The sequence below is a fragment of the Carettochelys insculpta genome, chromosome 28 (genome assembly GCF_033958435.1).
Source record: "Carettochelys insculpta isolate YL-2023 chromosome 28, ASM3395843v1, whole genome shotgun sequence".
NCBI lineage: Eukaryota > Metazoa > Chordata > Testudines > Carettochelyidae > Carettochelys > Carettochelys insculpta.
Window position 1 is genome coordinate 12,729,552 of NC_134164.1, and position 142,132 is coordinate 12,871,683.

At 51.9% G+C, this 142,132-nt stretch overlaps 1 protein-coding gene and 2 non-coding genes across 3 annotated transcripts; 1 reads left to right on the top strand and 2 right to left on the bottom strand.

The window, feature by feature from the left end:
• Nucleotides 1-20,450: 20,450 nt before the first annotated feature.
• TRNAI-AAU (transfer RNA isoleucine (anticodon AAU)) lies at nucleotides 20,451-20,524 on the bottom strand. Its single transcript has one exon. It is a non-coding gene; the product is annotated as a tRNA-Ile (tRNA).
• Nucleotides 20,525-22,645: 2,121 nt separating this feature from the next.
• TRNAT-AGU (transfer RNA threonine (anticodon AGU)) lies at nucleotides 22,646-22,719 on the bottom strand. Its single transcript has one exon. It is a non-coding gene; the product is annotated as a tRNA-Thr (tRNA).
• A 9,109-nt stretch (nucleotides 22,720-31,828) lies between these two features.
• LOC142002513 (alpha-2-macroglobulin-like protein 1) lies at nucleotides 31,829-104,755 on the top strand. Its single transcript, XM_074978670.1, has 36 exons — nucleotides 31,829-31,899; nucleotides 32,860-33,049; nucleotides 33,848-34,010; nucleotides 34,516-34,568; nucleotides 36,662-36,682; nucleotides 37,385-37,538; nucleotides 38,795-38,879; nucleotides 47,477-47,603; nucleotides 49,093-49,207; nucleotides 50,058-50,167; nucleotides 55,934-56,098; nucleotides 57,267-57,497; nucleotides 58,566-58,629; nucleotides 58,753-58,898; nucleotides 64,057-64,206; nucleotides 64,828-65,007; nucleotides 75,591-75,726; nucleotides 80,232-80,379; nucleotides 82,198-82,423; nucleotides 82,640-82,766; nucleotides 85,513-85,634; nucleotides 86,788-86,839; nucleotides 88,485-88,559; nucleotides 88,897-89,073; nucleotides 89,536-89,617; nucleotides 89,875-90,031; nucleotides 95,425-95,499; nucleotides 95,995-96,154; nucleotides 98,238-98,455; nucleotides 98,718-98,933; nucleotides 99,093-99,217; nucleotides 99,610-99,700; nucleotides 100,147-100,215; nucleotides 100,804-100,906; nucleotides 103,699-103,740; nucleotides 104,387-104,755. The coding sequence occupies exons 1-36, from the start codon at nucleotides 31,829-31,831 to the stop codon at nucleotides 104,401-104,403; spliced, it is 4,443 nt and encodes a 1,480-aa protein (XP_074834771.1). The 3' UTR covers nucleotides 104,404-104,755.
• Nucleotides 104,756-142,132: the final 37,377 nt, after the last annotated feature.

Here is a 142,132-nt window from a genome sequence, read left to right on the forward strand (position 1 = left end):
GACAACACCTACCTACATGTGCCTGGGGAACTGAAGAGCCCTCCCTTGGCAACCCAGCCCTTGCTGGGGAAGGTGAAGGCTGATGGCAGAGGAGCACTGGAAAGCACCCTGCTATAGTGCAGAGCTCAGGAAAACACAGCTGTAAGTGGTGTTGGGAAGGTGGTGCCTCTGCCTGCAAGAACAGAACCTGATTCTTCCAGGTCTGGGGCTGTCTGTGCACAGAGGGTGAGAGTACAACCTCTCCAGGTGGGGCAGGGCAGGAGAGGGAGAATTACTCTCCTCTCACATCCCCTTTTTGTCACTGACAAAACCCAAATGAGTGAGGAGAAAAGTCCCAGAGAGGCACTGTGGCTCCCCTGGCCATGGACCTCCCAGGTAAGTGGAGATTAGGAAAGCAGCACCCAGTGGTGCCTGACCAAATCTTTCTGGCTGCCTCTCACCTGCTTTGCAGCACCTCTGGGCTGTGCTGGAGAGTTCAGAGAGCTGCAGGAGGCAGCTGCCATCATTCTGGAGGAAAAAGTAACACTGACAGGTGAACAGCTGAGGTGGCTGCAGAGTGGGTGTGGGCAGCATGGGAGGAAACCCAAAGCCCTTTGTCATTTTCCCACCTTGCGGTTGTGCCCTGGGATAGCTGTTTAGTCTCAGCCTGTGGCCAGAACAAAGCCATGCGAGAGGGAGGGAGCCACACACCTGTCTGTGGTGCTTGTGGTACCCGAGTGGGAGAAAGGGAAAGATGCTCAGTCCTGCCCCACACCACTCACACAGGGGATGGGAACTGTGGTGGGTGTGGCAATAGCCTCAAGGGGCTCAGAAAGAGCCAAAGGTGTTAATTTGACCCTGTCACTGTCTAACATGAATCAGGGTAAACAGGGTTGCCAGGCTGGTCCAGGGTTGGTCTGAGACTGCCCAGAACCCAGCAAGGGTTTCCCACAAATTTCCTACACCTCATTAGCATAAGGTCACATGATTTGGAGTCCAGAAGATGCTCTCCCAGACTCCTGAACATCATGTAGAAGATGGGCCCCTGAAAAATTTTGGGAAGAAGGGGGCTCTGGAGGGGCCCCCTGCACCACACTTCTACATGGCATTTTGGAGTCCGGAAGAATGGTCTTCTGGACTCCAAATCATGTGATGTAATGCTAATGAGGCACAGGGAATTTGCATCCATACCTCATTAGCCTCTTTCATTCCATGTATTAGCATGCCACTTCTGAAGGAAGTGGCCTGTGTAGAAACAGCGTATGAGTCACCCCTTCTAGTAACTCAGGAACATTCGGGGGGAAAAAAGCCCCAAATTTAACCCAAACTGAAATGTTTCAAGGTTTCCCAATTTTTCTACCATACTTCTGCACAAGCTGTTAAAATTAACAAATATTACAAACGTAGAGGCATTTGTAGAGTGTACCCTATGCTTGCAATAGATTTATTTCAAAATATGAAAGAAGCATCTTTTTAAAAAAAAAAAAAAAAACTTTGATATTTGCAAAGGGTCCTCATTCCGGACAAGGTCACATTGACATTGTTATGCATGATGATTTACTGTTTAATACTCTAAGAAAGTCCTACAAGGCTCTGGTTCCCACTGAAACACAGAAAACAGAATGTATTCTAAACTAACAAGGGCTAAAACCCCAAAAGCAGCTCAATTATGGACACAACATTTTAAGGATTGTTAAGTGTCATGATTTACTTTATAATACTATAAGAAGGCCAGACAAGGCTCTAATTTCCAATGAAACAGGAAAAAAAATGGACTTTAAGCCAAAAGGAAAAAATAGCACAAACAAAAAAGCCCTGTTGTGCAGGCATCTTAACTAGCCCCATGCCCCACTCCCCTTCCCTTCAGAAAAGGAGAACAATAGGGAGGGGTGGTGGGTTAATCAACCTGATAATTACAGACTTTTTTTGAACAAAGAGTTAAAATGGTATAAAAACTTCAGGGCTGTGGAGCCAGTTCTCTCTTCAAGAGAAACTCTCTTGAGCTGAGGTGCTGTTGGATCTCAAGACCAGGTCTGTGGCTTGTTTTTAAATAGCCTTTTAACTCTCTCCCAACTCCCCTTATAGAGTTACACAATAGGGTCATAGAAACACAGAATCTTCTCTTTTTTAAGTCATCCCATCTCAGCCTAGCAATGTGTGTGCCCAGAACAGAATTCCATGGTTGAAGAAAACATAGCTCTCTGCATAACCACACATTTCTCTCCAATGATCCTGGACCTTTTCCTTCAACAGGGAGTATGGCCAAGAGCACCCGAGGACCTCTAGATGCTTCAGCCCTTGGGGTCACTTCTTCAAAGGCTCTTCCTGGGGTTGCTTTGTCTTTGTAACTCTTGGCCTTTCCAAATGAGTGGCCCTGTGTACTTCGTGCCCCTCACCAAAAGCTTGGGCACCATCCAGTCACACAACGATCCTGGGGCCAAGTGGCTAGGATGTGGAAAGATACTCTCATGGCAAAAGAGTCAAATCCCATCTCTTTCCTTGCCATCAGTATCCTGCAGTCCCCTGCGGTCACTGGGTGAACCCAGGAAGTAAGGCAGAAATGGGGCAAAAGAGGAACTCCAGCTGAAGAAAACTGCCAACATTCCTCCTGCCTCCCAAGGACACTTGTTATCACAGCAATAGCTGAGAAAAACATCTCCAATATTGAGGTGATGGCCTGAAAGCCTTCTAAGCAGCTGCTGAAGTAACTCAGTTGGGTGAGCGTTACACTGAACATCTAAAGGTCCTTGGTTGAATCCCAGGCTTCAGCAGAGCTTTTCCAAACATTGGCCAGAGAGCAATTAGTGACTGTGTTGGGCATTGCTGCTGGCAAATGCTCCTGGAAAGGATATTGTCAGCCCTATTGGGACACCAAGGGGCTAGCATGCTCTTCCTTTCTTCTCTTGCTCTTTCTCAGCAAGGGGAGGAAAATAAAGACCCCATTGTTCCCAGTATGATCCAGCCAACTTCACAGATCTTGCTGAGTGTTCCCAAAAGTCCACTGCTCAACCCGCTGAGCGAGTGAAAGGCAGCTCTTAGGCCCTCTCACCACCACTTTCTCCAGCTTGGCCCATTCAGGTGTCACGGCAAATGCCACACAGGTGGATGGCATTGCAGGGGAGGGTCAGAGGAACACAGTCGAGATTCTGTGGTGCACTGGTAATCACAAAACTTTCCAAGCTGAAATCAGCAACAAACACAGTATGTCATTTGTGTCCTGGCCTGTTTTTCTGCTTCTGTGGCTGGCCTGGAGCCGGGCATTCCCTGCCCCTATGAGTGCCAGCAATCAGACAGTCTGCAGTACCTTTCAATGAGACATGGGAACACTTTTGTAATTAGTGAAACAAAAAACATCCACCAACAGTAGTTGTCCCCTTTGCTGCACTCAGGTGCCTGTATGCTGTTGATTTCTTCTCTTTGAGGCAATAAGAAGCAGCCAACTCAGAAGTTGCTGAGCTCGCCCATCTTCCTTGAGATGTGAGATTGCCTCTCCCCACTTGAGACACCCTTTGAGGTGGTGGGCCGAGAAGCCTTTAAGGACTCTTTTTTCTTGGTTTCCTGCTTTAAGCTGCTGGATGAGGAAAGAGTGGCCAGGCAAGTGGGTGGCTGAAAAAGGGAAGGAGGTCTGACAAACAGGAAATGGTGGAGTGACAACAAAGTCCACAACCCCTTGCATATTTTTCCAGCCAACAAAATGCAGCACCAGATTTGTGCTTGGTCCACAGGGAGGGCTTTGAAGCAGTAGAGAACGTAGGCCATTTTCTGGGAGGTTCCCCTAAAGGTGAAATACTGTTGATGGAGCTCCAGAGGGCCTCACGCATCCACTAGGAGGAAAAAGCCCCAACTCAGGTGTACCTGTGAGGAAGAAAGGCCTTGGAGAGACAGAGATTTAGAGCAAACCCCACAGATTTGAAATCAGATTGCAGAATGTGGAGCTCTGAATACTGCCATTACGCCATGGGACCTGCAGATAAACAATTTCTGGGCACCTGTGACTCTTTGGAGGTTGGCACCCTGCATACCTTGGCTATTGATACTGGCATACATGCATTCCTTCTGAGAAAGGTAGAGTTGCTGTGATGGGGTTCAGGGGTCCCCATGCACTGCACCCTGGCCATAGGCAGGAGTGACTCTCACTCAGCAGGTAGAATAGGAAGTTTATTAGGCGACAGAGGCCCAGTTTCTCACCAAAGAGTCAGTGCAGCAATCAGAGAAAGTCATTCCAACCTGTCCTGGGGAAAGGAGCCCGAGGGGTGCCCTTCTGAGGTATAGCTTCCCCCTTGCCCATCTGGCTGCCTTCCAGCTCCCTCTCCCCTCCAACTTCTAACTGCCCCCTCCAATTCAAACCCCGCTCGGCTCCTCCCTCCTCTTTGTTCAGGGCAGAGGTGTTACCTGCCAGCCTAGGTTATAGCTCCAGGGTCATCCTTAGCTGCTGGGAGCTGCTCTGCTTGTCTCACACACATCCAGCCTGAGTCTCACACATGCACTCCTTCCACTCCATCACAGTTGCCTCTATAGCATAACCAAACTTCGCCATTTTCCACTGGTAAAGAGTACAGCTTCGTGGCGGAGCATTTGACTTCAGCTGAAGAAGTCCCAGGTGCTCCTTCACAGATGGTTGTCTTAAGAGAAATATAGTTTCATCTCCAGTACATTTGGGGTTTTCCCTGGATGTTTGAAATAGATTTAAACACTTACCATTTTCCTCTGTAAATGTACCAGCACTGAGCAAACCTATCCTTCAGCTGAGATCAGTTCCCAGCCTGCAAAGCTCAGGGTTCTATTCCCATTGAACACAAGAGGGTACTTTACATCACACATATGCAGGGCCCTGCTCACAGTGGCCTGTGCTGGGCAGGAGAACAAGGCCCAAAGCCAGGGGGCTCAGGAATCTAACACACAAAGGCCACTTGGTTCAGATTGAGCTCACAGCACTTTGGCTTCATCACGCTCGTCCAGCAACGTCAGGGCTCACTGCAGGCACAGGAAGAAGCCTGTGTCTCTGACCAAGAAACGTTCAACTGGCAGGGGCAGAACTGCCGGAAGCCCCAGAAAAGAACCCAGCCCAGGACCAGGCAAAGCCTTTCCACAATGGGGGCTGCAGAAAGGACCAACACATCTCAGAAAAGTCACTGACAGTTCCCAGCTGCAGAGCCCCATGCATTGGCCCAAAGCCCTCAAAGTAAGACATGAGTGAGCCACACTAACACCAACCCCACAGCCAGAGGTTAGAAACTTGTGTCATGGCTCCTTCCGAACTCTAGCAAGACAAATGCCGAAGTGGGGGCCAGCAAAAGTACCTCCAAGAACTTATCTACCAGGTTTTGGTATAAACTTCCCCCCAAAAATCCTAAAAACCTTAGAGTTTGGGGATAAAATTCACTGCCACCAACTAATAATAATAAGGAAACCAGGGAGAGACGACTTGGGAAATCTCAGCCCCAAAAGTAAAATCCAGGACACAAACATTAACCAAAACCAGGTTAATAAAAAGAAAAAGAGAGAACTTTCATTATGACAACAACATTTGTGTTGCAAACCTCATGACAAGATGGAAGTTTCACAAAGTAAAACACGTGGGGATGTCTCCACCATGGGCCTAGAACTTAGCTACAAGGAGAGGAAAAGAACATTTCTAAAAAGTGCCCAGACATCAGATCCCACTTCCCAACCCATAAAACAATAAAGCCCAACGGATCTATCTAAACTTTACCCTACTTACAGAAGATTGGAGGGCCTGTTCTTGGAGGGAGATATTCTGTGTCTCTCTCTCCCTCATGGCTGGAAAGAAGAAGAAGGAAAAAGACAGAGAAGAGAAGAGGGAGGAGCCAAAATTCAATTCTTACCTACATTCCTCTTGGCCAACCCCACCTGGCTCAGGAGGTTAACCCTTTTACTCCCAGGTTGCTGGCTAACCCTCATGATCATGACAACTTGCCTTGAGAGTGAAAGGATGAGAGGTCCATGGAGTGACTTCTGCCCCAAAAGGCTCATTTATGAATTAACCTTGGGGCTCCCAGAGAGGCCAGAGTCTGGAGGATGAGGGGTTTCTTACCTGGAACAGCAGCCTGACATGTGCCCTGCTGCTCAGATTGGCCACGAAAAAGATCCAAGATCAAGAGCTGAACACTCAGAGCCACAAAACACATTCAGAGACCGGAACAAGTTACAATCCTCAGAATGAATGAAACCAAAAGGTAACTGTGCCAGGGTATCCGCCCACCATTGCTCTGGCTGTACCTGCAGGAAGAGGCAGGGAGGAGAGATTCATTGCTAGCAGGAGCAGATGGATATATAAGTCAGCGATGGAAGCTGGTAACACAGAGGCTCCTGGGAAAGGGCAGTCGCTTGTATGGCTGCCATTGACTAGTAAAGTCAAATGAAGAGGGAGGTGTAGGAAGCAGTCCAGGGAAAGAGCATAGAGACCTGGGTGGGGAAAGCTCAGAACTACTGGGTGTAGAGTCCCAGCCAGGCTGGAACCAGAGGGAGGGTGCACCTGGGTTCCACCGACAGCCACTGAGGGTGTGGCATAGATGGGGCCTGTGGCAGAGAACAAGCTCACTCCATGGGTCACTGTGGGAGTGACAGAGAATTGCAGGACTGTTGCTCAGAAGGAAAGAAATGCCAAGTTATGGAGACAAAGGCTGAGTCAGCAGCTGGACAGTTGCAGGTTCTACCAGCAAGAGGTGCTGCCACAGTGAACAGGAGGGGAGTAGTCACTGGCAGGGCCTCAACTTGACAGAGCTAATGTCTCAGCTGAGCCATCGAGTGGCAAGTGGCTGCTCCATCACACTGAGCAAAGGAATAGAGGAAAAATGTGCACAAGGACATGAGCCCCACAACAGTCTGGCAAGGACAGAGGGAGAAAAAGTGCTTGTTGGGGATTTGAACACAGGCACTTACCCCTCTACCCAGGGGAGAATCATCCCCCAAGACCAACCACCCACAGTAGAAAAGAAGGCACTGAGCATGCTCTAGAACCAGGTTTGACCAAACAGCCAGTGCTCTGAGAAGTACTGTGCCTCAGTTCACCTTTCAAAGGTCATTTCCAAGCTCTCTTCACAGCCCTGAGGAAAGAAAGAAACTTCACACTTGGGAGAGTTCACAAATCACACTGTGTGGAGAAAAACATTGGGAACACAAAATCAGGGAGTGCAGGAACACACTGTTTGAGGGGAGCATCACAGAGTTCAGCTCAGGATTTCTTGTGCCCTGAGCAGCATTCAGCCTTGCAAAGGAAGCCCAGCTGTGGAGGAAAAGCAGTCATCGCTTCTCACAATTTAAAAGAAAAGCGAAACCAAAGAGCCCTCCACACATGACTTCACCTTGACCAAGAACTTCCCCACATTCCCTCCTGCCTGCAGTGAGATTCAAAACCTGGGAACAAGGGCTGATGCTGCTGAGCTCACACCTTCACAGGGCTGCCTGAGCTGTGTGATTCCACCCAGCACAAGTTGAGCTTGCTGTAGTGCTTTACAAGATCCAAACATCAGCAAAGCTGGGCAGGCCCAGGTGTTGGGGCTGGCAGGGACTCAGGTGTGGGCAGATAGCAGAGCTTCATCCCATATTTCAAAGGAGGAAGTAGAAAGAGCAGTGAGACAACTAAAGAAGAACAAAAGTCCTGAAAATGGTAAGATCATGGGAGAAATGATCAAAAATGGCACAGAAAGTATGAGTCAGGAAATACTCCCACTGTGTAACACAGCATGGAAAGAAGGGAGGGCACCTAAGCAATGGACAACATCTATGCTAGTGACAATGCACAAGAAAGGAAATGCATTGGAGTGCAAGAACCACAGAATGATTGCCCTAACAAGTCATCTAGGCAAGGTGCTGGTGATACTACTGGCAGAGAGACTGAGATCACAGATAGAAGAACATCTCATGGACAAGCAAGTGGGATTCCGGAAAGATAGAAGTACCATGTAGCAGATATTGGCACTAAGACTGACAGCAGAGATAGCTCGATGAAAGCACAAAACATCGACAGTCTGTTTGTTGACTTTCAAAAGACATTTGACAGGATAGATCAGAAAGTGACTTGGGCGCTGTTGGAGTCACAGGGAGTGGATAGCAGACTGATCGGTTGTTGATTGGTATCAACAACGCTAAGGCAGTGGTAAGAATGTCCAAAGGGATGGGAATTTGGTTTATAACAAGTATCTTCATCATGCACCTAGAGAGACCAAAGGACAAGATCATAGAAAAAGTAGAAGGAAGAGCTGCACGGGATGATAATCTACAAGCTGAGGTTCGTGGCTGATATAGTTCTCTTTGAAGATGATGAAGAGAAGCTGACAAGAATGGTGCAGGTGCTAAAAGAGGAAGGGAAGCGGTACAGACTGATTATGAACATTGTTATACAAAAACAATGATATATGTAGAGAAGAAAATTGGAAGGGAGATCAGTGTAGATGGGATCAAAGTAGCGAAGATCACATATCTGGGAAGTAACAGAGAGTAAGAACAACATGCATGCTGTCAACTGTAAGAAGGAAATAGCGACTTGAATAGTGAAAGCAAGTGCAAGTTTGAAGACAATGGATAAGAACTGAAAAAAACAAAGTAATTGTCTTAGGAACAAAGCTGAGTGTCTTGAAAATGTGTATTCAACAGCAAGTTGCACAGATGTGAGACATGGAGAAAAGAAGGAGATGGGCGTTCGAGAGGAGTTGTGATGGAAAGATCCTGATAAGAGGATGGATGCTGAAACTCACCAATGAGGAATTCTACAGGAAGAAGCAACTGAAAGAAAACCTACTGGAGAAGGTTATGCAATGGAAGTTACAGGTATTTGAGTCTATCTGCAGAATGCAGGAGGAAAGAAAAATCAAGACCCTGGTATTTAGCACAATGGATGGTTCAAATAGGAGAGGCAGAGCCCACAGAGGATAGGTAGATGATGGAGCAGATTGGCTCAGATTTAGTCTACGGAAACTAAGCTGTTCCACACTGGACAGGGAAAGAATGAAGGGAATTGTGAGGGAGGCATTGGCCACCAATCTGCGCGCTGAGCCCCTGGCTGGTGAGGGTCTATGGAATAGCAGGTTAAAGCGCATGTCTTGGAAACAGAGGAGCCGAGGTCCCATTCCCAGCAGTGCCTGGATTTTAGCAATGGTGATGGGCTCTGTGGCTTAGCTGGTTAATGCATATTTGTAAACAGGAGATCTGAGGTTCCACTCCCCATCGTACCTGGGTGTTGGGTTTTGCTGTACCTGCCACGGGCCACAATAAGGCTACGTGGCCTTGATGAACCTTTTCTGTGATCCATAAGAGCTGTTCCGATGGTTTACATCAGGTGAACAAACTTTGGATAATGGGACCCAGTATTACTCCCTGGGTCCCCCAGCCTGGAAGGGATGCGCCGCACTCCCTTGGTGACGGCAGGGGAGCTGGCAGGGCAGGCAAAGGAGGCCGGCTGTGTGTGATTGCCTATGTCAGTGTTTCCCAATTTTATTTATCCAGGGAAACCTTTTAAACTTAAAAAGAAATGGTCAGAACCCGTAATAACCCTTTAACCCCTCTCAGCCCCACACTCACCACCCTGATCCCCAGGCTTAACCCCTCTCAAACAGAAGCCCTCCCAGATACCTCACCCAACATAACCGATGAATAAACCTCTGTGTCTCCTACTCAGCGAGGGAAGGGCTGATGTAGAACAATGCAGGACCCCTCTGACTTCCCTTCCAGCAACAGCAGGGCAGGGATCCACAGAAGAGTCACACAGCGGCAGCAGGGCAGGGAACAGCAGAGGAGTCAGTGGTGGAAGAATCCAAAGATGCAAATGACTCCGCATGCAGCTCTGGAGCGACACGTTGCTGACCCCTGAGCGGGGAGCCCTTACTTTCTCTTTGCGGAACACCAGCTGGGAAACACGGGTCTGTGTGAACGTTGGCAAATAAAGACATGTCAATGACACGACTGGAGCTGAACTGAGATCTTTGGGAGCTGGGTGGAGAGTCTCTGGGAAACCCCAAAATAGTAGTGCTGTGACATGGAGCCTCTCATCAGGAGCTGGTGCTTACATCCTGGTGTGTGAGGATTGCAACCTGGCACTAAGGGATTTGACCTTGAGACAGATTAAAGGTCTCAGGATGTGGAAGTTGATGTTAAGCAGAAGTGTGTTGCATCTAATGGTGGGCAGTTTGGAGTCCCCAGAGATGAAGCACAGGGAAACTGGGACAATGTAGAAAAGGAAGTCGAGAGTGACCACAACGCTCTGTGGCAAATACCAGACACCAATCTCCGGATATAGGGGAGCTGCTCTCCTGCGTCAGGGCTCCGTGGTGATGGGGGGCTGTGCCCCATGGAGAGGCACCAGAGGTGGAGGTGCCACAGCAGAGATGAGGGGCAGCAGAGGAGGGGGAACCCAGAATCTCCTGGTGGGGGTGTGTGCTGAGACGAGGGACTGTGAAAACTCTCACCGAGGGGGGGTGTCAGGAAATGCAGCAGCCACCCTACAGCAGGGGTTCCTGGGAGTGGGGGCTGCCATGCTGGGGAAAGGGGCAGCTGTCCCATGGAGGAGATTCCCTGCAGCAGGATCTGCCTCACTCAGTTGTGGCATAAGACAAGAGAAAACAGAGCTGAGGTCTCTGAAGCATAGATCCCAGCTGTTTGAAGTACCTGCTCTGCCATCTTCGCCAGCCCTCCCAACAGGTAATGAACACCAAAGTGAGTCTGGCAGCATTTGAACTCACAACCTTTGAATGGTTGGCCTTAACTCAAGGTAACCAAACAATACAAAACTGCACAAATGGAGCACTTGAAAGACTAACAAGACAATCTATTTGGTGATGAGCTTCAGATCAAGGTAATCACGACAGCTTAGAAGGCCAGAACGCTTTCCATTGCACCACGCATCTCTGGCACACAGAGACTAGGGACACCCAGCATATGAGCTCCCCTCTCTGACTCTCCTGGCTAAGAACCATCCATGTCCCTCTCCCTTTACATACTGGGACAGAGTTGTGCCCTTCACTCCACAGTGACACACCTCTGGGCCCCAGAATTCAAGGAAACAATTCCAAAATTATGAGAAAGATCCCTGCAGGGCAGAACATTTTGAAGAGAGACACAGGCAGACAGACAGACAGAGAGACAGACAGATTATTTGGGTTCTTTTTTACGTGCCTGTTTTGTTCCAGAGCCTTCGGGTGTGTTTACCCAAGGGGCTGCCGGGGTCAGGACATAAGCCCTGCAGAGCAGGGGTGGGTGTGGCAGTGACATCACAAGGGCCTTTTGCAGAGCCGTCGCTGATTGGTTAAAGGAGGTGGGGAGGTGGTGACCTCACAGGCAGTGCAGAACAATGGCCAGGTGGGACAGGCTGCAGGACAGGGGCCATCTCAGAGTCCCCCCAGGGCTTTGCTGCAGGGAGTCTTTTTCTTGAGAGCTCTGCCCTGGAGGCTGGGGAGAGAATTCAGGGTGAGGAAGATGAGCATGAGGAGAAGCCTCTTTGGTGTGTTCTCCTTCCCCACCACTAACTGCGCTGGATGGCAGATGTCCCTGTGGGGAAGGTCAGAGTCTGATCCGGATGGTGCTGGGCAAATTGAAGGCAGGAAAACAACAGCTTAAGGTTCTGCAATCCCCAATGGAACTGCACAGTAAATGAATCAGGGTTCTGCTTCCCACTCCCTTGGCCCAGAGCTGTAAAGCACAACAGTCTGTGAGCCACTAATGCCTTTTTCTCTGGAGCAGGGCTACCAGTCCATCTGCCACAGAAAAGTCTCTTGTAATGTGCAGTGTAGCTGTACATGAAAAAGAGACCTGTTCTACCGACTGCACTGGCTCCGTGCTGAGGTCAATTTTGTCAGTCTTAATTTGTTGTGTCGATATTGCGGGAGGTGTAGGAAGTGTTTGGGGGAGCTGCAGCACCAGTGAGCAGCAAGATCAAGATTTCCAAATACCGCGTCTACACACAGGAAGCCGATTTCAGATGCAGCCATTGGACACGCTATGGCTGATTTCAAAATAGACTCCAGTCCCTGTCTTAGCAACCACTGTTCCCAAGAGCTGCTCTTACTCGTACAATGAGGTTTACGCCTTTCAAAATAAGCCAACCCCGATTTATTTCTGAATTATTTCAAAGCAGCGGTTGCCTTGTGTAGACGCTGGGATAGTTATTTTGAAATAGCTTTGCTGTGTAGAACCCCCTTACGAATCCAGGGCTGTGACAGGCACAGCAGCAGCTGCTCAGAAGACACCCAGCACTGCAAGTCAGGTTGTCGCTCACCAGCACCCCAGTAACAGGAGATTTGGAATGGTAAATGAGTGAGGGGAATAAAAGGCAGAGCCTCCCCCACACCCAGCAAAGCATCTGCATCCTGCCACCTCCTCTCAGCAGGACTCTGGCCTGCTCCCTACAAACCACTCAACCTCTTTCTTTGATCTTTGGACCTCGCTGTCTCTAGCAGTCAAGCAAAGGGTAACAGACCAACACCCTGAAGCTGTCTATGGGTAGCGAAGGGCTTAGTGTTAACCAAACAAGCCAGCCAACCCACAGAGGACCAGGGTTCTCCGAGGCTGCTTTCAGAAAGGAGCAACTGGCAGTTGCAAGGACAGTATTGCCCCTGCAGTGAGATCGCTGTCCCTCCCCCCCAGCTCAGCATCCCACCTGGGCATTCCCAAACCCCCTCCCCACACCATCCTGAGCCCCAACCTGGCTCCCCCCACCCCCGGCCCCAGACTGTGTCTCGCATTCCCCACTGCCCTGAGGCCTGGCTAGGAATTCCCTCAGACCCTGCTGCCCCTCACCCGCTGTCCTAGGCCCCTGCTGGGTGTTGCCTCAGACCCTGCCTATCACCTACCCCCACTGCCCTGAGAACAACACTAACAAGGCCCATCTTCCCTGGCAGAGGGGTAACAGCATCACCACCTGCTGCAAAGTGCTTCCAACAGAGGGACCCCAGCCTGCTGCCTGCTCCTGAGCTCAGCTGCTCCCAGCTCACCCAGAGCACATGGCCTTAGACCAGCAGCTGCCCTGTCTGCTTTCCTACCCACAGACACAGAGCCCACAGGAGCAGAGCCCACAGCTGTCACCCCAACTCCAGAACCTCTGCATATGAAGTACTAAACCTGCCCACCAAAATGACTCACCTGCAATGCACTCCCACCTGCTCCAGGGGTATCTCCGTATGAGGTAAATGGCTCACATGTGCATCACCACTTTCTCTCAGCCGAGGCAGTCCACGGCCCTGCCTTCCTCTTTCAGATCCAGCCTCCAGAACAAAAGTGTGTCTGTTCCCACCAGGTGGGAGAGGAGATGTTCAAAGTGCTCTCTTGAGCCCTTGCCCACAGCTCAGCACAGAGAGCTACAGATCCCCCCTGTACATTGAGAGCTTTCTGGGGGGTAACCAAGTAGGAGGAGGAAGGGGCCACTGCTCTCACATTACCTTGGGAGAAAAGTGTGGAGAATAAAGTAGTCACTGGAGAGCATGGGTACCAATCCCACTACCTCTTGCATGCGAAGCAAGCGCTCTGCCATTTGAGCTAATTCCCCTGGCTATATGCAAGGCTTGTGCCCCAGCCACCTCACTGTTGAGTCCATATGTCCCTGCAGCTCCCTGGCTCCTTTCCTAAGACAACACTTGTAAGTCCCATTCCTACCAGCTGGCTGGCTGAGCTGTTCAGACAGTGCTGCTAATAATGCCAAAATGACAGTTTCCAGCTCTAGGTGAACCCTTGGGGCATCTTGACGAAGTGGCCTGTCTGCTCTGGACAGGGAGGTTCCTGTGGCTTTTCAGAGCCTGGTGTCCTCTGCACAGGTTCTGCTGGCTGCATCAGCTCCCTGGACTCAGCTTCATTAAGCTCCATGGGCAGGTGAGATATGTGTAACGGGTGATTCTGTGAAATGCAGAGGTCTGTAGCATGCGGTGCTTTGGCAGATGCTTCATTTCTGAGAGCAGCTGCAGTGGAGAGTTAGTGGTCTGTGGGAGGACGTGTTTCTACTGGGGCTCCGGGGCATATTTTTAAGCTTTTACTGAATAGCCATGTCTGTGATTTATTTCTCAAGCCATTTTCAGAGTGCTCCATCTGGGTGTGTTTAACAGCTGAGGAGCTGTTAGAATGGGTGATCAAATAGAGGTTCTGAAATGGGGCATTGATGTTCTTTTTTTCTTTTTAGAATGACGTCATATGAAATAATCATCAGAAGCATTGCTCCTTGTCAGTTATTAGCTGCTTAAATCTGATTGTCTTCCATACCTATGAGCTGTTCCAAATATGTATTTATAGCAAGCATGTTTATTTGTACCCATGAGGCAAATCTACACATGAGCCCAGCATCGGTGTTACCCATAAAAAATTCATTCCGCCCCAAAGGAAATTCCACCAGCCCAACAAAGGGCAATGTCTGAGGGAAGACGGATGTGGCCTTGGTTCTCTGGTGGCTGACAAAGGAAGGGATGAGGGCTGCAGAGGTTGAGCCTCGTGGGCTGCTACCCTCCCACAATGGCCAGACCACTGGACGGATGCAGTACAGAAGCTGTTATTCTGGATAGTTCTGCAGAAACCTTTTCCTCTCTGCTCTCAAATTAAATGGGGGGAGGAAGGTGTGGACTCTTCCATGTTACACCACTGAGGGGACAATGCTACTGCTTTTGCTTGACACCTCTCAGATATTCATGTGATTTTTCTGGCCAAATTTGGGAAACTGATTTATTCAGCCTGGTGCACTCCCCTGTGGGAACAAGAGCCCCCAGAATGCAGGTGGGCGCCTCCACTTTGGTCTTCATTCCAACTCCTCTCTTGTGGAGCCTGTCTGCTAAGAAGTGAGCCCAAAAGGCCTTCTGAGCCACGCTCAGAGAGGAGGAGGCGGTTAGAGTCTTGTTTTAGCCAGTTGGCAGTTTACTCTGCTGCTGTACAAGCCTGCAACAAAATCTTTGCAATTGGGGTCTGTAATTTGATGGCTCTCACCATATGACTGTCAACATTTTCTCCCTTTCTTATTTCTGAAGAAAGCTTTCAAATTTAGATTGTATAGTATTGGCACAGTCTGCTCTTTTGGGTAAGAAGCTGAGAGGGAAGGCTGCTTCCAGTAATAAGGAAACTCACACAAAGGTAGTCAGTAGCAGACTCTTAACAGCACCATCCCTGGGTGGGTTTGAATCACCATCTTTCCGGTTAACAGCCACAGGACTACCACATGAGGTGCAAAGCCACTCACCAGTAGAATACTCGACCTCTGGCAGCATCAGTGCAGGATACTCACCAGACTGTATGCTGGATAAAGCCTTCACAGACAACTGGAGTGGTGTAGCAGAAGTGTGCTGTGCCCATAACCCAGTGGTCAAGGGATGAAAATGGTTCTCTGCTAGCTGTAGAGACTTTGAAAATAGCAGCCTACCCCACTTGTGCTGCAAGCCTCCCTCAAAAACTTTGTGACTGGGGTCTGCAATTCGATTGTTTTGGCAATTTTACCCTCAAGCTAGTCTTTCTTTTCATTAATAAACGCAAAAGGATTGGCCCAGTGGGCTCTTTGGGTAAGGTCTTCTGGGTACCTTGACCTGGGGCTGTGGCAGGTCCTTTGGAACTGGAAGAACCTGTGTGGATTTGGTAAGACTGGTTTACGTCTGTGTAAAGAGGTTACGGGCTGTGGCACAATGGAAGCTGGGTGTGCAAGAAAACTGCTTATGTGACTTCTTGCTGGCAAGGCTGGCAACAGATGTGCTGTTTGTGAGAGCTTTGGTGCCATGTGGGGAGAACACCCAGTGCTGGGCTGTAAGTAGCCCTGTGTAGCAAAGGGGTGTTGCACCCCCATCCCCAGAAGAAGGGGAAGCCTGCTGGAGGCCTCAGTGGGTTTGCCCAGAACACCTGTGCCCAGCCCCACAGAGATTGACACAGGAGACAGGACATGCTCATGGCAGGACCCAGGCTCATTAAAAGGGTGACCTCTACACCAAGCAGAGGCACCTGGCTGAGGTCCAGGTTGGTGATTGGCCAGAAGGGCCCACCTGCTACTTTGACATGACCCCAGAGGTGGAGATGACCCTCCTGCTTACCTGCTACTCAGAGGTCCTGGACTGACCTGAGCTCTCTGCCCCGCTATGAAATCACTCCAGAGAAGGTCCTGATCTGCTGGCTGCCAGCTACCTGTACATCCCAGACCTACCCAGGGGTCCAGGACCAGCCTGAGCCTACAGCTCTGCTGTCACTGCACTAGCCCAATGACGTAGGCATGCCCGACTTTCCAGACCTGATGGCGGCTACTTACCCAGAAGACAAAGAACTGCCCAACCTCCCAGATAACACGGAGTGGGACCTTGAGACAAGGGCGGTGGAGGTAGGAAGCAGCTGGGGAAACGCCCCATCAGAGCCCATGTCGATGTGTTTTGGGGGATCCCCGCTGACCAGAGCTGGTGTGCCTGTGCCCCCTCCCCATCTCCTTTGCCTCTCCCAACCCAGAGTGCCTTGGTGGTGTGCTTGGTGCTGTACCCTGCTTCAGGGAAAACCCACTGGCATACTGTTTGAACCGCTCCGCCCTGCCCCTGGCCCAGGGCTCTTATATTGTTTGGACTGCACCGCCCTGCTAACAAGCTGCTGGGGCTGATTGAAGTCTGCCCAGCCCTGCCCCAGGCCCAGGACTTCTACACAGACTGGGTGTGTAGAGGCTGAGTCTGACTAATGGACTGCCCTAGGGCTGGTGCTTCTACCTTGACTGCCCACCTGCAGCCCTGTTAAATGGGACTGGGGCCCATGGAGACTGCTGTCTGCACAGAACCAGGCAGTGCCTTGATTTGGAGAGGTCTTGTGGCCTGCTCCACCCCAGAGGGGGCGCACATGCCTGACCCACACCTCTACACCCAGTTTGAAGCAATTTGCCCTGGTTTGGCTCTCTCAGCTGTGCCCAGAGTGTCCTCCTGTCTTACAGACACATGAAGAGAGAGAGAGATCCAGTGTATGGAGAGGTTCCTGGCCACCCTATCCCAGTGACCCCTGCCTGCCCTGGGGACAGGTGCTTCTCTGCCCAGGTTAGGGAGTGTCGGCTGGGATATCTCGGCGTAGCTAATTCAATACACTGCATGAGTCCAGGAAAGGTGGTATCATTGCACGTGGCTCTCCCTTCTTCTCTGCAACAGTGAGGTCCTGGGTGTCCTCCTCACCCCAGCTGCCACCCTCAGCCACCCCCTCCCAGACAGCCACCCACCCAAATCTCCTCCTTCACAGGCCAGCTCTGGGCTTTGGCTGTGCGGGGAGGAACCACTGGTCACATGGCAGCTCCACCCAGGCACAGCCAGTGTCTCCCAGGACAGGACAGAGCAGGCCCGGCTCAGGCAGTGCTGCTGCGTTAGCTCAGTGGGTTTATTGAGGACACAGGCACAGCTGACAGCAGGGTCACTGGAACAGCCTGGCCCAGATCTCCTGGTACAGGGCTGGGAACATCTCACCAGGGAAGAACTTCCCCTTCCCAGTTCACAAAGGCCCCATTGTCCTTCTCGCAGAGCGTGGAGAGCACGTGCAGCATCCCTCGGACACTCGCCTCCACCGTCAGTAGAGCCTGCGGGGGGGAAGCAGAGTTAGGGGGGAGCCTGCCCTGGGACTGAGTCAGGACACCAGGGGCCCACAGGCAGGGTCCAGCTGGCATTCCCTTGAATTGTCCCACATCTGAGAGGCATGAATTTTCTTATGTGTGTCGAGGTGAGGGGGGTGCAACACGCAGCTGACGTGTGACTCCTCACCTTCACCCTGGTGCACATAACACAATTCATGTGGTGGGAGGGAGCCAAGGGGTCTGAGTGGGGGCGGGGCTCCTGGCTGGGACAGAGGGTTGGGGTACAGAAGTTTGAGGGCTCTGGCTGGGAGTTTGGGCTAGAGGGAGGTGCCAGACGTTAGGGATTTGAGCTGCTGGAAGGAAGCTCTGGGTGTGGGTGGGTGTGAGGATGGGGGTCCAGGCTCTGAGGTGGGGTGCTGGAGTGGGTTTAGGCTCTGGGTTGCGAGTTGGGTGTAGAAGGGGTCCAGGGTCCTGGCTGGGAGTTGGACTTTTGGGTACATGAGGATACTGGATGGAGATCACAGATATCACCCCCATGGAAGTACGTGCGAGCTGGTGCACATGACAACCAGCTCCTCCTCTCCAGCTCCTCACAGCAGCAGCTCTGCTCACCTTCACTCTGGGATGCCAGCAGCTTGAGGAACCAAGCAAGCGGCAGCAGGAGGTTGGAAGCCCAGAGCACAGCACTGAATCCCTGAGGGCATCTGAGTGGGACACGATCCCTCCATGCAGGGCAGACGTGGAGGGCAGGATGGGTTCCAGCATAACCATTACCCCTAGAATGAATATCTGCCACAACATGTGGCTACCACTGGCCTCTCCCAGCGAGATCGCTAACTGGTCAGAGCCGGAATTCCCCATGTGTGTCTGCACAGAACCAGGATGGACAGCGACACTGAGGATCCTGTCTCCGCCGTACCCCAAGGCCTGGCACTTGGTGAGCATGTTGAGAGCAGCCTGTGGGCGAGATGCCATGAGCAGAGACAGCAGAGTGTGGGGGAGGGAATGAGCCCTGTAGGAAATGACTTGCCCTTCCAAGGGAAGGGACGGGAAAGGCTGACAAGGAAGTGAGGCGGCATTAATTTTAATTTTGCCTTTCCATGTGCAGAACAAATTTTATGTTCACTGAGACATGTGTGGATGGGCACAGTCAATAAAAACACATGCTGCCAGCTGTGGGTGCTCTGCTAATCAGCTGGGCAGCATTTGAATTTCTCCTGGATGGCCACTCAAGCACTCAGCTTATGGGAAGCACTCAGGAGAACAAAACACCCCTGTGAGCTGCACTCTCTCACGCTCTCAATGATGACAGCAACCCACAGAGATGTGGGTATAGCTGCCCTTTGATAAGCCACTGATGCTGAGGCCTCAAGTGAGCTGTGACAGGTGAGCACACCTGAGAGCCGTGCTGAGGCTGCTCTCGGTTATGCAGGGTCTGGTTGGTTAGGGAAAAGTGGAAATGTAACATCGATGCTCCTTTTGGTTTTCCCATAACTTTTCCAGATACAGTGAGGATCTGGCCCCCCTTCAGTTGAACTGGGGATGGTCTCTAAATGGGGTATGCCCACCCTTAGAAGGGGGTAGAATTAACAGCTCCACAGTGACCCTACCCTGAGCTAACACTGGCTCGACTGGGCCTGAGCTGCACCCGGCCCATCACTGCATGGGGATTTCCCTGGTGGGATACAGGCACAACAGAAAGTTCCTCACCGGATGGGAACTCTAATCTAAAGCCCAAGTCTTTCAGCCCTGCCCCACACAGTGCTGGAGGCTGGAGTGGTGGCAGTAGGATGGGGAACAAGGGGAAGACACCGACTGACAGGAATTTGTGCAAGTAGCAAACCCAGGCAGCAGTCAAGCCCTGCTGGGTGCGCCCGGTACCTTGCTGCAGTGGTAGGAGATGATTTGGAACAGATGCCAGAGGTAGACATTCTGGATGGAGCCAGCGTCGCTGGAGATGTTGGAGATGGCCGCCTTGCTGCAGCTCAGCCCTCTCTGGGGGCTTCCCTGGGCAGCCTGCTTCAGCAGGCTTCTTACCCTCCTGAGTAAGAGGGACACTGACCTACCCCTGGTGCAGATAGTGCCCTGCCAGCCAGACAGTTTTTCCCATGACACTGCTGGCGGTGGTAGTGGTTGGGCAGTACAGACTCAGCACACAGGTGGCCTATGACAGCCGCAATGGGGAGGCTGGTGCCAGTGCTGGAAGCTCCCTAGGAGTGGGAGGGGCCCTGGTCTGCTTCACCTGCTCCCTCTGAGGCCACCTGTACTCCTCCTCCTCCCATTACATCTCTTGCTATCTCAGCTCTGCCTGTTCCCCTGAGCTCTGCCCCCAGCAGCCTGTTGCTCTCTCCTCTCCTCCCCACAGTCCTCCCCACCTGCTGCTCATGGCTCTTCACTGCTCCCCAGGAACTTTGAGACAACTCCACCTGTGCAGAGACCCGCTCATCCCATCCCATGCACCTCTCTGCCCCTCTCCTCAGCTCCCATGGCCAATGCTGCTCATCATTGACCTTCCTCTGGTGCCTGCTCCTTTTGCCCCTGCATTCCACCTCCAGCAGCAACTGGGGGACCTCAGGGAAGAGGCAGGACAAGTGTGGGAAGAGGAGCAATGCAGGCAGGGACTTGCACCAGTGGTGAGTTACCTGGGCCTGTGGTGCTGCTGCACCAGCTGTGCAGGGAGGGAGCCTGTGAGGGCAGAAGGACTGGGGAGGGAAAGGGGACCAGAGAAAGCCAACTGTGCTGCTGTGGAGGGTTGGTGCCCTTGGCAGGGTGCTGGTGCTCCTGCTCCCCCTTCCAACGTGAGATATGTTGCAGCATTGGGAAGTTGGGGATCCTCACCTGGCCCAGGCCCACCCTGAAGCCCCTCCCTTAGCCTGGGGTGGCGACTCTGGCCTGCCCCCTGCCAGCCTCTCAGCCTGGTTCCTTCAGCTCTTTTGGACTCCTGCCCAGAGCAGGCAGGTGAAGGAAAAAGGGAAACACCTTCTAATGGCCAGCATGGGGCTTGAACCCATGACCTTGGCGTTATTAGCACCATGCTCTGGCCAACTGAGCTAGCCGGCCTGTACAGGACAATTGCATAAGGAGCCTTTTTGGAAATGAGCAACAGGCAGCTCCAGGGCCACTGGAATGAGATTTCTTCCCCTCCCCCACCAGCCTGGCCTCCCCTTTCAGTCTCCGTCACACATTCCCCACTGCTCTGAGCCCAGCTAGCAGTTCCCTCAGCCCTGGCTGCCCCTTGCCAGCTGTCCTGGCCCCTGCAATATGTCCCCTCAGATCCTGTCTCTCCCACCCCCACAGTGCCCTGATCCCCTTGTCCTCTCTGACTCTGCCAACCCCCCCACCACTTCCCTTTTCCCGTCCTCCCTCAGCCAGAAGCCCTGACGGGGTTCCCCTCACACCTGCCACCGGTCCCCGCTGGCAGCCGGCCTCCTCCTCCCTCTGCACTGCACAGTCACTAGCTGAAACCTTGGTCCTTGCCCAGGGGCTGGGTGAGAACACAGACATCCTGTGGGTGCAGCACCTGCCTGGGGGGATCTTGTCCCACCCCAACCTGCACCATTCTTAGTATCATAGAATCATAGGACAATAGAGTTGGAAGAGACCAAAAAAAGCCATTAAGTCCAGTCCCCTGCTCTAAGCAGGACCAAACCCATTAGATTAGCCCAGCCAGGGCTTTGTCGAAGCGAGACTTCAACACCTCCAGGGATGGAGACTCCACTACTTCTATGGGTCGACCATTCCAATGCGTCACCTTCCTCCGAGTGAAAAAGTTTTTCCTAATGTTCAACCTGGACCTTCCCAACCACAGCTTGAGACCACTGGTCCGTGTTCTGCCATCCGTGACCACTGTGAACAGCCTCTCTCCAGCCCCTTTGCAGTCTCCCTTCAGTAAGTTGAAGGCTGTTATCAAGTCCCCCCTCAGTCTTCTCTTCTGCATACTAAATAGTCCCAGTTCCCTCAACCTTTCTTCATAAGTCATATGCTCCAGCCCCCGAATTATTGTAGTCGCCCTCCACTGCACCCTCTCCAGTATATCTACATCCTTCCTATAACTGGGGGTCCAGAACTGGACACCACTCCAGATGTGGCCAGTGTTGGTCCCAGCAGGATTAGGACATTTTGCAGGGCAAGCAAAGGGAAGCCACAGGAGGGGTCCCAAGCTGCTCCCAGGCTGTGCAGGTGCATCAGTTCAGCACTGGGGGCAGCTGGGGGAGGGGGAATTACCACTGGGGGGGGGCAGAGCTGGGTGTGTGCACCTGGGAGTGAGACTCCCTGTCACTCACTAGCGTGCGGTGTCTCTGCAGTGGCAGGGCTGGGGCAGGAGCAGCTCCCACAGACAGGGCAGAACGTAGCTCCTGCCAGCTCAGGGAATTGTGTCTGTGTTACAAATGTGCTGCAGGAGCTGGTTAGCAGGGACCTGTCTGAAGAGGGCCAGGAGGCAATACACACTGTGAATGGGATTCCCTCCTGCTCAGTGGCGCAGGACTTAATGCTGACCGCTGGGCTGCAAATATCTATTAGTAAATAACAAGAATCAAGGGCATCACCTCCCTGCCTTAGTAATAGACAAAGGGCTTTGGGGTTCCTCCCATGCTGCCCACACCCACTCTGCAGCCACCTCAGCTGTCCACCTGTCAGTGTCTGTTACTTCTTCCTCCAGAGTGATGGCAGCCGCCTCCTGCAGCTCTGAACTCTCCAGCACAGCCCAGAGGTGCTGCAAAGCAGGTGAGAGGCAGCCAGAAAGATTTGGTCAGGCACCACTGGGTGCTGCTTTCCTAATCTCCACTTACCTGGGAGGTCCATGGCCAGGGGAGCCACAGTGCCTCTCTGGGACTTTTCTCCTCACTCATTTGGGTTTTGTCAGTGACAAAAAAGGGGATGTGAGAGGAGAGTAACTCTCCCTTTCCTGCCCTGCCCCACCTGGAGAGGTTGTACTCTCACCCTCTGTGCACAGACAGCCCCAGACCTGGAAGAATCAGGTTCTGTTCTTGCAGGCAGAGGCACCACCTTCCCAACACCACTTACAACTGTGTTTTCCTGAGCTCTGCGCTGTAGCAAGGTGCTTTCCAGTGCTCCTCTGCCATCAGCCTTCACCTTCCCCAGCAACACCTGGGATTGCCAAGGGAGGGCTCTGCAGTTCCCCAGACACATGTAGGTAAGTGTTGTCAAAGACTTCTCACGAGGCACCACTGGGAGTTGATCCCAGGATCTCCTGTTTACTAGGCAGGTGCTTTAACCAGCTAAGCCCTGGTGCCCCCCATTGTTGGAGTTGTGGTTTCAGTTCCTGACAGAGACGTATCTGTGTTCATCTGTGTCTTCAACCAAAAAGCAGTCCCATAGCACTTTAAAGGTTGCCAACCTAATTTATCTAGTGATGAACTTTGATGCAGTTGAACCACTGTGATGGATGCCCACAACAACCCCGTCCCATTGCCCAGCACAAACATTGTGCCCGACGGAAGCTGGAGTTGCTGCCGAGAGGACAGTGAGGATAAGGGGAACGAAAAGGCCCCTTTCACTTATTGTCTCCTCTGCAGTGTGTGGGTGGGACTCCACCAATCTACCCTCCTCTCTCCCCACCTGCCCCAGTGCCAGGATCCCACCAGCAGAGCCTGGAGTCCTGCCCCTCCTTTGCTCCCTCAGCCTGACTCCCCCCCTCACTTTCACTCTGTGCTCCCCGCTCCCTCCTTTCTCCCTGTTCACACCCCAGGGGTGGGGCAAGGAGGGCCCAGCTCTGGGGCAGAGTTATCTCCTGTCTCTCACGGAGGGGGGATGGGCTGTGCTGTGCTGGAGCTTGTCAGGGTGAGCATTTGCTGCAGTGTAACTAGAAGAAGAGGATTTTGCCTTTCTCTCTCCTTCTGCCCTTCAGTCCCACTTGTGACCCTCCACACAACCCCTTTGGTTCATTACCAGCCCAGTGCAAATCATTGTGCCCTGGGGTTGGGGCTGGCTTTCCCTGTGTGAAACTTTGAGCAGGGCCGGGGGCTTGGCAGACAATCAATGGCCTCCCTTGGGCTCTTGGCTTTTCCAGGAGATCCCACCTACAGCCCAGGCCCAGACTCCTCTTACAGGGACCAGCTGCCCTTTGGACCCTCTACACGGCAGTCACTCACCTGCAGGCAGTGTGGAGCTGTGTAGATAGAACTTTCATTGGGAGCCTAGCTCAAAAGTGCCCTCAGACCAAGTATTTCAGTATCCTTCACCCCGAGGAGAGGCGATATCTGCCCCTTCCCCACCAGCCTGGTGCTTCGGTGTCACCTCAGTCTGATGGTGCAGGAGGGGGGGTGCACTCACCCTATCCTCATAGGTCTTGTGCTCCAGCCATTTAATCATTTTTGTTGCCCTCTGCTGAACCTGCTCCAGCAAATCCACATCCTTTTTATATGGCGGGGGGGCCAAAACTGGACACAATATTCCAGATGTGGCCTCACCTGTGCCGAACAGAAGGGAACAACTACTTCTCTAGATCTGCTCAAAATGCTCCTCCTAATGCACCCTAGTGTGCCATTAGCTTTCTTGGTTACAAGGACACGCTGTTTACTCATATCCAGCCTTTCATCCACCATAACCCCCAGGTCCCTTTCTGTTGTACTGCTGCTAAGCCAGTCGGTCCCCAGCCTGTAACCATGCTTGGGATTCCTCCACCCCAGGTGCAGGAGTCTACATGTCTCCTTCTTGAATCATATCAGATGTCTTTTGGCCCAGTCCTCCAGGCCACACCCTGGGAAGCAGCAGTTCCCAGATGCAGTGTGCTGACCAGAGCAGGGCCGGCTGCCTGCATGCGGCTGGTTCCAGCGCCTTGTTGCTAGCAGAGGTGAACTCAGCACAACAGCAGAGATTTACAACCCCAGGGCTGAGGGAGAAGAAGGCCGGGGGGCTGGGAGCCCTGAGAGCCCCATGACTCTGTGTACCATCAGCAGAATGGGGCTCACATCAGCACCCACCAGCTGTTCCCTGGACCCCATTGGGGCCACCAGGTTTATCACCCCATCCCCAGTGCCCTTTGTGGTTTTCCAGTCCAACAAGGTGCCCGGAACTGCAGCACTGACAACATGGGAGCGGTTTAAACCCCTGAGGTGCAGCTGGAAGGGGCCGAGGATCCCAAGCAGAGGGAACTGAGGCTGGTTCCCAGGAATAGCCCCTGACTGGGAGACATATCCAGCCACAGGAGTGAAGCCCCATCCCATGGGCCACTTACCCCATGCAGAGAGCATCATGGCAGGGAAGGATCCTGCGCTAATTGGCTTGAGGCAGAGGATGGGGTGAGCTGGGGACACTGACAGCTCTTCCCCTCACTGACATCTGGGGCTGGCCTGTTTCTGGGCACCCAGCCCAGGGCCCCACCACAGAGGAGGGTCAGGCAGGGATGTCTCTCTTTGCCGTGCTTGTGAGTGACATCTCTGACACTCTGCTTGTGTCCCTCCCGGCCCAGTGACGAGGGCTCCAAGGATGTCCCACTCTTGGTGCCCAATACCATCACGGAGTGGGCAGCTGGGATGTTCTGCACAGCGGAGCTGGGTTTTGGGCTCTCCCCCACAGCCACCTTCACAGCCTTCAAACCCTTCCACGTGGAGCTGGCGTTGCCGTCCTCTGTGAGCCAGGGAGAGACCTTCACCCTAACGGCCACTGTCTTCAACTCCTTGCAGCAGTGCATCAAGGTGAGCGCCGCCTGGGGCTGACCTGTGGGAGCTGCTGGGGCTGTGACCTTGGGCTGGGGGCTGGGCAGGGGCACAGGCCAGTGGGTGGCACCAGCAGTCAGTGGCTGTGACCTGGACATCCCCCAGTGAGCAGGGCCTGAGCCTGAGAGGGGTCACCCTTCAGCCTGGAGCTGGGGCAGGTGAGTGCAGCCCCATGGCCCTAAGGGGCTCTCGTGTTGGGCCCCACAGGTGCAGGTGACACTGGCGGAGTCTGCGCAGTTCCAGGTGCAGGTGGGCGAAGACGGCACCTACACCAGCTGCCTCTGTGCAGACGAAGAGAAAAGTTTCCGGTGGGAGGTGACGGCGAGCAGCCTGGGTGAGGGGCGCTGGGGACTCAGTGCCTGAGGGAAGTGGCAGGGAAACCAAGGGGGGAGCTGCACAGTGTGGGGGGCAGAGAACAGGTGCTGGGCCTTCGCCCCAGGGAGTCAGGAATCTCCTCATGAGGTGCTGCCCCAGGTACTAAGTGGTTTCCTGTTTTATTAACACCTGGCACCTGAATTCACATAATGTGGTTGCAGAGCCCACTGCAGGGAGGCAAATATAAAACTCTATTATTTCTATCAAAACAAAAAAGCAGTCAAGTAGCACTTTAAAGACTAACCAAATAATTTATTTGGTGAGTTTTCATGGGAGACCCACTTCTTCAGACCACAGCCAGACCAGAACAGACTCAATATTTAAGGCACAGAGAACCAAAAACAGTAATCAAGGTGGACAAATCAGAAAAAAAATTATCCAGGTGAGCAAATCAGAGAGTAGGGGGCAGGGGGAGTTGTCAAGAATTAGATTAAGCCAAGTGTGCAAACGAGCCCCTATAGTGACCCAGAAAATTTCCATCCCAGTTCAAACCACATGACGCTGGTGCTGTCTAACGGTGGCTTTTCCCGCCTGGCTCTGCAGGGTAGGCGAACTTCACCATCAGCTCCGAGGCTCTGCGCACCCAGGAGCTGTGCGGTGGTGAGCTGGCTGTGGTGCCAGCCCAGGGGCGAGTGGACACCGTAGTCAAACCCCTGCTGGTCCAGGTCAGTGTGTGCTGGGCCCTGGGCACAGTGGACGAAGGTGGAGTGGCCATGGGCTGAGGGCTGAGGGTGCACTTGGGATTGTCCTTTGTGCTGACTCCAACCTGGCCTGCCTCGCACCTGCCCTGGCTGGGCCACTGGCTGAGCTAGCTGGCCCTATTGGCTGTGACATGTGCAGTCCCTTCTCCTGACCCTCTCTGCTGCTCCCTGCCAACAGCCAGTGCTGGGAGGGGAATCCTGGAGAAGTTGCACAGCTCCCTGCTCTGCCAGGAAGGCAGGAGCCCAGTGCCTGAGTGGGGTCGGGGGGCGGGGCAGTAACAGGGGGGGGCACCTGAGCTGTCTTATGGCCGATTACTACAAGCCAGGTGAGTCCCACCCCAGCACAGCTGCACCTGGGCTGCCTGTGGCTGCAGAGGGTGTGGCCTGTCCTGGCTCCGCCCCCATGACCGTCACTGCCATGGGCTCCATGGCACACTGAGTGCTGGGCTAGCACGTGACACCATTGCAACCTGCCCTGACCCCGGTGACTCAGGGCCGATCCTTGACCCCTGCTTGGCCCTCAGCTCAGCACTTGGCCAGGTACTGACAGCGACCAGCCATGGGCTGCGGGGTCCAGCTCCAGACAGCAGCCGACGGCGTGTGCCTGGGCTCGATCCGGGGCCGGCTCACCGGGGCGCATCCGTCTTGTTGCAGGTGAACACACAGTGACCGAGTACAGCGCCCCCTGCAGCTCAGACAGAGGTGATGCACCCGCCCCCCAGCAGCTGGAGTCCTGGGCCCCCCTCTCGACCGGGCATTGTTGGTGGAACGGCTCCGCTGCTCCCGTACCGCCCGCCCCAGAGGCGGCGAAGCCCTGGCTCACCCCCACGAAACAGCCGCTCACTAGCTTGGCCCGGAAGTCGTGAGACGGTTAAGATGGCTCGCCTGTGCATTTGCTGGGCTGTTGTGTGCTCTGTGCGTCGCTGATGAGCTGCCCCCTCCCGCAGCGCAGGCGTGTGGCTCGGTGCTGCCAGCGTTCCCAGACCGGTGATTTCAGCCCTGCTGCAGGAGCTGTCACTGCCCCAGGCAATCCCTTGCCCAGTTACCACCTCAGCGCCCTCCCTCCAGCCCCCCCTCTGCTCCTCCCATAGTGCCTGGTCTCTTCATTCTCCTCTGTCCCCTCCAGGCCCAGTGCCGCTGGGAAGCGGGAGGGGGAGCAGGCGCAGAGGCTCTCTCAGGTCTCCGTTGCTCCCGGGGAGGCGGGACAGGGAGGGAGGGTGCCCTGAGCTGCTGCCTGTTTGCTTCCCACCCTCCTGCAAGAACAGCTTTCACGCTGGTGGGCAGGTGGGGTGGGGGGCAGAACTCTATCTCCTCCTGCAGCAGCTGTGATTGGTTGCTCCTCCCATGGGGTGGAGCAGGCAGCCAATCAGGACTTTCCCCCAGGGCAGACCTGCACACCATCTTTTGCCATCCCCAGAGGGGCTGGAGCCCCTGACAGCTTCCCTGGTGTGTCTGTGGCCCCCGAGGGATGGGCAGAGGGGGATGGGCCACATGGGGCAGTGCCGACAGGAGCATGGAAACACCGTGGAGCTGGGGGCGAGGGCAAGGCAGCGCACTTGTCTCAGAAGGGCTCTGGGCTACACACTGACCTCTGGGACCTTGCAGTGGGGAGCTGCCTCAAGGCCCAGGCCAGTCCCCGGTCTCCATGCTGCCCTGGGAGCCGTCAGCCTCTTCCACCTCATCCGTTCCCCATCTGGACCCTGACCCAGAACCTGTCTGCTGTGTAATCGATAGTCACCATCCCAACCCTTACAGCCTGGGGGGCTGAAGGGAACTAGTTTCCTGTGGTTGGATCTTGCAGGGAAGTATCAGGGCAGTGAGAGAGAGAGAGTGTGTGTGTGTGTGTGCACGCGCGTGCGCGTGCTTGAAGAGAAGTCTTTGCAGGGCTTGGCAGAGGTCTGGACAGCCATGTATAGAGCAGCTTGCCCTGGGAGACAGCAGGGTCAGGTTGATTTTGATCCCTGTTTCAGTGGATGCTTGTGTTTGTTGAAAGCCCCTTAGGCTGACACAATGGGAAGTTCCCACTAAAGCCCCTCCCATCCCGTGAGTGCCAAACCAGGAGCCAGACCCCCAGGATCTGGGGGACAGCAATGGCCCTCATCCCAGCTCCCTGGACCAGCCACCCCATCCCCTGGCTATGGGCAGATACAAGGCTGCAGCCCCATGGCCAAGACACAGATTCTTAGCATCTTCTTCACTAGAGCATCCCAAGTCAGTTCCAGCCAGCCCTGGCACCGCCCTGCACCGACCCTGGACAGGTCTGGGTCGGGAAGGGCAGGACAAGCTATCCCCAGTCGCTGTGGTCTGGCTGGGATTTCCAGGGGCAAATGCTGCTCTCGGAGCCACTCCTACGGCTGTGTCCAGACCGTGCTGTAGCTGCGTCACCTCTTCCTGTGGCTGACTGGGGGCTCTTGGGGTGCACAGCTGAAACCAAGGGCAGAGTTAAGCTCAGGAGTGGCTGAGACAGACCTGAGCCTTTCCGTGGATGCTGATTCAAGGGATATGGGCCCTGGCCTGGAGCCTGACACTAAACCGCTCCCTGAATCGCTCTCCCCTGAGCAGGGACCTCACATCCACCCTGGCTTCACCAGCCTCACGGTGCCCTGTTTGCCTGTTGGGGTTGAAATCCCTGGGCCCTTGAACCCTTCCACTGGAGCAGGTAAATATTTGTGAGTAAATGATCTGGGGTCAGATCTCTGCAGTCCTGGGGCTGACACTGAACCAGGGCAGGCTGGCTGCAGCCCAGTGTGCAGGGGGCGGGGGTGACAGAGCAGCTGTCCTCCCTCCCCCTTGTCCCAAATCCAACTCATTTCCCTGCGTTTTCTTCCGAGTGTCTCCCTGCAGGACCCAGCCAGTCCCGATTGATTGTACGTCCCTCCCCAGCCCCAACCTGGGCCCTGAACTGGAGGGGACTCTACTAAGACACTGCCCCCCTTCCCAGCTGACCCCCACACTGGACGGGACATGAATGTGACACAGGACACCCCCACCCCACTGCCAGGACTCAGGCTGGACTGGGTGTGGGTGATATGGGCTGCAGGTGTGTCTGGTACTATCTGATTGGCCCATTTCTCCAGGCAAGCCATATTCTCCTCCTACCCCAACCTTCACTCACACACACACCCCCACTGTCGTGAGGGCAGACATGGTGACTGTAGTTTCCTCCTCCCCTCTGGCTGGGACTCTGCACACTTGTGCGTGCTCACATGTGAACAAGAGCTCTCAGCCAGCTGGGAGATTGCAGCACCCTAGGTAATTATTTCCTATCCAAACCCCACTTGAGAAGCACCTTCCTCTGGCTGCAAAGCTGAGCGCCACTGCCCCAAGCAAAGCACAAACAGGCTGTGACTGTGCACATACAGCCTGCACTGTGAGTGCACACCCGAGGGGCAAGCGAGGGATTACATGGGCAATCTACGCCTGGGCACTGCTGAACTTTTCACTCCTAGACTTTCCAACCTAAATGCTTCTCTGGTGGAATTTCTAGTGGCCAGGCGGGGGAAGTTAAAGAAAAACAAACATTTTCTTACATGCCCCTGTACAGACCCCATCAGTACAGCGCAACCATCGGTCATAAGGCCAGAGGGACCATTAGATCAGCTAGACTGACCTGCACAGCACAGGTCAGAGAGTTTCATCCAGCTGCACCTGTCCTGAGCCTGTTACATGTGTCTGACTAAACACCTCCTCCCAGCGGTATTTGGTCTGGAGCTGAAGATGATCCTCATCGTTCTCAGCATCCAAACTAGTCAATAAGAGCTGGCGGAGAAATGAAAGGTGGCTCCAGGCTCAGGGCAACTTCTCCGAGGCCGAGGCGGGTTTATATGGGGACCCACAGAAGGACCTATTTCTTCTATGCCCTGCCCTGTCCAGGGGCCTGTAGGGCCAGCGCGGAGAGGTAGAAGAACAGACGCAGTGCTGATGAAGGTCAGTGGGCCTGTAGAACATGGTCAGTGCAGAAGGAAGAGAAGAGGGTTGTCGGCTCCGGCTACCTGAGGGCCCCCGTGGTACTCAGCCTCCAGGCCTACCCACACCCTTGCCCTGTCTCTTGCCACCGAGCTCCATCTCTGAGCACATCCTGTTCCTGCTCCTCCACACCCTCCCCCTTTCCGCCACCCCCCATCCCCCACAGAACAGCTGACTGTGGTGCCTGGGAAGCGCTGGCCTGGAGGAAGAGGAGTTCATTGGCAGGGCCGCAGGCAGACAGGCTTTGTAGGGAGCAGGGAGCTGCAGAAGCTCCTTGAAAGCGGAAGGCCACTGGCACCTGAGCCATGGTTGTACCGTCACGCAGCTTGTTCCACTCAAGGCCTCATCCCCACACCTCCTCTTCCCCCAGTTCCTCAGCCCCATTTCTCATCTCTCACCTGTTCCTGCCCATCACGTGCCCTCACAGATGGTAAGGAGAGGGACAGCATTGTCCCGCAACTTTTGGTACTCTCATGCCAGCGCTCTTGTCTGCATTATTACCGACAATTCTAATATTTCATCTAGCAGTGGGCCAAGGTCTTTGTTGGAATTCATTTTTGTTCTTAATATAAAAACTGGTTCTTACTGTCCTTGACTCTGCTGGTCATATATTTCTTTTTGTATCCCTTTGCTTCCCTTTTCTGTTCTCTACAGTTCTTAGTTTCTGATTCATATTCATTACTGTCAGCTTCTCCTTTCTCCCCTTTGCTATACATCCTTTCAAAATATTTTATGGTTGCTTTCAAATGCCTGCTAAGTCAGCTCAGCTTTTAACCAGTACAGCCGCATTTCTTGGCTTTTGGGACATCTAATAAAGTGTTCTTAAATAATTTTCAATTATCCGTCACATTTTTCCATCCAGCTGGTTCAGCTCATTGTTTTCAGTTTTCTGAAATTGGCTCTTTCCGAGCAGCAAATAGAAATATTATTGGTGTGATCAGTTCCTCTTTATAGCTAAAGATGAGGTCTAAAACAGAAAACAGATTCCACAGGGAAAAACCTGCCTGTGCCAGTGCTAGCCTCCTTCTCAGAAATGGCCCAACTTGTTTTGGATGAAAATTTACAAAAAAATTCCACCCAAGGCAGAGGCTGAGCATGGAAATTTTGTTCCTGGCGATTGCAAAAGGTGTTTTCACCAGACGTGTTCAGCCATCCTGCCCCACTCTTCTCAACTGCACTGTAGCTTGGGGGTTGCTGCCAGAGCAAACTTTAATTAACTCATTTCTCAGCAAGCTCCTCCCGAATGTTCCATCCAGGGCTTTCCCAGCATCCTGGCTACTGCACCTCCAGTGCCCCCAGAGGAGTCCCACCCCCAGCCCTGTAACCAATGCAAGGGGCCTCCTGGCCCGCCTGAGCCTTTGCCAGGCAGAATCATCTGATTCACATATTACAACAACCTATCAGAGCTTTGAATGCAGCAGCTGGGGGTGGTATGTCAATATTGCCCAAGCTGCATCCACCAGCCCCAGCCAGAGACCTGACAAGACCCTTGTTTACCCCAGAGCAAAGGCGAACCTGTGGCTGAACTCTGTATCAGAGCAGAGCAGCCTGGTCCCCAGCACGGAGCAGGGGAGGGAGGAAGGACTTGGAGGGGTGTGACGTGTGTGTCCCCTTGTGCCTGCCCATCTGCCTGCACCCCAGGAATGGGGACCCCAGTAACCCCCGCCTGCCTGCTGCTCCTTCTACACCTCACAGCTGGGACATCTGCTGAGCCGTAAGCCCTGTCTGTCTGTCTGTCTGCCTGGTGGGCAGTAAGGGGTGGTTGGAAGCAGTTGAGGGCACCAATGAGAGGGCTTCTCCATCCAAAACTGTCAGGACAGATTCGTTCTTCCTGGGAGCTCAGTCCCTGACCCTGGGTCCCTGCTGGACCCTCCTTGTTTTATCACTCCAGAAGCAGGGGAAGTTTGGCTCTGGTTAAGGCAGTGGCTTAGGGCACAGAAGAGCTGGGTTCAATGCCCAGCTGAAATGCAGATGCTCTGTGCACCGTCAGCCAGGTATCCCCCATACCTCAGCTCCCCTGTGTACTAGGGGTGGTGATCCCCTGCCCCTGCCTGCTCCCCTCAGCCCTGTCCCCTCCTCAGGCCTTGGATGTCTCTGGCAATGGGTCTGTTCTGCCCCAGCGCAGGACCCCAGCTGGACTGAGCCTCTGGGCATCACTGAAATTGAATAACAGGTACAGAGGAACACGGGGTGTTAAACGTCGCAGCCAGAGCCAGGAAGTGCAGGAACTGCACAAGCCAAAGGGTTCCTGCAAGAACAGGTGGAGGCCCCGGGTGCAGACGGTCCTGGGGGAGGGGACAAAGGTCTGGGACAAAGGGCTCAGGCATTCAGAACAGCCCCAGATGAACCAGCCCCCAACCCTCCCCACCACGCACAGGGGTCTCTGCTCATTCAGCACCACTCTGCTCACTTCTGGGCCGAGTGAGCACCTGAGAGGCCAGGGACGGATGAGGACTGAGCTCTGCTCTGTGCCCCTGTGTCCCCTCCCAGTCTGTGTTATGGGGCTGGAGCAAAGAGCCTGGAGAGGGGGCCTGGCCCTACTCCTGCCCTGTGGCTAGAGTGACGAATCACCCTCCAGCACCATCCACCCAGCTCTGTCCCCGGCAGATTCACCCCCCAGGGCTGTCCCCTTCCCTGCTCCTCCCCACTGCCCACAGTCCTGTCCCCTCTCCAGGCACTATGTGGTGGTGAGCCCAGCCCAGCTCTACCACCCGCACACGGGGACGGTGTCAGTTCATCTCAGCGACCTCAACGAGACCGTCTGGGTGAGAGTCAGGCTGGAGAGGCAGGATGTGCCCAGCAATATCACCCTGCTGGAGAGAGAGGTGCACGAGCCCCATCTGCACGAGAACGTGAGCTTCCAGGTGAGCAGCCACCAGCACGGCCTGGGCCCTGGCCATGAGCACGAGCCCATCAGCGCTGGGTCTACAGCAGGGTTCCCACTAGTTTTCTTTTTTTTTCCCCATATGGGGCAGAATAAATTTTGTTATGTTCTCCAAGGCATGTGCGGGTGTGAACCACCAAGAGCAGCATACACTGCCAGCTGTGGGTTCTCTGCTACTCAGCTGGGTGGCACCTGAATCTTTCCTAGGCAGCTGCCCAAGTGCTCAGCTTACAGGGCACAGTGGTCTGCAGGCCCAGCCCAGCCCCAAGCCCCGAGCACAGCAGGGCTCAGGGGCCAGCCATGGGCATGGAGCTGGTCACGTGTTGGGCAGCTGTAACCACAGAATGTGAGACACTCCCTCAGCAGCGGCAAGTGAGAGTGAACAGAGACAGGGTGGGGGCTACAGACAGCGCCTTGGGTTTGATCTCTGCCAAGCACCCCTGGTGTCTTCTCCCTCCCATTCAGGGCTCCCAGACTGGGGAAAAGGGCCCCAGCTCCTCAGGACACCCTGCCCCCACCCCTCCCCTCACCACCTGCTTCACCCAGAACAGGGACTCACATACACCACTGCCCCCTTGCCCACACACCTCCCACAATAGTGGGTCTGTGCCCCAATCGGCCCATTACTGGCCACTGTTTCCTTGGGTTTTCCCCTGGAACAGGGACTCACAAACACCACTGCCCACTTCCACTTCCCCCCCCACCCCACAACGGTGGGTCTGTGCCTGACCGGCCCGTCACTGGCTGCTGTGGTCTTCCTGGGTTTTCCCAAGCGCAGGTTCCAGCCCCATCCAGGGGGCAGCAGGAAACCGCAGAGCTGCACCTCTCAGTCCGGGGAGCTGCCCTGCACTTCTCTCAGCGGACGGCAGTGCGGCTGCGGGCGCTGGAGCCTGGCACCTTTGTGCAGACGGACAAGGCCGTCTACAAGCCGGGACAGACAGGTGAGGGGCAGGAGCGGCTGGAGGGAGTTTGTGGGGCCCCAGGCCCATGGGGGCACTCCCCAGCTCGGGGGATGGGATGGGGCTCAGGGGAATACGGGACTCTCACTTCTAGGCCCCTGAGCGCACCCGGCCCCGGGGGCGAGAGGCCCAAAGCCTGAGACCTCTTTGGGGGCCTGTATGGAACCCAGTGGGGGTCTCAGCCTGGCCTGGGTCATGGCACAGACACTGCAGGGCCCCAATCGGCCTCCTCCAGCAGCCTCAGCAGGGAGGCCGGGGCTGGCTGGGCCCTGCAGCCGAGCTCCCTCCAGCCGCCCCAGGCAGGGCTGCAGCACATTGGGGAGGCAGCGTGGGGAAGCTTGTGCTGCGCTGCCCGGGCTGGGCCCATTCGGCAGGTTCCCAGGGGCCGGCAGTGCCTGGGGCGACCGGTCGACACCTTCCCCAGCTGGGAATTGCTCAGGCCACCGACGCCGGGGCTGAGCCCTGAGCTGCCTCTGCTCCTTTGCAGTGAAGTTTCGAATCGTCAGTTTGGACAAAGACTTTGTTCCCAGCACCAGGCAGGTGAGCGTGGGGCAGGGAGGGGGGAGGGGGGAGGTTGAAAAGGGGCCTGGCACACTGAACACATTAGGTCTGTCTGCGCCAGGCAGGTGAGAGCGGGCACAGGGTAGTGGCAGGGGGTGGGGTTCCAGGGCCCCAGGGCACTAAACGTGTTAGTTCTCAGCACACAGCAAGGTGTTCAGCATGTCCCCAGCCATGATTACTGGAATCCAGCCTGTGCCCTCTGCGGCTGGATGTGGCCCCACCCCACAATGGGGGGGATGGCAAGATGTAGCTTGTATAAGTGGGAGCTACTAACCAGCTGCTACCTGTTAGCATCACTTTGTGCTCCTTGGGTAAGGCCCAGGGCAGCTTGGCTGAAATGTGGCAGGGCAACGTGAACCCTCACCGTCGCAGGCAGGGAGGAGTGTTTAACCCCCGATAGCTGAGCTGTGACCCTCCCTGGTCACCTCCTCCTGGGGAAGGTGGGACCAGCAACAAGCAGTTTCATGGCTCAGGTGCATGGACGTGAGCCCTTCCTGGCCCCTCCTGGCCTCAGCATCCCAAGGACAAAAGTGGGTCTCAGGGCAGCCCTGGCCTGTAGGTATGAGTGTCAGAGACAAATCAGCAGTTCTCCTGCTGTCCCTGGCCCTGGAACTGAGCAGGCAGTACGAGATGCACCCTGCAGAGCACAGCACAGCACAGCACAGCACAGCACAGCAGGCTGTATGGCCCCGCAGACCGCGCAGCAGGGACTGCCTTTTCCTCTCAGCCCCCAGTTAACTTCTCCCCGACCCAGACACTCCCCGGGCAGCACCAGGTTTGCGTTTGGGTGACAGAAGTAGATGTAAACAGAAGGAAGCAAACCTCTGCTAAGGTCTCCTGAGATACTGAACCCCAGAGCTACCAGTTCTGGCATTCACCAGCAGTCCCATGACTCAGCTGCATTAGTCTCTTGTACTGGGAAATTCCCAGACAGAAACTGTGTTAACTTACAGTTAAAAAGGGGACTCTCTAACTTACACTTAAAGCAGCTGATGGGCTGCATTTCAATCCCTGCAATACAAGAACAGCCATTCAGGCAGGCTCTCTGCAGCTTGTAGTTTCAACATCACAGTCCAGACCAGTGGTTGGTAACATGTGGCCCTCTTGGGACTCCACTTGTGGGCCCCCTGGCTGCCCCCTCCCCGACACACCTCTTGTGCTGTGGGGCACTATTTGCAGCTGTCTGAGCCCTGGGGGGTGGAGAAGTGCGGGATGGAGAGGAAACTCGGGTGAGGTGCACGCTCTGAAAGTGCTGGAGGGGGGTGGGGTAGGAAGTACAGGGCGCTGGTGTCCTGGGGCATGAGAGGAGTCGGGGGAGGGGAGCCACAAGGCCGCAGGTGGAATCCCCTGTCCCCTGTGGCCCTCGGCCTGCTGCAGCCCACTAAGGTGAAGCAGGGCCACTCCTGCAGCCCACTCACTGTTCCAGGATGCCCATCGCAGGTCTAGTTTCCTGCTGTTTATACCCAGCATGGACACAAAATAAGGACTGTGAATGTTCAGAAATAGACGTGGTGTAAATAGCTCCAACCTGCGACCCTCTCGGTGCCCAGCCCCACCACCCCACTGCAGAGGGGAACATCCAACCTAATAGCCCAGAACGGGTCACCAAGGCCTGGCCTCGGCTGACTCAGCCCCACACCCCTTCCACCAAGCGACACTTGCGGCATGGCCCACAGAACCGCTATCGCAGCCTGTTCACACAGCTCCACTCCCAGCCGCTGCACCTGGCCACTGGCTGCAGCACTGACCCGGCCCTGAGAGGGCCCCTTGACAGAGACACCGGAGTCTGGCCCTGCTCCTCCGCACACAGACCAGCCCCCCACGGTGCTGTGTCTGCCCCGGCAGGGAGGGGAGGCCCCTGCCAGGTGCGAGAGCTCCAGCGCCACGGCCCCAGCGTGGGCAGGGCTGTGGGCTCCCCTTCCTGTCCCTGCTGTGTGGCTCCCCCGCTGCTGTCCGTACGACCCCCATGGCCCCAGAGACCCCCCAGCCCTGGGGAGGTCACAGCACAGCCCTGGCAGTGGGGGTGTTTCCTGTCCCTCTGACCAGCCCTCTCATGTCTGTTTGCTTTGCAGCTGCCCCTGGTGACCCTGCAGGTCAGTCTGTCCCTCCCCAGCCGCCTCCCCTTCCTGTTGGGTGCATTGCAGGTCAGCCGGGGCTGTTCAGTCGTGGGGATCCCAGAGGAGTCTGGGCTGTGACCACACTGCTCAGCCATCCAGCCCTCGAGCCCTCGGCCCTGCAGTGGGGTGCACAGGGCCTGGAGCACAGGGCGTGTCTGGGCTGGACCACATGGGGGCAGGGAGGGACATTTGTTCCATTGGGTTACGTCCTCTCCCCTGCGTTTGCAGAGTCGGGGGCTGTGTGAGCGGAGACAGGCGGGTGTGGGGCTGGCTGGGACCCTGCCGGAGCTGCTCACCCCGAATGTTCCCAGCCCCCGACTCTGAGTCAGGCCCCGACTTGATCAGGCCGGGGGGGGCTCAGTGGGGGGTTCCCTTGGGAGGCTGAATGGGGAAGGGGAGGGAGGGAGCGTCTGGGAGGCTGCAGGGGCAGAGGGAGGGTGGAGGTTTGGGGAGGCTGAATGCGGGGAGGAGAACAGGGAACATTACCACAGAGGCCTAGAACTGAGATGGAGACGTCCCTGCTACGTGTTCCCTGGGCTGTGTCCGGCCTGGAGATGATGCATCCTACATGCCCTCCTGGCCATGGATCCAGCCCCGGCCAGCTGCACCAGGCACTCGGGGGCTGCCAGGGACCAGCTGTGTGGGGCAGCGGCTGAGCAGGGCGTGTCCGTGTGCCAGGATCCCAGCGGGAACCGCATCGCCCAGTGGCGAGACATGACTCCACAGCAGGGCATCGCGGAGCTGTCCCTCCCGCTGGCTGCAGAACCGGCCCTGGGGACGTACACCATCGAGGTGCAGGGCACGCGGAGTTCGTTCAGTGTGGAGGAATACGGTACGCAGCAGCCGAGGCAGTGGCTCTGGCACATGCCCCATCTCCAGCCCCATCTGTGGACTTTAGGGAGCACAAGGGCCTCCTCACACAATTTCTGCATTGTTGGGAGAGAGGGGGACATGTCTTCCCCTCCCCTCCCCAAACTGCTTTTGGCTTCTGCAAGGGGGGAGGAGAGATGAGCTTTGCTCTCTCCCTCCAAGCAGCTGCTTCCAGTCCCTGCCTTCACCTCGGACATACCCCTGAGCGTCTCCCCTGCCTTCTGCCCCCCCCACTCAGCCCCTGAGCCCCACAAGGCTCCCCCCTTCCTCTCCTGCCCAAACCCCGGAGCAAGAGGGCAAAGGGAGGCACCCCCAAACTCTGCCCCATCTGCTGGCCTGTCCCAGCGCTGCACGTTCAGCAGCTTAGCATTTGCTCCCCTCCTGAGGCTTCTGGGCCTTGGAGCTGCCGGGCCTGCTGCTGCCAGTGCCCCAGGATAGCCTCCGGGCAGAAGCTGCCTGGAGCAGCCCTGGCACCTCTGGGCTTAGCTCAGGTGTGATTTTGGCCCTTTCTGACCAGGCTGCCTGCTGGGGTCTGGCAGGGGAGAGATCCCAGCTGAGCACCAGCTCCCAGAGGGGGCCAGCAAGAACCTCAGCAGCCAAGAGAATTGCCAACGTCTGCTGGGCCTGGTCCCGCTTGCAGGCCCACCCGGTCCCTGGCCCAACCGCAGCTTCCGAGCACACACCAGTCTGGGCCCCAGCGCTAGCTCTCGACCCAGGGTGACAATCACCCTGTTTTGGCCAGGACAGTCCCTTTTCCAGCCCTGTCCCGCCCTGTCCCATTTGCTCTTGCCAGCTCAGCCAGTGGGGACAAAGGAATGAGTGGGAGCAAGCACAGCAATGCCAGCTCCAGGCAGGGCTCAGGGCAGCACTGGCACCTGCCCCAGCCTTTGGGAAGCAGTTGCCCTTGCTCCAGATCCCATCTGTCTGGCGCTGCCCTGACATGGGCCCAGAGGAGCCAGGCAGTGGAAGGCAGGGCTGGTTTTTAGCTGTATTGTCACTGGGGAGGTGGAACAGAATCCTGCTAGCCAAGGCTCCTGCTGCAGTGTGAAGCCTCTTCCCAGCCCTCCTGTATTTCCTGGTCATTCCCCTTCCCGGGCTGGCTGGCAGACTGGTGACAGGGCTGCAATGCCCGGTGGGCAGCTCCTCAGTGGAGGATCTCAGTGAAACTGCCAAGCCCAGGCAGGGGTGAAGTTCATTCCCTTCTGCTCCACCCCACAGTGCTGCCCAAGTTTGAAGTGACCCTTGAGCTGCCCCCCGTGGTGACGGTGCTGGAAGAGTCACTCCCTCTGCGAGTGTGCGGCCGGTGAGTGTGAAACCAGCCAGCTGGGCTGATAAAGGGGCTGGTGCCCTCTGGATCTGACTCCTCTCCGCCTGTCTTGGAGTGTGGGGTATAACCGGGCCCTGCGCCCCCATCTGCAATCAGATGTGACGCTCAGCCAGTCAAGGAACAGAAGGTTTATTAGTCAACATGGACACAGCGTAGAGCAGACTTGTTAGCATGGGAAACCCAAAGCAGCAACTATGATCCATTTTATGGGGATGAGAGCCAGGCCCTGGCTCCTCCCGCTTCCTCTGCAGCCAGCTCAGGCTGCTCCGCACCCCACTGGCCAGTTCAAACCCCGACCACCAGGCCCCTCCTCCAGCCTTTGTCATGAGTAGGGCAAAAGGTGCCATGTAGGCTATGGCTACACTGTAGCTGCTATTTCAGAATACAATGTATCCCAAAATACCAACTCTGCAGCTAAACACAGTGCTGGAATTAGCAGTGCAGAACTCTGGTTCCAGCACCGTTCGTTATACCAGGGGTAGTGGAAACTTCAAAATAGCCGCTCATTTCAAACTTCAGTGCCATGTGGACAGCACCATGTTTGAAATAAGTTAACTCAAAATAAATCATGCAGTTGAACACTTCAGCTCTTCTCACATCATCTGCCAAAAGGTTATCTCCCTCATCCAGTAAGGGCCCTACCCCCCCAATCACCCTCTTACTGTTAACATGTCAGTAGGAACCTTTCTGATTACACCTCACATTCCTTGCTAGCTGCAGTTCCAGTTGTGCTTTTGCCTTCCTGACTGGTCCCCTACATTCTTGAGCAACATATTTATACTCCTTCTTCATCTGTCCAAGCTCCCACTTCTATACACATCCTTTTGGAGTTTAAGCTCACCAAGGATTTCTCTGATAAGCCAAGATGGTTGCCTACCATATTAGCCTATCCTCCAGTGCACTGGGGTGGTTTGTTCCTGTACCTTAAATGAGACTTCTTTAAAATACTGCCAGTTCTCCTGGACTTCTTTCCCTTTCATATTAACTTCCCAGGGGATCCTGTCCATCGGGTCTCTCAGGGACTTGAAGTCTTCTCTTCTGAAATCCAGGGTCTATCACAGTATCCTAGAGCTGGAGGGGACCTCAGGAAGTCACCTAGTCCAGCCTCCTGCTTCCATCAGGATCAACCTCCACTAAGTCATCCCAGCCAGGACCTTGTCCAGCTGGGACTTAAAAACCTTGAGGGATGGAGAATCCACCACCTCTCTAGGCAACGCGTTCCAGTGCTTCACTGCCCTCCTGGTGAAGTAGTTCTTCCTAATACCCAACCTACTCCTCTCCCTCTGTAACTTCAGACCATTACTCCTTGTTCTGCCATCTGACACCACTGAGAACAGTTTCTCACCCTCCTCTTTAGAGCTCCCCTTCAGGAAGTTGAAGGCTGCTATTAAATCACCCCTAAGTCTTCTCTTCTGTAAACTAAACAAGCCCAAATCCTCAGCCTATCCTCATCTTCCTTTTGTTAGAAACCTGAAATCTACATCTCATGAATGCTGCAGTCCAAGTTGCAACCCACTTCTATTTCTACTAGTAGTTCTTCCCAGTTTGTGAGCAGCGGGTCAAGCTGAATGCGGCCCCTGGACTTATCCCCAACATCCTCCAAAAACTTCCTGGATTGTCCGTGTGCTGCTGTATTGGTCTCCCAACAAATGTCTGTGTGTTCAAATTCCCTCATGAGCATCTGGGCCTGTGATCTGGAAGCTTCTCTCAATTATCTGAAGAAATCCTCATATACCTCATCCCCTGATCTGGTGCTCAATAGCAGACATCAACCACATCACCTCTGTTACTTCTGCCTCTAAGCTAAACCCAAAGACTCTCAGCTGGCTTTTCTCTCTACATGTACTAGAGCTCTGAGCTATCATACTGCTCCCTCACATATGTGTCAACTCCTCCTCCTTTCCTCCCCTGCCTGTCTTTCCTAAACAGTTTATACCCTTCCATGACAGTGCTCCAGTTATGGGAGACATCCCACCGAGCCTCTGTTATTCCAGCCACCTCATACTTCATTGGCTGTGCCAGGGCCTCTGATTATCCGTTTGTTTCCCAGGTTTCCTGCATTCATGTACAAACACCTTTGATAGTTAACTGATTGGCTGCTTTCTCATTTCGAATCACAGGTCCTCCTTTCTTGTTCCTTCCTCCTTGTGTTTCTTCCCCATACCCCACTTACCCCAGGGCTTATGTCATTGTCCCCTGACAAACCTAGTTTAAAGCCCTCCTCACTCGCTTTGCAAGCCTGCCTGCAAAGATGCTCTTTACCCTCTTCATTATATGGACTCCATCTCTTCCTAGCGATCCTTGTGCCTGAAACAAAGTCCCATGGCTGAAGAAATCAAAGCCCTCTCTCTGGCAGCACCTACACTGCCACTCATTTACTTCCACAATTCAGTGATCCCGGACTGGACCCCTTCCTTCAACAGAGAATGGACAAGAACACCACTTGTGCTCCATATACCTTGATCTTCCTTCTCAGTGCTAGATAATCTGCAGTGCTCTGCTCAAGGTCATTCCTTTCTGTGTCATTAGTTCCAACATGGAAAAGTAGGAAGGAGTAATAAATAATTCATAGGTTTGATGAGTATTGGAAAACTTTCTGTCACATCCTGGATTCTAGCTCCTGGTACGCAGCAAACTTCCCAAGATTCCAGGCCTGGATGGCAGATGGATTCTAGTAGCCTTTGGGTTTGGTTGGTTGCCCCCAGGTCCTTCATGATCCTCAGCTGGGTGCGGGCCTGCAGCACCCTCAGGGATTGTCTGATGGCTCCCTGTGGGGCCAGGCCCCAGCTCCATGGAGCGATCATTCTCTTCCAGCCAGGCAATGAGTAGAGGTTTGGTGGATTTGCCCCTGGACAGTCCTTTCACTTTGTGTAGCTTGACTATGTCCTATTTAAGGAGATGATTATAGGCCATGTCCCTGCTGTCCGCAGGGGGTGCAGACTCCTGCTGTCCGCAGGGGTTGCAGACTCACAGGGCAATGCTCACAGCTCCCAACGATTCCCCGGAAGAAGCCCTTCAGTGTGCCAGACTCCTTGTGGGTAACATGCTTCCCAGGGGTTAGGCTCTAGACCCCTCCGCCTTCTGGGACCGATTCCGGTAGATTCTAGGAGTAACCCTCACTGGGGAGTGACACCCTCTCTCGAGGACCATGACCACACTCTTGGGTTAATCCCTAGGCCTCGCTGCCTCTGGAATCTGCACCTCGCTGGCTTTCAGCAGGCCTGGATTTCCCTAGACCCCCTTCATTCTCCTGCTGTCAGGTGGTCCAGCCAAGGGGTGCAGCACATCCAGCCCCGTATACAGGCATTTCTGGGGTGCATGTGCCTTTTTTGTAAATATGGAGCACACCTCCAACACCAGGCCCTGCCCTTCTCCCCACAACCCTCAGCTCGCCAGCTGGCCATGCATCCCCCACCCCCACACCCTCTCCAGTCACCTCAGTTTAGCCCCCCCCCCCCCAACAGACTCTCCCACTAGGCCCAAAGAGCTGCCCCAAGGACCTCCCACCCTGCTCAGACTGAATCTCCCCTCAGTGCAAACACCCACCCCCACCTTAGCCCAAGGACCCCCCCCACTCCAGCTCATCCTGAGGACTCTCCCTCCCCACTTGGCCTGGGAGGGGGAGGGTTACCTGGGACATGGGGCACATGGTGGACACCAGCAGCAGCTGTAAAGGATCACCTCCCTGCAGCCTCCCGCTCCGCTCCCCAGCACTCACCTCACAGTGCTCCACCTCGCTCCCCACCTGCAGGGCCCCACCTCTCTGCCCAGAAAAGACAGAGCACCTGCCCCCTGTTGAGTGAGGGAGCCTGTGGGAAAGTGATCCCCTGAGGCTGCCACTGCCTGCCCCCCTCTCCATCTCAGTAACCCCCAGCAAGGCTGGTTGGGGAGGGGGCCAGGGTGGGGGCAGAGAGGGGAAGGGGGGGGTGGCCCATGAGGGGGGCCAGGGGTACCCCTCCACCTGTCTGCATACGGGCCTGACAACCCAAAACTGCCACCAGATGTCACAGAGTGTGGGGGAGCCTCAGGGCCCTGCACCCCCATCTGCAGCCAGATGTGACTCCCAGCCAGCAGGGACAGCAGAAGGTTTGTTAATCCACAGGGATGCAGCGTTGAACAGACTTATCAGCTCAGAAGCCAGAAGCCGCCCATATGATCCATTCATAGAAGGTGGGGGGGTGTTACCAGCTGTGCACTGAAATCACAGACTCACAGACGCACAGAACCCTAGAACAGGAAGGGACCTCGGGAGCTCATCAAGTCCAGTCCCCTGGCCTCACGGTAGGACCAAGCACCGTCTAGACCATCCTGGCAGGTGTCTGTCTAACCTGCTCTTACATATCTTCAGAGAAGGAGATTCCACAACCTCCCCAGGTAGTTTATCCCTAGGTAGTTTAACCACCCCGACAGTTAGGATTCCCAGTGTCCAGCTTAAACCTCCCTTGCTGCAGTTTAAGCTGATTGCTCCTTGTCCTGCCCTCAGAGGACAAGGGGAACAATTTTTCTCCCTCCTCCTTGTAACCCTTTTTAGGGAACTTGAAAACCGCTATCATGTGCCCTGTCAGACTTCTCTTCTCTCAACTAAACAAGCCCAGTTCTTTCAGCCTTCCCTCACAGCTCATGTTCTCTAGACATTTAACCATTCTTGTTGCTCTTCTCTGGACATTCTCCAATTTCTCCCCATCTTTCTTGAAATGTGGTGCCGAGAACCAGACACAATACTCCAACTGAGACCTAATGAGCCCTGAGCAGAGCAGAAGAATGACTTCTCTTGTCTTTCTCACAACACTCCTGTTAGTGCATCCCAGAATCCTGTTTGCTTTTTTTGCAACAGCATCACACTCTTGACTCATATTTAGCCCTTGGTTCCCTATGACCCTTAATTCCTTTCCGTAGTACTCCTTCCTAGACAGTCACTTCCCATTCTATATGTATGAAGCTGATCGTTCCTTCCTGAGTGGAATGCTTTCCATCAGTCCTTATTAAACTTCATCCTGTTTACCTCAAAACATTTCTCCAGTTTGTCCAGATCATTTTAAATTCTAACCCTATCCTCCAAAGCAGCTGCAACACCTTCCCGGTTAGTATCATCTGCAAACTTAGTAAGCATAGTCTCTTTGTCAATAACTAAATCGTTGATGAAGATATTGAATGAATCAGTCCCAAAACAGATTCCTGCAGAACCCCACTTTTTATGCCCTTTCAGCATGACTGCAAACTATTAATAACTACTCTCTGAGAACGGTTATCCAGCCAGTTATGCACCCACCTTATAACGGCCCCATTGTATTTGCCTAGTTTATTGATAAGAAGGTCATGTGAGATCATATAAAATGCCTCACTAAAGTCTAGGTATACCACATCCACCACTTCTCCCTTATCCACAAGACTCGTTACCCTGTTAAAGAAAGCTATCAGATTGGTCTGGCGTGATTTGTTCTTCACAAATCCGTGCTGGCTGTTATCTATCACCTTATTTTCTTCCACGTGTTTGCAGATGAATTCCTTAATTGCTTGCTCCATTATCTTTCCTGGCACAGAAGTTAAATTGACTGGTCTGTAGTTTCCTGGGTTGTTCTTTTTTCTATATTGCCCTTTTCCAGTCTTCTGGAATCTCTCCTGACTTCCAGCTAAATGTTCTGATACCTCTCTTATGAGCTCCTTGAGTATTCTAGGATGCATTTCATCAGAGCCTGGTGATTTGAAGACACCTAATTTTTTCTAGGTGATTTTTAACTTGTTCTTATTTTTTTAATTTTATTTTATCTTCTAAACCTAACCCCTTCCCACTAGCATACAGCGTATTGGGCATTTTGGCATCAGACTTCTTGGTGAAGACTGAAACAAGAAGTCATTAAGCACCTTTGTCATTTCCAAGTTTCATGATACTGTTTCTCCCTCCTCACTGAGTAGTGGACCCACCTTGTCCTTGGTCTTGCCCAGGCTTCTAATATATTTATAGAATGTCCTCTTGTTACCCTTGTCTCTCTAGCTAGTTTGAGCTCATTTTCTGCCTTGGTCTTTCTAATCTTGCCCCTGCATACATCTGTTGTTTCTTTATATGTATCCTTTGTAATTGCACCTAACTTCCACTTTTTATATGACTCCTTTTTGATTTTGAGATCATGCAAGATATCCTGGCTAAGCTAAGGTGGTTTTTTACCATACTTTCTATCTTTCCTGTGCAGCAGTAGAGCTTGCTCTGGGGCCCTTAATAATGTCCCTTTGAAAAACTGCCAACTCTCTTCAGTTGTTTTTCCTCTTAATCTTGCTTCCTGTGGGATTTTACCTACCAGCTCTCCAAGTTTATCAAAATCTGCCTTCCTGAAATCCATTGTCTCATTTTTGCTGTTCTCCCTTTCACCATTTCTTAGTATCGTGAACTCTAAGATTTCATGGCCACTTTCTCCCAAGCTGCCTTCCACTTTCAAATTCTCAATCAGTTCCTCCTTATTTGTTAAAATCAGATCTAGAACTGCTTCCCCCCAGTAGCTTTTTCCACCTTCTGAAATAAAAAAACTGTCCACAATGCAGTCCAGGAATTTCCTGGATAGTCTGTGCCTTGCTGTGCTAGTTTCCCAAGATAGGTTGGGATAGCTGAAGTCCCCTATCACCACCAAATCCTGCACTTTGGATGATTTTGTTTGTTGCTGAGAAAAAGCTTCACCCACCTCTTCTACCTGGGTAGGTGGTCTGTAGTAGACCACGGTCATGACCTCAACTCTTGCTTTTTTACCCCTTTTAACCTAACCCAGAGACTCTCAACTCATCTGTCTACTGCGTCCATCTCCACCTCAGTCCAGGTGTGCACATTTTTAACATATAAGGCAACACCTCCCACCTGTTTACCCTGCCTACCCTTCCTGAGTAAGCTGTACCCTTCTATCCCACTATTCCAATCGTGTTTTATTCCACCAACTCTCTGTGATCCTATTATGTCATAGTTGTATTTATTTATTAGGATTTCAAGTTCTTCCTGCTTATTGCCCATACTTCTTACATTGGTATAAAGGCATCTAAGATATTGATTTGCTATTGCCTCCCAGTTCTGCCTAGTCCTTCTTTTTTCTTTGCTATTACAGCCCATGTGCCCTCCCATTTCCAACTACAAGATCTCCAGGTTTTTTTACTTACCTATGTGCTTTGGTCACCTGTCCCAATCACACATAATTTAAAGTGCCTGGGCCCCTGCCTTTGACAGGAATGATTGAGGAGAATGCCACCTGCACCCCCAACACCTTCATCTGTATTCCCAGAGCCCTGTAGTCATGCTTGATCTACTCAGGGTTACACTGTATCATTCACATCCACATGGATGAGTAGCATGGGGTAGTAGTCAGCAGGCCAGATAATCCTCAACAACACCTCTGCAACATCTCCGGCCCCTGGCAGGCTGCATATCGCCCAGGATGACATGTCAGAGAAACAGATGAGTGCCTCTGTCCCACTCAGAAGAGCACCTCTGACTACCACTGCCCTGTGTTTCCTCCTCGTAGTGGTGGCAGCAAACCTCCCAGCCTTGTGGGTACAAGGCTTCTCTGCTTCTGCTGTAGGGGGTGATTTGGGATAGCTCAGTGGTTTGAGCATTGGCCTACCTCTGGGTTGGGAATTCAGTCCTTGAGGGGGCCATTTAGGGATCTGGGGCAACTCAATGGGGGAGTGGAAAAGAGGGTGTTTGGTCTTGTTAAGAGGTCAGGGGTCCGGACTTGATGACCTTTCAAGATCCCTTCCAGCTCCATGAGATGTGTATCTCCTATATCCAGAACAGTGTGACAGTTTCCCAGTACCATGGTGGGAGGGTTGGGAGCCAGAGTGGAGCACTGCCAGACATGACCAGCTGCCAGTGTCCCCTCTGAGCCATCTCCTCCTCCACCAGTGGTGTGTCAGTGCTCTTTTGCGGTGGGTCAGCTATCTTAAACCTCAGCTGTCCCCACATGAACACTGTCCAGGAATTGCTCGTGAATTCGAATACTCCCTCGCCTAGCCACCACCTCCTGTAGCTTTCCCACCCGCTTCCTGAGAGATTCCACCAGAAGACACCATCCACACGTGAGGGTCCCCCCAGCCTGAATTTCAGTCAGTGTGAATTGCAAGTCACAGTCCCTGCAAAAACCACAGCAGGGTCTGGGCAGAGGCATCCCTGGTCAGGAGGTCTGTCTGACTACAGGCACAGGTGGAGGAGACAGGAGCAGTGCTGGCACAGGTATCTTCCTACCCATAGTGGAACCCCTCCGTCAAACTCCCTCTTAAAACTCCCCTGTCTGCAGCCTTCTGTCCACTTCATTCATGCCTAGGGAAACTGAGGCATCCACATAGCAATACTACAGAACAGTAGGAAACACATGCAATATAGCAAGGGGAAAATATCCTGACAAATCCCACCTTTTCACATCCCCCATCCAGGATCTACTCTGCCCTGTACTCATCGCCAGGCAGGGCTTCCCGGGGCTGTCACTCACATCTGCATTACCAGCCCCACCCCTGCAGGGAGCCCCTGGTGGGCAAGGCAGGGCAGGGGCACAGACCTCCCCCAGCCCTTCTCACTTGCGCTCTCCTTTCCCTGTGTTGAACAGATACACCTATGGGAAGCCTGTGTTGGGGAGAGTCCAGGTCAGCCTGTGTCGGGAGACAATAAGGCACTTCTGGCACGTTTCTGGTGTCGTGCCAACCAAGGATCTGTGCACATGGATCACTGGCCAGGTGAGTGCCCCTGGGGAGGGAGGACAGGTACCTGGCTGCTGCAGCAGGAGGCTCCTCTTGCTGCTGTTTATGATTGGCATTGACGCTGTTGACAACACTGGGGTAAAGACGGTGTAAACACAGGCAGAGCAGATGCACTGGATCTTTCAGAGCCCTCTTCCCGCATCAGTCAGGCTGCAGGGTGGGGACTGGCGGCTGTTTAGCAGGGCTTAGGGCGGGGGTGGGCAAACATTTTGGCCCAAGTGCCACGCCTAGGCAGGGATACAGTGTAGTGGACCATGAATGTAAGGCTGGGGCAGGGTGTTGGAGTACGGGAAGGGGAGCAGGGTGCAGACACTTACATCATGTGGCTCCACCGTGGCAGTGCATCAGGGCTGAGGCAGGCTCCCTGTCTGTCCCGGCTCCACATGGCTTTGGGAAGCTGCCGACCCAGGAGCTGTGGGAGGTGCCTGCAGGCAGGGCAGTGCACAGAGCCCTCTGCTCCTCCACCCCTAGGGGCTGCAGGAAAGCACCAGCTGTTTCCAGGAGTGGCACAGGGCCTTGGCCACCAGACTGGTAATCCTAAAGGCTGGATTAAAAATCCTGAATAACCTGGGCTGCCCACCCAGGACTGGAGTCATATGCGCTCCCTTCACCACAGTGTCGCAGTGCCTCACTTACCCTCCTCGCCTCTGGGAGGCAGTACACAGCTCTTGTCCTCTTTGTGCCAGACGGGGAACTGAGCCCCAGAGAGGCTCAAGTCCATCTGTGCAGCAAAACCCCGAGGCCATGAGTCCCTGGCCCAGCTCTGCTGACAGGCTCACACTGCAGGGCTAAAGTAACAGCGTGGACATGCGAGTGGAGCTGGGACTCGGAGACCCAGTCACCTGCCCAGGTCTCAGAGCCTGGCTCCACAGACTGACTAGCTAGTGTTGGCCCAAGTCAGCTGAGCTGGGCTTGGACACTTGCTGCTGGCTGCTGCTGGGAGTTGTTGCTGTGTAGCTGTGCTCACAGGGATGTGTGGGCAGGGGCAGAGCAGGGATTTGCCCCAGGTCTCTGGGGATCTAGCCTAGTTCCTGGGGTTCCAGGACCACCCTACCCTATCAGCCACTCTGTGTAGGTGGGGCAAAGTAAAGTTACAGATCCCCCCGTGTTTTCTCACACCCTGGGGGGCAGCAATGCAGAGAGCAGTTGGAATAAGCCAGGGTCCACAGTGGGTGAATAGCACCAGGGGATCTGGGATGGGCTGGGGGCTTGGACCTCTGTTTCACTTCTCATCCCGGTCAAAGCTGCTCCAGCTGCAGCACCCCCTAGTGCCAGGCTGGGTACTGGAGTCAGGGCAGAGTTCAGCCTGCGAGTGGCCCCAGCTGCTGATTTCATCACTCACCTTTTCTGAGTGTCTCCCTCCAAGTGCTTAACCCAGCCAAGCTGGATTAGAGACCCCCTGAGCTGAACCCCGCAGGGTGTGGTGCAGAGCTGCAGCTAACAGGCTGTGATTCTCTCCCTCCAGACTGAGAGCAACGGCTGCTTCTCCAGAGAGGTGGAGACAGCTCCTTTCCAGCTGACCAGCTCTGGCTACCAGATGAGACTGCAGGCCAAGGCCTCTCTGGTGGAGGAGGGGACAGGTGGGACTGAAATCAAACAGACCTGCACACCCACAGGCAGCCATGAGCAGTGAACCCCTAAGGGCAGAGGGATCATGTGGTTCTATCACTGTAGCTCAGTTGCTTTAGAGGTGGCCCCAAGGGGTAGCGTTTTTGGGGGCAGGGATCTAGAGTTCTGGTTCAGCCCATCACAGGGATTGGTCCCTCATGAGGTGTTCAGACCCGGGTACATTCATGCGAAGGCTGAAACCCTCTCACGGGTGGTGTCTGGCTTTGCCTTGCGCTGGGCCCTGTGTCACTGCCTCAGTGATGTTAGCACGTGGGGGTCAAAACCACAAGCGCCAATTTCTTACTAGCGAACCCAGATAGTGGCACCTTGAATCCACAGGAATTGTGATTTCCAGAGCACCCAGCACCCATCTGAATGAACGTGTTAGTGAGGGGTGGCTCCAGCATGGGCCTCAGGTGCTGGCATCAGCGCGGGTGACACAGCTGGAGGAGAGCGGGCCCAGAATGGCAGTGGGTCACTGGGCTTTTCTGAAAACAGCTCTTCTGGGGCCTGGCCTGTGCATGGGGTACCCTGGCGCCATTCAGTGAGCAGCCCGCTGCTGGGGCTGCAGAGCCAGGACACCCTGCTGGCAAATGTCCAGAGCTGGTTTGGGATGAAGCCCTGTGGGGAGGTGGATCTGCACTTTCTAGTTTCCAGATTCCCCAGGAAAATCCTTCTCCGAGCCCAGCCAAACATTCCAATTCTTCTGGGATTGCACCCTCCAGCCCAAAGCTAGAGCGGTAGAAATGGTCACCCAGCTTCTTGTGGGGTACAGCCCAAACTCTGGCACCTTCCTCCCATCAGCTCTCCCTCTCCTGCTAGGGGTGGAGCTCAATGCAACCAAGAGCTGCAACATCATGTCTGAAATTGCTACAGTGACCTTTGAGAGCGCAGACGCCACCTACAAGGCTGGAATCCCCTACACTGCCAAGGTAATGGGATTCCCAACGTGACTGAATGGAATATGTCTGTACTCAGCGATAACCTCTGCTCACGCTGAGCGCTTGCAGGGTGTGCTTCACTTCTGGGGCACATGTATCACAGGAGACAGTGGAAACCTGAATGCTTTAACTGTGCTCAAGCCCCTCCCCCCAGAGAGCATAAAGGGGCTGAATCAATAAGGGTTCTTTTGAAAACGGAGCTTGTTTTTGAAAGATCCACCTCTACACTGCTTTTTTTCTTTCGAAAGAATCTCTTTCAAAAAGAGATTATGCTAATGAAATGTGAGATACGTAAATCAGTGCCTCCTTTGCATTTCTGATATCCTCTTTCAAAAGAGGCATGCAAATGAGGAAAATCAAAAATGCAAATGAAGTGCAGATTTACATATATTTAATCTCATTTGCATATTTCTCTTTCAAAAGAACTTCTTTTGAAAGAAGAAAAGTAGTGTAGATGCGGCTCTTTTGAAAGTAAACCTCATCTTCAAAAGAGCCCTTCTTCTCCTTTTATATGGGAAGAAGGGTTCTTCCTGAGATGGGGTTTACTTTCGAAAGAGACGCGTCTACACTGCTTTTCTTCTTTGGAAACAAGCTCTTTTGGAAGCACTCTTTTGAAGGCACTGGTGAGGCCACATCTGGAATGTTGTGTCCAGTTTTGGACCCCCCAGTATAAAAAGGATGTGGATTTGCTGGAGCAGGTTCAGCGAAGGGCAACAAAAATGATTAAGGGTCTGGAGCACAAGACCTATGAGGAGAGGCTGAGGGATTTGGGCTTGTTTAGTTTACAGAAGAGAAGACTTAGGGGTGATTTAATAGCAGCCTTCAACTTCCTGAAGGGGATCTCTAAAAAGGAGGGTGAGAAACTGTTCTCAGTGGTGTCAGATGGCAGAACAAGGAGTAATGGTCAGAAGTTGAAGAGGGAGAGGTGTAAGTTGGACATTAGGAAAACCTACTTCACCAGGCGGGTGGTGAAGCACTGGAATGTGTTGCCTAGACAGGTGGTGGATTCTCCATCCCTGGTGGTTTTTAAGTCCTGGCTGCACAAGGTCCTGGCTGGGGTGCCTTAGTGGGGATTGATCCTTCTTGAAGCAGAGGGCTGGACTAGATGACCTCCTGAGGTCCCTTCCAGCCCTGTGATTCTGTGAGATTCTGTGATTCTGTGTGAAACAGGAATATGCAAATGAGATTCCAGGTATGTAAATCTGCACCTTATTTGCATTTTTATTTCCCTCATTTGCATGCCTCTTTTGAAAGAGGCATGCAAATGTAGACACAGCCAAAGATACTGACTAGAACTCATCCTTGCTCATTATGGCATTCCAGCATGACAGAATTAATCTGGGGCTGTGGCCACACTTGGCCAAAACTTCGAAATGGCCATGCAAATAGCCATTTTGAAGATTACTAATGAAGCGCTGAATTGAATATTCAGCGCTTCATTAGCATTAGGGCGCTTCCGGCAGCGGCACTTCAAAAGTGCCACTTTCGAAAGCGCGCAGCTCGGCGTGGCTACACGGGGGTCCTTTTCGAAAGGAACCCGCTCCTTTCGAAATCCCGAATAAGGAGATAAGGTTCCTTTTGAAAAGGACCCCCGTGCAGCCATGCCGAGCTGCGCGCTTTCGAAGTGCCACTGCCGGAAGCTACCTAATGCTAATGAAGCGCTGAATATTCAATTCAGCGCTTCATTAGTAATCTTCAAAATGGCTATTTGCATGGCCATGTCGAAGTTTTGGCCAAGTGTGGCCACAGCCTAGCTGATCTGTAATTCCCAGGGATGTCCTTATTTCCCTTTTTCATAGATGGGCACTACATTTGCCCTTTTCCAGTCTCCTGTAATTTCTCCCGTCTTTCTTGACTTCAGAGATAATTGCTAAGGACTCAGATATCTCCTCAGTCAGCACCTTGAGTATTCTAGGATGCATTTCATCAGGCTCAGGCAACCTGAAGACATCCAATTGGTCTTAGTAATTTTAATTTGTTCCTTTCCTATTTTAGCTTCAGATCCTACCTCATTTTCACTGGCACTCACAATGTTAGATGTCCAATCACCACCAACCTTCCTGGTGAAAACCAGAAAAAGAAATCATTAGCAGCTCTGCCATTTCCACATTTTCTGTTATTATTCAAACCTCCACCCCCTACAAACACACGCTCATTGAGTAAAGGGCCTATTCTGTCCTTGATCTTCCGCTTGGTTCTAATGTATTTGTAGCATGTTTTCTTGTTAACCTTTATGTCTCCAGTTAGTTTCATCTTGTTTTCTTTGCTGGCCTTTCTAATGTTGTCCCTACATATTTGTGTTATATGTTTCTATTCATCCTTAGTAATTTGACCTCATTTTCACTTTTTATAGGACTCCTTTTTGAATTTTAGAGCATTCAAGATCTTCTGGTTAAGCCAGGGTTGTTTCTTTCCGTACTCTCAGTGGCTACGTCTACACGTGAAGCCAACATCGAAATAGCTTATTTCGATGTAGCAACATCGAAATAGGCTATTTCGATGAGTAACGTCTACACGTCCTCCAGGGCTGGCAACGTCAATGTTCAACTTCGACGTTGCGCGGCACCACATTGAAATAGGCGCTGCGAGGGAACGTCTACACGCCAAAGTAGCACACATCGAAATAAGGGTGCCAGGCACAGCTGCAGACAGGGTCACAGGGCGGACTCAACAGCAAGCCACTCCCTTAAAGGGCCCCTCCCAGACACAGTTGCACTAAACAACACAAGATACACAGAGCCTACAACTGGTTGCAGACCCTGTGCCTGCAGCATGGATCCCCAGCTGCCGCAGCAGCAGCCAGAAGCCCTGGGCTAAGGGCTGCTGCCCACGGTGACCATAGAGCCCCGCAGGGGCTGGAAAGAGAGCATCTCTCAACCCCTCAGCTGATGGCCGCCATGGCGGACCCCACTATTTCGAAGTTGTGGGACGCACAACGACTACACGGTCCCTACTTCAACGTTGAACGTCGAAGTAGGGCGCTATTCCCATCCCCTCATGGGGTTAGCGACTTCGACGTCTCGCCGCCTAACGTCGAAGTTAACTTCGAAATAGCGCCCGGCGCGTGTAGCCGTGACGGGCGCTATTTCGAAGTTAGTCCCGCTACTTCGAAGGAGCGTGCACGTGTAGACACGGCTAGTGTGTCCTGTGCAATGGGATTATTCGTGCCTTTAATGATGTCTCTAAACAGTGGAACTTTGAGTAAGGGTATCCTGATTATGTTACTTCTACATAAGCTTTCATGGGCAAAGACCCACTTTATCAGATGCATATAGTGAAAATTCCAGAGGCACATGAAAAGAAGGCAGATGTCTCACCGGTTCAGCTCTGGGGCATCTCTTGGTTTCTCTGGACCTTCTGGTGATTTGGGATGGGTTCAGCCTGTTCTTTAATTGCTCTAGGGTAATTAAATTCCATGCAGACAGCGAGGTGACACACATACCTCATGCCTCCTGCACTGTTCTCAGAGCAGTGTTAATCCCTTTGTGCTTACTGGGTATCAATGCAGAGCACAAAGGAAAAGTGAAGCATGCATAGGCTTCCGAAAAGTAATATAGAAAATTCCCCTTTGTGACAAGACAATTCAAGTTTCAACTGGGGGAAGGACCCAGCAAGTTTGCAAGGATGTAACTTTCTAAATGCTTTTGCTCACAAAGCTTCTACAATGGGGCAAGTCACCAGAAGTGGAACAAATATAGACAAGCCCTCGACATAAAACAGGAATTGGCAACTTTCCTAATAACTGTAGTTTGTGAGATGTTCTCAAAATGTGCTGCACAATCCACCTCCCTTTCCTGGCTGCTGTCACATCTGTTATTATAGCCCTGACAATTGTGATGTTGCTGAGGATTACTCCTTCCCTGTTATTCCATTAGCATGGAGGTGCCCAAGGGAGGCATTCAGCGTGCAATCACAACCCATGAAAACTGGTGTCTGAGCCATACCAGTCTGTGTGGTGGGGGGCACATACTTCCCAGGGGGGAACATATATAGACACCACATAACAAGGAGCTCCAGTAACTAACAGGTAGGTATTGTGTTATGTGCTATACACATGCCTAAGTTAGCTCAGTGGAGGGCATTGTATTGCATTTTTGACAAGCACCTAGCCCAGGCACCCTGTTGGAGGACTGCCATGGAGAAGATCTCAAGCTATCAGTCTAGCACCATCAGTTTTGATTGTTTCTCAGCCACTGGCCCACCCCCAGAGAATAATGTTATTTCCTACAGAAGGACATGCCAGTGGAGTGAGCAAGTCTGAGGAGTGGGGGAGATTTCTTTCCAGCCAGAAAGGCCCTCCTTAGAAAGGACACCATTCTGTGCAGAGGTGCTGACCCTTGCCACATGCCAGCGGGACTGGATGGAGACAGAGAAGGCAGGAGGATTCTGCCCAGCCTGAACTGCTAACGCTCCCCAGAGTCAGAGGCAAGGGGAGATCATACTAGGGTTAGGAAGGGTTGGGTTTAGGAAGGACAGGCAGGTGAGAAAAGGAGGAGGAGTTGCGCTTTGTGTGAGGGAGCATTTGATTGCTCAGAACTCCAGTATAAGGAGGGAGAAAAACCAGTTGAGTGCTTTTGGGTTAAGCTTAGAGGCGGAAGCAATAGACATGATGTTGTAGTTGGTGTCTGCTATAAACTGCCAGATCAGGGAGATGAGGTATGTGAGCATTTCTTCGGAAAGCTAAGAGAAGCTTCCAAATCACAGGCCCTGGTTCTCATGGGAGACTTTAATTATCCAGACATTTGTTGGGAGACCAATACAGCAGCACACAGACAATCCAGAAAGTTTTTGGAGAATGTTGGTGATAACTTCCTGGTACAAGTGCTGATGGAACCGACCAGGGGCTGTGCACAACTTGACTTGCTGCTCACAAACAGGGAAGAGCTAGTAGGAGAAATAGAAGTGGGCAGCAACCTGGGCTGCAATGGTCACAAGGGCTGTGTCTACATTAGCCCAAAACTTCAAAATGGCCATGCAAATGGCCATTTCGAAGTTTACTAATGAAGGGCTGAAATACATATTCAGCGCCTCATTAGAATGCCAGCAGCCGCGGCATTTCAAAATTGACGCGGCTCGCGTGTGACTCGTCCAGATGGGGCTCGTTTTCTAAAGGACCTGGGCAACTTCGAAATCCCCTTATTCCCATCTGCTGTTAGGAATAAGGGGATTTCAAAGTTGCCCAGGTCCTTTCAAAAAGGAGCCCTATCTGGATGAGCCACGTGGTGGCGAGCTGCATCAATTTCGAAGTGCCGCGGCTGCCGGCATTCTAATGAGGCGCTGAATATGTATTTCAGCACTTCATTAGTAAACTTCAAAATGGCCATTTGCATGACCATTTCGAAGTTTTGGGCTAGTGTAGACATAGCCAAGATGGTATATTTCAGGTATAGCTAAGATGGTATATTTCAGGTATAGCTAAGATGGTATATTTTTTCTCTGGCAAAGAGGCACTGTAGGAGGCTGGACTGTGAAGTCCCACATCACAAGAGAGGGCTCGGTTACAAGGTCAGACAACCCGTTACCCCACAGTGCTCAATTCAGCATCCCCATCTGTTCCAGTCCTGACCCAACTTCTTTCCAGATCTGCTAATGCCCCTCGGTCCTCACCCCACCATGCTATCCCAGCCATGGGCTTCCCTAGTGTGTGTCAGTGCATTGCCCCTTTCTGCTCCCATCCAGCCCTTTAGCAGTAGGCAACAGTCTCCCAGGAGTCTGCTCTCGTGAGTTGTGGGTATCCCTTTTTCTCTGCCGCCTCAGATGCACCTGAAGGCAGCAAACGGCTCTGCGCTGAAGAATGAGAAGTTGCAGCTTTTTGTGAGCTACAGAGATGTGAAGCAGGATCAGATGTTCCTGACGGATGAATCTGGAGGAGCCTCTTTTGAGCTGGACACCTCTGGCTGGACTGGGACGGTCGCTCTGAGGGTAAGTTGTGGGCATCCCAACACCTATGGTGAAGCTGCCTTCCTGCCTCTAATCATCTCCTTTGGGCTGGCCTGGACACCCACTCCTGGTGTGCAGGTGCTCTCAGTTCTGGGCCCAGCAGCTCGGGGAATGCCCCATGACCACAGTAGGGCTGTCCAATCACAACCCTGGGGATTTTCTCTGCCACTGAGACCTGCTGGTTTTGCTGTGATGATGCTGTCCAGGCTGCTAAGCTGTTAAGCTGCTCTGTGCTTCTGTTCTCTCCAGTGTTACCAACACTAGCAGAGAGCACAGCCTGCGAATTCAGTAGAAATGCCTAAAGAGAGATCACAGGCTTGGGTCAGCGGCAAAGGGATTGGCAGGTTTATTGTCAATGCTCCTTTGGCAAGAGAAAGTGGCCCCTCCTGTGACTCTGACACATTGATACAAACAAGTTGTGTATCACTCTCCTGATGTGGCTAATTACCAACCCTATACCTTGTACCTGCTGGTTTGAACAAATCGTCCCTGTTCATCACTGTGTCAGTTCACCCTCGTCTTATTCGATGTCGGTGTGTTTCTGAGACATTGCCAGGGGTTGTCCTTATGCCCTTGCTTGAGAGTTCTAGGTTGGGGTGTCCTTGTGCTAAGCTTCTGCAATATGTCTACCTCAGTACCCAGTACTCTTTAGGAGTGCCTGTGTTGTAGCAGTATAGCCAAGCATTCCATACAGCAGAGGGGTAGCTCAGTGGTTAGAGCACTAGCACGGTAAACCCAGGGTTGTGAGTTCAGACCTTGAAGGGCCTGTAGCAGGTTAAGTTAAAAAACAAATTTGTAAGGCCAGGTGATAGGGGACCAGATCCGATAGCTCTTGATGTCCCTTCCAGCTCAATGAGACGTGTATCTTTGCCAAGCTCACACAGTGGACTTGTAAGCAAGCAGCTGCTTTATGACAGGGCCTGATGATGTTTGCTCATAGTATGACCTGGCTTTGCAGACTGGTTCCAGCCTCAGGTTTTGCACCACTGCAGTGGGCCAGACTTTCTCCTCTGCTATGACTCTCGTGGACAGTGGACAAGGGGTCTTGATGAAGACTTCAGCAGGCAAAGCCTGCCTGTTGCTGCCATTCTAGTTGTGTGCTGGGCACTCTGTATCCCTGGCGATCCCCATCGCTCTCTCTGTCCCCCAGGGGCACTTCAAGGAGATGGATCGCAGCTATGTGCACAGCAGAGTCTCTCCCAGGTACTCGGATGCCCATCAACACCTGGAGCCCTTCTACTCCCGGAGCCAGAGCTTCCTGAAAATCCGCTCGCCGGGGGGGGTGCTGCCCTGCGACCAGGCCCAGCAGCTCCAGGTGGATTATGTCATTGCTAGGGAGGCCCTGGGGAATGGGTCCAAGAGCCTGGATGTCGTCTTCCTGGTGAGCCCCAACCTGGGAGACTAAACTCCATGTGTGTGTGCACAAGTGTGTGTGTATGTGTGCGCGCGTGTGTGCATGTGAGTAAGAGGTGTGTGTGTTTGTGTGGCCCCCAACAGAGCAATGGGGAATAGAGTGGTACTAGAAAACAGCTTAAATTACAGCAAGGATTGTTTGGGTTGGAGGATTTCCTAACTGTCAGGGTGCTTAATTACTGAAATAAATTTCCTGGGGAGGTTGTAGAATCTCCATCACTGGAGACATTTAAGAACAGGTTGGGTAAGAATCAAACAGGGATGATATAGATGGTACTAGGTCCTGTCATGAGGGCAGGGGACTGGACTTAATGACCTCTTGAGGTCCGTTCTCGTATTCTCGTACTCTAGAAGTGTGGAGCTGGATTAGGACAGGGCTTTTCCCCTTTCTCCACTAGCAGGCTCTAGTTCCAATCTGGCCCCAAAGCTCCTAGGGGCTGGGAATGCAACACATGCCTGAATATGCTTCCTTGAACCCTGACCTCCACTGGTTCAACCTATGGGGCTGCCCCCTGGCCTGACTCCAGCCTGTGTAGCCAGCCCTACATTCCCCCATATAGGCTGTGTCTACACTTACCAAAAACTTCGAAATGGCCATGCTAATGGCCAGATCCAAGAATACTAATGAGGTGCTGAAATGCATATTCAGCACCTCATTAGCATGCCGCCATCCACGGAACTTTGAGATTGCCGCCTTTCGCTCCTGTGTGGCTTGTCTACATGGGGGTCCTTTTCGAAAGGACCCCGCCAACTATGAAATCCCCTTATTCCTATGAGCTCAGAGGAATAAGGGGATTTTGACGTTGGTGGGGGTCCTTTCGAAAAGGACCCCCCATGTAGATGAGCTTCGCTGGAGCAAAACGCAGCAATTTCGAAGCGCCGCGGTCAGCAGCATGCTAATGAGGTGCTGAATATGCATTTCAGTGCCTCATTAGTATTCTTTGAGCTGGCCATTAGCATGGCCATTTTGAAGTTTTTGGTAAGAGTCGATACAGCCATAGTCTCAGCTAAGCAATTCCCATGTTCTCTTCCACAGGTCGTGGCCAAGGGAGCCATTGCCAGGATCTTCCATAGGGGCCTGGACCCAAGGAAGAGGGCTGGTAAGTGGTGGGGGAAGGGTGTGTGCAGGAAGACCCCTGTGCCCCGGGCAAGTGGGGGCTGGGCTGGGGAGGGGCTCTGCTGGCTGGGCCTGGCTGCCCATGGCCGTTCCCCACTGTCCCTAGGGCTGAAGGGCTCCTTCTCTGTGGAGCTGCCTGTCGGCGCTGAGCTGGCGCCCGCTGCCACGGTGCTGGGTTACACGGTGCTGCCCGACGGAGAGCTGGCTGCCGACAGTACCCTGCTGAAAGTGGCCAAGTGCCTCCCGAACAAGGTGAGCATGGGGCTCGGGGCAGAAGGGTGGGGGAATTGCTCCCTGCCCAGTAGCCGCAGCCCTGAGCAGAATTATGGTTAAAGATATATAATTCTTCCTCTAACCCTCCCATATTTCTTGTGAGGGTCTGGGTGAGTCTTTCTGCCCCAGCCACTTGACCCCATTGGCCTGGGTGTGTGACCATTAGAACGTAAGGACAGTTGTGCAGGGTTGGACCAAAGGTCCATCTATCCTGGTCTCCCGTCTTCTGACAGTGGCCACTTCTAGTGGGCCTCAGAGGGAATGAACAGACCTGGGAATCATCAAGTCATCTATCCCCTGTTGCCCATTCCCAGTTTATGGCAAACAGAGAGTAGGGTCACCATCCCTGCCCCTGCTGGCCAATAGCCGGTCTTGGACCTATCCATGGACTCCATGAGTGTAACTAGTTCTTTTTGAATACTGTTATAGTCTTGGCCTTCCCCACATCTTCTGGCTAAGAGTTCCACCAGCAGCCTGTGTGGTGTGTGAATAGGGTGACCGTACTTCCCTGTGTGAAATACAGGACACCTGGTAAAATTGCTTGGAGTTAAGCAAGTTCAGTGCCAATCCATTGCACTGTGCAGTACAAACGTTCAGTATTACATTAAGTTGACTGGGCACCATTTAAACCACGTACTGCATTATTGTAACAAAAGCAGGTACAAATTTTTAAAATATATACCTACAGTTAAGTGGTCCTTGCTCTATAGAGGTGCCTGCCTGGTCCTCATCCTGCTGTCCTCCAGAGTGTGGGCTGGCAGCGTGAGGGCTGGTCGTGAGGCAGAGGTGCAGGAGCCAGAACAGGGGAGTGGGGGCATATGGGGAGGGCTGGGATATGTGAGTGAGCTGCTGGAAATCAGGGCTGGGTGTGTGTGCAGGAGGGCAGGAAACAGGCATAGGGAGTGGGAGGCTGGGTGTGGGGAGCAGCCGTGGGACAGAGTTCTGGAACAATGTCAACCATCTGATACTTTTCAAGCAGTATACAAAAAGAATGAAACCTACTAGGCCAATTTAACCCCCTCCCCCAACTTAAATTTCACTGGAGTCAGTGGATTTACAACAGATAAATTATGGTGCCTCTTTGTTTCCTAGATACTGACTTTGGTCAACCCTTTGCTTCCCAGCTTTGCAGTCCTGGCCTGCCTAGCTCCCCTATTCCCTGGGGCAGGGCCAGATTAAGATAAGGGCTGCAGCCTAATCATTCAAACACTCTTTCCCAAACAAATGGTAAAATTTGATGGAAATCACTTATCTGGAAATCCAACTCTAATTGAAAGGTCAAGCAAATAAATAGGATCTATGGTAAAGTTCTTCCAGTTTTTAATTTACCGTACATCAATTAGCAAGGTAACACAGGTTATTTATTTATTTTTTAAAATAGATTAGTTTTCAGATGGCTACAAAACTCCAAAAGAATTATGCTGTAAAAAGAATTCCTTCTCTTCTAAGCCATTAACACCTCTGCAAAGTGGGGCAGCCAGACTCCCAACTCCCACATTTCTCCTATCGCCTCACCTTTCTCCACCTCCTCTCAAAGCGGGGGGCTGTGGCTCTGGCCTTTGAGAGAAGGCACAGGTAAAAGGAATGGAAAAGGGGGATAGCCAAAACAGGGGGTGGTTCCACCTACCACACCTGCCTGAGAAATTTAAAAAGGTTTAGGACCCCCAGACTCTTAAATTGTCTGGGGTCCTGGGCACTTGCCTCCTGTGTCCCCCCATCCATCAGTGGGCCGGGCTGAGCCCTCTCCCACACTCCAGACCCCTGGGCCTCAACCTGAAGCCCCGAACTCTGCATCCCAGGCTGTACCTCAGAGCATGCACTCCTAGCTGGAGCACCCTCACCCCATCTCACAGCCCAGCTCTGTCCCAGCCTGGAGCCCCCACCCCATATTCTGAACCCATGATTTTAGGGGGCCCCACAAAATCTAATAGCCCTGCCTTCCAGAACAGTTAATCCAGCCCTGCCCCATGATTCACCTTCTTTGTGCCTGTCTTCCTGTCTCTGCTCCCTTCTGAGCTCTGTCTCCCACTCTTCATTGCACTCCTCCAAACCCCTGATCCCCATCTAACCCCGGCCTGGGTCAAGCTGCCCTTTACTCCAGAGATTTGCCTGTTTGCTGCTGCTTGTGGCTACCAACCTAAGTGCAACTCCCCAGCAGCTGTCACCTCTTTCCCCCGAGTGACCTGTTCCCCACCATAGGGCCCTGGCCTCCTTATCCCAGTCCAGCAATGTTTGAGGTGGGGATATCTGAGACACAGTCCCCTCCGTCTATCTCAGGCAGTGTGAGCAAAGAGTGCACAGCAGCCTGATCCCCCTCGCCCCCCTTCATCCCCTTGCATGGCCCCAGGGGCTGCTGGCAACAGGGTGTTTAAACAATCTGTTTAAGGAGCCCACCTGCCTCCTTCAGCCTCTCCAGCTAGCTCTTTAAACAGACAGTGCCTGCTGCTTAAGGAGCTGTCTCTTTAAAATTCAGAGCCCTGCTTGCAACGTATAAGATAATTAGCTGGTTTAAAAAAAAAGTTGGGATTTCTCAAGGGAGCTAAAAAAAGTGACAGTCCCAGTTAAAATGGGATAGATAGTCACCCTATGTGTGAACAGCTACTTCCTTGTGTTTCTTTTAAACCTGCTGTCTATTAATTTCACTTGGTGACCACTTAGTTCTTGTGTTATGAGTAAATACTACTTCTTTATTTACCTTCTGCAGGCCAGTCATGATTTGATAGGTCTCTATCATATCCCCACTTACTTGTCTCTTTCCAAACTGAAAAGCCCCAGTCTCCTTTATCTCCCCTTATATGGAAACTGTTCTATGTGCTTATCATTTTTGGTGCTCTTCTCTGAATATTTTCCAATGCCAACACTTGTTTTTGTGATGGGGTGACCCGATCTGCACAAAGCATTCAAGATGTGGGCATACCATGGATGTATACAGAGCCAATATGATATCTTCAGCCTTATTATCTGCCCTTTCTTAATGCTTCCCAAAATTCTGTCCTGCTTTTTTGACTGCTGCCACACATTCACTGGGCGTTTTCAGAGAATCATACATAGTGGCTCCAAGATCTTCCTTGAGTGGCAACAACTAATTTAGACCCCATCATATTATGTGTCCTTCATGTTATGTTTTACAATGTGCATTACTTTGTATTTATCAACATGGAACTTCATCTGCCGTTTCGTTGCCCAGTCATCCAGTTCTGTCAGATCCCGATGTAGCCCTCCACAGTCTGCTTCAGACTTTGCTGTTTTTGCATCATCATTAGATTTTGCCACCTCGCTGTTTACTGCTTTGCCAGAACATTAGGAACATATTGAGCAGCTCTGGTCCCAATGTGTATGCCTGGGAGACACCATTATTTACCACTCTCCACCCTGAAAGCTGACCGCTTACTCCTACCCTTTCTTTCTTATTTTTTTACCAGCTACTGATTCAAGAGATGATCCCCCTTCTTACCCCGGCTGCTTTTTCAATACTCCCCCTGCAATGGTGGCACACTGCCCCACTAGCAATTGGGTGTGTCCTTAACACATGAGGAGGGGGCAGGGGGAGCTGAAAAGCCAGAAGACAGACTATAGCCCAAGATTTCATCCCTTTAGGGAGTCTGACTCATAAATATTATCTCATGGGGCTGGAAATTCTATCATAGTGTCCCTACCCCGCTGTACCCACTGCTCCCTGTTTGTGTGTTCTCTTTGTGTGCTTTCTCAGCTCTCTTCAAAGAGCTGGTTCAGCAGCTGGTGAGAGCACTGCCCAGTGTGGTAGGTGCTGGAGGCTGAAATGTGGTTGTCTCAGTAGCACTGTTGGGCTGCTCAGTGCTTCCATCCTTACAGTTGCAATCTTACTACAGGCTGAACCTCTCTAATCTGCACCCTCAGGAACTGGCCAGTGCCAGACAAGAGATTTGCTAAACCACGGGAGGTCAATATTGTTTAGCAGCATTGCCAACACCTTCACTGCTGACTGGACTCTTAGAAGACACTTAGGGGTAAATTACAGCTAAATAACAGCACAGAACACTGACAGCCAGGACTGGTGGCTGGAAACAAACTTTATGGGACCACAGGAAACTTGGCCACACCCATGATAACTGGTCATCTGGCTAACTAAAATCATGCTGGATTATAGATGTTGCCAGGCCAGAGATTTCTGGATTAGAGAGGCTCAACTTGTAGTAGCTAGTAACAGAGGGGTAGCTGTGTTAGTCTGTAGCCTAAACAAAACAGCAGTCATGTAGCACTTTAAAGACTAACAGAATAATTTATTAGGCGATGAGCTTGCATGGGGCAGACCCACTTCTTCAGATCTGGAGATAGTGCTGTACTGGAAATGTAGTAGATAGGGCAGTGTGTTTGCTCAGCAGGCTGCCACATTGCTCAGAAAGAAAGACCACAGGCACAGTTCAGTGCAAAGGCACCAGCCAGACTTACTGTCATCACGAGCCAGTCCTAGCACCCTGTCAAGGCACAGCTCTGTCGGCGGACGGAGTTTTCACAGTCGCCTCAGCTGCACAAAGAAAGAAGGAAAAGTGCCCTAGCATTTATAGCCAAAGCACACTACTAACATAGACAACTTACTACTTCATGTATGTCACAGCATCCGTCTTTCAGCTCCGTTGGTTCCTGATACCTTGCATAAAACACCCATATTCATCGTATTGTCAAACCAGCTTATCTTGTACTAGAATGGGACATATCTGTACTAGCTGGAATATATTTACATAACTAGTTAGTGCCCAGTATACTAGTAACAACATCGCCGAACAGTGAATATGTGAACATCAGCTTTAATATATGGCCTGCCTGGTTCACAGCCTCTCCATCAGGTCCCAGGTCCTGCACCAGGCTCAGTGCTCCAGGCTCATTCTCTCTACCTCATCCACCACCCTCCACACACTCTCCCCAGGGTACCTATAAATAACTGCAGGTGCGTGAGCCATCCCACAGGAGCTGAATGAGCTTGGACTGCGTCACCCCCACCATACAAACACAAACCCCCAGCACCAACTCCCAGAGCCCCGGCCCTGCAGCCAGAGTGACACTCAGTGCTGGAGTTTGTGCATGTGCCTGTCTCCTGCCCGGGGCGGGGGGGGGGGTGCCTCTCCCTCGCTCTCCCCTGTGACTCCCTGTGCCTGGCCAGGTGAAGCTGGCCTTCTCGCAGGACCGGGCCCTGCCGGGCGCAGAGCTGCAGCTGCGGGTGCAGGCTGCCCCCGGGTCCCTGTGCGCCGTCCGCACCGTGGATCGGAGCGCGCTGCTTATGAAGCCCGAAGCCGAGCTCAGCGTAGACACGGTGAGTCCAGAACAGCTCAGCTGCTTGCCCAGCCCCTCCCCTGACTGGTCCTACCCCCTCGCAGGGAGGGGCGATGCACGGCTGCTGGGGGGCCCCCCGAGGTCACCTCTCCCTGACCCCAGGGCTGCTCCAATGGCACTTGACACCCTGACTCTGTGGGGTTCTCACTTCCCCGTCCTGTTCTCCCATCAGCCCTTGCAGTGCCCCCTCCTTTACCTCCCACCCCACCTCGGCTCTGGCTGGAAACATGGAGTTCAGAGCTGAGGCAATGGCCAGGGTAAGCGGAACTCGCTCTCCAGGGCAGAGCTGGTCCCCAGGGACAGGAGAATTCCCTACCCCTGAGTAGGGCTAGAGATAGGGATATCTGTCCAGGTGCATTGTGGGAGGCTCCAGCAGCAGGATTTCCCCCTTGCCTGGGTGATAGTGGAGACTGGATGTGAGGAAGCTGCATCAAGAGGTGCCCATATGGGAGATGGGATTGAGTCCTTGAGCTGGGTGGAGGGAGGCATGTGTACCAAAGGCTGGCCAGGGAGGTCTGCGGGGTGGTGTATTTGTGTAGGAAGGGGCTAGAACTGGGCCCTGGCTTAGCTGCCATGATGGACGTTATCTGCTTATTTTTAGGTCTATAACTTGCTCCCTGCTTTTACACAAGGAGAATATCCTGCCCATGTGCAAGAACATGAGTCAATCCATTGTCCTTATTTCCCCATGGGCTATGGATTCCCAGTTTCTTGGAGGTGGCCTAACAGGAGGCACCTGCGTGGCCGTCTTCCTAACAGTGACTCCTACCATGTATTTAAGGTAATGCCTAGGCCAGAGCATGATGAGGCTACAATTGCATATCTGGAACCTCAAAATAAGAGAGAAATATGTGTACTTTTTTCAGCCAGATCCCCAAACTGGGTGTACATGGGCGCATCGTAATTAGACTTAATGGGGCTGGATTCCCAACTAGTGTAAATGGGCACAGCAGCACCAAAGTTCACAGGGCAAGATGCTCTGCTGATGTAAACAGGACAGGACCACTGGAGGGACATGGTGGCTCTAGGCTGCCCGAAATACTGCTGATCACAAGGCATTGATGACTCACCTGTGGACACTAGAGGGAGCTGAGAAACTCACCTTTGCATATCCTTTTCCCTTTAGTAGTGATCCCAATGGTAGGTGCTTAGCTCTTGCTCTTCACTCCTGAGTGGCTTAGAGCATGTTTCAAGGTCTTGGCTTGTCTCCTGCCCCATTCAGTGTGTCTGTGCCACGCCAGGAGCATGAGTGAGGAGGCATAGCTTACTGTGCCTTCTATCTGCTGCCGACCTGCAGCTCTTTGTGTCCACACTAAGCTGCAGAGATTCAGCGGAGTGCTTTGGTTGAGGCTGGGGCATAGCAGAGCTATCTGGAAGTCCAGTTAAGGCTGAGATTAGGGTGGAGAAAAGAAGCAGAAAAGATGGTGGAAAATATATCAGTACCTCCCATAGGACAAGTCCCCTACAAGTTTGCAATGTGCAAATCATAATGACTCTGTAGCTGTAGTAGCCAGGCTGGAGTTTCTCTACATACACCTGGCACACTATTACATTTAGTGCTGTCAGGCAATTAAGAAAATTGATCCTGATTGATTGCAATGATGAATCACACTGTTAAATAGTAGTAAGATACCATTTGTGTAAATATTTTGAATGTTTTCTATATTTTCAGATATACTGATTCTAATTACAACACAGAATACAAAATGTAAAGTGTTCGCTTTATATTTATTTTTATTACAAATATTTGCACTGTAAAAAACAAAATTGTATTTTCAATTCACCTAAGACAAGTACATGATAGTTGTGCTTACAAACATAGAATTATGTATTATGAAAACTGCTTTCAAAAATAGAATAAAAGTGCAGTAAAACTTTAGAGCCCACAAGTCCACTCAGTCCCATTTCTTGTTCAACCAATTGGTCAAACACATTGCTGGAGATAACGCTGCCTGCTTTTGTTTACAGTGCCAAGAGGCAGTGAGCCCCTGGGTTTCAGAAGATACTGGGATAGGCAGTGTTGCAAAGTATTTACACACCAAATGCTCTAAAGATTTCTATATCCCTTCATGAGTCAAACCTTATTGCAGAGGACGTGTGTACATGCCGATCATGGGCTCTGCTTGATAACGATCCAAAACAGAGCAGACCGACACATGTTCATTTTCATCATCTGAGGCAGATGCTACCAGCAGAAGGATGAGCTTCTTTGTTGGTATTTTGGATTCTGTAGTGTCCCTGTCAGAGCTTTGCTCTTTTAAGACTTTTGAAATCATGCCGTACGCCTCATTACTCTCTGATTTTGGACAGCACTTCTCCTTGTTAAACCATAGCTCATGTGCTGTAGAAATCTCATATTAGTTTCTTCTTTGTGTGATGTCATAACCGCTCTGAAAGGCCATGTCTACACATGCCCCTCACTTTTGGAAGGGGCATCTTAATGAGACACTTCGGAACAAGTTAATGAGGTGCTGACATGCATGTTCAGTGCCTCATTAGCATAAATGGTAACCAGTCGCGTTTCAAAGCGCTGCTTTTGAAACGCAGACTTGCTGTACAAATGAAGACATGAAATAAACCCCAGACTTCAAAATTCCCTTATTCCCAACTCGTCAGTGCCTCATTAAGCTGTTCCAAAGTGCCTTATTAACATGCCCCTTCTGAAAGCGAGGGACATGTGTAGACGTGGCCAAAGTGTTCTTAAAGAAAACATGCTGGGTCATCATCTGAGACTCCTATAACATAAAATATATGTCAAAATGCAGGTAAAACAGAACAGGAGATATACAATTGTCCCCCAATGAGTTCAACCACAAAATTCAACTAATGTGTTATTTTTTTAATGACCATCATCAGCATGGAAGCAAGTCCTCTTTAATAGTGACCAAAACATAAATATGCATACAAATGTTCAGGGTATCTGGCACATAACTAACGTGCAACACTGGCAACAAAAGTGCCAGGCAAATGAATGTTCTCATTTTCAGGTGATATTGTAAATAAGAAGTGGGCAACATTATCCCATATCAGTATAAACAAATGTGTTTGTCTTAGCGATTGGCAGAACAAGTAAGACTGAGTGGACTTGTAGGCGCTAAAGTTTTATATTATTTTGGTTTTGAGTGCAGTTGTGTAACAACCAAATCTACATTTGTAAGTTGCACTCTTGTGTTAAAGAGATGGTACTACAGTGCTTGTATGAGGAGAACTGAAAAATACTCTCTCTTTTTGTTTACCATTTTTACAGGGCAACTATTTGTAGGAAATACAATAATATAAATTGAGCACAGTACACTTTGTATTCTGTGGTGTAATAGAAATCAATATATTTGAAAATGTAGAAAAATATCCAAAAATATTTAATTTTCAATTGGTATTCACTTGTTTAACAGTGTGATTAATCACAATTAATCTTTTGAGTTAATCACGTAAGTTAAGTATGATTAATTGACATTCCTAGTTGCAGACTTTTCAGTCTGGCATTCCCCTTGCTACAGGTCACCTTGCTAAAGATCACCCAGACCTTTGTTACCTCAAGACTTTTGTTACTACATTGTGCTCCACCGTTAGTCCATTCAGAGATCTGGACTGGCAGAAAATTTTGTGGCCAGAGGCAACGTGTATCTGTGGCTTGTGAGAGGGCACAAATGAAAGATTCTGGGGGAAAGGGTTACGTCCTCCTCCCCAGTTTCTTGGGACACCTGTGGTGGAGAAGCAGCAGCACTTTCGGTGTGTCTGTGCAGTGCAGGGAGGGAGGAAGTTACAGGCAATTTATTGAGACTTGAGGATCACTCTCCGGCTGTGCCTACACAACCTTCCTACTTCGAAGGGAGCATGGTAAGTAGGGTGTCAGGAGATTGTTAATGAAGTGCTGCAGTGCATATGCAGCACTTCATTAAACTAATTCTCCCCTGCGGCAATTTCAAAGTGTTAAACTTCGAAATGCTGGATTCTGTGTAGCTGTGGCTCACCTGTCGGTACTTCGAAGTGCCTGGGCAACTTCAAAGTCCCCTTAGTCCTCAAACTTTTGAGGAGTAAGGGGACTTCGAAATCGCCCAGGCACTTCGAAGTACCGGCAGGTGAGCCGCAGCTACACGGAAGCCAGCACTTTGAAGTTGCTGCGAGGGAGAATTAGCTTATCGCAGCACTTCATTAACAATCTCCCGACACCTCACTTACCATGCTCCCTTTGAAGTAGGGAGCTAGTGTAGACACAACCTCTGTGCTTGTCGGAAATAAGCTTTAAGGTTATTCTAGTGCCAGAAAGTCCAACATTTTAGCCACATTTGGCTATTTGGCCAGTTGAGTGCGGCTAGTTGGCTTGGATGATAAATATATTTTCAGAATAATGTGGCTGGCTTGCTATAGCTTGTGGCTACTGCTTCAGACACGATGGTTCTCTAGTGCAGCGGTGAGCAAACCTTTTATGTCGGGCCCCACTTTTCATCCCTGCAATTAGCAGGGACCTCCAGCCAGTCTAATGTCATCCACACTGATGGAAATTTCGGTTATGTTCATATAAAAAAAACTGAAACCTTTCACCATGCATAAGAAATTATGTGTGTAGGATGTAAAAATATTATTAATTGGTACATTCATATGAGTACACGTACATAATAAATAAGCTTTAAGGTTATTCTAGTGCTATAGAGTAATGTACTTTAACATTTTTAATGAGGTGGATATGCCGGAGACCCAGCAGAATATCATGCTGCACCCCTCTTATGAAATTTCACCCTCCAGGGGGCCCGTCCCTGACTTTGTGCACTGCTCTAGTGCATTAATTGGGGCTAAATAATATATATGTCTGTACACAAATGCAAGAAGTAGGGGGAATAAGCAGGAAGAACTTGAAGGTCTTCTAGTAAATAAAAGTATGACAATTTGTATCAAAGAGACTTGGTGGGATAGTGCACATGATTGGAATATTGTTATAGAAGGGCACAGTTTGGTCAGGAAGGACAGTCAGGGAAAAAGGGAGGAGGTGTTGCCTTATGTATTAAAATGTGTGTACTTGGACTGAGGTAGAAATGGACATAGGAGACAGACTTGTTGAGAGTCACTGGGTAAGGTTTAAAGGGTTAAAGAGCAGGGGTGCTTTCATGGTAGAGATCTACTGCTGACCACATAACCAGGAACAAAAAGTAGATGAACCTTTTTCTAAGTAACTAACAAAATCATCCAAAGCACAGAAATTGGTGGCGATGGGAGACTTCAACTATCCAGACATATGCTGGAAGAAGAACACAGCAAGGCAATGATCATCCCACAGGTATTTGGAATGCATTGGAGACAACCTTTTTATTTCAGACGGTGGAGAAACCTATTAAGGGGGAAGCTGTTTGATTTTAACAAATAGCAAGGAACAAGGTAAGAATTTGAAGATGACAGGCAGCTGAGTGGAAGTGATCATGAAATATGAAGAGTACATGATTCTAAGGAGTGGTAGAAGGGAGAACGGCAACATAAAGACAATAGATTTCAAGAAGGCAGACTTTAGTAAACTCATGGAGCTGGTGGGTAAAGTCCCATGGGAAGCAAGACTACAAAGAAAACAGTTGAAGACACCTGGCAGTTTTTCAAACGAATGTTACTAAGGGTGCAAAAGTAAACCATTCTTCCTCATAGGAAGGGTAAGAGGTGTGGCAAGAGACCAGCTTGGCTTAACCAGGAGATCTTGAATAATCTAAAACTCAAAAAGGAATTGTGTAAAAAGTGGAAACTAGGTCAAAGTACAATGGAGGAATATAAACAAATAACACAGGAATGCAGGGGCAAAATTAGAAAGGTAAAGGCACAAAACAAGCTCAGTTTTGCCTGAGACATAGAGGGAAACAAGAAAACATTCTAAAACAAGCAACAGGAAGACTAAGTGTAGGGCAGACCTGTTGCTCCCTGAAGAGAGAAAAACAACGGGAAAAGTGGAAATGGCAGAGGTACTTAATTTCTTTGTTTCAGTTTTCACTAAGGTTGATGGCTACTGGATGCCTAACACAGCAAATGTTAGTGGAAATTGACTAGGTTAAGAACTTAGAATAGGGAAAGAAAAAGTTAAAAATTACTTTAAAAAGTTAGATATCTTCAAGTCATAGAATCATTGAACACTGGAACTGAATGGGACCTGAAGTGGTCATTGAGTCTAGTTACCCGACAGAACCCAGCACCATCTAGACCATCCCCGATAGATATCTATCTAACCTGCTCTTTAAAATCTCCAGCGTTGGAGATTTCACAATCTCCATAGGCAATTTATTCCAGTGTTTAACCACCCTGACAGTTATGAAGTTTTTCCTAATGTCTAATCTAAACCTCCCTTGCTGCAGTTTAAGCCCATTGCTTCTTGCCCTATCCTCAGAGGCCCAGGAGAACAATTTTTCTCCCTTCTCCTTGTAACCCTCTTTGAGGTACTTAAAAATAGCTATCATGTCCCCTTTAAGCTTCTCTTTTCTAAACTAAACAAGCCCAGTTCTGTCACTCTTCCCTCATAGCTTATGTTCTCTAGACCTTTAATCATTCTTGTTGCTCTTCTCTGGACTTTCTCCAATTTCTCCACATCTTTCTTGCAATGTGGTGCCCAGAACTGGACCTAATATTCCACTTGAGGCCTAATGAGCATAGAATAGAGCAGAAGAATGACTTCCTGTGTCTTGCTCTCAACCCTCCTAATGACGCATCCTAGAATCCTGTTTGCTTTTTTTTGCAACAGCATCACTCTGTTGACTCATATTTAGCCTGTGATCCACTCTGACCCCTAAATCCCTTTCTGCAGTACTCCTTCCTGGACAATCACTTCCCATTTTATATGTAGGAAGCCGATTGGGCCTTCCTAAGTGGAGTACTTTGCATTTGTCCTTATTAAACTTCATCCTGTTTACCTCAGATGATTTCTCCAGTTTGTCCAGATCATTTTGAATTCTGACCCTATCCTCTAAATCAGATGCAACCCTCCCAGCTTGGTATCATCTGCCAACTTAATAAGCATACTCGCTCTATGCCAATATCTAAATCGCTAATGAAGATATTGAATAGAACTGGTCCCAAAACAGATCCCTGCAGAACCCCACTTGTTATGTCCTTCCAGCACGACCGCAAACCATTAATAACTACTCTCTGAGAACAGTAATCCAGTAAGTTATGCACCCACCTTAGAGTGGCCCCATCTAAGTTGTATTTGCTTGTTTTATTGATAAGAGGATCATGCGAGACTGTGTCAAATGACTTACTAAAGTCTAGGTATACCACATCCACCACCTCTCCTTTATCCACAAGCCTTGTTATCCTTTCAAAGAAAGCTATCAGACTGGTCTGGAATGACTTGTTCTTTACAGATCCATGCTGGCTGTTACCTATCATCTTATTTTCTTCCAGATGTTTCCAGATGAATTCCTTAATTATTTGCTCTATTATGTTTCACAGCACAGAAGTTAAACTGAGTGGTCTGTAATTTACTGGGGTGTCATTATTTCCCTTTTTATAGATGGGCACTATGTTTGCCCTTGTCCGGTCTCCTGGAATCTCTCCCAACTTCCAAGACTTTTCAAAGATAATAGCTATAGGGTCAGAAAGTTCCTCTATCAGCTCCTTAAGTATTCTCAGATGCATTTCATCAGGCCCTGATGAATTACATTGCAGAGTACTCAAGGAGCTGATAGAGGAGGTATCTGAGCCACTAGCTATGATCTTTGAAAAGTCGTGGAAATCGGGGGAGATTCCAGAAGACTGGAATAGGACAAATATAGTCACCATCTATAAAAAGGAAAATAACGACATCTCAGGAAATTACAGACCAGTCAGTTTTACTTCAGGGCCAGGAAAGATAATGGAGCAATTAATTAAACAAACATCTGGAAAATAATATGGCGATAGGTAAAAGCCAGCATGGATTTATCAAGAACAAACCATGTCACACCAACCTGATAACTTTTTGGGTAGGATAACAAGCCTTGTGAATAAAGGGGAAGCCGAGGACATGGTATGCCTAAACTTTAATAAAGCATGTGATGCAATATCAATTACTTTCTTATCAGTAAACTAGGGAAATGCAATCTTGATGGGGCTATTATCATGTGGGTACATAACTGGTTGGAAAACTGTTCAAAAATGGTAATTATTAATGTTTCACCCTCAGTCTGGAAGGGAATAATAAGTGGTTTCACTGGGGTCAGTTCTGGGGCCAGCTCTCTTCAATGTCTTCAGAAATGGTTAAGATAAAGGCATAGAAAGTATGTTTATCAAGTCTGCAGATGATACCAAACTGGGAGGGATTGCAAGCGCTTTGGAGAGTAGAGTCAGAATTCAGAAAGATCTGGACAAATCAGAGAGATTATATGAGACAAACAGAATGAAGTTCAATAAGGACAAATACAAAGTACTGCACACAGGCAGGAACAATCAGTCTGACACATAGAAAATAGGAAGGGATGCCCTAGGAAGGAGTATACTGCAGAAGGGGATCTAGGGGTCATAGTGGACCACAAGCTGAGTATCACTCAACTTTGTGATGCTGCTAAGAAACTCAGACATGATTCTTGGATGCATTGACAGGAGTCTTGTGAGCAAGATGAAAGAAGTAAATCTGCTCTATTCTTCGTTGTTTAGGCCTCAAATGGAGTACTGTGTCTTGTTCTGGGCATCACATTTCAGGAAAGATGTGAAGAAATTGGAAAGGGTCCAGAAAAGATCAATAAAATGATTAAAGATCTTGAAATAAAACCTCTGAGAGAATATTAAAAGAATTTGGTTTGTTTAATTTGGAAAAGAGAAGGCTGAGAGGGCACATGATAGCAGAACCTAAAAGGGTGTTACAAGGAGGAAGGAGAAAAATTTTTCTCCTTAGCCTCTTATGATAGGACAAGAAGCAATAGGTTTAAATTGCAGCAAGGGAGGTTTTTGTTGGCCATTAGGAAAAGCTTCCTAACTGTCAGAGTGGTTAATTACTGGGATAAATTGCCCAGGGTGATGGTAAAATCTCCATCATTGGAATTATTTGAGAACTGGTTAGATAAATATCTAACAGGGACAATATAGGTGGTGCTTGGTCCTGCAGTGAGGAACTGGATTTGATAACCTGTTGAGGTCCCTTCCAGTTCTAGTATTCTATGATTCTATGATATAGCAACAATGCTGTTCTTGCCCCTAGAAGGTTAAAATCTATGTTCTGCAAAACCCAGTACTCTTGAAGTTTAACAAATAACAAGCAGTCCTGTTGCCCCTTAAAGACTAACATATTTATTTATTAGATAATGAGCTTTCATGGGCAAGACCCATTTCATTGAAGTTCAAATGAGCAGCTTTTAATGTAGGTCAGAGGGGATTTTCCTCCCCAGCAGAGGCCACACATGGTGTGGGACAGGGACACGCAGGTCACATCCTCTCTCCCCTAATTTTTCAGGCTGCTTCTGATGGGGATGCTCAGTAACGAGGGGGCAGCACCGTCCCGAGCAGCAGCACTCTCCCTGTATCCTTGCAGCCCTGGGAAGGGAGGAAGCCACAGCGTGGCTGGACGCTGGCTGAGCTCCTCCACCTCAGTTTGCTGGCTGTTTTGCTTTTCCATGAAGAGAAGGTTACCAAGTCTCACAAGATAAAGCTACGATGCCTTTCAAAACATGCCCCAGCTGCCCCAAACAAGCCCATACCATTGCAGTCAGGGGCTGCGTCTACATGCGAAGCATCTGTTGACAGAAGTGACAGTCGGAAGGTATTTTCTGGAGAAACTTCTGCCGCCAGATTGCATCTACACATAAACGCAGCTCCAAAGACCAAGCTGCTCTGTCAATAGAGAGCAGCCAGACTGCCAGCCCTCTCTCCACAGAACAGCTGACAGGAAGCTCTGCAAACAGGTGAACTGGAAGCCCTGTCTGTCAACAAAAGGGCCCCAGAGCACCTGCGCAGCTGTTTTCTCAAGAGATCACTGTAGAGACAGGAGTTGTCCCTGAGCCGGGAGAGGTATAATGCGGCTGTGGATGTGCTGGATTTTGTTGACATACTGTACGCTTGAACTTTAACAAATAACAAGCAGTCCTGTCGTTGTTTAACAAGTAACAAGCAGCGAACTGTTGACAAAGTGTATTTTGTGTGCAGATGCTTTGCGTTTTTTTCCTACAAAAGTCTGGTTTTGCCGGAAAAATCCTCCCATGTAGGCATAGCTGTGGAGACAGAGCAGGCACCCAGTTAACCAACACAAGCTGACTGAAAGGAGGACAGAGCACGTGTGGGGCCCTGCTCCCACCCCTCCAAGCTCCTGGCTTCCTCTTTGTCCTGTAGCACCCTGCCAGTGGGGCTGACCTGGAGCTTTGGCCTATCCTGATTGACCCCAGAGCTGTCAGTCTCCAGATCCTGATTTATTCCCATCTCTTTCTTTTGATATGGGGAGAGTGATTGTCCAACCAGGAGCCAGTCATGCTCCCTGGTGGGAAATTCCATGAAAAGCAGCAGCCACCTGCTGGAAAAGCCCCACACAAGCTGCAAGCAGCTCAGAGAGGAAAACCTGGCTGACACCGGATTGGTCGGGCATGAGAAGGGCAGGAGGAGCTCAAACAACTGAACTGCTGCTTGCTGCCTCCTTGGGCTGCAGGGGCACAACTGCTTGCAAAGGAAAGTTGCCTGCACACTGCTGGGCATCCCTGACAGAGGTGTCCTGAGACATTGGGGCAGGGTGTGTCCCTGCATCTCTGCCACATGGATTGCCTCCGTCTGTGGCCTTGTTCAGTAGAGTGATCCTGCATTGCACCTGTTCCCCAGGATCTCTGACTGCCTGTTTTGGAAGGGGCTTAGGCTGCTGGTTTTCATCTACTTTCTAAAACTGTAAATGGACCAGGATATTCTTGCCTGTTGAGTGTCTTCCCAAGTGTCGCTGCCGCAGAGTCTTGGAGGTGAAGTCCCATGCATTAAAAAAGGAAGGGGGAAACGGGCTATGTAGTGTTCTCTGCACAAGGCCTGCTGAGTGGGAAGTCACCAGAAACATGTTCTCCTTCAAGGTCAATAGGTGTGGCGAAGTCCATCTATTTTCTCCAGCAATCAGGGTGGGTTTGTGGAGGGCAGAGTGGAATGGCAGTGAGGGTGTTTTTGTTGAATTGAATTGCTGATCTGGTTGTTCATTGCATTGTCTGGGCTCAGCTGTGGGGCTGGAAGGGTTGTTTGTGTGATGAGTTGGTGTTTTGAGAGCATCTGGAGTTTAGGAGATTTGCCTCCTTTCATCCAAGCAAACTCCAAGATGTAGGATCACACACTCGGGGATGCTGGTATTTCAGGTTTATTGCTTCCTTGTTATGTTCCTCTTCAACAGACAGTGAAACAAAGTCCTTTGCTGCCTCTTGTGCAGGTTTTCCCTGTTGTACTACTTCCCCTTTCTTTCCTTTTTCCCAGGTTGCAGCTTTGAAAATTCTCACCAATGCCAACACCAAGAAACCTTTAATCTGTCCTGAAATTCCAGTCTTCAGCCGCCAGAAATCACCAATATTTAAAACTCAGGGCCCTCTAGGAATGCCAGAATCTGTAAAGCGTGAGTTTCCATCCTTTTTGTTTCTGAAATTTCTTGTGAATCCCTCTTTTCTTGACCAGCAGAAATGGGATCAGTCAGGTTGGGGAAAGCCCTCAGAGTCCCTGGGGAGAGCTCTGTGAAACTGCCTGCCCAGAGCGCAAGAGCACTAGTAAAAGGCAGCCTACACTGGCGGTGGGTTACAGAGAATGTATCTCAGTGACGTTAGAAAGAGTGCCAACCACGTTCACCTGGAGTTCTGGTTGTTGCTCCTGAGCAGCGGAAGGCCTAGGAAAGGTCAGTGCAGCTGATGGGGTTACATGGCAGAACTAGGGTTATTTAGTCTAGAGGAAAAGATGAGAAGAAGGGGATTTAGCTGAGGTGTTTCAGATTCTGATGGATGTGAGGGATGTATAATCCTGTTTAATTAGTTAACTGATTAAATGTTGTTTAACCAGTTAAATGGGGGCAAACCCCCTGCTGCAGACACGGCCTGCTCCAGACAGTCTGGAGCATGCCTGCCCACAGCACACTAAGGGCTGCCATGGATGGCAACTGCTCTGGCCATGCTGGAGCGCCCACTGACAGCTGAAGGCCACACGAGGATGGAGCAACCTCCAGCCTGCGGCAGGCAGGGGTAGCTCCAACCCCCACTGGTTAACTCTAACCACTAGGCATCATCTGTGTAGGGTGAGGCTTACCAGTTAATAGAGGGCTCAGCCCCTGCTTCAGATTTTATCCCACAATATGAAACCCAGGAACACTTGCCTGAATGAGCAAACAGCTGGGAGATTTAGAACAAACAGAAAGAAATGCTTGGGGGGAGGTTGTTATGGAAGCTTCAGGAGTTCTGGAGTCAGCTACTATAGCCCCAGAGGGTCTGGCTACACCAGTATTAAATACCTGTGGCTGGCTTATGTCAGCTGACTCAGGCGCACAGGGCTTGGACTACGGGGCTGTTCAATTTCAGTACTGGCATTCGGGCTCAGGCTGGAGTGTGTGCTCCAGGACCCTCCCTCCATGCACAACCTCAGAGTCTGGGCTCCAGCCCTGGAACCTGAGCCTGAGTCAGCTGATAGAGCCAGTTGCAAATATTTAACAGCCATGTAGAAACATACGTAGAGAGCTGGAGCTGTGCAAGCGCTGTAATAATAAAGGTTGTCACATTTCTTAGGCCGCGTCTACACGTACACGCTACTTCGAAGTAGCGGCGCCAACTTTGAAATAGCGCCCGTCACGGCTACACGTGTTGGGCGCTATTTCGAAGTTGAAATCAACATTAGGCGGCGAGACATCGAAGTCGCTAACCCCATGAGGGGATGGGAATAGCGCCCTACTTCGAAGTGGAACGTCGAAGTAGGGCACGTGTAGACGATCCGCGTCCCGCAACATCGAAATAGTGGGGTCCGCCATGGCGGCCATCAGCTGAGGGGTTGAGAGATGCTCTCTTTCCAGCCCCTGCGGGGCTCTATGGTCACTGTGTGCAGCAGCCCTTAGCCCAGGGCTTCTGGCTGCTGCTGCGGCAGCTGGGGATCCATGCTGCATGCACAGGGTCTGCAACCAGTTGTCGGCTCTGTGGATCTTGTGTTGTTTAGTGCAAGTGTGTCTGGGAGGGGCCCTTTAAGGGAGCGGCTTGCTGTTGAGTCCGCCCTGTGACCCTGTCTGCAGCTGTTCCTGGCATCCCTATTTCGATGTGTGCTACTTTGGCGTGTAGACGTTCCCTCGCAGCACCTATTTTGATGTGGTCCTGCCCAATGTCGAAGTTGAACGTCGACGTTGCCAGCCCTGGAGGACGTGTAGACGTTATTCATCAAAATAGACTATTTCGATGTCGCTACATCGAAATAAGCTATTTCGATGTAGTGTGCATGTGTAGACGTAGCCTTAGAAACATAGAATCCTAAGGCTGGAAGGGATCCCAGGAGGTCATCAAGTCCAGCCCCTGCCTAAAGCAGGACCAACCCCAATGAAATCATCCCAGCCAGGACTTGCTTCAGGACATTGGCTAAGTGCCACGATATCGGCCAGGAAGGACTCATGACTGGATTGTTTATTTTGATCAGTTCCCTGCTTTGACCAACATCCAGGACCAGGCATTAACTTTATAATCAACACAATAATTAGACCCACCTAATGTCAGTAACACTGACAGGGCATTCCAACTCCACCTAAGCTCAAGCTACGCCCCTTCTCCCAAGATAGCAAAGGGGGACAGGGTCTCCAATACCTAAAGCACAGAGAGCTTTATAGATTCAAACAAGCACTTTGGATGACAGCCAGAGATGAGCTGGAGGCCCGCGCTGTCTCTGGAGTGCCTTACACAGAGCACCCCCCAAGAAAGCAGCCAGCCACCTTCTGTACTTCCTGAAGGGATTCCTCACTGCTCTGCACTGCACAGCGCAATAGGTGATGCATTCTGGGTATATCTTCCTCTGACTTTAATCGTTGCCAGGATACTAGAATAGGTGGTTCAGTATTTTGATTCAATCTGGGGAATCCTGGGCTATGTCCAATCTGAGAAGCAGCAGCCGATGGGGAGCCCCTTCTACATCGGTCCAGCTTTGTTTCCTCTTGGGAAGAGACCAAGGCACTTGATGGGGAGTTCTGGAGTGTTGCTGCCTGGGCAGCTCACCCAAGCACTGCCTGGTGGACATCGCATCCCCTAATGAGGCTGCACCCTGCAATCTGCTGTTCTGCCTTGATCTCCCTCTTTCACATTATCTGCTTTTCCCTTTCTTCCCCCTACCACACACACCTCAGGGTTTGAACAGCTTGTTAATTCCAATAGCTTGATGCAAACAGCTGAATGGTCTCTGGAATGGAGGAAATAATTATTTCCTTCTGCATAATTGTCTCCTTGTACGAGGAGGAAATCTGTCTGTCTGGCTTTGTCCTCTGTAAATATGTTCTCGGTGGCTTTAGGACTCTAAGTGCTCAGTGATCTCTGCTGGCTCTGGGACACAGTAACTAGCGTGTCGACAGAGAACAGCTTGGTGACAAAGCGCATGGTGGCCTGATGGTGAATCTCTTAAACAATCGGCTCACGCTGCCCTCTATAGGGTGTCCCCTGGCCCACCACCAGCTCACTGATGGAGCACATGTGCACTAGCCAGTATTTTGCCAAGAGTCACTCTTGGAGTTTTTCACCAACCACAGTGAGAACCTGCTGTCTCCCCAACTTCCACCAGAATCTGAAATAGCAGAGACACTGGTTTATTTGGAAAGCTTTTCACATGAAATGACATAAAAATTTGACCAGACATTCATCCAGCTGTACCAAACAGTGTGCAAGTGTCGCGAAGCAGGTGTTGGTGCGTATGAAGGGAGGGGTGTTGCTGCCTGCGAGAGGAGTTATACTGGTGTGTGATGCTACAAGGAGAGGGGTAATGGTGTGCAAGGAGAGGGTGTTGCAATGTTTAGCATGGGGGAGTGTTGTGTGTGTGCAAGGGGAGATGCTAAAGTTGTTAACTTTGTGTGCAGGGAGGGTGTTGTGGATCTAATACTGTGGGGGAGGGTGTACGTAGGGGTGTTTGCAATGTGTCAGGCTATATGAGGGAAGAGTGTGGGTGTTACTGTGAGGGGAGGGCATTGCTGTGTCTCAGGTTCTATGGGGGAGGTGGGTGGGTGTGTGTGTGTGTGTGTGTGTTGTGTGTGTGTGTGTGAGACAGAGACAGAGACAGAGACAGAGACAGAGACAGAGAGAGAGAGGAGAAGGTATTGTTACCAGATATTTGGAAAAATCATGTGGGCCAGGCAGCCCTACCAATGGGGTCCCCAACCAGGGCTGCCTGTCCTGCAGAAGATTTCCAAAAACACAGGCAGGGGGCAGGGACCCTGACAGCCCTGCAGCTGGGAGCCGGGTGGGGTGCAGAGCCCTGCCGGCAGCACCAGCCACAGGGTCCCCAGCTGGGGAGCTCCAGATTTCAATCGCAGCCCTGCAGGACATTTTTGTGTAAACGTGGGACGTGGGACTGCCTACTGAAATCTGGGACTGTCCCACAGACTGCGGGTCATCTGGCACCCCTAGGGGATGGTGTAGTTGTGTGTAAGGATCTCTGGGGGGGCAGGGGTGAGGGGAGGTTGCTGCTCTGTCTCAGGCTCTATGGGAAAGGCGTGTTGGGCTGTGCGTGGGAAGACATTGCTGTGTCTAATGCTGGGAGGGGGAGGAGATATGTTCAGGTGTGTGTGAGGGGAGGGTGTTGCTGTTTCTAGGTCTTTATGGGAGAAGGGTGTTGGTGTGAGTGTGAGGGGAGGGTGTTGCTGTGTGCAAGCCTATACCGGGGGTTGGTGTGTGTGTGTGTGTGTGTAGGATGCTGCTGTGTCTACCCTGGGGAGGAGGAGGGGCGCTGATGTGGTTGCATGTGGCAGGGTCAGTGTGCCGGGTTGAGCTGTTGTGAAGAGCAGAGGCATTGCTGCATTCGCGGGCTGGTGTGGGAAGGGTCTGTGTAGGGACGACGAAGGGCCTTGGTGCGCCGGACGTTGCCTGTGGGCAGATGACAGGCAGTGATACGCCCTGTGCACTTTTCCAGACTCAAATGGACATTTGAGGATAACCTCGATGAGGGAGGATTCTCTCTTGGTTAACACCCTGCCAGAGCCAGTGTCCAGTGCTGAGGAAGAGCCATTGCCACGTGCCTACTTCCCAGAGACGTGGCTATGGGACCTGGTCCCTGTGGGGTGAGTGAGGGATACTGCAGAGCTTCCTGATGGACTTTCCTCCATGACCAACTCTCTAAAGCCCTGCTCCCCAAACCGTGCACCCCCTTGCCCTGTCCATGCCCCCCACCTCCCTCTGGAGTTGGGGCCAGGAACGGGGGATGGGGGCCTTGGGGGAGGCCTGGGGCCAGGAGCAGGCATTAGGATGGATCCACAGCCAGGCTTCCAGGGTGGGGTGGGGAGGGAGCTGGCAGCCAGGTCCACGGCAGAGAGACGCTCCACTCCCAGCCCTGCCCATGCACCTGAACTTAGCCCTGCCAGAAACAAAGTCATGGCCAGAGGCTGATAAAGCTGAAGACAGGGCCAGAAGCAGAGCCACAGCCGAGCTGCAGGGGAGGATATGGCTGAGGATGCTCCATGCCCCCACCCCACCCCCGCCGCAAGCCCCATGGGGGCTGGTCTGGACAGACCATGCCCCCCAAATAGTCCTCCATGTCCTCCTAGGGGGTGCACCCCACATTCTGCTCTAAAGGCTTCCCTTGTTGCTTCTGAGCTGAATCCAAATGCCCTGCTCTGTGCAACAGGGCCAGAGGAGGAGCAAAGGGACTACGAAGGCTAAGCTTAGCACCGCTGAGGGCGTGGAACAGAGAGGGTATTACATCATCTTCCTGGCCTCCTCCTTCCTAGGACAGACTGAAGGAGGAATCCATTTGTGCCAGCCAGCAAGCACACCTCCAGGCTGGTTTATGGGCCCCTGAAGTCCCATCGACTTCTGTAGCAGCCCACGGGGGCACTATCCAGGGCAGACCGGAGTCCTGTGTCTAGGCTTGGCAGAATTCAATTTTATTTTTTTGCCATCATAATGTTGAAAGACAATATTGTTTATTTTAAGCTTTTTTCAATTTTAATCTGTTTAAATGTTCACAGCTGAACTATACTGTGTGTGTTTAAATAATGCTTTTATTTTAGTTTTACCAATTTGAATTTTCATGTTAGCTGACAATGATGGGAAGTGAGACTACAGGGCAGCCCAGAAAACCATTTTTTAATGGCAGTAGGCATGGGTAGTGATTTTCACTTGGAGGCAAGCAGACCTAGTAGATAGGCCGTGGGTCAGCAGTTTTCCTGCCCTGAAAGTGCTGGGATGGGCTTGTCTGATGGTGCCAAGCTGTTATACACTGGTACAGCATTCTCCAAATGCATGTGTGGCAGGGAAATTCAGGCTCTCCCTTTCTGACCAGGTCCACGTGGGAGAAGCACATTGTGCCTCACTCATCTCTTAGTGCACCTGGTCAGCCCTCCCTCATTTCCATCTGGGCCACTTCTTACCTCTCTGCTTGCTCTCTCTGCAGGGTCCAACCCCTATTCCCCCTGCTACTGGGGAGTTCCCAGCAGTCCCAGCAGCTCAGTTGTCCCAGTAAGTGATCCCCCGGTCCCCTCCCAGTGTTCAGTTATTCTCCCTCATCTGCCAGCTCTGCTGTTGAGGACTTGAGGGCAGGGATAGGATCTCCGTTCATGTGGAACCTCACCTTCAACCTTGCCACCCTGGGTGACTCTGCCAGAAGGGTGAGGCTCCCGATAGCATCTCTCAGAATCATGGGAACACTTAAGCTGCTTGACCATGTCAAGGTTGCAGAACTCTGAGGCAAGGACATGGTGTGGAAGATGCCCATATGTGAGTTCTTTCAATATGGAGACACCATTGTACACAAAGGACACACCCTGGGAGTCTATTCTACTGTGCAACATACAGCTGTCCTCCAGACACTGACCTGGAATGACAGAGACACGCTGAGCTGCATGTTTGTCTAAAACTGTTTTATGTCTGCCCTGGCCCAGCGATGGGGGCTCCAAGGACATCCCAGTCTCGGTGCCCGATACCATCACGGAATGGAAAGCCGGGATGTTCTGCACAGCAGAGCTGGGCTTTGGGCTCTCCCCCGTGGCCACCTTCACAGCCTTCAAACCCTTCTTTGTGGAGCTGGCGTTGCCGTACTCTGTGATCCGGGGAGAGGCCTTTGCCCTAAAGGCCACCGTCTTCAACTACCTGCAGCAGTGCATCAAGGTGAGCACCTCCCAGGGCTGACTTGCCAAAGCCCGTGACCTGGGGCTGGGAAGCAGCACAAGCCAGCAAGTGGTGCCAGCAGTGACCAGGCACACGGGATCAGCACATCACTGTGGGTGGGGCCTGAGCCTCAGAGGGATCATGCCTCAGCCTGGAGCTGGCGCTTTTGAGTGCATACGCCAAAGGCCAACGGGGCTGTTGTGTTTGGCCCCACAGGTGCGGGTGACACTGGTGGAGTCTGTGGAGTTCCAGGTGCGGGCAGATGAGGACAGCATCTACACCAGCTGCCTTTGTGCAGATGAGGGGAAAACTTTCCAGTGGGAGGTGACAGCGAGCAGCCTGGGTAAGGAGTGCTGGGTGCTCTGTGCCAGAGCAGAGGGGCAGGCAATGCATGTGGGGAGCTGCATAGCGTCGGGGCAGGCGAGGGGTGCTGGAACTTTGCACTAGGGAGGCAGGCGATAGGGTGAGCACCTCTCCCATTTTTAATGGGACAGTCCCTTGCTTAAGCCCTCTTGCAGGTGTCCGAATTATTTTTTAAGAAACAGGCAAATTATCCAGTATTTTCATGCTGGCACTTCACCTCCTGGTCACCCTGCCATCAATGCAGCCCCAGCAGCTCCTGCTCCTGGCTGGCAGGTGGATGTGGGCAGACTGTGGCCATCAGATGGTGCTCCCCAGCAGGGCTCAGAGGCAGACAGACGTGAGCCCAGCTGGAGGTGAGGCAGCCTAAGGGTATGTCTGCAGCATGGAGAAGATCGACCTGCTCAGAATCAATCTTCCAGAGTTCGATTTCACACACCTGGGAGAGACCCAGGAAATCGAACTGTCTGGGGTCGGCAGCCCACCCCTGTACCCCTCCGTGTTGTGAGACATATGGGAAGTCGATGGGAGACTTTCTCCCATCAACTTCCCTCTGTGTGACAGCCAGGTAAGTCGACTGCAGAAAAGCCGATTCTAGCTATGCAATTGCTGTAGCTAGAACTGTGTATCTGCAGTTGACGTACCAGCCTAGTGCAGACCAAGCCTAAGTGTGATGGAGGGGTAAGGGTGGGTGGGGTGAGTGAGGGGTGTGAGGCACCTCCCCATTCACACTAATGCAAGATTTTTCAGAATGTGGAACTGAAGTTCTATACCTGGCAACTGCTGAGAGGCTGAAATCTTGATCCACAGTGGCCTCTCCCACACTGAATTCCCAGCACCCCTCAAGGCTGAGGGCCTGAACCACAGTGCCTCTCTGAATCCCCAGCAAACACAGTCCTGATCCAGCCCCCTCCCACCTCCCAAGCCATGAGTGGTAGTGGGGCCCCAGCTGGGAGTGGCAGGGTGGAGTCCTGCATGCCCCATGCTCCCTCTGTGGGGTAGTGTCCAGAGCCCACAGGCAGCATCTGGAGGCTCTCTAGCAAAAGCAGTGCAGTCCCGGGGACAGCTCCACAGGCCTTTCTCTGCCTGCCCCAGGGGGCAGCTGCTACTCTGGGGCTATGCTGATCCCTCCTGTGCTGCTGGTGCAGAGAGTTGAAGCTGCCCATCAGCTCCTAGCCCTCTTTTCTCACACAGCTCGTGAGAGCCACAGGGTTGGGGGACCCAGCTCCATGGCTGGCAGTGCCCTCAGGGAACACAGGAGCCCCTCTAGCACACAGCCTGTAGCTATCCCCTTACTGGCTCCTTAGCTACCCTTGGCCACACACAGCCCCTAGCTACTGTCCTCACACTCCTGGGTCTGCATCACTGTCCCACGTAGTGGCACCTAGTCCACTTACAGAGAGAAACTGAGTGTCCTCTACGCATTAGCTGAAAGCCAGCTGGATTTTAACTCAAACTGTAGAGGCGCCTACAGAGAGGTCCCAGGTTTGAGTCTGGGTGGTGGTAGGTGGTTACACTACCCGCTCCTGCTTCCTCTCAGCTACCCTCTGATCTCACACAGCCCCAGCTATCCCCTCCCTGTCCCACGTGTTATTCTGGGAGTGCACAGAGAGCCTAGGTACGCTTCACTGAGCTACCGACTGCTGCACACAGACCTCTGCACAGCTGGCGCTATCCCCTCAGCTACAACCTTTTGAGCTGACTCTCTGCGTCTGAGTTACAATTTTTGGGCGCACCTTCCCCCCACCCCAGCTGTAACTAAGACAGGCCGAGTGGCCTGCCAGGGTGAATTGGGCTGAAGGTGGCACTGCCACCCTGGACCTGTCAAATGTTGCTAGCTGGAGCCTGCTGGCCCTTGCATACAAAACAGAAGGCGCTATACCCAGGGGTGACACATGGGCCACAAGGGGCACATACCCCCTAATAGCTACAGGTGGGGCCAGAGTCTCTGAGCATCCAGGGGCATTAGCAGGGGGATCTGGCACAAGAATGGGGGGAAGGGTGGACCCTTAGTGACAGCACCAGCCCCCCCAGCCCCACGAGTCCCCCAGGCCACCTCAGTTGGGGGAAGAGGAGGGGTGGCACAAAGATCAGCCTAGGGAGGAGGGGGCTTCTCACAGCCCTTCCCCAGGATGGTGAGGGGGGGTCTCATGGGTCATGGCCCCGTGTCACCCCTCATCTCGCAGCCCCAACTACACTTACAGGTGAGGGCACCCACAGCCCTGACCCCAGGGCTCCACTTCCACCACTAGGCCTGGAGGGGGCTGGTTGCTGTTGAACTCACTTGAATTTGAGATGCTTTGCCAGGGTTCTGTATTCACCACAGGCAAATAAGGTCACCCTCAGTAAGGGCCGTAGCGCTCTGCATGCAGGGACAGGCTGGTAAGGGCTGTCAGAGGCTCCATGCTGCCAGTGAGAAGGAGGGTGCAGGAAAGGGTGAACTTGTAATTGGTGCCATGGGGGAGGGGAAGGGGGAGAAGAGACCATTTACAGCCCACTCACCTTTTCCCAGTGTCACCCCCTCCCTCCGGCCTTCCCTTCCCATCTGGCCTTCCCTCTCTTCTCCCCGGCTCTCACTCTCCATTTTCCCTTTCTCTCTCTGCTTTTCTCTCCCTTCTTTGCCACCCTTGCCCTCCCCCTCCCCCTCCCTGCTCAGACCGGGGCCCTCTCTGCCTCGGGGAGGGGTGCTGGGGCTGTCTGACAGGGGCTTTTCCCACCTGGCTCCGCAGGGGAGGTGAACTTCACCGTCAGCACCGAGGCTCTGCGCACCCAGGAGCTGTGCGGCAATGAGCTGGCTGTGGTGCCGGCCCAGGGGCGCGTGGACACCGTGATCAAGCCCCTGCTGGTCCAGGTCAGTCTCTGGCGGCGTTTGGGTGCCGTGGAGGGAGGTGGAGTGCCCAGGTCTCACCCTCCTCCTGCCCAGGGTAGCTCTAGGTAGGAAATTTCATACAGATGCTGTTGTATTGCAGCCCACCTTGGAGAGGGCTCCGGGTGGGAGCTGGTACCCATGGGAGCAGTGCAGGGTGCTCAGGGCAGGAGGGTGGAGAGTGGGTGGAGGGCTCAGGGCAGGGTGTTGAAGTGTGGGGAGTGCAGGAGCCAGGACAGGGAGCTGTGGGGAGAGAGGCAACTTAGGACAGGAGGTTGTGGGGTGTGGGGTGCCTGAATCAGAGGTATGGGGGTCTCAGGGCAGATGGTTGGGGGGTGGGTGTGAAGGGGAAGTGAGAGGGGGACCAGGGCTGGGGCAGTCCCAGTCGAGAGGTTTTGGACTGGTGCAGTCCGGGTCAGTTACCTGGGCCCTGCTATGCACTGCTCCTGTTCCCAGCGACAGGGAGCTGTGGCTATGGGTGTGCTGCATGCACACAATGGCAGCGGTTCACAAAACACCCTGCTACTCCCTTCCTGTTCCCTCCAGGGGCCGCATGCTGCAGGAGCCCCACTCAGAGCCTTCACCTACAGCACTGCCCGCTGGTCCCTTTCATGGCACTCATACACTGCTCATCCCAGCCAGTGTGGCATGGAGCCAGCAGGCCAGGCTGGAAGCCAGTGGAGCCAGTGGAGCCTGGCTGGGAGCACACACCTCTACTTGCAATGGAGCACCTCCACTGCCAGCCACTTTCTTACTGGTGCCAGGCACCAAGAAGCACCGGCCCACATTCACCTTTGGCTGTAGGCCTCAGCATTGCACCATCCCTGTCCCTGACCTAGACCTGCGTTGCCCGTCCCAGGAGCCTGTCACTGTGAGCCCAGGGAGCTGGCAGGCGAGTTCTGAGGCAGACAGCAATGGGTGTTAGCCCCAAAGGACGGCAGCTGAGTGTGACGCACGAGCAGGATGAGGAGACAGAGGGAACTATCTGAAGGAAGCTCCCCGCAGAGGAGGAGAAAGCTCTGAGATCTGTGGGGCTGGGAAGTGACTCCATTAGCAGTAGGGGATGAACCTGCCCTAGATGATTGTGGTGAGAACTGTCCCTTCTCCCAACTGCCTCTCTGCTGCTTCTTCCCAACAGCCGGGGGGGATCCTGGAGGAGAAGTCTCACAGCTCCCTGCTCTGCCAGGAAGGTAGGAGCCCAGTGCCTGAGTGGGGTCAGTGGGATCGCTAACATGGGGAGACACCTGAGGGGCACATCAGTGATGGCTGGGCCGCTAAATGGCCCAGGTTGGAGCACAGGAGCTGCCAGACTGAACCAGTCCTACCAGGGCCATCCAGGCCAGTGTCCTGCCTATGACGGGGCCAGGCCCAACTGCCCAGGGAAGAGACACCTAGAATACTCAAGGAGCTGACAGAAGAGGTATCAGAACCTTTTCTGGAAGTCAGGATTGATTCCAGAAGAATGGGAAAGGGCAAATATATGCACATCTATAAAAGGGAAAAAAGAACAGCCCAGGAAACTACAGACCAGTCAGTTTAATTTCTGTGCTGGGAAAGATAATGGAGTAAGTAATTAAGGCATTCATCTGCAAACATCTGGAAGAATATAAGGTGATAGGTAACTGCCCGCACGTGTTTGTAAAAAGCAAATCACGCCAAACCAATCTGATAGTTTTCTTTGACAGGATAAGAAGTCTTGTGAATAAGGGAGAAGTGGTGTATGTGGTATACCTAGACTTTAGTAAGGCATTTGATACAGTCTTACATGATAAATGAGACACATACAACTTAAATGGGGCTACTGTAAGGTGGGTGCATAACTGCCTAGATAACCATTAATGGTTAATTAATGAGTGGTTATTAATTGTTCACAGTCACACTGGAAGGGCATAACAAGGGGGGGTTCCACTGGGGTCTGTTTTGGGACCAGTTCTATTTACTATCTTCATCAACGATTTAGATACTGGCATAGAGAGTACGCTTATGAAGTTTACAGATGACACCAAGCTGGGAGGGGTTGCAACTGCTTTGGAGGATAGAGTCAGAATTCAAAATGATCTGGACACACTGGAGAAATGGTCTGAGGTAAACAGGATGAAGTTTAATAAGGACAAATGCAAAGTATTCCACTTAGGAAGGAACAATCAGCTTCATACATATAGAATGGGAAATGACCCTCTACAAAGGAGTACTGTGGAAAGGGATTTAGGGATCATAGTGAACCACAAGCTAAATATGAGTCAACCGTGCAAGGCTGTTGCAATAAAAGCAAGCGTGATTCTGGGAAGCATTAATAGAGTTGTTGTGAGCAAGACATGAGAACTCGTTCTTCTGCTGTTCTCTGCACTGACTGGGTCTCATTTGGAGTATTGTATCCAGTTCTGGACACCACATTTCAGGAAAGATGTGGAGAAATTGGAAAGGTCCAGAGAAGAACAACAAGAATAATTAAATGTCTAAGAACATGAGCTGTGAGGGAAGACTGAAAGAACTGGGCTAGTTTAGTTTACAAAAGAGGTCTCTCGAGGTCCCTTCCAGTTCTAGTCTTCTATGATTCTGGGACACCCCGACTGGGCAATTTTGGAACCGGCTGCTACGGGCCAACAGCACCAGCATGTGCAGCTCCTGCTGCTCAGCCTCACTGGGCCTCTGTTGCATCAGCTCCTCTTCCCATCAGCCTGACCCCATGTGTACAAAGCTCCCTGCAGATATCGGTGGGGCTGTGACTGGGTGAGAGCTCTGAAAAGTGAGGAATGGAGGGATCTGATTGGCTAGAGACTGGTGCCAGCTGCCAACAGGTCTTTAATGTTGTGTCTTTGCCTTCGTGCTATGCAGCGTCCGAAGAAATCTCCTTGCAGCTGCCTGTGAATGTGCTGTCTGGGTCCGAGCGGGCCCATGTGACTGTTCTGGGTAAGGAATTCCCCTGCCACTCCCTGCCAGGGTGCGGTGCCTTCACCAGCTCAGACCACTGAGGTGCAGTGGGTGTCTTGGGCTGGGGCAGGCTGTGCTCCAGGACCTCATTCCCAGTGAAGGGTCATAGACTCCCACAGTGATGCCATGAAGCTGTACCAGACTTTGGCATCTTGGACATTCATCACCACATTCCCGCACAGCCCCACACAGCCTGACTAGAGCTGGGCAGTGGGGGGACCCTGAGTGCCAGGGCCCCTGGAAAGTGGTGTTAGAGACGGTGCAGTTCTTGTACAGCCTGGTCATTCTCTGCTCCCTGCAACTCCCTTTGTGCCAGGAGACATAATGGGCACAGCTCTGCAGAACATAGACCGGCTGCTGGCCATGCCCTACGGCTGCGGAGAGCAGAACATGGTTCGGTTCGCTCCCAACATCTATATCCAGCAGTACCTGGAGAAGAGCGGGCAGCTGAGCCCGGAGATCAGAGACAAGGCCAAGGGATTCCTGCAGAGCGGTGAGTGTCCTCCCACCTCTCCACACCCTGGGCATGGCGGGACCATGGCAGGGCCCTGTCCATGGCACATCTGGGCTGGGGTTCCAGTCCTGCCCCCAGCAGGACTCTGTCTGGCTCTGGGTCAAGGAATGAGACCCTTGGCCTTTCCTCCTGGCGGGAGCAGCTCCAACCCAGGCACAGGCTATAAGGACTGTTTGACTCAGGGCATTAGGATAAGTGACCCCTTTCCCCTCTAGGGGCCCTGGTGGGACCCAGGCCCAAGTTGGGGTGCTGGAGGTTTGATGGATCAGGGCCTTATTCAGCCTTAGCCCTGTCCCCCATTCTAACTAACACTGGAATCTCTGAGTCTCATTGTCGTGGGGGAGGGGAGGGTAGCAGGCCCCACAGGATACCGGCTGGGGTGGGTTCTAGCCCCTCCGGGTGAGCAGATCCAGGACTCACTGTCTCTCTCCTGTCCCACAGGGTACCAGCGTGAGCTGCTCTACAAGCATAAGGATGGTTCTTACAGTGCCTTTGGGGAGAGAGATGCCACAGGCAACACCTGGTGAGGGGCTGCACTGCACGGGCGGGTCAGGGCTCTGGGTGGGGACAACACCACCAGGCTGAAGCCTGACCCCCAACCCCACTGTTATTCCAACCCTGCTCCCCACACAGCCCTTCTCCACATACCTCACTCCAAATTCTCTCTGTTCCCACCCTGGGCTCCCTTGACAGTGCTGCTCATCTACCCCCATGCTACCCCCGCCCTGTCCTGCAGCCTGTCCTGCCAAGTGTCCCTCTAACGGGGTCTCTCCCGCCCAGGCTGACGGCCTTTGTTCTCAAGTCCTTTGGCCAGGCCAGACCCTACATCTTCATTGATCAGCAGCACCTAGATGATGCCCTTGGCTGGCTGCAGCGCCACCAGCTGGAGAGCGGCTGCTTCCTGAGCGTGGGGAAGCTGTTGAACAACGCCCTGCAGGTGGGAGGCTAGCAGGGGGCTGATGTGAGGAGGAGGAGGAGGGACAACTTGGGGAAGGGTTTGGGGGCCTCTCATGGCGCCTGGCTGCTGTAACCTGATTTGGTTGGGGATACTCCTGGGTTTGTAGGAATGGCTGAAGGCCAAGGAAGCTGGGTCATAGGGGCGTCAGAGGGTTATGGCACGGAGGGAGCAGCCCTGGTCCATGCACTCCTGGCGCCTGTGCAGCCCAGGTTCCCTGTTGGCACTGAGCAAACCCTGTGCCAGCAATGGGCAACCAAAGCTAGTGAGTGGGCTGTGTGAGCAGCCCTCCTTCGTCTCAGTGGGCTGGTAGGTGGAAATCCGGCATGTGCAGTAGCCATGACCCCAGTAGTAAAACACGTTGCACAAGATTCTCCTTTCTCCAGCCTTCTCCCCTCGAAGAGCCGACAAACGTAACCTATCGAAGCAGTGTCCGAGGGGGGCCAGGTTAGTCTGTGTCCACAAAACCAGCGAGAAGTCCTGTGGCACCTTATAGGCCACGAGAGCTTTTTGGAACATAAGCTTTGGTGGGCAAAGACCCAGTTCGTCAGGTGCCTCTGATGAAATGGGTCATTGCCCACAAAAGCTCATGCTCCAAAAATTCTGTTGGTCTGTAGAGCGCCACAGGACTTCTCATTGTTATATGGCAGCAGAGGGAGCGCTCGGCTCTCACAGTGTTGCGTGAAGTCACCAGGCACCTCACACATGTCCTTGTTTTAAAGGGGAGGGGAGGGTCATGTCTTCTTTTGCCAGGAGCTGCTGAACCACCCCCTCCACCGCAGGGCCTGTCCCCACTCCATCCCTTCCTTCAAACTCTGGCTTGGCCCCTTCCCGGCCTCCTCACCTGCGCGTGCCCTGTCCCATCTCATTCCCCTCCCTCCCACCCAGCCTTTCCACAGCCGTGGGAACCACCTGATTTGCTCCCATTTCTGCTCCTCCCTCTCCCTCCCAGAGCTGGAATGTGGCAAATTCAGCTGATTCAGAGAGCTCCGGCTGTTCTGGGGAGGTGGGAGGGCAGGAGGTTAGTGCAGACTCTCTGTGTGAGAGAGACGTGGGGAGGGCGGGCAGAGGCGCAGTGCGTGGTCCATGCATCAAAACCCTGGGGCTGTCCCAAAGTGGGGGAGCACTTTGTAACCCTCTCCAGTACCCCAGATGCAGGGCAGTGGGCACCCTCCCTGCCCCTGCTTCCTCTTCTCTGCACTGCCCCAACCCTGACCCCTCAGCCCCAACCTGTTTGGCCAGGGATGACCCGGGGCAGGGTGCAGGCAAACAGCGGTCTTCCCTGAGCCTCTCCCTGACATTCACCACCCAGTGCGAGCGGCACCCTACTCTGTTTTGCCATGGCCTCTCAGCCCGCTGCGCCCCGTGAGGGGTGAGCTGAAGAAAGGGGAGGGGAGGTGCTCCTCTGCTGCCACCGCCTGCCTGCACCTCTCCTGTCCATAGGACGGCTGAGGCAGCCATTGTGGAGCTCCCAAAAGTTCTGGGCCTGGAAGGCTTGGTTCAGGCATCAATCTGAGAGGCTCCAATTTGGGCCAGTCTGTCTCTGGCTGCTGAAAGCTCTGGGGGTGAGAGGAGGATACAGGCTGTGGGCGTTGTGGGCAGCACCAAAGTTTTTGCAAACAGAATCACAGAATCATAGAATCCTAGGGCTGGAAGGGACCTCAGGAGGTAATCTAGTCCAGCCCCCTGCTTCAAGCAGGATCAGCCCCCACTAACTCACCCCAGCCAGGACCTTGTCAAGCTGGGACTTAAAAACCACCAGGGATGGAGAATCCACCACCTGTCTAGGCAACACATTCCAGAGCTTCACCACCCGCCTGGTGAAGTAGGTTTTCCTAATGTCCAACTTACACCTCTCCCTCTTCAACTTCTGACCATTACTCCTTGTTCTGCAATCTGACACCACTGAGAACAGTTTCTTACCCTCCTTTTTAGAGATCCCCTTCAGGAAGTTGAAGGCTGCTATTAAATCACCCCTAAGTCTTCTCTTCTGTAAACTAAACAAGCCCAAATCCCTCAGCCTGTCCTCATAGGTCTTGTCCTCCAGACCCTTAATCATTTTTGTTGCCCTTCGCTGAACCTGTTCCAGCAAATCCACATCCTTTTTATACTGGGGGGCCCAAAACTGGGCACAATATTACAGATGTGGCCTCACCGGTGCCGAATAAAGAGGAATAACTACTTCTCTAGATCTGCTCGAAATGCTCCTCCTAATGCACCCCAGTATGCCGTTAGCCTTCTTGGCTACAAGGGCACACTGTTCACTCATATCCAGCCTTTCATCCACCATAACCCCTAGGTCCCTTTCCATCATACTGCTGCTGAGCCAGTCGGTCCCCAGCCTGTAACAATGTTTGGGATTCTTCCGCCCCAGGTGCAGGACTCTACACTTCTCCTTATTGAACCGCATCAGATTTCTTTTGTCCCAGTCCTCCAATCTATCCAGGTCCCTCTGGATTCTCTCTCTACCCTCCAACATATCTACCTCTCCCCCTAGTTTTGTGTCATCTGCAAACTTGCTGAGGGTGCAACCCAGTCCTTCATCCAGGTCATTAATAAAAATGTTGAATAACACCGGCCCCAGAACCGAGCCTTGCGGTACTCTGCTTGAAACAGACTGCCATCCAGATATTGAGCCACTGACCACTACCCGTTGGGCCCGACCATCAAGCCAGCTTTCTATCCATCTTATAGTCCAAGGATCCAATCCATATTTCCTTAACTTATGCACAAGAATGTTGTGGGAAACCATATCAAAAGCCTTGCTGAAGTCAAGGTATATCGCATTCACTGACTTCCCCGTCCACAGAGCTTGTTACCTCGTCATAGAAGCTAATCAGATTGGTCAAGCAGGACTTGCCCCTGGTGAATTCACGTTGGCTACTTTTGATCACTTTCCCCTCTTCCAAATGTTTCAAAATGGATTCCTTGAGGATTTCTTCCATTTTTTTCCCAGGGATTGAGGTAAGGCTGACGGGTCTATAGTTCCCTGGATTGTCCTTCTTTCCTTTTTTAAAGATGGGCACTACGTTTGCCTTCTTCCAGTCATCTGGTATCTCCCCCAATCTCCAAGAGTCTTCAAGGATAATGACCAAAGGTTCAGCAATGACCTCTGCCAATTCCCTCAGTACCCTGGGGTGCATTAAATCCAGACCCATGGACTTGTACGCATCTAGTTTTTCTAGGTAGCTGAGAACTTGATCCTTCCCCACAGATGGCTGCCCTCCAACTTCCCATACTGCATCATCTAGGACCGTCCTTGGGAAGTTGACTTTGTCCGTGAAGACTGAGGCAAAAAAAGCATTGAGTACTTCAGCTTTTCCTGCATCATCTGTCACTAGGTTACCTCCCTCATCCAGTAATGGCCCCACACCTTCTCTGATAACCTGTTTATTGTTAACATGCCTGTAGAAACCCTTCTTGTTACTCTTCACATCCCTTGCCAGCTGCAGTTCCAATTGTGCTTTCGCTTTTCTGATTACTGCCCGGCATTCTCCAGCCGTATGTTTATACTCCTCCTTAGTCAACTGTCCACGTTTCCATTTCTTGTAGGCATCCTTTTTTAATTTAAGCTGACTAAGGATTTTCCTGTTAAGCCAAGCTGGTTGCCTACCATGTTTGCATTTCTTACTACGCAGCGGGGTTGTTTGTTCCTGTGCCTTCAGTAAGACTTCTTTAAAATACATTCAGTTCTCTTCAACTCTTTTCCCCTTCATCTTCATTTCCCAAGGGATCCTGCGCATCTGGTCTCTTAGGGAATCAAAGTCTGCTCTTCTGAAATCAAGGGTCTGTATGTTACTGCTCACCCTTCTTCCTTTTGTCCGGATCCTGAAATCTATGATCTCATGGTCACTGCAGCCCAGGTTCCCTCCCACTTCTATTTCTTCTACTACTTCTTCCCTGTTCGTGAGCAGCAGGTCAAGTTGCGCACGGGCCTGGTCAGTTGCTTCAGCACTTGTTCCAAGAAGTGCCACCCTGCCACCCTGAGTGCAAGCATTCTGCTGTGGTTGGCAGGGTCCAAATCAGAGCCCCTCAGTCCGACAACCTGAATGGGAACCTCTCACTGCAAAGCGGTCCAACATTCAGCTGTTCTTGCCTGGTGCCCCCATTCCACCATGGTTTTGGCTTTTGGCTGCGAGAGAGGTGGGGTCGTGGGAGGGAGTTTGGGTGCAGGAGGGGGTCAGGATGCAGGTGCTGGGTGGGACATTGGGTGCAGGAGGGAGTTGGGTTCACATTCTGGATGGGAATTTGGGTTCAGGAGGGGGTTGGGCTGCAGGCTTTTTGGGTATAGGAGGCAATAAGGTGTCAGACCCTGGTAGGCATAGTGAGTGTGGGATGGAGTGTGGATGCTAGATGCAAACTCCGGGCTGGGGCAGAGGGTGGGGGGTGCAGGCTTATAATGGAGGGGTGTGGGGAGAGAGAACATGTTCACTACTTACCCGGCGCACCGCCCCCCCCATCCCCAGGCAACAGTCCCTAGGTAGGGCAATCGCATGGTCTCCATTTGCTGCTGCTGCTACAGGCACTGACTGCACAGCTTTCTACTGCATATCAGGGTGCTCTGGGCACGGGCAGCATGCACACACACACACACGCACACACACACACACAGAGAGAGAGAGAGAGAGAGAGAGAGAGAGAGAGAGAGAGAGAGAGACCTTCAGGGTTGCACATGCTGGCAGCAATGTCCAGGATTGTGTTTCCACTTTCCCAAGGAAAATGAAAACGTGTGAGCAAAAAGAAATGTTTTCCCTCAAAGTTCAGTTTTGTGGGAACAATGTCATGTGGAGACACCATAGAAGCAGGAAGTTCCCACCCAGCTCCAGTCACAAGCGAATTCCCCCCACTGCCCAGCAGTTTGCAGGGAGCCGGGTCTCTATGGAAGGGCCTGAGCTGCACATAGCTATTAGGGAGCGAGAAGACAACAAACCTTAGGCAGAGTTTGGTTTCTGGTGCAGCAGAACTATGTAATGAGCTGGATCGTCCCCAGTGAGAGGCAGATCCCTCTCTTGTTGCATCTTCTTCTTCACAGGGCAACGTCAATTTCAGTTTAAACCGACTTACCAGCCTGTTGAGGCTCAGACAGGACTTTATGCTGGAATTTTACACAGTTTTGGTAATGAAACAACGGCCACCTCCACTTATATCAAACCTGTGCAGCTCGCTGTCCTGGCATGGTCCTCCTGGGTGCTGTGACTGGGGCAGCGGCTCGGGACCCCAATTCAAGTGGTGGGACTCAAACTCAGCCACCCCAGAGGACTAGAGACCCATTTGCCCTGCCCCATGGCCTTGTCTTGTGCTGCAGCTCGGCTGCTGCTGGCAACATGGGCTGCGATTCCGTGTTCTCTGGCTCCCGGTATCTTCCTCCCTCGCAGGGCGGCGTGGTGGATGATATTTCGCTCTCAGCTTACATCACATCAGCGCTGCTGGAGCTGGGGCAGCCACTCACGGTGAGGTCAAGCCCTGCCCCCCAGGGAGGGGCTGGCAGCCGGGGGGATTGGAGCTTGCTGGGGACAGTGAGGGGGAGTTCGTACCAGGGAGGGGCTTTGGGTGAGATGGGGAAGCCAAGAGGGTTGGTATGAGGTAAGAGTCTGGGGTGACAGAGGGGAGCTGTGGGGGTTGGGATCAGGCAGGGATCTGAGGTGCTGTTGGGGGCTGTGGGGAGAAGGACAGTCAATGGGACCCAGGTGGGGGAAGGTGGGCTGGGGACAGGGGGTCAGGGCATCAGATAGATTCAGTAGCTTGGCCACTGTCTCGGCCTGGTGCTGGGGGAGGCTCAGGTGGGCTGTCTGTAGTGGGGCCCAGGGCACCATGGGGCAGGGGGATGAGTTGGGGGAGGTGACAGCTGGCTGCCTAGTGGGGCGTTGTCAGGGCCCGTGGAGGGTGCCCTGGGACGTGCCCAGAGCTCAGTCTGAGGGGGGCTGTTCGGTGTCTCCCCGTCCCAGGACCCCATGGTGAGCAGGGCCCTCCAGTGCCTCCGGGAGTCCTCGAACACCAGTGACCTCTACACGCAGGCGCTGCTGGCCTACGCCTTCGGGCTGGCGGGGAGCACGGAGCTGCGGAGCTCCCTTCTGCAGAGCCTGGCCCAGCACAGCGTCAGCGCCGGTACTGGCAGCGCCTCGCTCGGGTGCTCTCCATGCTGGTGGCCTCTAGACAGCGCAGGGCCATCTGCTCCCCGAGCCCTGTCCCCCAGTGTCCCCACCCTGGGACCTCCTCAGTCTGTCGGGGGGCTGGGTCCCTGTGGCTCAGTCCGTGGTCCCTGTGGACCCGCTGGGCTCTGTCATGGGGACACTTGTCCCCCCCAACTTGGAGTGAGATCGTCCTGCAATATCCCAGGGCCTAGCGCGTGAGGCAATGGGGGACGCGGTGGGTCACTGCCAGCTGGGGGGGATCAGAGCTGAGAACCATGAGGGGCAAAGGCCAATGTAGCAACCTGGCCTCTAAGACACCCAGGCCCAGGAGTGTGATAAGGTCCATTGGTCTCCCACCCTGGGGCAGGGCCTTGTGTAGGCAGCTCCCCAGGGGAACAGGCTGTAACCAAGCCCTGGGGCGATGCCGCAGGATCCCACCCCCACATCCTGCATTGGGGATGTCCCTGCTGGGGAGTCCCTGCCTGAGGCTTCTCAGCTTGGCCCAGCTTATACTGGGAGGGGAAGGGGCTGCATTGGGTGGCAGCCGGCCAGGCTCTGCTGTCCATGCGTGGGAGCTGGGCAGGGCGGGAGGCCTCTGGGTGCTCCCTTGTCTGCACCATGTCCCCCGTGTTCCTCCTGGGAGGCTGCCCATCCCCCAGCTCAGTTCCCCAGCCTTTCCCTGAACAGGTGGCCTTGGGTTTGTGCCGATCCCAGCCTGACCCATGGTGTGAGCTGTGCAGCCTAGGGCCAGCTCCCCACGGGCAAGAGAGCCCATGGGAGGCCTGAGACCCCCACGTAGCTCCGCTCGCGATGCTGGAGTTAGCACTGCCCCATGTGAGTGCTGAGCTGCAGGAGCTCTCGGCATGAAACTGTGAGGGGCTGGGAGTCCCAGGGGGCCCCTCCCGCTCATCACCAACATGCGCCAGCGTCTCCTCGGCTCCATTCGAGCTCAGACTGAGCTGTGCTGGGAGCTGAGCCTGGCTCACTCGGTACCTGCGGGGCCCTGGGGAGCCCATCCCCCTTGGAGAGGAGCCCTCTGGGGGGCTCGGTCCAGGCACCTGAGGTGAAAAGTTCCAGCTCCCCAGCCCCCGGAGCGCCAGCTGCAGCTGCTCTGTGCTCATGAGTTGTGCGTGTCGCCTGCTGCCCACCCTGGAAGTGGGTTACAAGTGCTCGTACCACACCCGGCCCCTGTGCCGGGAAGGGGAGCTCTGCTCCTGGGGCACCGACGACCCAGGGGGCTCTGGGTAAACGATTCCAGTGGTTACAGGACCACCTGCGAGGTCCCAAAGATCCTATAGAGGTGGGTGACAGCCCAGTGTTAGCTCCATCCCTGCCCTTCAGCTGGGCTGTGCTCCAATCCCGCCCACGCCCAGGGGCCCTTCGCTTCCTTGGGGCTCTCCGCCAATCTCTAGAAGTGTCTGTGCTCCGCTCAAGCAGACTAAGTAATTGCTTAGGGCCCTAAATGCTCACAGCCCTGCCCTTTTTGGGAGGAGGGGGGCTCTGTGCCACTGACTGTACCCCTCAGCACCATGCCCCTGCCAGGGGGCTCCCTGTCAGCACAGACTGAGTTGTGTTTCTAGGGAGCCCTGAGTGAAACAGCCCTCAAGTGAGGGCCCCTTCAAGGCCTCAGGAATCATTTGTGATCGGGGGGTTAACCTGCCGTCATCTCTGCCCCATGCCTTTCAGCTGGGTCAGGCACTGGAAAGGAGCCCCAGCTAACACAGAGGCTCCCTGCCCACCTCTAGTGTCCACACCATAGAGAAATGCCCAGCCTGGGCTGGGCTCCTAAAACAGACAGCAAGAGAGGCTCAGTGGATTTGAGCCAGATATCCAGGGTTCAAGTCTATCAATGACCAACCCAGTGGCATCCTGTTACACCTGGGTAGATCCCCACTGCCCTGTGAATTAGCTGCTGTGTCCTGTGACCCCCATTTAGCATGGGGGGCAGGAGTCCCTCTGGCCTGGGGAGCCCCTGGGTCCCTTTGGAAAGCAAAGAGGTGACGCACTGTGTTGTAACTGCAGCCCTGGGGCTGCCCTTCCCTCGGCCCTTCTCCTAGGGGGACAGCTCTACTGGCAGAGGAAGGTAAAGGCCCTGCCCAGCCCTGACTCCTCCTGGAACCAGGCCCCATCGGCGGAGGTGGAGATGACGGCTTATGTGCTGCTGGCCTATCTCTCCCTGCCCACCGTGTCTGCTGCCGATATGGTGACTGCCGCCCAGATCGTCCGCTGGCTCAGCAAGCAGCAGAACCCCTACGGGGGCTTCGCCTCCACGCAGGTAACGCGCCTGCCCTCGGGGCAAACCAGTGCTGGGCTGCTGGTGGAGAAGTGGCCAGCAGTCCCCTGGGGTCTGCATCCCCACAGCTGGGCTGGGGCCCTTCCTGGAAGAGAGAATCTTGGGGGCAAACCCCGCCATCCTTAGCGGCAGAGAGCCTGGGTGCCTGTGTCAGCCCCCAGCGGGTCCTGATCCTGCTGCAGTGAGTCTGAGCGGGCTCCTCTCCCTGGAGCGTGACGGCAGCTCGGTGACTCTCCTTCCCCAGGACACAGTGGTGGCCCTCCAGGCCCTGGCCAGATATGCAGCCCTGACGTACAGCACGAGTGGGGCTGTGTCGGTGACTGTGAGATCCCAGGCCGGGGGCCAGCAGCAATTCCACGTGGACAAGGCAAACCGGCTGGTGCTGCAGCGAGCGGCCCTGCAGGAGATCCCTGGGCAGTACACAGTGCAGGCCAGCGGCCAGGGCTGTGCCTTTGTGCAGGTGAGTGCAGGAGCCCCTGGGGCCCAGCAGGCCCAGCGGTGATGGGCTGTGCCCTTGGGCTGCCCCACAGCTGGGCCCCACGGTGCCTGGCTGTGGGTCCAGGCTCTGTTATGTGGAGAACACACCAGGCTCTGCCCAATCCTCTGTCTTCTCTCCCAGCTGACGCTGCGCTACAACGTGCCGCCCCCAAAGAGCGCCGCGACCTTTGACCTGCGGGTGGAGACGGAGCCGAAGGAGTGCAATGAGAGCGCCAGGTCCCGCTTCAGCCTGGTCCTGCACGCCCGGTACGAGCCCCAGCCCCCAGCCCGGCTGGGACCGAGCTCCCGGGGGCAGAGACAGGCCCCAGGCTGCGGGAAATGGCTGGGGCAGAGCATCCCACTGCAGGGCCGGGGTAGGGCTGGAGCACTGGGGGAGCCATTCACCCCGGTGCTCGGTGCAGAGACAGGGCCCCTGAAATGTGCCGAGCATTAAAGGGCAGATGTAGGACTGGCAGTCAGCTCCCACGGAGCTCCTGGGGCCACTGCCCTTTGCCGAGGGAACTCAGGGCTGCTGGGGACAAGTGGGGTTCCCAGCACAGAGCAGGCAGAGGAAGATGGGAAGCTTCCCCCACCCCTCAATCTCCCTTGGGTCTGTAGCCAGGGCAGTCCCCAGCCTCAGCACCTGGCTCCTGTTGCAGGTACAGCGGGGAGCGCTCCGCCACCAACATGGCCATCCTCCAGGCCAAGCTGCCATCCGGCTACATCCCCGCCAAGAGCTCCCTGGGGCAGGTGAGTGTCCATGGGAGGAGAACAGGCCAGGCCAGTCGCACAGCCTGAGATCAGGGGCTGATCTGGGGGGAGAGCCTGGCCCCCTGCAAGGAACACAAATTACAGGACTGAATAGACCTTGTCCGCTCTGGCCCTCCCTTTTACTGGGACCCCCCCTTTAAATACTCCTCTGAAACCCCCACCCCACTCATGCATCTGGTGAAGTGGGTCTTTGCCCATGAACGCTGATGCTCCAAAATAGTTGTTAGTCTATAACAAGCCACAGGACTTCTTGTTGTTCACAAATTACAGCTGTTACCCCACAGAGCCACCCCTGCCAGGCAGCCCCCCCTTGCCCTGCCGTGAGGCGCTGGGTCTCCCCTCCACTCACTGAGCAGCTCCTGCCCCTTCCCAGCTCCCTTATGACAGAATACCCATGTCTAGCTGGTTTCTCCCTTGGCTCCTAGCTGGAGAAGCAGCACTTGGTGAAGAGGCTGGAGGTGCAAAAGGACCAGGTGACGATCTACCTGGAGCAGGTGAGTGCAGGTGGCTCAGGGCTCTGGGATTCCTGGTGTGGATGGGGAGGGCGTGTCCCACGCTGGCCCCACCCCCATTACAGCTGCTCCTGTGGGCTCTAAGCGTGGGGTCACCGATAGGTTCCAAGCGCCCCATTTCCGTGAAGCAGCGTTCCCCAAACTTAAACATTTGCGTACCCCTTTCAGGACGTCTGCCTTATTGACGTGCCCCCTTTCCCAGTGCTGTCCCAGTGCTCATCTTGTGATTTTCAGTAATTTATTTCCTGCTGTGTACCCCTTGAAATCCTTTCAAAGATTTCCCTTTGGGAAACACTGCCATAAAGGACGGGGTATGGCACCAGACTCAGCCGAACCTCAGGAGGACCATGAATGGGGCAATGGGAACTCGGACTGGGGAGGCTGGATGAAGAAGGCTCACTTGTGCAGGGGTAAAACAGGGCTGGGCAAGGGACGGAGCTTTTTCTCAGTGCACCAGTCTGCAGGGGCAGAGAGGAACTGGCTGGGCTGGTTTGCCCGTGGGAAGGAGAAGGTCACAGCTGCCAGTGCAGACGTTTGGCCCAGGTGCTTGCTCTATTGCTCTCTCTGTAGCTGACAAAGGAGGAGGCGAGTTTCACCTTCTCACTGGAGCAGGATTTCCCTGTGAAGAATCTCAGAGGCGCTCCAGTGAGATTGTACGATTACTACGAGACGGGTGAGTCCTGCCATGGCCCACAGCATCACAGCCACTCATGTCAGCCCAGGGGGTCTGTAATATTAGGAGGTTGTCCTGGACACCGGTGAGAGGGTGAAATCCAAGGAAATTACTTATAACAGAGATCTTTACTGACCAAAACTGGGCAAACTCCACTATAAGGCACCAAACCAGTCACAAAAAGCACTTCTGTTGCCACGCTGGCCAGCAAGAAGTCACACAAGCAATTCCCTTGCACACTCCGGCTTCTCCTATGCCACAATCAGTATCCTCCTTGCACAGGTAGGAGGTTATGGAAACCAATCTCACCAAATCTGAACAGGTTCTTCTGATTCCAAAGGGCCAGCCACATTCCTTCCCAGGTCAATGTATACTTCAGGTATTACTCAAGAGAGTACACTGCATAGATATCTAAGTATCTAAAATGTAAGAGTTTATTATTAAGAAAGAAAGAATATGTTGAGAGTAAATTGTCACAGCAATCAAGTTACATACACCCATCACAAAGTTCTTGATACAGGTTAGAAGCAGAGGTGGAATAAAATGCTGACTTACAACTCTCTAAAGTACACCCTTGGCTAGGATGAGTCATTAGTCCCTCCAGGTCCAGGTTAATAGAAACAACACTTCAGCAGTGATGAGCTGGAATGAAGACAAAATAGAGGAGCGCTTGGTATCTCCTTTATACCCTTGTGTCAAGGCTGATTCCCCACTCTGACATTTCAAGTGCAGAAAGTGAGGTCCTGCAAAAGTCTTAAAAGTCCCTTGCCTTTATAGGGTCCACTTCAAAAAGCTCCCAGGTCCCAGATTCCCTGACCCTGGGGGCATAGTGCCTCCACCACCAAACCAGGAGAACCGCCCTTTACAATCCAGGATGACACACTTGACTATCTCCTTGTGGGTTAACCGCAAGCTTTTGCCTTTCCTCTTAGGAGATAGCTTGAAAACAAAGAGAATAGATTAAGCTGTAATCTGATAGCTGAGTTTTTGCTTTAGGCTTGCAAGCACATAGAAACCCCTCTAGTGGTAGTAGTAGGCATCCTTTAGTCTGCATAGATTATGGATCGCGCCCTTTAAAGTTTCAACAGAAATCAAATCATTGCCTTAAAAAAGTAATTCATTCACAAAACAAATAATAAAAAAATACCAAGACAGTAAATAAGCATACCTGGTTGCTGGGTATAATAAAAATAACTCAAAACATCAAGGTTAGAACACAGAGAGTTACTTCCCTGGGATTCAGTTTGGACGTTACAGAGTGCAGGGGGAAGTCATCAACCAGCCTGAGTAGTTTCACACCAAACCCAAAATAAAATTAACCTGATCGCATCTAAGCAAACATTTTCTTTTTATTTACATATCTATGCTCTGATTATGATGTGGCCAGGATATATACTGGATTTATCAGCATACTTTTCTAATAAGAATATGTGGAGGTATACCTAGCTCATAGACCTGGAAGGAACCTTCAGCGGTCATCAAGTCCAGTCCCCTGCCCTCACAGCAAGACCTACCACCATCCCTGATGGATTTTGTTTTTTAATCTATTTGCCCCAGGTCCCTAAATGGCCCCCTCAAGGACTGAACCTTAGGCTTAGTCGGACACTGGTCAAACCACCGAACTCTCCCTCTCTCTCCCAGCTCCAGTCTCAGAACAAAGACAAGGACCCCTCAGCCTTCAGTTAATGCCCCCCCGTCCACACACACACACACACACACACACACACACTGGGTTTAACCCTTTACAGGCATTCGTTTATGACACCTTGCCAATGTGGAGAGAATTCCATTGTTCTTGCTGTGTGCAAGAATAGCCAAGATGGAGCCTATCACATGAGCAGGTGACCTGTCCAAATCCTTTTTGTCTGCTGGATTGCAGGTTGATTGGTACCTGATAAGCCCCTTTGTCTGTGTTGTTTGTTTGAAGTATGGCTTCACCTAATAGTAATCCTTTCCCAATAAACCTATTGTCAAGCCTCCTTGAGGTTTCCCAGATACTAAAATTTCAAACATAAGCCCAGAGCCAATACTTACAACTTCAAATAGAAAATTGGCATATGCCGATGTGCAGTGAAAACAGAACCAATGAATCAGAACCACCTCACTAGGCCACTTTGCACAAGATTTGGTGCGAGCGTAGAACACTGGTTGCAATGTTTTGCACATTTCTCTTAGAATCCAATAACATCACAGGCACAGTCTGTGTCCTGCACTGCTCCACCCTGATTCCAGCTGCTCTCGTGGGCTGGGCCATGCTCAGGGCAGGGGGCGGATCACTGAATTCTCCCCAGGGTCCAAGGGCCCATTACCATAAATCCCACTCAAGTCTGAACCCTCCCAGGTTCCGTGTGTGGGGCCAGCTCAGCAGGAAGGACCTGGGAGCCGTGTTCCTTGGGCGGGTGGGGACGGTGCAGCTGGTGTAACTGGGGACATCCCAGCAGGAGCGGATGAATCCCACCCCCCCTTTCAGGGCCCCACACTTTTACCTGCCATCCATTCCTCAGATGCCCCGAATGCTTTGTGCTGGGCTGGGGGCAGCAGGATGGTTTCTGTGTGTTTTGAGGGGTGACTCAGAGGCGATTGATGGAGCCCATCTGACCCGGAGATGGGGCTTGGGGACAGCGTACAGCCCCACTCAGATCCAGGGCAACCTCACAGTCCCCTAGGGGATCAGATCTAGGGCAGACATCCCCTGGGGCTGTGGTAACACTGCCTGTGTGGGACTGGGGGGCGGGGGGTCTCAGCTGCCCCGTGGGTGTCTCCTCCCTCCCTTACATCCCTTGCTGTTGCAGGTGAACACACAGAGGCCGAATACAGCGCCCCCTGTGGCTCAGGTAGGTGTGATGCAGCCAAACACGGCTCCAGTCCCTCCAGCTGTCCGGGTGGAGCCAGTCCATGGGCTGGAGAGGGGTGTGTGTGTTGTAGATGGCAAAGGACGGGGAGAAGGGAGCATGGAACCCAGAAGGGCTGCGGGGGAGCAGGGAGGGAACATCTTTTGGGAAGGGGCTGTGTGGGGCGCAAGGGAATGTGTCTTCATCTCTGAGGGAAGAGGCTGTGGGGGGTGGGAGTATGGGGGGCAGGTCTGCGGGTGTTTTGGGATGGGGGGGTGACTTTGATCCTGTTTCAGGGGATGTTTCAACTTCCTGAAGGGGATCTCTAAAAAGGAGGGTGAGAAACTGTTCTCAGTGGTGTCAGATAACAGAACAAGGAGCAATGGTCTGAAGTTGAAGAGGGAGAGGTGCAGGTTAGGTATTAGGAAAAACTACTTCACCAGGCGGGTGGTGAAGCACTGGAATGCGCTGCCTAGAGAGGTGGTGGATTCTCCATCCCTTGAGGTTTTTAAGTCCTGGCTGGACAAGGTCCTGGCTGGGATGACTTAATGGGGGTTGATCCTGCTTGAAGCAGGAGGCTGGACTAGATGACCTTCTGAGGTCCCTTCCAGCCCTGTGATTCTGTGATTCTGTTTGTGTTTGTTTCAAGTCTCTGATGCTGACTAGATGGAAAATTCCTGCTGAAGCTCCTGTCCCTCTGGGCAGCTCCCCTCCCATTCTGTGAGCACCCCCACTGGCAGCCAGACCCCAGAGGATCTCAGGGGCACCATCAGGCCCCTTCTCAGCTGCTGGTGTTCTCCATCCCAGCTGCTCTGCCCCCTGAGCACCTTCTTCAGCCAACAGCTCCCAGTTTCCTCTGGAAATGCCCCCTGCAATCCCATCGGAGCCTCCAAGCCAGCCATGTGAGCCCAGCTGTCCGTCACACCTGGGAACCGGTGGCTGCCGGGGGAGCCCTGGGGTTTGCTGCCTGTCCTGCTGGAGGGGCAGGGCCAGTGTAAAACAAAATACAAAACTCACTTGTTTATGAGGCTTTTCTCTTGCTTTGTGCCTGCCCTGCTGCTGTGCCTCTCACAGCTCCTGTGTGTCCTTAGAGCAGCCGGGTCCTGGGACTACAGCTCTGTCCCCTTCCCCAGCCATGTGATCACTGGGGTGGGGTTGGCTTTAACCCTGGGGCAGGCAGCATCCGCAACAGCCCGCCCGCCCCCTTTACTGACATCAATCCCCACCTCAGTGTTTACCCACTTATCATGGTGGGAAGGTGCTTATTTTAGTTTAATTCAACCAATTAAAAATTGATTGAAGCTAAATCACAATCAGCCCTTCTCTCAAACAGACAGCAGCCCCTCTATCCACTTGCTGGGGTTTAACCCCATTGATTTTAGAAGCCAAGGCCCAGGAGAGGGAGGACCAGCTGCCTGATGCTTCACTTCTCTTGCTTTGTTGGTGTTTTGTGAGCATCTGTTTAATTACAAGGACCAATGAACGTTGTGGGGATCTCCGTGAAAGACCAAGTGAGGGGTGAGCGCCTGACTTACATGCTCTGGGGTGCCCCCCGCCAGGCCTCCAGAGACCCACAGGCAGATTATCTTGACATTCCTGATACTGACACCATAAATAAGCACACAATAAGTAGATACATAAACTGTCCAGCCCCTCCCTACCCATTGTAGCCAAGCAAAATCTCTTGGTAGGGCTCCTTTAAAACAGGAAGCTTATTTTCCTGGGTGGATGTTATAGGCACCTGATGCACTTGGTAAGTGCAGGGTCAGCACTTCCCACTGATTCCTGGAGTCTCTTCAGTCTGTTAGTGGAAGGGGAGGCCGGTGGTGATGCAGCCGTGTGATCTGGGGGGGGAGAGTCTTGCTGTGAGCGAGTGCAGGGGGCTGGACTTGGTGATTTCTCTGAATCCCTTAAAGCCCCATGAGATAAGACATGTGTATCGCACCCCTATCAGGTCCTTCATTAGACAGGAGGCTCAGCAGCTCAGGGGTGGGCAAGGCAGGGACTGCCTGCAACAGATGTGGTGAAGCCTGTGACACAGCCAGGCCTGTGGTGTCGGTGGGGAGAAAGCTCTGGAAGACCTGTGGTACCTCGGGGTGGGGGCCAGCATTCAAACCTGACGAGTTCGGGGTCTCTGGTTCCTGGTGCGTTGGCTTCATTTTCTGAGCTGAATCACATTTCTCTTATTTCCTGCCTATCCTCCCCCCACACCACCACCACGTGCACCAGATCCTGTCAGGTAATTTCTTGTCCTCCCAGCTCTTTGCAGCGTCTCTGACACTTGCATCTGGTGCATGCATCTGCCGAAGTGGGTCTTTGCCCATGAACGCTTGTGCTCCAAAAGATCTGTTACGGAGCCACAGGACTTCTCATTTTCTGGAGGATAGAATCATACATAGGATGAAGTTTAATAAGGACAAATGTAAAGTACTCCACTGAGGACGGAACAACCAGTTCTTTGAGGCTGTCCCTGTTGGTGTTCCATGGATGGACGATTTTGTGAAGCAGTGCTGAAGGGGCTGTCTGCACATGCACAGAGTGCCTAACATGAGAGAGAATTAATGCACATGTATGAGCCCTGTGTACTATTATGAGGGTTTCTGGGCACAGCTGAGGGAACCAATCCTGGGCAAATTGCTTAAAACCAGGCCACTGATAGCCCTGGCTGTATTTTCCTTCTCAACAAGGCAAACCAGACCAGCCACAAACGTACCTCTGCCAGCCCCACTGGCCAGCCAGAAGCTACTCAAGCAAACCCACAGCTTCTCCACCTGCTTAGTACTGAGTGAAGCGTGGGATCTTGTCCACAAGGTCACTATTACAGGACCGCTTGGGAATAGTGATCATAATGTAATAATGTTTAATATTCCTGTGGTGGAAAGAACACCTCAGCAGTCCAACACTCAGGCATTTAATTTCAAAAGGGGGAATTATGCAAAAATGAGGAGGTTAGTTAAACAGAAATTAAAAGCCAGAGTGACTAGAACAAAAACCCTGCAAGCTGCGTGGAAGCTTCTCAAAGACACTATAATAGAGGCCCAACTTAAATCTATGCCCCAAACTAAAAAACATACTAAGAGACCGAAAAAAGAGCCACCATGGCTTAACACCCATGTAGAACAAGCAGTGAGGGATAAAAAGGCATCTTTCAAAAAGTGGAAGGCAAATCCTAGTGAGGTAAATAGATAGGAACATAAACGCTACCAAATTATGTGTAAAAGTGTAATAAAGCCAAAAAAGATCTTGAGGAACAGCTAGCCAAAAGCTCAAAAAGTAATAACAAAATGTTTTTAAAATACTTTAGAAGCAGGAAGCCTGCTAAAATCCAGTGCATCCCCTAGATGATACGAATACGAAAGGAGCAATCAAGGATGCTAGAGTCATTGTGGAGAGACTAAATGATTTCTTTGCTTCAGTCTTCACGGCTGAGGATGTTGGGGAGATTCCCAAACCTGCACTGTTTTTTGTGGGAAATGAAACTGAGGAACTGTCCCAGATTGAAGTGTCATTAGAGGAGGTTTTTGGAACAAATAGATAAACTTAATGTTAACGAATCAGGGGGACCGGATGGCATTCGGCCAAGGGTTCTGAAAGAACTGAAATGGGAAATTGCAGAACAGCTTCTGTACCTAATGACTGGAAGACAGCTAATGTGACACCAATATTTAAAAAGAGCTCTAGAGGTGACCCTGGCAATTACAGATGGGTAAGTTTAATGTCAGTTCTGGGCAAATTAGTTGAAACAATAGTAAAGAAAAAAATTGTCGGGCACGTAGAAGAACATAATTTGATGGGCAAAAGTCAACATGGTTTCTGCAGAGGGAAATCATGTCTTACTAACCTGTTAGAGCTCTCTGAAGGGGCTAACAAACATGCAGACAGGGGAGGTCCAGTGGATAGAGCATACTTAGATTTCCAGAAAGCTTTTGACAGGGTACCTCAGCAAAGGCTCTTATGTAAATTAAGTTCTCATGGGATAAGAGGGAAGGTCCTTTCATGGACTGAGAACTGGTTAAAAGACAGGAAACAGGATAGGCATAAATGGTAAATTTTCCAAATGGAGAGGGGCAACTAGTGGTGTCCCCAGGGGTCAGTCCTAGGACCAATCCTGTTCAGTTTAGTCATAAATAATCTGGAGAAGGGGGTGAGCAGTGAGGTGGCAAAGTTTGCAGATGACACTAAACTGTTCAAGACAGTCAAGACAAAGGCAGACTGTGAAGAACTTCAAAAAGATCTCATCAAACTGAGTGACTGGACAACACAATGGCGGATGAAGTGTAATGTGGGTAAGTGTGAGGTAACGCACATTGGAAAACATAACCCCAACTGTACTTACAGTATGATGGGGGCTAATTTAGCTATAACTAATCAGGAAAGAGATCTTGGAGTTACCGTGGATAGTCCCTTGAAAACATCCACGCAGTGTGCAGAGGCTGTCAAAAAGGCAAATAGGATGTTAGGTATTATTAAAAAAGGGATAGAAAATAAGACAAGGAGCATCTTACTGCTCCTATATAAATCTATGGTAGGCCCACATCTTGAATACTGTGTACAGATGTGGTCTCCTCACCTAAACAATGACATCCTGGCATGGGAAAAGGTTCAGAAAATGGCAACTAAAATGATTAGGGGCTTGGAACAGGTCCTGTATGAGGAAAGGCTATAAAGATTGGGACATTTCAGTTTAGAAAAGAGGAGACTGAGGGGGGACATGATAGAGGTATATAAAATTATGGCAAGTGTGGAGAGGGTGAATAAGAAGTTATTTACTTGTGCCCATAATATAAGAACTAGAGGACCCCCAAATGAAATCAATGGGTAGCACATTTAAAACTAATAAAAGAAAGGTCTTCTTCACTCAGCTCACAGTTAACCTGTGGAACTCCTCGCCAGAGGAGACTGTGAAAGCTAGGACTATAACAGAATTTAAGAGCTAGATAAATTCATGGAGGTTAGGTCCACAAAAGGCTGTTAGCCAAGGGTAGTAATGGTGTCCCTGGCCTCTGTTTGTCCAAGGCTGGAGATAGATGTCAGGAGACAAATCGCTTGATCATTGTCTTCGGTCCACCCCCTCTGGGGCACCTTGCACTGGCCACTGTCAGCAGACAGGCTATGGAGCTGGATGGACCTTTGGTCTGAGCCAGTATGGCCGTTCTTACGTTCTTATGCTCTTATGCTCCTAATGCTCAATCCAGTAACCCTGCTTACTCAGGGGAGGGGGCTATGAAAGCCAATTTCACCAAAGCCACACAGATTCTCCTAGACACATACCCGGGTCAATATAAACTTTAATCTTACCCAAAACAGCACACAGCTAATCTAACATCGAAAGGTTTATTAACAAAGGAAGGAAAAATAGGCCACCCAGTCCCTCAGCGTGCCATGCATGGCCCAGAGCTTTTCAAGGTGCTCCTGCAGGAGGTCGTTGGTGCCCTGCATGCACCGCCATCCCCAGGTCTAAGCGGGTGATATGGGACATGCAGGTTGCTTTCCCGTTGGAGCTGGTCTAGCTGTGGAGAACAAGAACGGGTGTCCAGTCATCCCAGGGGACACAGTGCCTAGAGCCCTGTCCCCATCTGCAAGCCAAGAGCTATGGTGCCTGGCTCCGCTGCAGCTGTTGTGCAGGGAGCCAGGCCATGCGTGCTCATGCCATTGGCCCCTCTTGTCCCCGGGAACAGAGGATGGCATGGGGCTGCAGGCACACCTAAGTTCCATCTGTGGAACTGCTGGGTGCACATACATTGCACTGCCCCCTGCCTCCCTCCCATTATGGCCTGGGAGGGCAGGGCATCCTGCCCATGGGTCACAGGCATGGCCGGCCTCTCCAGCCTCCTGTGGCAAGCTCCCAGGACTTCGTGCCCAGGAACAGCATGGCATGTGGTCCTACGTGCACTGGTGGGAACTGTGTGCACCGTAGCCAGCGGGGTTCCCGTGTACAGCACCGACCCTCACTGCTTGGCCAGCCCCTCCACCTTCCCCACCTGACCAACCTCTCCAACCCCATATGGGAAACAGGGGACACAGAAATTGAACCCTGGATATCTGGCTCAAAACCCCTGAACCTCTGATGTCTGTGTCCATTCTGAAGCACTTGGAAGAGGAGAAAGTGATCAGGAACAGTCAACATGGATTCACCAAAGGCACTGGTCATTCCTGACCGAACTGATTAGCTTCTATGATGAGATAACTGGCTCTGTGGACACGGGGAGGTCAATGGATGTGACAGACTTTGACTTAACAACACTTTTGATACAGTGCCCCCCAGTATTCTCGCCTGTAAGTTTAAGGCGGTATGGATTGGATAAATGGGCTGTAAGGTGGCTAGAAAGCTGGTTTCATGGACGGGCCCAACGGGTAGTGGTCCATGGCTCAATGTCCAGTTGGTTTCAAGTGAAGTTCCCCAAGGTTGGTTCTAGAACCAGTGTTGTTCGACATCTTTATTAATGAGTTGGATGAGAGGATGGATTGCACCCTCAGCAAGTTTGCGGATGATGCTAAGCTAGGGAGAGAGGTAGATACATTGGAGGGTAGGGATAGGGTCCAGAGTGACCTAGATAAATTGGAGGATTGGGCCAAAACAAATCTGATGAGGTTCCACAAGGAGAAGTGCAGAGTCCTGCACTTGGGACAGAAGAATCCCAAGCACTGTCACAGGCTGGGGACTGACTGGCTAAGTAGCCGTGCAGCAGACAAGGACCTGGGGGTTACAGTGGATGAGAGGCTGGATATGAGTCACCAGTGTGCCCTCATAGCCAAGAAGGCAGACAGCATGGTGGGGTGCATGAGGAGAAGCATTTTTCAGCAAATGTAGGTAAGTTATTATTCTCCGCTATTCAGTGCAGATGAGGCCACATCTGGAGTATTGCATCCAGTTCTGGGCCCGCCAGTATAGAAAAGATGTGGATTCATTGGAGCATGTTCAGCAGAGGGCAAGGAAAATGATTCGTGGGCTGGGGCACATGACCTATGAGGAGAGGCTGAGGTGATCTGGGCTATTTGGCTTGCAGAAGAGAAGACTGAGCGGTGATTTGGTAGCAGTCTGCAACTTCCTGAAGTAGGGCTCTAAAGAGGAAGGAAAGAGACGGTTCTCAGTCATGAAGAATGTCAGAACAAGGAACAATGGTCTGAAGTTACAGAGGTAGAGGTTTAGGTTGGATATTAAGAAACACTATTTCATTAGTTTACCAGGAGGGTGGTGAAGCACTGGAATCTCCATCCCTAGAGGTTTTTATGTCCTGGCATGACACAGTCCTGGCTGGGACAATTTAGGTGGGGTTAATCCTGCTTTTGGCAGAGGACTGGACTCGATGACCTCCTGGGGACCTTTCCAGCCCTAGGATTCTATGATTTTATATGCAAAAAGTCCAGCCAAGGTACAGCATTGGCTGCAGGCAACCCCTACATTTCTGTGTTGTGTGGCCACTAGAAGCAGGCAGGGATACTGTCTGTAAGCTGGGGCTCCCCTCTGGTGCCTGACCAAGCCAAAAAGGATGGGCAGAGATGACACCCAGTTATGCTCCCCGCCCCAAGTGATTACTGAGGCCTTGAAGGGGCCCTCACCTGAGGGCTGTTTCACTCAGGGCTCCCTAGGAACACAACTCAGTCTGTGCTGACAGGGAGCCCCCTGGCAGGGGCATGGTGCTGAGGGGTACAGTCAGTGGCACAGAGCCCCCCTCCTCCCAAAAAGGGCAGGGCTGTGAGCATTTAGGGCCCTAAGCAATTACTTAGTCTGCTTGAGCGGAGCACAGACACTTCTAGAGATTGGCGGAGAGCCCCAAGGAAGCGAAGGGCCCTGGGCGTGGGCGGGATTGGAGCACAGCCCAGCTGAAGGGCAGGGATGGAGCTAACACTGGGCTGTCACCCACCTCTGTAGGATCTTTGGGACCTCGCAGGTGGTCCTGTAACCAGTGGAATCGTTTACCCAGAGCCCCCTGGGTCGTCGGTGCCCCAGGAGCAGAGCTCCCCTTCCCGGCACAGGGGCCGGGTGTGGTACGAGCACTTGTAACCCACTTCCAGGGCAGGCAGCAGGCGACACGCACAACTCATGAGCACAGAGCAGCTGCAGCTGGCGCTCCGGGGGCTGGGGAGCTGGAACTTTTCACCTCAGGTGCCTGGACCGAGCCCCCCAGAGGGCTCCTCTCCAAGGGGGATGGGCTCCCCAGGGCCCCGCAGGTACCGAGTGAGCCAGGCTCAGCTCCCAGCACAGCTCAGTCTGAGCTCGAATGGAGCCGAGGACATGCTGGAGCATGTTGGTGATGAGCGGGAGGGGCCCCCTGGGACTCCCAGCCCCTCCCAGTTTCATGCCGAGGGATCCTGCAGCTCAGCACTCACAAGCGGCAGTGCTAACTCCAGCATTGGAATTGCAGCTGGCAAGGGATGTGAAGAGTAACAAGAAGGGTTTCTACAGGCATGTTAACAATAAACGGGTTATCAGAGAAGGTGCGGGGCCATTACTGGATGAGGGAGGTAACCTAGTGACAGATGATGCAGGAAAAGCTGAAGTTCTCAATGCTTTTTTTGCCTCAGTCTTCACAGACAAAGTCAACTTCCCAAGGACGGTCCTAGATGATGCAGTATGGGAAGGTGGAGGGCAGCCACCTGTGGGGAAGGAACAAGTTCTGAGCTATCTAGAAAAACTAGATGTGCACAAGTCCATGGGTCTGAATTTAATGCACCCCAGGGTACTGAGGGAATTGGCAGAGGTCATTGCTGAACCTTTGGCCATTATCCTTGAAGACTCTTGGAGATCGGGGGAGATACCGGATGACTGGAAGAAGGCAAACGTAGTGCCCATCTTTAAAAAAGGAAAGAAGGACAATCCAGGGAACTATAGACCCGTCAGCCTTACCTCAATCCCTGGGAAAATAAAGGAGGGAATCCTCAAGGAATCCATTTTGGAGCACTTGGAAGAGGGAAAAGTGATCAAAAGTAGCCAACATGGATTCACCAGAGGCAAGACCTGCCTGACTAATCTGATTAGCTTCTATGACGAGGTAACAAGCTCTGTGTACATGGGGAAGTCAGTGGATGTGATACACCTTGACTTCAGCAAGGCTTTTGATACGGTCTCCCACAACATTCTTGTCCATAAGTTAAGGAAATATGGATTGGATCCTTGGACTATAAGATGGTTAGAAAGGTGGCTTGATGGTCGGGCCCAATGGGTACTGGTCAATGGCTCAATATCTGGATGGCGGTCTGTTTCAAGCAGAGTACCGCAAGGCTCAGTTCTGGGGCCGGTGTTGTTCAACATCTTTATTAACGACCTGGATGAGGGACTGGGTTGCACCCTCAGCAAGTTTGCGGATGACACAAAACTAGGGGGAGAGGTAGATTCGTTGGAAGGTAGAGAGAGAATCCAGAGGGACCCGGATAAATTGGAGGACTGGGACAAAAGAAATCTGATGCGGTTAAATAAGGAGAAGTGTAGAGTCCTGAACCTGGGACGGAAGCATCCCAAACATTGTTACAGGCTGGGGACCAACTGGCTCAGCAGCAGTATGATGCAAAGGTACCTAGGGGTTATGGTGGATGAAAGGCTGGATATGAGTAAACAGTGTGCCCTTGTAGCCAAGAAGGCTAACGGCATACTGGGGTGCATTAGGAGGAGCATTTCAAGCAGATCTAGAGAAGTAGTTATTCCTCTTTATTCGGCACTGGTGAGGCCACATCTGGAATATTGTGTCCAGTTTTGGGCCCCCCAGTATAAAAAGGATATGGATTTGCTAGAGCAGGTTCAGCGAAGGGCAACAAAAATGATTAAGGGTCTGGAGCACAAGACCTATGAGGAGAGGCTGAGGGATTTGGGCTTGTTTAGTTTACAGAAGAGAAGACTTAGAGGTGAGTTAATAGCAGCCTTCAACTTCCTGAAGGGGAGCCCTAAAGAGGAGGGTGAGAAACTGTTCTCAGTGGTGTCAGATGGCAGAACAAGGAGTAATGGTCAGAAGTTGAAGAGGGGAAGTTGTAGCTTAGATATTAGGAAAAACTTCTTCACCAGGCGGGTGGTGAAGCATTGGAATGCGTTGCCTAGACAGGTGGTGGATTCTCCATCCCTTGAGGTTTTTAAGTCCCAGCTGGACAAGGTATTGCTTGGGATGACTTAGTAGGGGTTGATCCTGCTTGAAGCAGAGGGCTGGACTAGATGACCTCCAGAGGTCCCTTCCAGCCCTATGATTCTGTGATTCTGTGATCGCAAGCAGAGCTACATGGGGGTCTCAGGCCTCCCATGGGCTCTCTTGCCCGTGGGGAGCTGGCCCTAGGCTGCACAGCTCACACCATGGATCAGGCTGGGATTGGCACAAACCCAAGGCCACCTGTTCAGGGAAAGGCTGGGGAACTGAGCTGGGGGATGGGCAGCCTCCCAGGAGGAACACGGGGGACATGGTGCAGACAAGGGAGCACCCAGAGACCTCCCGCCCTGCCCAGCTCCCACACATGGACAGCAGAGCCTGGCCGGCTGCCACCCAATGCAGCCCCTTCCCCTCCCAGTATAAGCTGGGCCAAGCTGAGAAGCCTCAGGCAGGGACTCCCCAGCAGGGACATCCCCAATGCAGGGTCGGGGCTGGGATGCTGCGGCATCGCCCCAGGGCTCGGTTACAGCCTGTTCCCCTGGGGAGCTGCCTACACAAGGCCCTGCCCCAGGATGGGAGACCAATGGACCTTATCACACTCCTGGGCCTGGGTGTCGTAGAGGCCAGGTTGCTGCATTGGCCTTTGCCCCTCATGGTTCTCAGCTCTGATCCCCCCCAGCTGGCAGTGACCCACCGCGTCCCCCATTGCCTCATGCGCTAGGCCCTGGGATATTGCAGGACGATCTCACTCCAAGTTGGGGGGGACAAGTGTCCCCATGACAGAGCCCAGCGGGTCCACAGGGACCACGGACTGAGCCACAGGGACCCAGCCCCCCGACAGACTGAGGAGGTCCCAGGGTGGGGACACTGGGGGACAGGGCTCGGGGAGCAGATGGCCCTGCGCTGTCTAGAGGCCACCAGCATGGAAAGCACCCGAGCGAGGCGCTGCCAGTACCGGCGCTGACGCTGTGCTGGGCCAGGCTCTGCAGAAGGGAGCTCCGCAGCTCCGTGCTCCCCGCCAGCCCGAAGGCGTAGGCCAGCAGCGCCTGCGTGTAGAGGTCACTGGTGTTCGAGGACTCCCGGAGGCACTGGAGGGCCCTGCTCACCATGGGGTCCTGGGATGGGGAGACACCGAACAGCCCCCCTCAGACTGAGCTCTGGGCACGTCCCAGGGCACCCTCCATGGGCCCTGACAACGCCCCACTAGGCAGCCAGCTGTCACCTCCCCCAACTCATCCCCCTGCCCCATGGTGCCCTGGGCCCCACTACAGACAGCCCACCCGAGCCTCCCCCAGCACCAGGCCGAGACAGTGGCCAAGCTACTGAATCTGTCTGATGCCCTGACCCCCTGTCCCCAGCCCACCTTCCCCCACCTGGGTCCCATTGACTGTCCTTCTCCCCACAGCCCCCAACAGCACCTCAGATCCCTGCCTGATCCCAACCCCCACAGCTCCCCTCTGTCACCCCAGACTCTTACCTCATACCAACCCTCTTGGCTTCCCCATCTCACCCAAAGCCCCTCCCTTGTACGAACTCCCCCTCACTGTCCCCAGCAAGCTCCAATCCCCCCGGCTGCCAGCCCCTCCCTGGGGGCCAGGGCTTGGCCTCACCATGAGTGGCTGCCCCAGCTCCAGCAGCGCTGATGTGATGTAAGCTGAGAGCGAAATATCATCCACCACGCCGCCCTGCGAGGGAGGAAGATACCGGGAGCCAGAGAACACGGAATCGCAGCCCATGTTGCCAGCAGCAGCCGAGCTGCAGCACAAGACAGGGCCACGGGGCAGGGCAAATGGGTCTCTAGTCCTCTGGGGTGGCTGAGTTTGAGTCCCACCACTTGAATTGGGGTCCCGAGCCACTGCCCCAGTCACAGCACCCAGGAGGACCACACCAGGACAGCGAGCTGCACAGGTTTGATATAAGTGGAGGTGGCCGTTGTTTCTTTACCAAAACTATGTAAAATTCCAGCATAAAGTCCTGTCTGAGCCTCAACAGGCTGGTAAGTCGGTTTAAACTGAAATTGACGTTGCCCTGTGAAGAAGAAGATGCAACAAGAGAGGGATCTGCCTCTCACTGGGGACGATCCAGCTCATTACATAGTTCTGCTGCACCAGAAACCAAACTCTGCCTAAGGTTTGTTGTCTTCTCGCTCCCTAATAGCTATGTGCAGCTCAGGCCCTTCCATAGAGACCCGGCTCCCTGCAAACTGCTGGGCAGTGGGGGGAATTCGCTTGTGACTGGAGCTGGGTGGGAACTTCCTGCTTCTATGGTGTCTCCACATGACATTGTTCCCACAAAACTGAGCTTTGAGGGAAAACATTTCTTTTTGCTCACACGTTTTCATTTTCCTAGGGAAAGTGGAACTATAACCCCGGACAGAGAGTTCCATGGGTCCGTAGTGACGGGGGTGCTAGGAATATTCCCGGCCCAGGGCCCCACTCCAAAAACTTCAGGGCCACTTGAAGCCCCTTGTGCTACCTGCTGTTCATCCACCAGTCTGCCTCTGAAATAGCCTAGTGGCCCCACTGACCCCATTGGCAGCAATGTGGAGACAGAGCATCTTCTGTTTGCTAGCTCTGCGCCCCTGCCAGCACGTGCACCCCTGACGGCCTGGGGAGAGGCGTCTCTGCATGCTGCCCCTGCCCAGAGCACCCTGTGGTCAGCGGAAAGCTCTGGAGGCAATGTCTGTGGCAACAGCACATGGAAACTCTGCTGGCAGCCTGCCTAGGAACTATTGCCTGAGACGGGGGTGCCCCAGGTAACTACTGCCCATGCCGCCCCCTCCCAGAGCCTGCACCCCCATGCTCTGCCCCAGCCCAGAGCCCAAATGAGAGCCTCTCAGGCTGATGCCTGAAGCAAGCCTTTCATAGAATCATAGAACCATAGAGCTGGAAGAGACCTAAAAAAGCCATCGAGTCCAGCCCCCTGCTCTAAGCAGGACCGAACTCATCAGATCAGCCCCGCCAGGGCTTTGTCGAGGTGAGACTTAAACTCCTGTAGGGATGGAGATTCCACTGCTTCCCTGGGCAGACCATTCCAATGCTTCACCACCCTTCTAGTGAAAAAGTTTTTCCTAATGTTCAACCTGGACCTTTCCAACCACAACTTGAGACCACTGGTCCGTGTTCTGCCATCCGTGACCACTGTGAACAACTTCTCTCCAGCCTCTTTGCAGCCTCCTTTCTGTAAGTTGAAGGCTGTTATCAAGTCCCCCAGCAGACTAAACAGGCCCAATTCCCTCCACCTTTGTTCATAGGTCATATGCTCCAGCCCCCAAATTATTTTGGACACCTGCCACTGGACCCTCTCCAGTGTGTCCACATCCTTCCTATAAATGGCGGCCCAGTACTCCAGATGCAGCCTCACCAAAGCCGTATAAAAAGGAATAATCACTTCTCTGGATCTACTGGCAACGCTCCTCTTGATGCGACCTAATATGCCATTAGCCTTCTTGGCTACAACGGCACACTGTTGACTCATGTCCAGCTTCTTGTCCACCACAACTCCCAGATCCTTTTCTGCAAAACTACTACTAAGTCAGCCAGACCCCAGCCTGTAACAATGCTTGGGATTCTTCCGGCCCAAGTGCAGGACTCTGCACTTGCCCTTATTGAACCTCATCAGATTTTTTGCAGCCCAGTCTTCCAATTCGTCTAAGTCAGTCTGGACCCTGTCCCTACCCTCCTGCATAGCTACCTTTCCCCCAGCTTAGTGTCATCCACAAACTTGCCGAGGGTGCAATCCAACCCCTCATCCAGGTCACTGATAAATATGTTGAACAGAACAGGACCCAGAACCGAACCTTGGGGCGCTCCACTAGAAACCGACCGCCATCCTGACCTCAAGCCGTTGATCACTACCCTCTGGGCCCACCCTTCTAGCCAGCTTTCTATCCATCTTACTGTCCATTTATCCAATCCACATTCCTTTAACTTGCCAACAAGAATATTGTGGGAGACCGTATCAAAAGCTTTGTTAAAGTCCAGATAAATCACATCCATTGATTTTCCCCTATCCACAGAGCCAGTTATCTCATCATAGAAACTAATCAGATTGGTCAGGCATGACTTGCCCTTCATGAATCCATGAATTTCACTGCAAGCCGTTTCACCATTCAGCTACACCTACCTCCAGCCCCTGGTTCTCCCATGGACTTGGGCATCTTCAGGTCACATCTCCTTTGATGCACCATGACTGACCCTCTGAGCCAGCTGTGTGGGGTCAAGGGTTTGGCTGGGATATGCCATGAGAGGCCCCCAAACCCTTCCCCAAGTTGTCCCTCCTCCTCCCCACATCAGCCCCCCTGCTAGCCTCCCACCTGCAGGGCGTTGTTCAACAGCTTCCCCACGCTGAGGAAGCAGCCGCTCTCTAGCTGGTGGCGCTGCAGCCAGCCAAGGGCATCGTCTAGGTGCTGCTGATCAATGAAGATGTAGGGTCTGGCCTGGCCAAAGGACTTGAAAACAAAGGCCATCAGCCTGGGTGGGAGAGACCCTGTTAGAGTGCCTGGCTCAGGCGGAGGGATTGAATTGGCAGGGATGTGGGGGTAGGAGTGCCTGGCTCAGGCGGAGGGATTGAATTGGCAGGGGTGTGGGGGTAGGAGTGCCTGGCTCAGGGGGAGGGATTGAATTGGCAGGGGTGTGGGGCTAGGAGTGCCTGGCTCAGGGGAGGGGTTGAGTTGGCAGGGGTGTGGGGGTAGGAGTGCCTGGCTCAGGGGAGGGGTTGAGTTGGCAGAGGTGTGGGGGTAGGAGTGCCTGGCTCAGGGGGAGGGATTGAATTGGCAGGGGTGTGGGGCTAGGAGTGCCTGGCTCAGGGGGAGGGCATTGTCCCTCATAAGCATTCTGGAAATCTGGTAACCCTATGAAGAAGGGGCATAGTGTGAACTCAGATTTAAACTGACCCTGCTCCTGAGCCCTGAGGGAGCCATGGCTGCAGAGAACCCTGTGAAAAGCCTCCAGGAGAAGCCACATGTGTCTGTCTGGATTATTTCAAGGACCCCATGATTACAGGCTCTGGGCACAATTTCTGCTGAGCCTGCATCAGCCAGTGCTGGGAGAGACCCAATCCAGCCACCTCCTGCCCTCAGCGCAGAGAGACTGTGCAGCAGTGTAGGGTGCGAGAAGAGTTTGTAACGGTCTCATGAGAGCAGATCAACCCCTCTGTGAATCCTCAGGAGAATCTAAACAGACCAGTCTGTGCAAGGTGAAAGCTGCAAAACTAACTGCCATGGGAACTGCTGCAGAACAAGGCGCGCTTGCCAAGATTTCAAGGCTACGCTGGCAGTAGGCCACAAGAGATAGTGATAAGAAATGCATAGGCAATTTTAGGCAATCTTATGTTAATGAGCTCAGCTTTATCAGCTAGTGTTAGGAGGCCTGTTACAGAGCCTCTTCCTGAGCGAAGCTCCGATGCGTCGGGTTTTCCTCCACAGGTGACTGCGGCGTCTCCGGGGCTCCTGCCGCGGGTGTCACGTGCTTTCAATAAACCAAATATAGCACTTGCCTTCTGGGTGCAGCCTCGTCCCTGGGGAACCCGAGCCTGGTTGGCTACAAGCAGAGACACCTCCGGCCCACCAGGCAGCTGGCAAACATGGTGGAAATTGCCCAAAGGCTGTTTGACGGCAGTGAAAGGAACCAGAGAGGGTGTGTGGGGAGCACCAGGAGGCTCTGAAGCTGTTCTGTGAAGAGGACCAAAGCCCCATCCGTGTGGTCTGCAACAGATCCTGGGCTCACTGTGCTCACACAGGGCTTCCCATAGAGGAGGCTGCCCAGGAGTACAAGGTATGGAATTGATGTTACACTTAATGGATTTTAATTACAGGCTAATTTCACTGACACTTTCCTGACACACTCCCCAGCCAGATCTGTAAAGCCTTCATGGTACAAGAGATGCTCTAACAAAATAAATGCTCTCTCAGTGTGGGAACAGGTAAAATATCAAGTCTTTAAAGAGACCTGATAGGAGAAACATTTTTTTCTCTGAGATTACTAAACCCTTCTGAAAGCCAGCCCCCACTGGGGAAATGAGGGCACTTGTACACAGCAGAAGGGGTTCAGGATCAGTGAGGTTTAAATCCATAGGGCTGCAGGGTGATTTACGACAGAGTGCTGCCTTTGACTGGAGCTGGGGAAATTCTCAAAAACAGTTTAGTAGATTCACCTCCTTGTGATTCCAGTGTCCTGTTATGTGCTGTACCACTAAGCAATTCATAAATACTCACCAAGCTTGGTTATAACTGAGACTTCTCTAGAATTATTTAGAAGACTGAACCTGACTTTGTAATATGTTCGAACGTGAGGCACTCGCAATCTGCATTCTTAAGGTTCCATTTCCTTGGTAGTTTTTGAGGTCACAAAGCAAATGGGACTAACAGTTACCTGGAGGTTTTTGGAGTGGGAGGGGCTCACCCAGCTCCACACCCTTCTCAGCCCAAAGTGAAATCTGCCAAATCATTTCTGTTTCTTCAGGAAAAAATTGAGGCCCCTTTGAAGACTCTGAGAAAAGATGGAGAAAAGCTGCTGGGCCTGAAAGTGACTGGACAGGGGAAATGCCTGGAGTATCTGGGAGGTGCCCATTGTTAGTAAGCAGCAGGGAGTGGCAGTGGGAGGCGTGTTTGGAGGCAGACTCCTGTGTGGCTTTGGTGAAGGCGAGATAGTGAACTTCTCCAGAATCGTGGATTGCTGGGTTAGAGCCATGCATAGACAAGTGCTGAGCTTCCATTGCAGGGGAGGAGTTAATGTCCAGGCTTTGTGGGTTTCCCAGAAATTCTCCCCAAGTGAACAAATGCCCCCAGGAGGGGCTCTCCACTCTACTCATTTCTCCCCAGAAGCTGTCAGTGTAGCACTGAGTCCTGCCTCCTGCTCTGGGTCAGAATGCCCAGGAGCTATGAATAACATAATTCATTGCCCCTGACAGACATGGAAATGCCCCTTTTGGAGATCACAGGGGGCCAGAGGAAGAGCTGGGAGGATCCTCTGCCTGATACTCACAGGATAGAGTCATATGTCAGAGACTGAAGCAGTTCTCCCTGCTGCAAGCTCAGCTCTCCATAAAAGGGCCCCAGGCTCCATCCACGTCCCTGACTAGCCCTTTGCCTGTTTTCATACAGAAGCAGACACAAACTAAGAGACAGAAAACCATGCAAGGTGAGGGATAGATCAGTGGCTTGCACAGTGGCCTCCTAAACCCACAGTTGTGGGCTCAAGGACTGAGGGGGCCATTTAGGGATCTGGGGCAAATAGACATTTTCATAACCCTAGGAAGGAAGATCAAGGAATACGGTGTACAAGTGGTGTTCTCATCCATCCTCCCTGTGGAAGAAAGGGGTCTGGGTAGGGATTATTGAATCACAGAGGTAAATGCATGGTTGTGTAGGTGGTGTAGCAGGGAAGGATTTGGTTTCTTTAACCATGGGATTCTCTTTTATGAACAGGGATTGCTGGGAAGAGATGGGATCCACCTAACAAAGAGAAGAAAGAGTCACTTTGCGGGCAGGCCTGCAAACCTAGTGAGGAGGGCTTTAAACTAGGTTTATCTGGGGAAGGTGACGCAAGCCCTGATGTAAGTGGGGAAGGAGGAGGGAACAATCAAGCGGGTTTCCTGGGTGAAAAGGAGAAAGTGGGCCAATCAGCCCCTTCTCTAAGATGCTTGTACACTAATGCCAGAAGCCTAGGGAAGACACAGGAAGCATTCGAGGCCCTGGCGCAGTCAAAGAAGTATGAGGTGGTTGGAATAACGGAGACTTGGGGGCGCGATTCACATAACTGGAGCACGGTCATGGAGGGTTATAAACTGTTTAGGAAGGACAGATGGGAGAAAAGGAGGAGGTGTTGTGCTCTATGTGAGGGAGCAGAATGATTGCTCAGAGCTCTAGTATAAGGAGGGAGAAAATCCAGTTGAGTGTCCTTGGGTTAAGCTTAAAGGTGGAAGTAACAGAGGTGATGTTGTAGTTGGTGTCTGCTATAGACCGCCAGATCAGGGAGATGAGATACATGAGGCTTTCTTCAGGTAGCTAAGGGAAGCTTCCAAATCACAGGCCCTGGTTCTCAAGGGAGACTTTAATCATCCAGATATTTGTTGGGAGACCAATACAGCAGCACACAGACAATCCAGGAAGTTTTTGGAGACTATTGGGGATAACTGTTTGGTACAAGTGCTGAAGGAACTGACCAGGGGCCGTGCACAACTTGACCTGTTGCTCACAAACAGGGAAGAACTAGTAGGAGAAATAGAAGTGGGTGGAAACCTGGGATGCAGCGACCATGAGATCCTGGATTTCAGGATGTGGACAAAAGGCAGAAAGATGAGCAGTAACATACAGACCCTTAATTTCAAAAGAGCAGACTTGGACTCCCTGAAAGAACTGATGAGCAGGATTCCTTGGGAAATGAAGATGAAGGGGAAAAGAGTTGAAGAGAACTGGCAGTATTTTAAAAAAGTCTTACTGAAGGCACAGGAACAAACCATCCTGCTGCATAGTAAGAAATGCAAACATGGTAGGCAACCAGCTTGGCTTACCAGGGAAATCCTTAGTCAGCTTACAAGAAATGGAAACGTGGACAGTTGACTAAAAAGGAGTATAAACATACGGCTGGAGAATGCCAAGGAGTAACCAGGAAAGCGAAAGCACAATTCGAACTGCAGCTGGCAAGTGATGTGATGAGTAACAAGAAGGGTTTCTACAAGCATGTTAACAATAAACGGGTTATCAGAGAAGGTGTGGGGCTGTTACTGGATGAGGAAGGTAACCTAGTGACAGATGATGTAGGAAAAGCTGAAGTACTCAATGCTTTTTTTTCCTAAGTCTTCATGGACAAAGTCAACTTTCATATGACGGTCCTAGACAATGCAGTGTGGGAAGGTGGAGGGCAGCCATCTGTGGAGAAAGAACAAGTTCTGAGCTATCTAGAAAAACCAGATGTGCACAAATCCATGGGTCTGAATTTAATGCACCCCAGGGTACTGAGGGAATTGGCAGAGGTCATTGCTGAACCTTTGGCCATTATCTTTGAAGACTCTTGGACATTGCGGGAGATACCGAATGACTGGAAAAAGGCAGACATAGTGCCCATCTTTAAAAAAGGAAAGAAGGACAATCCAGGGAACTACAGACCAGTCAGCCTTACCTGAATCCCTGGGAAAACAATGGAGGGAATCCTCAAGGAATCCATTTTGGAGCACTTGGAAGAGGGGAAAGTGATCAAAAGTAGCCAATATGGATTCACCAGGGGCAAGTCCTAACTCACCAATCTGATTATCTTCTATGACAAAGTAACAAGCTCTGTGGACATGGGGAAGTCAGTGGGTGTGATATACCTCAACTTCAGCAAAGCCTTTGATACAGTCTTCCACAACATTCTTGTGCATAAGTTAAGGAAATATGGATGGATCCTTGGACTAAAAAATTGATAGAAAAGCTGTCTTGAGGGTTGGGCCCAACAGGTAGTGATCAATGGCTCAATATCTGGATGGCAGTTCGTTTCAAGTGGAGTGCCACAAGGCTCAGTTCTGGGGCTAGTGTTATTCAACAACTTTGTTAATGATCTGGATGAGGGACTGGATTGGACCCTCAGCAAGTCTGCGGGTGACACAAAACTAGGGGGAGAGGTAGATATGTTGGAGGGGAGAGAGAGAATCCAGAGTGACTTGGATAAATTGGAGGACTGGGCCAAAATAAATCTGATGCGGTTCAATAAAGAGAAGTGTAGAATCCTGCACCTGAGGTGGAAGAATCTCAAGCATGTTACAGGTTGGGGAATGACTGGCCCAGCAGCAGTACGATGGAAAGGGACCTAGGGGTTATGGTGGATGAAAGGCTGGATATGAGTAAACAGTGTGTCCTTGTAGCCAAGAAGGCTAACGGCATACTGGGGTGCATTAGGAGGAGCATTTCGAGCAGATCTAGAGAAGTAGTTATTCCCCTCTATTCAGCACTGGTGAGGCCACATCTGGAATATTGTGTCCAGTTTTGGGCTCCCCAGTATAAAAAGGATGTGGATTTGCCGGAGGAGGTTCGGTAGAGGGCAACAAAAATGATTAAGGGTCTGGAGCACAAGACCTATGAGGACAGGCTGAGGGATTTGGGTTTGTTTAGTTTACAGAAGAGAAGACTGAGGGGCAATTTAATAGCAGCCTTCAACTTCCTGAAAGGGATCCCTAAAGAGGAGGGTGAGAAACTGTTGTCAGTGTTGTCAGATGGCAGAACAAGGATCAATGGTCTGAAGTTGAGAGGGAGAGGTGTAGGTTAGATATTAGGAAAAACTACTTCACCAGGCAGGTGGTAAAGCATTGGACTGTGTTGCCTAGAGAGTTGGTGGATTCTCTATCCCTTGCGGTTTTTAAGTCCTGGCTTGACGTTGTCCTGGCTGGGATGACTTAGTGGGGGTTGATCCTGCTTGAAGCAGAGGGCTGGACTACATGACCTCCTGAGGTCCCTTCTAGCCCTAGGATTCTGTGATTCTGTGTGATTCTGTGTCTGAATTTCAGCAGCTGTGGCAGTTCCTGGAGGAACAAGAGCAACTCCTGCTGGCCTGGCTCTAAAAGCTGGATGAGGAGATAGTGAGGATCCAGAGCAATAATGTCAGTAAACTCTCTGCCCAGATTTCCCATCTCTGTGAGCTGGTTGGTGAGATGGAGGGGAAGCATCAGAAGCCAGTCAGTGAATTCCTTCAGATGAGACTGAAGGAGAAATATCACAGATCCCAACCCAGGAAAGGGAAGCTCCTAAATCAGAAGCACTGGGGTGCTGCAGTCGGAGGTTTTAGTGTGATTCAGCATGTGCATTGCTGAAATGCGAGTGACTATAGTGACTTTGCAGAGTTACAGACAAAGAGATGCTAGAGACGGCAAAGCCCTATTCGCTCAGGGGATCCATGGCCCTGGGGCTCAGGCAGGGCCTCTCTCCCCCATATCTGCAAAATCCCTTCCCTGGGATCCCCTGTGTGTGTGAGATGGGACTGAGATTCTTTTCTCTCTTTCCCCTGTAGGACGTCAGCAGCACCTTGAGCAGATACGTGGTTCTCTCACTCCCCTCACACCTTCTAGTGCTGGGAAAGAGCTTGGAGATGATTTTAGCACCAACTCTTCCCAGGGCTCTGCAGTGTGATGTTATGGAAAGGTGAAGGTACAAATGTCCCTGATCATCTTTGGCCTCAGGGTCTCACTATTGCACAGAAGAGTCTGGAATTCTCCACTCTGTGGCAAAGTCTGACCTCAAGTATTTCCTAGAGGAGTCACCTCCCCGAGGGACTCGCTGCCACAGGACTATGCGGATTGACTATGGGCCTGTCACTGCCGGCCACCAGTTACCATTCATCCCAGGGCAGCAGTGCTCATGAGTCTGTCTCACTTGAGGACTGTTTGGAGACCTATGGGGAATGAGCTGGAGAGGGATGAATTGGTATCTCAGGCTACCTCCGAGTGAGAAGATTTCTACGATACTTCACCTGGCAACCTCCTGTCCCTCAGAACCTGGAGGCCAAGGAGTGAATTGGCAATGGAGACTCAATTCCCCTTTTGTCCCCACAGCTGGTCTCTCCGGCTGTATTTCTAGAATATTAATGGGACCTTCAAGGGCAATGTTGCACAGATGTGGGCTGTGCTGCACCTGCTCTCAGGCTGGGAGAAGCGGAGGAATTCTAACTCCCAGCCCATTACAGCAGTGACTCACTAGCAAAAACTGAAGAACTAAGTCACTAAGTGCAGCCTCAGCATTTGACATTGTTTCTGTCCAGGTGTGAGAAGGAGAATTTCCATCAGCCAGAGATTTCTCCTGAATTGAAAGCAGAAGTCAGTGGTTTGTCCCAGAAAACTAGTGCGCTATTAGAGACTCTGAGCAAGTTCAGAGGTACCTAGAAGGGATCTGGGGAAAGTGAGTTAAGCATCTCAGGCTGGTGAGCAGCGAACAGGGGGCAGCAGCTAACAGGGAAGGGAGTTTGCCTCTGGGAGTTCGCCGAGGGAGGAGCCCTGTGTTTGTCCTTTTCAGATATGGTGTTCCACCTGTGCCCTTCAAGGCAGCACTACCAGGAAAAGGAGTCTCTGAAGAGAAGAGCCTGAAGAGCGATGGGGGAAGGTGGACCTGGGGGCGCTGAGAGCAGCTGAGGGGAGAGGGGCCAGTGCAGTGAGGAGGGCGGACATGGGAGCCGATGGGGGTAGTGGGTTGGGGAGCGTCCTATGGTGATGGTAGCTGGGCGGAGGGGCGGTGAAAGGTGGGGAGGAGGGTCCTGGGGATATGAGGTCATTGCTCTGCGGGGAGCTATGGTGACTCGTGGTAACAGGGAGGCATGAAGTAGTTGGATCCTTAACCACACTCTCCACACCCCACTGCCTTGTGGGTTATCCTGGGAAGGAGAGAGGCTAAGGGAGTAAACCCTGACAGAAAATCCGGAGTGGAGTCTGAAGGCGGTTCGGTGTCAACTTCTGGCACTGTCCCAGCAACTCCTGCAGCTGAGCTGGTACCAGACGTGGAGGTTATCCTCTCCTTTGGACTATATCAGTAAAGCCGAGAGGGGGACACTGGTGTCTGGGCAGCCCAGAGTCTCCATAATAAGTGCCCAGGCTCGCGCCCGGACAGGTACTCCGGCATCGCTGAACAGCGTTGCATCAACACGGGAGGCAACAGATACTGGTTATAAGCTCTTGCTCGATTGGCGTAGAGAATGAGCGCCAGGGGTTGCCTTCGATGGTGGGAGAGATCATCGCATCTCACTGGACAGTCACCGCCCGCCTCAAGCTGGGCAGCCCCCAGCCAATAGGGTACTGTCCCATCACAGTTCACCTGCCTCGCTGGGTGCGTGAGGCTTAAGGTTCCTGAACCTGACAAGTGACTGAAATTTGGGCACCAGGCAAACCAATAAGAAAATCAACAAGAAATGAGAAACATCAACAATTTAAGCTTGCTTGCTGGAATGTGCGGACCATGCTGACCGGCTTGACTGAAGATCTTCAGGCCATCAGTGACACCCGCAAGACTGCTGTCATCAACGAGGAACTGAAGAGGCTCAGAGCTGATATCGCTGCACTGCAAGAGACGTGACTTGCAGATTCGGGATCTCTAAAGGAAAAGGACTACACCTTTTTCTGGCAGGGTAAAGCCCAAGAAGAACCCAGAGAGCATGGTGTTGGCTTTGCTGTCAGAAACACCCTTCTACAAATGGTTGATTTAGTCATGGGCGGATCAGAAAGACTTCTTCGGATCATGCTTCAAACTTGTGCCGGTCCTGTCCACCTGATCAGTGCTTATGCTCCAACCCTGTACGCCACACCAGAAGTAAAAGACAAGTTCTATGATGTGCTTAGTGCTGCTGCAGCGCAAATACCTGCTCGTGAACAACTATACACCTTGGATGACTTCAATGCAAGAGTTGGAGCTCATTGGGCCTCATGGCCTTCCTGCTTAGGACACTTCGGTGTGGGAAAAATGAATGACAATGGACAGCGTCTCCTTGAACTGTGCACGTACCACAATCTGTGCATCACAAACACATTCTTCCAAACAAAGCCACAGCACAGAGTGTCGTGGAGACATCCACGCTCGAAGCACTGACATCAACTAGAAGTGGTCATCACTAGGCGTAATAACCTCAGAAACATCCTTCTGACACGCAGCTATCATAGTGCTGACTGTGATACAGATCACTCGCTAGTTTGCTCCAAGCTCAAGCTGAGACCCAAGAAGCTGTACCACTGTAAACCTGCTGGAAGGCCCCATATTGACACCAGAAAGACGGCAAACTCGGAGAAAGCTGAAAAGTTCAGAGAGACCCTCCAGGAAAATCTGCGCAGCGGCCCTGGGGGTGCCGATGCGACATCCAAATGGCAACATCTGAGGGATACAGTTTACAACACGACCTTGTCGGTGTTTGGAAGAAGAGCTAGAAACAGGAACGACTGGTTCGAAGCTAACTCTGATGAGGTGATTCCAGTCATTGAAAAGAAGCGCGCTGCACTCCTGGAGTACAAACGCTCACCGAGCCAGAGTACCCAGCAAGCACTTAGACAGGCCAGGAGAACAGTACAGCAGACAGCCAGGCGCTGTGCCAGCAACCACTGGCTCCAGCTGTGCAGCAGCATCCAGACCTGTGCCGACTTTGGTAATCTCAGAGGAATGTACGAGGGTATGAAGAAGGCATTAGGACCCACCCAGAACAAGATGGCACCTCTGAAATCCAAATCTGGTGAAGTCATTGCTGGCAAAGCCAAACAGATGGAGCACTGGGTTGAGCACTACTCCGAGCTGTACTCACACGAGAACGTTGTGATTGACGCAGCCCTCAATGCTGTTGAGCTCCTACCAGTAATGGACGAACTGGATCAAGAACCGACTGTGGATGAACTGAAGAGAGCCATCGACAGCATTGCAGCAGGAAAGGCCCCTGGTCAGGATGGTATACCACCAGAGGTAATCAAATGTGCCGCAGACACACTCCTGGAACCCCTACATGAGCTACTGTGCCTGTACTGGAAAGAGGGTGAGGTTCCACAGGATATGCGTGACGCTAGCATTGTATCGTTGTATAAGAACAAAGGAGACAGAAGCGACTGCAACAACTACCGTGGAATCTCCCTCCTAAGCGTCACTGGTAAACTGTTCGCTCTCGTCATCCTTGGCAGACTCCAGAAGATTGCTGAGAGGGTGTACCCCGAATCACAGTGCGGATTCCGTGCAGAGAGGTCTACCGTTGACATGGTCTTCTCTCTAAGGCAGCTGCAGGAGAAGTGCAGGGAGCAGAGAAAGCCACTCTACATAGCCTTCATCGACCTGACCAAGGCCTTTGACTTGGTCAGCAGGGATGGTCTGTTCAAACTGCTCCACAAGATAGGCTGTCCACCACGATTACTCAAGATGATCCAGTCATTCCACGAAGACATGAGAGGAACCATCCAATATGACGGCACATTATCGGATGCTTTCAGAATCAGGAGCGGCATCAAACAAGGATGCGTGCTTGCTCTGACATTGTTTGGGATCTTCTTTGCACTCCTCCTGAAGCATGCCTTTGGATCTTCAACAGAGGGCGTCTTGCTGCACACAAGATCTGATGGGAAACTGTTTAACCTTGCAAGGCTGAAAGCGAAGTCTAAGGTGCGAGAAGTCCTCATCAGAGACATGCTGTTCGCAGACAATGCTGCTGTAGTGTCTCACACAGAAGACCAGCTTCAAAAACTGCTGGATCAGTTCTCCAAAGTGTGCAAGGACTTTGGGCTTACCATCAGTCTAAAGAAGACAAACGTACTTGGTCAGGATGTTGCTGAATCCCCATCAATCAGCACTGACAACTATACGTTAGAGGTCGTCCACGAGTTCGTTTGCCTCGGGTCCACCATCACTGACACCCTGTCGTTGGACACTGAGCTAAATAGGAGGATTGGAAAAGCAGCCACAACTCTGTCCAGACTCAGCAAGAGAGTATGGAATAACAACAAGCTGTACACTCACACCAAAATGCAAGTCTACAGAGCCTGCATCCTCAGCACCCTCCTTTATGGCAGCGAGACTTGGACCCTGTATGCCCGCCAGGAAAAGAGGCTGAACGTCTTCCACTTGCGCTGCCTCAGGCGCATCCTTGGAATATCATGGAAGGACAGAGTGACCAACAGCGCCGTCCTCGAGCAAGCTGGAATCCCAACCATGCACACCCTCCTCAGGCAGCGTCGACTCCGCTGGCTTGGCCACGTCCACAGGATGAACGATGGAAGGATTCCAAAAGACATCCTGTATGGTGAGCTAGCCTCTGGCAAAAGACCTCCGGGACGCCACCAGTTGCACTACAAAGATGTCTGCAAGAGAGACCTCAGAGAGGTAGACATCGAGCTGGACAACTGGGAAGAACTAGCAGACGACTGCAGCAGATGGAGGCAGGGGTTACACAAGGGCCTTCAGACGGGCGAGATGAAGATCAGACAGCTAGCAGAGGAGAAGCGAGCGCACAGAAAGCACACTAAGGACTTGCCAGACACCCACCACATCTGCAAGAGATGCATCAAGGACTGTCACTCTCGTGTGGGTCTTCATAGTCACAATAGACGCTGTAAATGAAGTCCTCAATTGAAACTTTAAAGGGCGCGATCCATAGTCTATGCAGACTGAAGAATGCCTACTAGACTACTACATCTCAGACTATGAAAAGCCAAAGGCTCTGGTCAATTGGTTGATAATTAGGTTATGCTTCTATTTAATTGGAGCGGGGGTGGGGAAAATGGCATATACTTGGGATCCAACACACTCAGATTAATTAATTCACCCACTCATTTGTTCTAAAACTATGCTTTGCAATTACCGTTACCATTAGAGTGAGAAATGACAGACATACACAAAGAAATCCTGTCCAGTTATCTTCTCCTGGGGCATAGGCAGGTCATGAAGCATTTCTCCTGGGAGGCTATGACCAACATTTAGGATAGCTGAAATGTTATGCTCACCTCGATTATATACTAACTAGCAGATTTATCAAGCATTGCTCAGGTCCTTAATTAAATTGAGGGTTTGTTTTAAAATAAAAGGAAAATGTACATGTTTTATTTAAATGACTAGTTTACAAAATTATAGTGTTAATTTGAAGTTAATTTTTATTTTGGATTTTCTTTTAAAAAGGGATTGTCGACATTTTTCCATTTAATTTTTTAACAAATGTTATAAAGGGGGATTCCACCATGTGATTGATTTTTGTCGTCGCTGTAAATTCTTTTTTCATTGACTGCGTTTTAACTAAAAAGGGCAACAATTAATGTGCTTTCCAATAACATTTTCTAGGTTCCGACCTTAACCATTGATTTAGTTGTGCCAAAACAGAGCACTCTAAATTTCTGTAAGGCTTATTGAGACACAAGCCTGTTCCACATTCACCCTGTTCTTCTGGCTCATCTTGCTTCCAACTCTTTCAATACTCACTCAGTTATGTCAGTGTAGTCATGTGTCTCTACCGAACAGTGCTTTGACGTCCAATCTGCTCCCTTTGACATTAATCACTTTGGCCGCATGTGCGTGCTTTCTTTGGACAACAACGTAGATTGCCAGTTAGCCAACACTGCAGACCTTGGAGAGCCCCCAAGAACCATAAATCAAGCAAGGTATGAAGGCGCTGGAGCCAGGTTTATTGTCGTTGACATATGGTCTCCAACACCCTCATGAGTCTTCAGTATGACTCAACAGTTTACATTGGTACATGCATACACTGTGATAATGGACACGACTCAGTTGATGGGAAGGGGGCTCCGTCATCCCCTAGGTTGCTCGACACAGCCTCCATTACATACACTTTTATACACAGGCATAAACAAGTTACGTATCCAGGTACAACTCCCCTCATTGTAATACATTGACACCCCTTAATGTAACTAGATCTATCCTTTAACTTGGGGGATAATGGTGGTACCCTCAAAACAACACTAGCCATCATGCTGCCATTACAACCTGTTCCTGAACTTGGGGGGAATGTACCTGGTGATAAGCTATTGTCTATAGGGAGGGTGTGGGGAGTGCGTGGCACTAAGCAGGATGTGCTTATGTGTATCACTAAGTGCCTGGCAGTGGGTGCTTTTAGGTGTTTTTATGTGTTTTCAGGCCCTGTGACTTATCAGCTCTGTCTCTTGCTGCATTCATATGGGCAGAATCTACCTAGCACAGTTTTTGCTCTTACCTACTGTTGTTCAGGCTTGAGGCCTTTAGCTGTGCTGTATGTTAACAAAGCACTGACTGTTGCCTTTAGCCTTACACCAAGCCTCTCATTACTACAGTCAGTTTTGAATTTTGTCCTTGATTTGGTGATTCTGTTTGGTTTTATGAGAAGCAATCCCATGTGAGGCACATCTCATTTTCCTGGAACTACCAAACCCTTACACTGCTTTAAGCTCGGAGAAGAGGATACCATGTACCAAATTTGGTGGTCCTAGCTCTCTGACTATTACGAGTTCCTGATCGAACAGACGAGGAGACAGATTCTCTAAAATATGTAGTAGGCAATGTGGCAAATCACTAATTTGGATAGATTTCATACCAAAAACTAATTTGAAAAACTCGTCAGCAGCAGCATCACAATGTTTAAGACCAGAAGAGACCACTGCATTTTTTTTTTTTTGTCTAACAACCTGAAGAGGATTTTTCTGGGGGAGGCTTGTTTGTTTGCTTTGTTTTCGCTTTTGTTTTTGTTTTCTTTCTCTGCCTTCAGTATTGTATTGATGATAAAGAGAAATTAAACATATTCAAATGCCTAACAAACACACATATCTAGTAAATAAAATTATTCCGCTTTCTTTTCAGACAAATTAAATAAAGAAATAAGTGTCATTCTCCTTCCTCCGAGAAGTTTTTGTACAAAAATTGGATCCTGCAGTGGGAATTTACTTAATTGTGTGGATCTGTTCTCCTAAAATTTAACTTGTAAAATTGTTCCAAGAGAATCCCTTTTTCCTTTGTTTTCTGGCTTGCTTTTTTTTTTCTTATCATTCTTTTTAGAGATGTGAGTAGATTTTTTAGGGTAACTTTGTAAAATGTGGGGAAAGACTAAACCATATGAATTTCACACTAATAGCTAATCTGAAAAACTGATGCGTAATTTGGTCACAGGCATAAGGCCAGAAGGGATGACAAGGTCCCCAAACGGTGGAACCCCCGCCCCCCGTGTTAGGGATACAGGGAGGAATGTTTGGGGGCCCAGGCCAGCCCACTTGGGTGGGTGGGGAGGGAGCACCTCCCACTCCCACTCTGTCCCCATCCCAGCTCCAGTCACAGTTCCACTCTGGCCCTCCCAGTGCAACTTCCACCCTAGTCATCACTGCTCTTCGCTCAGCCCCAGCTCTTCTGTGGAGACTGCTGCTCAGTAGAGAGGGGAGGGGCACAGACTGATTTCACTACACTAAACCCTCAAAATGCACAACTTCAAGTTGTGCTTAACTTGCATTAACACGAGTTAAGCGCAAGTCAAAGCTGCCCTGCGGCTGTCTGACCGCCAGGATCCCCCAGCTGGGGGAAGCCAGCTCAGCACACAGCCACCGCCATTGGAGGAAGCCAAGGAGAAGCAGCGCCTGGCCCCCAGAGTGGCGGGGAGTCAGGAAACTGACCAGCCCTGGTTGGCTGGTCAGTTTCCTGGCTCCCACAAGCCTTGGGGAGCTGGGAACCAGGCAGCTGCCTGTTTCCCATCTCCCTGACTTACATGAAATTTGAGTTATGCGGAGGTTGTGATGAATGCAACACCTATGCAACTTGGGGGTTTACTGTACTGGAAAGGTTGGCCAGGGTGGCGGGAAGGAGCGACAGGACAGGACAGGACAGGAAAGCCTTAGACACCACTGATCTAGTCTGAACTCCTTCAGAGGAGAGTGTATAGAAATAATTTCTCAGTCTTAACTGTTATATGATAAAAAGGGGAAATTAAAAAAAAAATCCTAACAAACTATGTGTGTGTCCCTTCTACCTTTAGGCAAACTCAATATAGAAATTGGTAAGTGTCATTAGCTTTCCTTTGGAAAGAATTTTTTTATCAGTTTGGACTCTCACGTGGCCATTTGTTCAATAGTGGTGAAGTTCTTTGATTTTAAATTAAATTTTAGAATTGTTACATAAGAAACTTCTCTGTTTTGTGGTGGTGGTTGTTTTTATTTTGGTGTTTGAATTTTAATGTAACTTTATGAAGTGTGGGAAAGGCTAAGCGACTGGCTCCAGAGGAATTGTGGGAGGCACTGGAGCGTGTGTATATACGCACAGGCACACGCGCACACACGAAGTAGCCAGGGTGTTAAGAATCATCAAATCTGAATCAGAGTTTTTGTGTGTATGCAGTAAAGAGATTGGGACCACAGCCAGGATATTTTGAGCTAATTCTGCAGTAAAGATCCACCCTGGGAGAGAGAGACCTCCCAGTGGAGGGACTGATGAACTCGCCAATGTTTTTTTTCCCTCAGTGTATTAATTTGTACAATATTGAATTGTGCTCATGCAATATTTGTTCTGATGGTTTCTAATCTCTAATGATGTGGTTGTTTTTAGGGTGGAGAAGATCTGGGGCACCTATAGAAAAAGGTAATTAAAGATGGTCGCTTACGAATGCCCGTAGCCAGACAGAACCCCCCTTTTCTCAACTCCATGCTGTCTCTCCTGGGTGCTTCAGAGCACCAAAAGGGTTAACAGCTCAGCCCTGGAATGCATGAGAGTGCAGATGTACTTATCTCAGCCACAGTCTTTTGAATGCTCTGGAGCAAGAGACAATGGGCTAATAAACAGCCAGGCCTCGACTGCCCTTGACTAATTACCATCAGCTGATTCGCCTACACAAACGTCCCAGATGGAGGAAAAATCTCCGGCCCATAAAGAAAGAATGCCCTAAAATTATCTCCACCCCACAGGTGTGAACCAGCCTTGTGAGAACCAGTGTCTTGAGACGAGTTAATTCAATTGGCACCCTTTTAGATAAGGAAGAAGCGTACATGACCCAATGGGTATAAAGAAGGGCCTGGCAGACCCCCTAATTGAGCTCCAGCTACCCCTACCTGCCGGTCAGGAGGGTCATTGCCTCCCGAGGTCCTCGTTATTTATTGCTTCTTCCCGAGGGATTGAGTGAAACGCTGGCCACACCACGTTGGTAATGCAGGGGTGAGAATAAGACCTGTGAAGTGTATTGCTTTTCTTTTGTTTTCTTTGCGCACATTCAATAATAGACCTATGAATTGTTACATGCTAGCTATTGACAACTAAAGAACAAAGTGTAAACCTTATAATCTTTGTAACAAAGTATAAATCTTGTAAATTTGCAGCAAAGTATATATCTTGCAATCTTGTAACCATAAGAGCTTAACTCTTTTAGTTAAATAAACAAGTAATTGGTTAAGTGGTAACCTGACTCCTCCTGTTACTGTGCAAACTGAACACAAAACAAAGAACCCAGCTGCTTTTCAGCTGTAATAGCCTGGTCGCTGGTGGGGCGTATTGAGAGCTAAGCACTGAGTTGTGCTGCCTCCATGGAGCAGAGTCTTGGGGCACCTGTCAGCTTCTCTGGCTGCCCGCTGTGAAGGGACCTCATCCTAGCAGTTAAAGACACAGGTGTAGGGGCTCTCAGTACAACCTGTGGGGCACCCGTCAGCCTTCTTGGCTGCCTGCTGCGAAGGGACTCTGTCCTAGCAGTTAAAGAGTCGGGTGTTAGGACCCTGGGGCATCCGTCAGCCTGCCCAGGCTGCCCGCTGTGAAGGGGCTGTCTGTCCTAGCAGTTAAAGACTTGGATGAAAATAAGGGCATAGGTGGTATCTCACCCGACCATCGGCTAACAATGCCAAAGAGCCATTGCCAGCAGGCAGTGTGCTGCTTTTGCCTTGAAGGTGGGAGTGGATGTGCTGGTTTAGGGCAGGCCTCCTTCAGGGCACATCATGAGGGGAGGCAGGCTTTGTGCCTGTGTCCTTTTGCACCAGACTGAATTTACATCATATTGTATCTAATGTCCCCGCACCTCCAGCACCCCCATGATGCACTGTGCTGCATGCCCCACTGTGTCTGTGAGTGTGTGCTCTGGCGGCTTCCACTCACTCTCAGCTCCCATGGAGCATGCATCTCACCGTCAATTCTCCAGGGGCAGGAGGGGGACTGTTTTATCACCCTCTCTGCTGTGGCCCATCACCTCTGTTCTCTCCTCCGTCTTTGCCCCTCTGAAGAAAACTGTGAGCTCTGCAGTGACCTCGCCCTTACTGGGTGAGCAGGCCACTGTGTCTGTGGGCCATTCCTGCTGCAGACCCAAGCAGAGGGACAGAGCCTTAATCACAGACAGGGGCTCTCCTGGTGCCATTATACACCCCTGGGGAGCTCTTGTGCACAGAACTGGGAGCTTGTGTCTTTTTGCCTCTCTGGATCCACCATGATCTCAGCATGCTCCTGTGCCTGGTAAACAGGACATCACTTTTGCCTCCCCTTTGGCCCTCTCCCTCTTTCCACCAGCTGCCTAGTCTACATTCCCTCCTGCTCCCCCTGCAATGGTTAATTAGCCATTGTGATACAATGGCCAGTTGTGCGGCCCAGTCAAAATGAGCATCTCCGCGCCCTGAGCTACTCTGCCTGTCCTCCCAGCACTCCTACCAGAGAACAGGTTAAGAGCTTGGGGGCTTGCCCTGTTTGACCCACCTGCCCAGTACTCCAGCCAGGGAGTGCAGTCAGGGTGAGGGAGTTGCTCAGTCTCCAGCTGAAGCACCAGGTAGGCGGAGTGGGACATGCACTGTGCCCTGACCCCATTTCCATGACAGAAGCATGAGGAGCAGGGGACTGCATGCAGAAGGAGTGGGGAGGGGCCCCCACATGCTTTGGCTCCGGGCCCCCAAAACCCTAATCCCCCTTCTCTGCCAGCATTAGCAGCTTCTGCCTCATTTCACCATCAACCCCCTTCCCTTGTGTTAACCCCTCCCTCCCTGCCTCAGGCTAATGTGCCACTGCTGCTGAGCTGCGATGTTTGAGGCATAGCAAAGCCCAGCACAGCTCGGGCACAGTGGCTACGTCTACGCTAGCCAAAAACTTCGAAATGGCCATGCAAACGGCCGTTTCAAAGTTTACTAATGAAGCGCTGAAATACATATTCAGCACCTCATTAGCACGCGGGTGGCCGTGGCACTTTGAAATTGACGTGGCTCACTGCTGCGCGGCTCGTCCCGACGGGGCTCCATTTCGAAAGGACCTCGCCTACTTCGAAGTCCCCTTATTCCTATCTGCTCATCCTATCTGTTCATTCCTATCTGCTAAGGGGACTTCGAAGTAGGCGGGGTCCTTTCGAAAAGGAGCCCCATCTGGATGAGCTGCACAGCGACAAGGCGCATCAATTTCGAAGTGTCGCGGCCGCCCACATGCTAATGAGGCACTGAATATGTATTTCAGCGCTCCATTAGTAAACTTCGAAATGGCTGTTTGCATGGCAATTTCAAAGTTTTTGGCTAGTGTAGACACGGCCAGTGAGACTTAAGGTGAGGGGGAGGGGAGCTCTGCCAATGGCCACTGAGTTGTACCATCTGCCAGGGCTCCCAGAGTCTCTAGTTCCTCTCTGCTGAGAGCTGGGGGCGGGAGGGCAAAGATTCTGAGTCTCAGGCCTGGCCCAGCTGATCCTCTCACCCTGTCACTGACCCGTCCCTCCTGCGAGTGACTCTCCCCCACCCTGTGCTACGGGCACACCCTGGAGGACGGCGATTCCTGGAGTCACTCTCCAGCTGGGCCCAGTTCTGTCACTGACCCCATCAAACCCTCCCCCAGGGCTGAGCTGATTCTCTCTCCCCTGCAGCGAATGTGACTCTGGACCCAGACACGGCTCATCCTGTCTGAGGGTGGGAAAAGCATGAGATGAGCAGACACACGTCAGTGACTGCCCAGCATCCCAGAGAGATTTGACACTCTGCAGTATGTGCTGGGCTGTGAGGGATTCAACTTGGGGAGACATTGCTGGAAGATGGACATGGGGGCTGTGGAATCCTGGGCTGTGGGAGTGGCTAGAGTCTGATAGGACAGATCAGCATTAACCCCGAGTCGGGATCTGGGCTGTGCAGTGGTGCTGGGATGAGTTCCAGGCTCTTACCTCCCCTCACATCCCCTGCTCCGGAGCCAGGCTCCTACCAGGATCTGGGTGTGTCTGGTCTGTGATGGGGGACAGGTGACATTTATCATTGCTGGTGTTGAGGCCCTGACCTTCACTTTCCCACCACGCCCCATCTCTGGGGGGAGAATCCAGCCCTGGCTGGGGGTTTGGGACACAGACACCCGCCTTTGACTGTGCCCCTGAGGTCAGCCTCTCTAGCCTCACATACCTCATTCTCTACGAACTTGGAGGACTCCCATATATACCCAGGCCCTGTCTTCTCATCTCCATAACCTCTGAAAGCTCCTTCCCCATCCCTCCCTGCAGTCCTAGGGATAGGAGTGGGAGGGGGAGGGGGAAGAACCTCTGAAAATGCAGGAGGGGCCCTGAGGGGCAGATGTGGGGCTGGGCAGGGGTAGAATGAACAGCTGGGCTGGGGCCAGGCAGAGCTGTGTGGTGGGGGAGGGCAGGACCTAGAACAAATTAATGAGGAGTGGGGCAGGTGGGAGAAGGTGGAAGCTCTGCAGCAGCATGAACATTTTGTACTGACCTGTGCCTGTAGATCTGAGAGAGGTCTCCCAGCCAGAGCTTCTGCTGCAGGGTCAAAAATCCCCTTCCCCGTAACTCCTGGGGAGCAGGGAACACTGTAATTGTCACACCCCTGGGGTCTGGGCAGGGGGAGTTCTGACAACACAAGACAAAGCGAGACACACAATGTATTGCTTTGAAACTCCATTTTGAAGGGTGGGGCAGTTCCAATTCTCACTTATGATTGCTCACTTCTGGGGTTGGCAACAGTGCGAGAGTCAGAGCAGCAGGGGGAAGATGGAAGGGAAAAAGGAAACAATAAAGTAAAACCAGCTAAACCAAGTGTAGGGAATGTGGCAGAAGGAACACAGCGCTGCTGAAGGCTGGGAGGAATGAGTCTCCCAGAGGTTATCTGCATGAGAATGCAAAGGTGTGCATGTGTGATACCTTTTCAGGCAAAGCCTAATGGGTAGCAAGTCAGCCATGAGATTTGGTCTATTGTAAACATGTAGTTGTAAAATCACAATTTAAGCTGACACTTAATGTGGGAGTTGTGAGATCTCACCAATGCTCTGGGTTGTTGTGGGGGACAGGGCAGTCGCCTTAGCTGTGTAAGACATTGATTACACAGGGCTCCCTGGTTTAAAGCATTGTGAGACAGAAGGGGAGGGTATGGGTTAAGCCAGCTTGCTAAGTGCCTTGGCCCTGCCTATGCCTTGGCCATATAGCTATAAGCCTGGCTTGACTAACCCTCCCCACCTGTTAAAAGATAGAGCTGGGTACTAGGGTGTTTGTGAAACCCCCCACTAGAGATACCAAGAGCTGAAATCACAGAGTGGCAGCTGGTAACCTAACCAGGGGAACAAAATTCTCACACACTCCACTTTGTTACACTTAATCAAACTTCAGAGAGTAGCCGTGTTAGTCTGTAGCTTCGAGAACAACAAGAAGTCCTGTGGCACCTTATAGTCTCACAGCTATTTTGGAGCATAAGCTTTCATGGGCAAAGACCTGCTTTGTCAGATGCATGAGTGGTGGGGGGGTAAGAGGGGTATTTAAAGAGGGGGGTCCCAGTAAAAGGGAGGGCCGTAGCTGACCAGGTCTGTTCAGTCAGGGTGGAAATGGCCCATTATTGCTAGTATACATCAAGAGAGGAGAAACAAGTCAGATCAGTCAGGGGGGATATGGCCCATTGTCATATTCTAATGTGGAGACCTACAAGCTATCCTTAATCAGGATGCCGTACTCCAGAAGGCCCTGGGTGACAGGCCTGTTCTCTCCTACAGACAGCCTCCCAACCTTATGAGGATTCTCACCTACAACCACAGTCTATACCGGAGGAACACCAGTCCTGGAACTTTTCCTTCCAACAAAGCCCATTGCCAACTTTGTCCACATATCTATTCTGGAGATAACATCACTGGACCTAACCATGTTATTCACAGAATCACGGGCACATGCACATGTTACTCAGCTATCATCATATATGCCATCATGTGCCAACAATGCCCAGATGCTTTGTATATTAGACAGACTTCAAACTCTCTTAGACAAAGAATTGGTGTGCATAAAACAACATAAAAACACTCCTGATCCACAAACCGGTGTGTCACCAATTTAATGGAACAAAAAGCAGTCAAGTAGCACTTTAAACACTAGCAAAATAGTTTATTAGGTGAGCTTTCGTGGGACAGACCCACTTCTTCAGACCATAGCCAGACCAGAACAGACTCAATATTTAAGGCACAGAGAACCAAAAACAGTAAGCAAGGAGGACAAATCAGAAAAAGATAATCAAGGTGAGCAAATCAGAGAGTGGAGGGGTGGGGGGGAAGGTCAAGAATTAGATTGAGCCAGATATGCAGACGAGCACCTATAGTGACTCAGAAAGTTCCCATCACGATTTAAACCATGTGTTAATGTGCCGAATTTGAATATAAAAGCCAGCTCGGCTGCTTCCCTTTCCAGAATGGTGCAATAATTCCTCTTCAGTAACACACATACCTTGAGGTCATTGACAGAATGCCCCATTCCATTAAAATGTTGACTAACTGGTTTGTGGATCTGGAGTGTTTTGATGTCTGTTTTGTGCCCCTTGACCCTTTGTCTAAGGGAGTTAGAAGTCTGTCCAATATACAAAGCATCTGGGCATTGTTGGCACATGATGGCATATATGATGTTAGTAGAGGAGCATGAGAAAGTGCCCGTGATTCTGTGAGTAACCTGGTTAGGTCCAGTGATGGTATTTCCCGAGAAGATATGTGGACAAAGCTGGCAGCGGGCTTTGTTGCAGGGAAAGGTTCCAGGACTGGTGTTCCTGGGGTATAGACTGTGGCTGTTAGAGAGGATCCTCATGAGGTTGGGAGGTTGTCTGTAGGAGAGAAGAGTCATGTCACCCAGGGCCTTCTGGAGTGTAGCATCCTGATTAAGGATAGGTTGTAGGTCTTTAATAATTAGTTGCAGTGGTCTGAGTTGGGGGCTGTAGGTGATGATCAGTGGTGTTCTGTTCTTGGCTTTTTTGGGCCAATCTTGGAGTAGCTGGTCTCTGGGTATTCGTCTGGCCCCACTGGCTGGCTGCAATGGAATGTGTGTTTGTGGGGAGCACTGGACAGGGGTGGGGCTGATTAAGGAAGAACTTGCTGTGCATGGTGTGACCAGTCTCTCCCCAGTCCCTCAGATGCCACAGGAGGTTGTTGTGTTTGCTTTGTATAAGAATGGAGAAAGAGAGCCAGCTGCAGCCAGTATCCAGTGTTGCCTAGTGCCAAGGGATTCACAGAATCACAGGGCTGGAAGGGACCTCAGGAGGTCATCTAGTTCAGCCCCCTGCTTCAAGCAGGATCAACCCCACTAAGTCATCCCAGCCAGGACCTTGTCCAGCTGGGACTTAAAAACCTCAAGGGATGGAGAATCCACCACCTCTCTAGGCAACGCATTCCAATGCTTCACCACCTGCCTGGTGAAGTAGTTTTTCCTAATATCTAACCTACACCTTTCCCTCTTCAACTTCTGACCATTACTCCTTGTTCTGCCATCTGACACCACTGAGAACAATTTCTCACCCTCCTTTTTAGAGCTCCCCTTCAGGAAGTTGAAGGCTGTTATTAAATCAACTCGAAGTCTTCTCTTCTGTAAACTGAACAAGCCCAAATCCCTCAGCCTGTCCCCATAGGTCTTGTGCTCCAGCCCCTTGATCATTTTTGTTGCCCTCAGCTGAACCTGCTCCAGCAAATTCACATCCTTTTTATACTGGGGGCCCAAAACTGGACACAATATTCCAGATGTGGCCTCACCAGTGCCGAATAAAGAGGAATAACTACTTCTCTAGATCTGCTCGAAATGCTCCTCCTAATGCACCCTAGTATGCTGTTAGCCTTCTTGGCTACAAGGGCACACTGTTTACTCATAACAAGCCTTTCATCCACCATAACCCCTAGGTCCCCTTCCATCGTACTGCTGCTGAGCCAGTCGGTCCCCAGCCTGTAACAATGCTTGGGATTCTTCCAGCCCAGGTGCAGGACTCTACACTTCTCCTTATTGAATTGCATCAGATTTCTTTTGTCCCAGTCCTCCAATTTATCCAGGTCCCTCTGGATTCTCTCTCTACCCTCCAACGAATCTACCTCTCCCCCTAGTTTTGTGTCATCTGCAAACTTGCTGAGGGTGCAATCCAGTCCCTCAACCACGTCATTAATGAAGATGTTGAATAACACCGGCCCCAGAACTGAGGCTTGCAGCACTCCGCTTGAAACAGACCGCCATCCAGATATTGAGCCATTGACCACTACCCGTTGGGCCCGACCATCAAGCCAGCTTTGTATCCATCTTATAGTCCAAGGGTCCAATCCATATTTCTTTAACTTATGGACAAGAATGTTGCGGGAGACCGTATCAAAAGCCTTGCTGAAGTCAAGGTGTATCACATCCACTGACTTCCCCATGTCCATTGAGCTTGTTACCTCATCATAGAAGCTAATCAGATTAGCCAGGCAGGACTTGCCTCTGGTGAATCCATGTTGGCTACCTTTGATCACTTTCCCCTCTTCCAAGTGCTCCAAAACGAATTGCTTGAGGATTCCCTCCATTATTTTACCAGGGATTGAGGTACGGCTGACAGGTCCATAGTTCCCTGTATTCTTCTGTAGCTAGCCCCCTCCCAGCAGTGGGGCTGCAGGGGTATGGGCTGGCTGGAGTCTGGTTGTGTGAGTAACTCGCTCTGCATCTTTTCAAAAGTTTCTCTTGCAAAGAACTACCTGTGTGCCAAGTGAACAGACATGAACC

Bases quoted from the DNA above. Each gene is read 5' to 3' on its own strand.
- LOC142002513 (XM_074978670.1), top strand. From the start codon at position 31,829: ATGGGGACCCCAGTAACCCCCGCCTGCCTGCTGCTCCTTCTACACCTC. The intron at 82,424-82,639 runs GTGAGCACCTCC...TTGGCCCCACAG, and splicing joins ACCTGCAGCAGTGCATCAAG to GTGCGGGTGACACTGGTGGA. The intron at 89,074-89,535 runs GTGAGTGTCCTC...CCTGTCCCACAG, and splicing joins CAAGGGATTCCTGCAGAGCG to GGTACCAGCGTGAGCTGCTC.